Consider the following 144,179-nt stretch of genomic DNA (forward strand, 5'->3'; position numbering starts at 1 on the left):
ATTCATGTTGGTACTTTCTCACCTATCTGGTTTTAGTATAAGTATCAGACTTGGAGCTAAGGAATGTATTTTGTACCTGAGGAGGATTCCTTCAAACAAGGGCCAACATAGGAGAGCCTTTTCTTCTGTAGGAGTTGTCAGAGTAAGCAAAAAGAAAATCTGCTCCAACTCCTCAGGATGGTGTTCCAAAAGCAGTCTGGGCCATCCCAAAGCTATGGTCCCAATACCTGACTTCTTTATCCTATATGTGTGCCTGGGAACCGTATGAACCTAACTGCTGCTCATTCCTGCATTAGCCTTCCCTTCTCTGGAGCCAAGCTCCCTGTGAAAAAGGTAATACAACATTATTAACCAGCGCAGGGCCATTTGACAGGGTTTCCCAGAAGTCCAGAGTTACAAGAAGCTAGACTCCCTCTGCTTCAATTTGTGTTGTTTGACCTTCGACAGAGTAGTACTTATTTCATTTCAAACTCTCTTGCTTTACTATAGTTATTCATTAAAATGAAATCAAATAAGAAATAACATTAAGACGTTTCTGCTAACATCTCAATTTTAAAATGACAGTCATAAAACTCTGGTATTACAAGTCTGAATATGGTCACCAATAATATGAGTGGCCTTCCAGTAACTAGAAGGGAGGAGGAGGGGCTTTTTGAGGTTCTGGTCATGTTCTGGTTCTTGATCTAGATGCAAGTTATGTGGCTGTGTTCAGTTTGTGAACATTTTTCAAACTGTACTCATAGTATGCTCATATTTCTGAATATATATTATCCTTAAGTAATATTTTAAGTGTTTAAGCGATTTTGAGTCAATCTTTGTGTACGGTGTGAGGATGTTCTAACTTGATTGATTTACATGTAGCTGTTCAACTTTACTGTCTGAGCCACTAGAGAAGCCCAGACTTTCCCAGCACCACTTGCTGAAGAGACAGTCTCATCTTCATTGTATTAATATATTCTGGCCTCTTTTGCCAAAGATTAATTGACTGTAGGTGTGTGGGTTTATTTCTGGGCTCTCTATTCTGTTCCAGTGATCCATATGTCTGTTTTTATGCCAATATCATGCTGTTTTCATTACAGTAGCTTTGTATTCAGTAGCATTTTTGAAATGGAGATGTAATGTTGCTAACTTTTATTGCCATAAAATGAATTCTTCCTGTTTTCTAGCTTAGAAATTTACCTAAACTTGATTTAAGTTCATATTTCATTACAAACTTCTTTTATTAAGTGGATTACAATGTGCCTTAAATAGCTTCATTTTGAAACATATATTGAATTAATTACTTTTAATTCTTTTCAGTGAATTAGATGCTATTAGGTTCCAAAGATTTTAACACATACAGCAATACTGTCTCCAGTTCTTTGAGCTGATGTTTAATTTTTTAATTTTCCAAGGTATTTTATGCTAATAATGAAAAATATAAAACTATGAACAAAGCTAGTGGGGGTGATGGAATTCCAGTTGAATATTTCAAATCCTGGAAGATGATGCTGTGAAAGTGCTGCACTCAGTATGCCAGCAAATTTGGAAACTCAGCAGTGGCCACAGGACTGGAAAAGGTCAGTTTTCATTCCAATCCCAAAGAAAGGCAATGCCAAAGAATGCTCAAACTACCGCACAATTGCACTCATCTCACACGCTAGTAAAGTAAAGCTCAAAATTCTCCAAGCCAGGCTTCAGCAATACATGAACCGTGAACTTCCAGATGTTCAAGCTGGTTTTAGAAAAGGCAATGTGTATACCTGTGGTGGATTCATTTTGATATATGGCAAAACCAATACAATACTGTAAAGTTAAAAAATAAAATTAAGAAAAAAAAGGAAGAAAAGAAAAGGCAGAGGAACCAGAGATCAAATTGCCAACATCTACTGGATCATTGAAAAAGCAAGAGAGTTCCAGAAAAACATATATTTCTGCTTTATTGACTATGCCAAAGCCTTTGACTGTGTAGATCACAATAAACTGTTCTGAAAGAGATGGGAATACCAGACCACTTGACCTGCCTCTTGAGAAACCTATATGCAGGTCAGGAAGCAACAGTTAGAACTGGACATGGAACAACAGACTGGTTCCAAATAGGAAAAGGAGTACTTCAAGGCTGTATATTGTCACCCTGCTTATTTAACTTATATGCAGAATACATCATGAGAAACGCTGGGCTGGAAGAAGCACAAGCTGGAATCAAGATTGCTGGGAGAAATATCAATAACCTCAGATATGCAGATGACACCACCCTTAAGGCAGAAAGTGAAGAGGAACTAAAGAGCTTCTTGATGAAAGTGAAAGAGGAGAGTGAAAAAGTTGGCTTAAAGCTCAACATTCAGAAAACAAAGATCATGGTATCCAGTCCCATCACTTCATGGGAAATAGATGGGGAAACAGTGGAAACAGTGTCAGACTTTATTTTTGGGGGCTCCAAAATCACTGCAGATGGTGATTGCAGCCATGAAATTAAAAGACGCTTACTCCTTGGAAGAAAAGTTATGACCAACCTAGATTGCATATTCAAAAGCAGAGACATTACTTTGCCAACAAAGGTCCGTCTAGTCAAGGCTATGGTTTTTCCTGTGTTCATGTATGGATGTGAGAGTTGGACTGTGAAGAAAGCTGAGCGCTGAAGAATTGATGCTTCTGAACTGTGGTGTTGGAGAAGACTCTTGAGAGTCTCTTGGACTGCAAAGAGGTCCAACCAGTCTATCCTAAAGGAGATCAGTCCTGGGTGTTCACTGGAAGCACTGATGCTGAAGCTCCAATACTTGGGCCACCTCTTGCAAAGAGTTGATTCATTGGAAAAGACCCTGATGCTGGGAGGGATTGAGGGCAGGAGAAGAAAGGGACAACAGAGGATGAGATGGCTGGATGGCATCACCAACTCGATGGACGTGAGTCTAGGTGAACTCTGGGAGTTGGTGATAGACAGGGAGGCCTTGTGTGCTGCAATTCATGGGGTCGCAAAGAGTCAGACACGACTGAGTGACTGAACTGAACTGAGGGGACTGAACCTAGTAAAAGCAAGACCAAAAACTTAGAAGGGGGGAAACTTTTAAAAGAATAAGATTGTTCTTCTTGGGCATTCAGAAGACAGGCAAAAGATACTCAAAAATGATAGTCCTGGTTTTTCCAGGGAATAATGAAACAAGGCTCTGCAGTAGTGTTGGGATAGAGCTGCCAGTTCAGGGAACTAGGATATAACACTGAAAAGGTGCCATGGCTGAAGGTCAAGGGAATTAAAGATACTAGTGAGAGTGCAACTAAAATGGTTGATAAAAGGGTTCTCAGAGTTTAGGAGGATAAGAGAAGGTGGGAAGTAACTGATTAACTATGAGAAAAAAGATTGGAGGTCACACTAAGGACAAATGACAGACTCAGTGGGAGTAAGTAAGAGAGGCAGAAGGTGGGTGGCTGTGGGTAGAGAGGGAAACTCACAATCCAAAATTTTGCAGGTAGTGTACTTTCATCTGATGACTGGCCTCAAGGTGTGGCTACATGTGTGGGTTCCTGATATAGAGTGAAGTTGAAGATGACTGAAAAAAAAGAAAGATGAGAAATTGTGAGGTCAGGGTGCTAATGAGTCATTTTCGTGGATGCTGAAATCGTTGGGTCGATGAAGGACTTGGGGATAGTTCAAGGCTGACACAGAGTTTCAGAAACACAGTTGGGCACAGGCAGGGAAGTGGATGGCCAACCTGGGCAGGGCCAGATTTATGCAAATAGCAAGGCAGGCAGTTGGTCTTTGAAATTTATCACCTTTGTTTGTTCTGTAGCATTATCCATTAGTTTTGTTCATTTACTCTCAAGTAGCCTCCAAGTTCTCGTGTTGTCCTCTCACTGTACAGGTTCCCCTTCTGCTTCTGATATATCTAAAATCCTGAATAAGTCTCAAAGCACAAATGGAAAGTTCTCAATTGTTATATCACTTTTTCCCACTTTTCTTTGCATTTTACAGGGCATTCTAATGACAAATCCTTATCCTGAAAGTGGTTGTTTCAGGACCAGTACCTTACAGAGGTTTTGCAAAGTCATGTCATTCCAGCCCAGGGGAGATGAGCTCTTGCTGTGCTGAAAAATCTATCTCCAATATTGATTTATTGTTTTAGCCAAGGACTTTAACCATTCCCAGGGCTTCCACGATGGCTTGGCAGTAAAGAATTCTACTGCAATGCAGGAGATGCGGTTTGACCCCTGGGTCAGGAAGATCCCCCAGAGGAGGAAATGGCAACCCACTCCAGTATTCTTGCCTGGAAAACTCCATGGACAGAAGAGCCTGGCGGGCTATAGTCTGTGGGGTTGCAGAGTCAGACACCATGGAGTGAAGCGCACAAATTAACCATTCCCCCACAAAATGTGAGTTTTTTTATGGGTTAGTGTTAGCCAATATAAAGATATCCACAAAAGAACTAACTCAGCTCTTTGCTTTCCTGCCTAGTGTACAATACAGGCTAGTGTGCTGTGAGATATTGATTCCCTCTATCTACTTCTATGCCAAAGAAGTATTGTCATTTTCAGTATACACTGCAATACAAACAAAAAGGTTGAGGAAGCACTTCCATAGTAGACATTCAAGAAAGATAACAGCAGATGTTTATTGAGCATCTACTATGTGCCAAACATTTCATGTATTTTAGTTCATTTAACCTTGGTAGCAATTCTGTTAGGTTGGTACTGTCAACTACAAATTGGCATTTGCCATCTATCTCCACACAGATTAAATCATTTACGGCTGCAGCTGCTGATTTTCAACGCCTCCTGAAAGGAGTTCAGGAGGTCAGAGCAGAAATGAGGCATTCTGTGCTCTGGGAAAAACTGGCAGGACAGGTCTTCAGATGGTTAGGTATTTTCAGGAGCTGATTTCAAGAGCCCAATTCTTGTATCTCTTCATATCTAGAAAAGCACTAAAATCCTTCCTGGTGATGACTGCTCCTTGTGACTAGCAGAAACCTACAAAAAAAATAAATAAATAAATAAAGTGCTTTAGTGCACATACTCCCCTTTCACCAAAATCCCGGATGTATGGATCTTTCCCCTACCTCTTTGAAGCAGTTTCTCGGAGGTATCTGAGGTGTTGTCTCCTGCGCTATTGTCTTCTGCTGCTGCAGAGTCGTGTCCGACTCTGTGTGACCCTATAAACGGCAGCCCACCAGGTTCCTCCATCCATGGGATTTTCCAGGCAAGAGTACTGGAGTGGGTTGCCATTGCCTTCTCCGGCGCAATTGTCTTCATTTTGCCCCAAATTAAACTTAACTTGCAACTCTCACATTTTACACTTTTTTAAAGTTGACAGTACTGTTTTCTTCTCATTTGATTGAAGAATCTGAGAAGATCTGCCCAAGTTCATAGGCATGGAAGGTAGTAGCACCAGTATTCAAACCCATGCAATTTGAAAACAGAAAATACACTTAACTGGTATATATTGCCCCTAAATAAATGTCCATTAGATCTAAATGAAATTTTTAAGTTTAGTTGCAGCACATGAGCTCAGTAATTGTGGCTCCCCAGCTCTAGAGCACAGGCTCAATAGTTGTGGCACACGGACTCAGTTGCTCTGCAGTACGTGGGATGATCCCAGATTAGGGATCAAACCTGTATCTCCTGCATTGGCAGGCGAATTCTTTACCACTGACCCACCAGCTGGTGCTGCTGCTGCTGTCGCTTCAGTCGTGTCTGACTCTGTGCAACTCCATGGACAGCAGCCCACCAGGCTTCCCCATCCCTGGGATTCTCCAGGAAAGAACACTGAAGTGGGTTGCCATTTCCTTCTCCAATGCATGAAAGTGGAAAGTGAAAGTGAAGTCGCTCAGTTGTGTCCAACTCTTTGAGACCCCATGGACGGCAGCCTATCAGGCTCCTTGATCCATGGGATTTTCCAGGCAAGAGTACTGGAGTGGGTTGCCATTAAGCCCCAAATATTTTTTTTAATTTTAATTTTTTAATTGAATAATACTTTATTTACAATGTTGTGTTAGATTCAAGAGTATAGCAAAGTGATTCAGTTACATATACTATTTTTTTCAGATTATTTTCCCTTATTGTTGGTGTTCAGTCACTAACTTGTGTCCAACTCTTTGAAACCCCATGGTCAGAAGCACACCAGGCTTCCCTGTCCTCCACTATCTCCCTGAGTTTGCTCAAACTCATGTCTGTTGAGTCAGTAATGCCATCCAACCATCTCATCCTCTGTCGCCCGCTCTTCTCTTGCCCTCAATCTTTCCCAGCATGAAAGTCTTTTCCAATGAGTTGGCTCTTCGAATCATGTGGTCAAAGTATCGGAGCTTCAGCTTCAGCCCTTCCAATGAATATTCAGGACTGATTTCCTTTTGAATTGACTGGTTTGATCTCCTTGCAGTCCAAGGGACTCTGAAGAGTCTTCTCCAGCACCACAGTTTGACAGCATCAGTTTGGCGCTCAGCCTTCTTTATAGTCCACCTCTTACATCCATACATGAGTACTGGAAAAAACATAGCTTTGACTAGACGGACCTTTGTTGGCAAAGTAATGTCTCTGCTTTTTAATATGTTGTCTAGGTTGGTCATAGCTTTTCTTCCAAGGAGCAAGTGTCTTTTAATTTCATGGCTGCAGTCACCATCTACAGTGATTTTGGACCCCGAGAAAATAAAATCTGTCACTGTTTCCACTTTTTCCCCATTTATTTGCCATGGAGTGATGAAACAGGGTGCCATGATTTTAGTGTTTTTTTTTTTTTCATGATCTTAGTTTTTGAATGTTGAGTTTTAAGCCAGCTTTTTTCACTCTCCTCTTTCACTTTCATCAAGAGACTCTTTAGTTCCTCTTAACTTTCTGCCTTCAGGGTGGTATCATCTGCATATCTGAGGTTGTTGATATTGACTGTAGTTCCCTGTGCTATACAGTAGGTCCTTGGTTATCTGATTTATATATAGCAGTGTGCATATAAAACTCCTAATTTATCCCCCCTCATTTAACATTTTGTAAGTTTGTTTTAAAATAAATACACCCATAAAAGGCTGAACTAGAATACAATCCAGTCACTCTCTGGAGGTTAGATATAGGATGACAGGAAGCAGCAAGAACCAAACACACAATGGAGCTTTGTCTCTTCTGCAGCACAACCCCTGAGCTGGCCTGAGACTCACTCCCTTAGCTAGACACAAAACAGGCCCACTTTCCTGTGTTTTAAAAATTATCTGATCAACTAGGAGATCATAATTTGCTTTGTGTTTTACTGTATCTGAATCCTCAATATAATGAAGAACGTTACAATTGTTAATTTATGGGTATAATTTGTTCAAGTCTATTAAATCATTATTGCCCTCCAATAGCCTGCCATTCTTTCACAAAAGGCGCTGGCCTTGGGTGTGTTTCTTGATACACACACACACCATTTATATTTTAAGCTTCTCATCTTACTTTGAAAAAATATGTATCAGAGTGAGCCTAAAGGTTCATTTTCCAGACCACTAGTGTGAAAGAGAAAGGCTGTAATGAAATTTGTTTTTATTTGGTATTTTTGTCACAGATTGGGAGGTACAAATTGCAAGAAAAACTAGCTTTTTAGCGTGTCACCAACTCTGAGGTTCTCTGATCGATCACACCCAAACATATTTATTAACTTAAAAATATATATCATGGCAAGGTTCTTTTATGTAAGACTTGGACCGAAGCCGCCACAATCTGCGGTAACCTCACATGGAATTATTGTCACTGAGCCCTTCACGTTCCCTGAGGAACTCCCACGCTTCCCCAGTCCCCAAGGACAGCCGGCGGTCCCTCGCGGCTCCGAGGTCCCTGGGGAAGGCACTGAACGCAGGCCAAAAGAGCCGCGGCAAGAAGTGAGGACGGACGGCGCGGGTAGCACCCGAGCTTTAGTTCACGACCCCGTTATTCCACGGAAAAATGGAACATTCCGCTCCTTCCGCCCGCAGAGGGGAGGTGGGGGAACCCTTCGATCTAGTCTGGGAGAGGCGACGCGGGCGCAGCCACCGGAATCCGGGACGCCAGGAACCGCGTTACGGGAATAGCAGCCACTCGGAGTACCGCCTCCTCGCCTTCGGGCTACAGCTGAGCCAATGCCGTAGCGCGCCGGGTATCACAGAGGCCAATCAGCTTACAGAGTCCAGGACCAAGTCCGGGGGCGGGGCGTTACGGGGCGCCGCGGGGCGGGGTCAGGGGGCGCCTTGCCCCGCAGCGGGAGGAGGGACGCGTGCCGCGTCTGCTGGAAGGTCTGGGGAGCTAGCCGGAGCTGGGGCAAGGAGCCGACAGGCCCGCGGAGCCGCGCGGGGAAGGCCCGGGCGCATCTGAGCTTGGGGCCGCGGCTGCTGGCCGACGGACTCGGCCGGGCCAGGCGCCGAGTGGGACGTGTTCTGTGGAGACGCGGAGGAGCGAGTCACCGCGGCCTGAGGTGAGGAGGGGCCTTGGCTGGGTTGAAGGGCCGTGTAGCCGGAGGGTGAGGGCTGCGTGGGGGCGGCCGGGTCGGGGGACTTGAGGGGGCCATACTTCTCCGGGAGAGGGGCGCCCCGACAGCGCGCGCCCCAAACTTCTTGTTACCCCAGCCTGGAAATCCCCACATTCCTTTCTCTCCCTGTTCCCACATCTCCGAATTTGATCTCCACAAGTTTATCACCTAGATTTCCCAACGCTAAAAAAAGCCTCACTTACACACAAACACACACACACACACACACACACACACACCCCTTCTTAAGCCTCTAGTTTCCAACGCCTTTCTTGACTCTACCCCTTTTGGCTACCAAGTCCCCGGTTTCCCTCGGTTCCTCTTCTGTCTCCCTTAAATTCCATTAGCCCCGCACTTGACCCTTCATTTTCATCTCGGAGATTAATTTCCTTTTCATCATTGTAACGCCTCAACATTGCTGAAAGTTACACCGTGTACTAAAATTCCTCACTAATGCTTCTTTTCATCTTTTGATTGCTTACAGAGCCAGGCCCTAATGAACCCCACATATCACTGTATCCTAAAGGCGCCGGATTTAAAAAAAATTCTATCACCCCTCCCCCAAATTTAAAGATCATTCCAAGCAGCAGAGTTCTGTTTTTCAGTATTTTTTCGAACTGAAAAAGAACAAAATCTCAGCTTAAAGATAAGACCTGCCACTTTTGTTCTTTTCTTCTTCCCATTTCGGTTTAATTTGTGTAGTATTGGGCATTTCAGCGATTATACTGCTTTAAAATAATTGTTAGGATGCCAGGATGAAATTCTAAAAGATTGGAGTGTTTGGTTTAGTCAGTACTGTAAACAAACCCTTTAGACTGTGTGACTGCCAGCTTCAAGTTGGAGCAACTCTTAATTTGAAATTACTGACTCAGATCATCATATGAGCTATTCACCATTATCATAATTTCTTAAATTCATGTTAATTCCTATTTGAAGTATTTTTGAACTGTAAACTGGAATACTACAATTATAGAACCAACTTGCTATTAGGTTAAATTGTGCTTTCCAAATATTTCTCTTTGGGGACAATTTTGAATACTTGTTTTTAATCACAAGTGGAAGAAAAAATTACTGGATGGAGAAAGTGTCATAAAAGATGAATTTTGTGGTAGAATTTTTCCTTCATCCCAATTCTGTGTTATTGACTCTACATGTTTAGTTTTCTCATAGGTAATTTAGAATATACATGGCTAATTTAATACATTTTCTTATGTACTGAAAAATGTGTTCAGTTATTTATGAATTACCATGTTTTCAATTTATTTAAAATTTTTCCAAGGGAATTTACATTTCAGTTAAATGTTAGGGTGGATGTCGATTGTCTTATACCCGTGAAATTGATGTTACAGTACACACACTTTATAAAGAAGGAAACTAAAGCTCAGTGTCCCTTTGAAACCTAGATCTGTAATTCCAAATCCTGCACTCGCAATCAGTCATTTTGTCATACTAACACGTTTCTCATGGAGGGTCCACTGCTACAATTTGGTTTGGGAAGAACTCCCCAAAATTCCTCTGCAGGGAGGGTTTTTTTCCTCCCAGAAGCTATTTGAGAGCAGCTTATTTTAATGGGAGTCAGAATTCCCTGGCGCTAATACATTTGCAGTTTGGCTCTTAGAGAAGCATGGAATGTTCTCCCAGTCTTCTCCATTTCTTTGATTGCAAAGACATTTTGATCAGAGTTGAAGTTTCTACTGAGCTTTATTATTTTGCATAACAAGTACTAAGCACTTAGTTACTGTAGGAACTCAGAAAGGTGCATGAATTGTCCTTAGGACCTTCAAAGAGTTTACAGCAATTGGGTAGACATTTTGTGAAAAACAACAAGGATGCAAGGTAGTTTTAATTAAATGCACAGTGATACAGAAGATGCTATAAATATCCAGATTAGGAAGTAATCTTTTATGGGTTGAAATGATCAAAGGATTTACCAGAGGTCATCAACTTTGAAACCTGGGTAGGTGGTGGTTTAGTTGCTAAGTCCGACTCTTTCGACCCCGTGAACTGTAGTTTGCCAGGCTCTTGTCCAAGGGATTTTCCAGACAAGAATACTGGAGTGGGTGAAACCTAGGTAAGATTTAGATAAAGGGAAAAATGAAAGGAGCCCATTCCAAAGAGGGGTCAATGTGGAAAGGGTCAAAAATAATCAAGGTATAGTAATCATAGTAGTACAGTGTGTGTGTAATCCTTATTTTGTGTCAGTCACTGTTTTGAACACTTTGCTTATATTAATTCATTTAATCTTCATAACCTTATAAAGTAGATCTTATTATTTCCCTTTAATAAAGAAAGAAGCCAAGGCATAGAGAGTTTAATTAACTCACCCGGTGCCACAGGGCTATTAAGTGGTGGTGGTTATTGTTCATTCGCTAAGTCGGTTCCGACTCTTTGCAGACTCGTGAACTGCAGCAAGCCAGGCTTCCCTGTCCTTCACTATCTTCTAGAGTTTGCTCAAACTCATATCCATTGAGTCAATGATGCCATCCAACCATCTCATCCCCTGTCACCTCTTTCTCCTCTTGCCTTCAATCTTTCCTAGCAGCAGGGTCTTTTCCAGTGAGTCAGCTCTTCACATCAGGTGGCCTAAGTATTGGAGCTTCTGCTTCAGCATCAGTCCTTCCAGTGAATATTAAGGGTTAATTTCCTTTAGGATGGACTGGTTTAATCTCCTTACTGTCCAAGAGACTCTCAAGAGTCTTCTCCAACACCACAGTTTGAAAGGATCAATTCTTCAGTGCTCAGCCTTCTTTATGGTCCAACTCTCACATCCATATATGACTTCTGGAAAAACCATGGCTTTGACTAGATGGACCTTTGTTAACAAAGTGAAGTCTTTGCTTTTTAATACACTGCTGAGGTTTGTCATGGCTTTTCTTCCAAGGAGCCAGTGTCGTTTAATTTCATGTCTTCAGTCACTGTCTGTAGTGATTTTGGAGCCCAAGAAAATAAAATCTGTCACCGTTTCCACTTTTTCCCCATCTATTTGCCATGAAGTGATGGGACTGGATGCCATGGTCTTAGTTTTTGAATGTTGAGTTTTAAGCCAGCTTTTTCACTCTCACCTTCATCAGGAGGCTCTTTAGTTCCTCTTCGCTTTCTGCCATTGAAGTGGTATCTTCTGAGGTATATCCAGAATTTATACCTAGACATCCTGACTTCAGAATCTGAGCTCCTAAAACTGGTAAGTATACTGCCTCTTCATATAGTATACTTGAGTGACAGCTGGAATAATATGGCCATTCCAGGAGGTCTTTTAAAACCCACTCTTAATTGTCCACCGTGTGCTTCAGAGGGCTTCCCTCTTGGTTCAGTGGTGAAGAATCCACTTGCCAATGCAGGAGATGTGAGTTCAATCCCTGGGTCTTGAAGATCTGCTGGAGAAGGAAATGGCAACCCACTCCAGTCTGCTTATCTGGAATATCCCATGGACAGAGGAACCTGGCAGGCTGCAGTCCATGAGGTTGCAAAAGAATCATACATGACTTAGCAGCTAAACAGCAACAGTCTGTGCTTTAAAGTATGTTAGATTCTCAGGATGTAAAAAATATAAACAAAAATTACAATGCAAATGCTGTGGATCCTGTTAGGGAACTGTATACAAGTGCTTTGGGAGTAAAGATGTTTATGGGAGTGGGGAGGAATTCCACAGAAGAGATAATGTTTCTTCTGAGTTATAAACAATACAAAGCAGAGTTTGGGGAAAGACATTTCTGGAGTCAAGGAATAGCATTTGTGGAAGCACACTCTGAAAAACATAGAGCTTGAGGGCAAAATCTGAGTAGAGGGTTTTGGTTTTTCTTAAGATGGACGTGAGTTTGGGTGAATTCCGGGAGATGGTGATGGACAGGGAGGCCTGGAGTGCTGCGATTCATGGGGTCGCAAAGAGTCGGACACGACTGAGCAACTGAACTGAACTGAAGAATAGATTTAAATATTAAAAAAGAGAAATTGGACAAGCACACTGGAACCAAATTTTCAAGTTCTTAAATAGCTAAAATATTGGGCATTATTATTCACCCTTTAAAAATCTATGAGGAAAAGAGTGACAAGTTTGAAATATGTTTAGAGATATTTCACCCATCAGTAATAATATTCAGAATGAGTTGGAGGGAAGAAAGAGACCAGAAGGAAGAAGGCAGTTTGTAAGAACTGAGGTGATCAGTGCCTGAATTAGTTGGTCATGGTAGAGGGTAGAAAAGAAAAAACAAGTGGGAAAGATTATGAAAGAAGATTGAATAAGATTTGTAACTGAGAATAGCTAGAATGTAATGGATAGGCAAGAGACAATGAGGGACCCCACTGTAGAAAATTCAAGAAGGATGTGTTTTTAGATGAGGATTCCCTGATAGCTCAGTTGGTAAAGAATCCACTTGCAATATTGGAGACCCCGGTTTGATTCCTGAGTCGGGAAGATACCTTGGAGAAGGGATAGGCTACCCACTCCAGTATTCTTGGGCTTCCCTTGTGGCTCAGCTGGTAAAGAATCCGCCTGTGATGCGGGAGACCTGGGTTCGATCCCTGGGTTGGAAGGATCCCCTGGAGAAGGGAAAGGCTACCCACTCCAGTATTCTGGCCTGGAGAATTCCATGGACTGTATAGTCCATGGGGTTGCAAAGAGTCGGACAGGACTGAGTGACTTTCAGAAAGCATTATGATTTTTCTTTTTTAAGTGGGTGCATTTATATATTTATGTGTGTGTTGAGTATGTATTTTTAGACATATTAAGCTTATTTGAGTTAACAGGCAGAATATCCAAGATGATGATATATAACTGAACTTAGAAGGAAGATCTCAGAATATTTGAAATTATTTTGTGTGAAGATAGCAGGTGAAGTCATACATTTTCAAAGAAGTTGGTATTTTAAAAGAAGAATAGATGTCAAATACTTTTGGGTACATTCATAGCCAGAAAATAAGACCTAGCAGAGAATGCTGTGAATGAGACAGTAAAGTGAATAAAGGAAAGAATTCAACCACTGATATGGTTACATAGAAACTGAGAGATATGAAAATGCAGGAAGCGGAGATAATGTGAAATGCTTCAGAATGTTTGTGATATTGTTAAAATGGCTATAGTTTATTTTTTATTGAATTTATCATATCTTAGTGCAATTTCATAAGAAATATTAGCCAGTTGACATGAGTAAGAGAGCTCCATCCCTTGAAATGTGGTATATTATGGATTATTGTTTTAAAGCTGAATGTATATATATCCATAGAAGGAGCTTCATTCCTTTCAGCACAATGAATCTGTTGCCCTGTGAAAATTTGACAGTTCTGCTTGTAAATTCTCATTTGCTTTTGACCCAAATTAACTAGTTTCACCATTTGCTCTAAGATAGATTGGTTTTATCATTACTTCTGAATAATGCATTTCATATTGGTCTTCTTAGCAGTCTGTTTTTGTTTGGATGCTCTGTGGCATGTGTTCCCCTATAGTAATAACTTGTAAAAGGCTTTCTCCAACTCTAAGGTCAAAAATATACTCTGTATTTTCTTCAGTAGTCCTACAATTTTGGTTTTGCATTTAGATCCTTAATCAATCTGGGATATATGCTCTTTATTTTTTCACTTGTGGAACCAGTTGTCTCAATGCTATTTATTGAATATTCCTCTATTTCCCCAGTGATATCAGTAGTTTTTTTCCCATAAAATATTAAATTCTTATATACACAGAGACAGACACATACACACTTGTGTCTGTTCCTGGACTTTTTGTTTCTACGCCAATGCCATGTTTTACTTACTATAACTTTATAGTATGTCTTAATAGATGTAACATCAAGTTTCTGTTTCTTCTTTTTGAAAATTGGCTTCTGGCTGTTCTCTAATATTTTATGTAAAATTTTAAGTTGGTTTGTAAAGTAAACCACATTGGAAGTTAAAATTGTATTAATATGTTTGTGAAGAACTGATGTGTCTATATGTGTGTATATATAATTTTTCTTTCCATGGTGTTTAGGTCTTACTAATGAACAATTTTTAGTAAAGTTTTGTAGTTTTCTCCATAAACTTCTTGCATTGCTCTGATTTTACTGTTTTGTCTAGATATATTTTATTATTTTAAATGCTCTTGTTAATAGGATTTTTGTTTTCTATTACATTTTCTAACTGGATATTGCCGGTGTATGGGAGAGGTATTTTTTTCATCATCTTTTTGTTCAACTGTTCTGTTATGCTCTCAGTGGTCCTAGTAGTTTGTTAATTGATTCCCTTTGTTTTCATATCATCTACAAGTTTTTCTTTTTCCATTTTTATATCTTATCAGTTTATAATTTTTTAAGGCTGCTATAACAATGTTGAATAAATGATGACTCAAAGCATCTTGTTTGAAGCCTGACCTTAATAGGAATGCTTCTTTTTATCTTTAAATATGATGTTTACTATAGGTTTCTGATAAAGTACTGTGGCAGAAACAGCAAGAGCAACACTGCTAACAGCTGTTACTGTTTATTGAGTATGAGGCAAATGGATTCCAAACAGTCCGTGTGTGCTGACTTATTTACTCCTGACATTTCAGTAGGTGGTATTATCCTCATTTTTATAGGTAGGGAAAATGAAATTTAGAGCTAATAAATAACTTGCTTAAGATGTTTTACAAAAAATAGAGGATCTAGAATTTTAATACAGGCAGTCTGATTATAGAGTCCATCCTCTTACCTATTTCATCAAGATAAATATCCGTCTCTTTCAGTTTTAGGTTTCAATACTTTGTTGTTATTTAAAAATTTTAAGTGAATAGTTGTTGAATAGTATGAGTTGCTTTTCAGGCATCTAGTGCAATGATTGTGTTGTTTTCTTTTTAATCTTTTAATAAATCTAGGGGATAGCATTGGTGTATTTTCTTGTGCTGAAAGATACTTGTGTTGTTTAGGCAGAATACTTCTTCAGTTCAGTCACTCAGTCATGTCCAACTCTTTGTGACCCCATGGACTGCAGCATGCCAAGTTTCCCTGTCCATCACCAGCTCCCAGAGCTTGCACAAACTTATGTCCATGGAGTTGGTGATGCCATCCAACCATCTCATCATCTGTCGTCTCCTTCTCCTCCTCCCTTCAATCTTTCCCAGCATCAGGGTCTTTTCCAGTGAGTTCGTTCTTCATATCAGATGGCCAGAGTATTTGAGCTTTGGCTTTAGCATCAGTCCTTCCGATAAATATTCAGGATTGATTTCCTTTAGGATGGACTGGTTTGATCTCCTTGCTGTCCGAGGAACTCATAGAGTCTTCTCCAACACCACAGTTCAAAAGCATCAATCCTTTGCTGCTCAGTTTTCTTTATTGTCTGACTCTTACATCCATACATGACTATTGGAAAAACCATGACTAGAGAGACCTTTGTCAGTAAGCTAATGTTTCTGCTTTTTAGTATGCTGTTTAGATTTGTCATAGCTTTTCTTCCAAGGAGCAAGCATCCTTGAATTTCACAGCTGAGGTCACCATCAACAGTGATTTTGGAGCCCAACAAAATAAAATCTGTCACTGTTTCCATTGTTTCCACATCTGTTGGCCATTAAGTGAAGGGACCAGATATGATCTTTTTTTTGAATGTTGAGTTTTAAACCAGCTTTTCACTCTTCTCTTTCACTTTCCTCAAGAGGCTCTTAAGTTCCTCTTTGCTTTCTGCCATAAAGGTGGTGTCATCTGCTTATCTGAGGTTACTGATATTTCTTCCAGCAATCTTGATTCCAGCCGGTGCTTCATTTGTGTGGCATTTTGCATGATGTAATCCGCATATAAGTTAAATGACCAGGGTGAAAGTATACAGGCTTGACGTACTCCTTTCTCAATTTGGAACCAATTTGTTGTTCTATGTCCGGTTCTAACTATTGCCTCTTGGCTTGACCCACATACAGATTGTTCAGGAGGCAGATAAGGTGGTCTGGTATTCCCATCTCTTGAAGAATTTTTCACAATTTGTTGTGATCCACACAGACAAAGGCTTTAGTGTAGTCAATGAAGCAAAAATAGCTGTTTTCCTGGAATTCTCTTACTTTTTATATGATCCAGCGGATGTTAGCAATTTGATCTCTGGTTCCTCTGCCTTTTCTAAATCCAGCTTTAACATCTGGAAGTTCTCAGTTCACGTACTGGTGAAGCCTGGCTTGGAGAATTTTGAGCATTACTTTGCTAGCATGTGAGATGAGTGCAATTGAGTGGTAGTTTGAACATTCTTTGGCATTGCCTTTTTTGGGACTGGAATGAAAACTGAGCTTTTCCCGGCCTGTGGCCACTGCTGATTTTTCCAGATTTGCTGGCATATTGAGTACGGCACTTTCACAGCATCATTTTTTAGGACTTGAAATAGCTCAACTGGAATTGCATCACTTCCACTAGCTTTATTCATAGCGATGCGTTGTAAGGCCCACTTGACTTTGCATTCCAGGATGTCTGGCTCTAGGTGAGGTGAGTGATCACACCATCGTGGTTTCTAGGTCATTAAGATTTTTTTTGTATAGTTCTGTGTATTCTCGCCATCTCTTCTTAATATCTTCTGCTTCTGTTAGGTCCATACCATTTCTGTCCTTTATTATGCCCATCTTTGCATGAAATGTTCCCTTGGTATCTCTAATTCTTTTGAAGGGGATCTCTAGTCTTTCCCATTCTGTTGTTTTCCTCTATTTCTTTGCATTGATCACTAAGGAAGTCTTTCTTATCTCTCCTTGCTTTGGAACTCTGCATTCAAATGGGTATACCTTTCCTTTTCTCCTTTGCCTTTCACTTCTCTTCTTTACTCATCTTTTTGTAAGGCCTCCTCAGGCAACCATTTTGCCTTTTTGCATTTATTCTTCTTGGGGATGGTTTTGATCAACACTTCCTATACAAATGTCATGAACCTCCGTCCATAGTTCTTCAGGTGCTCTATCAGACCTAATCCCTTGAATCTATTTGTCACTTTCACTATATAATAGTAAGGGATATGATATAAGTCATATGTGAATGGTGTAGTGGTTTTCCCTACTTTCTTCAATTTAAGTCTGAATTTGGCAATAAGGGGTTCATGATCTGAGCTACAGTCAGCTCCTGGTCTTGTCTTTGCTGACTGTATAGAGCTTCTCCATCTTTGGCTGCAAAGAATATAATCAGTCTGATTTCGGTATTGACCACCTGGTGATGTCCATGTGTAGAGTTGTTTCTTGTGTTGTTGGAAGAGAGTGTTTGCTATGACCTGTGTCTTCTCTTGACAGAACTCTGTTAGTGTTTTCCCTGCTTCATTTTGTACTCCAAGGCCAAATTTGCCTGTTATTCCAGGTTTTTCTTGATTTTCTACTTTTGCATTCCAGTCCACTATGGTGAAAAAGACATCTTTTTTTGGTGTTAGTTCTAAGAAGGTCTTTTAGGTCTTCATGGAAGGCAATGGCACCCCACTCCAGTACTCTTGCCTGGAAAATCCCATGGACGGAGGAGCCTGGTAGGCTGCAGTCCATGGGGTCACAAAGAGTCGGACACGACTGAGCGACTTCACTTCCACTTTTCACTTTCCTGCATTGGAGAAGGAAATGGCAACCCACTCCAGTGTTCTTGCCTGGAGAATCCCAGGGATGGCAGAGCCTGGCAGGCTGCCATCTATGGGGTCTCACAGAGTCGGACACAACTGAAGTGACTTAGCAGCAGCAGCAGCAGCAGAACTGTTTAACTTGTTTCTTCGGCATTAGTGGTTGAGGCATAGACTTGGATTACTGTGATGTTGAATGGTTTGCCTTGGAAATGAACCGAGATCATTCTGTCATTTTTGAGATTGCATCCAACTGCTGCATTTCAGACTCTTTTGTTGACTCTGAGGGCTACTCCATTTCTTCTAAGGGATTCTTGCCCACAGTAGTAGATACAATGGCCATCTGAATTAAATTCACCCATTTCAGACCATTTTTGTTCACTGATTCCTAAAATGTCGATGTTCACTCTTGCCATCTCCTGTTTGACCACTATCAGTGTACTTTGATTCATGAACCGAAGATTCCAGGTTCCTATGTAATATTGTTCTTCACAGCATCGGACTTTCCTTCCATCACCAGTCGCATTCACAGTTGGGCATTGTTTTTGCTTTGGCTCCGTCTCTTCATTCTTTCTGGAGTTATTTTTCCTCTCTTCTGCAGTAGCATATTGGGCATCTATTGACCTGGGGCATTCATCTTTCAGTGTCCTATCTTTTTGCCTTTTCATACTGTTCATGGGGTTCTCAAGGCAAGAATGCTTAAGTGGTTTGCCATTCCCTTCTCCAGTGGACCACATTTTGTCAGAACTATCCATTGTGACCCATCTGTCTTGGGTGGCCCCACACGGCATGGCTCATAGTTTCATTGTTAGACAAGGCTGTGGTCCAAGTGATCAGTTTGGTTAGTTTTCTGTAATTGTTAGCATACAAAGAATAGTCATAATCGAGAGACTCAACACTTGGTGGTGAAAAGCAATGATCTTGCAAGATGGGAAACAAGTGAGCCTGTGATTGAACTAGCTTACCACCTTAAGAGGGCTTCTCTGGTGGTGCAGTGGTAAATAATCCGCTTGCCAATGCAGGAGATGCAAGACATGCAGGTTTGAGATCCCCTGGAGAAGTAAATGGCATCCCACTCCAGTATTCTTTCCTGAAAAATTCCATGGACTGGGGAGCTTGTACATTCCAAAATAGCACAAAGTCAAGAGAAGAGAAATGTATGTTTACTCTTAAGAGTTTACTTTACATGAGGTGATAACAGTATCATATGCTGGAAGATTGTGATACGTTTAAGATGTATGAAGATGAAAATGTTAATCGCTCAGTCTGTCTCTGTGATCCCGTGGAACAATGTATATTATAAACCATGAAGCAACCTCTAAAATAACAAAACAAAAATTATAGATTATAAGTCAACCAAAGGTGACAAGTGAAAAACACACAGAAAAGCTCAGTTAACAAAAATAAGGACGGGACTTCCTTGGCAGTCCAGTGGTTAAGACTCTGTGCTTCCACTGCAGGAAGTACAGCTTCCATCCCTGGTCAGGGAATTAAGATCCTGCATACTGCACCCTGCAGCAAAAAAAAAAAAAAAAAAAAGAGAGAGAGAGAACAAAACCCAGGAAACAAATACATGCTGCTTACAAAACCAAAGCAAAACAAGCACCAGCAACAAAGAAGATAGTACTCTAAATATGAAGAGATAAACAGTCTAAACATAAAGGATGGGGAAAGAGACATCTATCAATAGTGCCAAAAAAGCCAAAATATTTACTCTGTGGCGCTGTAGGTAAAAAGCTGAGATATGTCAAGAACTATCAGCTGCCACCGGAAGTTTTGAATAGGTGAAGAAGAAATCTATCTAGAGTCTCAGAAGGACTTTTGATCTCCAGAATTTTAAGAGAATAAGTTTTTTTTTAAGTTTGTGGTGCTTTGTTACAACTGCCCTAGGAAACTAATACTTTCTTTGTGTCCGCAAAATAGAGTGTAAGCAAATGAGGCAGGATCTTGTATGTTTTGCTCCATTCTATATTCCTAGTATCTGGAATCATACTCAGCATCAGTTCAGTTCAGTCGCTCAGTTGTGTCCAACTCTTTGCGACCCCATGAATCACAGCATGCCAAGCCTCCCTGTCCATCATTTATTTGTTGAATGAATAAACTTGAGTTCATTTTTGAAGCAGGTACATAACATATACTGCTGTAATAATATACATATGCTTTAATTCGGGGCTTCCCTGGTGGCTCAGTGGTACAAGAATCCTCCTGCTAATGCAGGAGACATGGTTTTGATCCCTGGGTCAGGAAGATCCCCTGGAGAAGGGAATGGCAACCCATTCCAGTATTCTTGCCTGGGAAATCCCATGGACAGAGGAGCCTGATGGGGTGGCAGAGTTGGACACGGCTTAATGACTAAACATCTTCTGCTTCATTGACTATGCTAAAGCCTTTGACCGTGTGGATCACAACAAACTGGAAAACTCTTCAAGAGATGGGAATACTGGACCACCTTACCTGCCTCTTAAGAAATCTGTTTGCAGGTTAAGAAGCAACAGTTAGAACCAGACATGGAACAACGAACAGGTTCCAAATTGTGATGGGAGTACATCCAGGCTGTATATTGTCACCCTGCTTATTTAACTTATATGCAGAGTACTTCATGCAAAATTCTGGACTGGATGAAGCACCAGCTGGAATCAAGATTGCCAGGAGAAATATCAATAACCTCAGATATGCAGATGACACCACCCCTTATGGCAGAAAGCAAAGAAGAACTAAAGAGCCTCTTTATGAAAGTGAAAGAAGAGAGTGAAAAAGTTGGCTTAAAGAAAGCTCAGCATCAAAAAATGAAGATCATGGCATCCAGTGGCATCACTTCATGGCAAATAGATGTGAAAACAATGGAAACAGTTATTTTCTTGAGCTCCAAAATCACTACATATGGTGGCCTCAGCCATGAAATTAAGACGCTTACTCCTAGGAAGAAAAGCTATGACAAACCTAGACAGCATATTAGAAAGTAGAGACATTACTTTACCGACAAAGGTCTAGTCATGGTTTTTCCAGTAGTCATGTATGGATGTGAGAGTTGGACCATAAAGAAAGCTGAGTGCCGAAGGATTGATGGCTTTTAAACTGTGGTGTTGGAGGACTCTTCAGTGTCCTTTGGACAGCAAGGAGATCCAACCAGTCAATCCTAAAGGAAATCAATCCTAAATATTCATTGAAAGGACTGATGCTGAAGCTGAAGCTCCAATAATTTGGCCGCCTGGTGTGAAGAACTGACTCACTGGAAAAGACCCTCATGCTGGGAAAGATTGAAGGAAGGAGGAGAAGGGGATGACAGATGATGAGATGGTTGGATGGCATCACCAACTCGATGGACATGAGTTTGAGTAAGCTCTGAGAGTTGGTGATGGACAGGGAAACCTGGCTTGCTGCAGTCCATGGGGTCAGAAAGAGTCAGATGTGACTGAGCGACAACTAAACTGAACCATTCTGTCAGTTTTAAAACAGGATAATCCCTCAAATCAAAAAAGCAAGAGAATTCGAGAAAAACATCTACTTGTGCTTTATTGATTAAGCTGAAGCCTTTAACTCTGTGGATCACAACAAACTGTGGAAAATTCTTCAAGAGATGGGAATACGAGACCACTTACCTTCCTCCTGAGAAATCTGTATGTAGGTCAAGAAGCAGTAGTTAGAACCGGACACAGAACAATGAACTGGGACTTCTTGTTTCAGAGTTTTGTTATGAGACTATAGTGCGTAAATAGAAAGATTGCCCTTTTTCAGAATAGAACCTCTGTACAGTGTGAACAAGGTACTTGCTAGGGTAGTGGGTCAGGATGACATGACCACATAGTACTTTGCATGCAAACTCAGTTGCTGTGGTGTCTGACTCTTTGTGACCCTGTGTATTATAGCCCAGAGGCTTCTCTGTCCATGGGATTATCCAGGCAAGAATACTGGAGTGGGTTGCCATTTCCTCCTCCAGAGCATCTTCCCAGCCCAGGGATTGAACCCACGTCTCCCGCATTGGCAGGCAGATTCTTTACCACTGAGCCACCTGGGAATCCCCTTGTAGTACTCTACCAACATGCTCATATATATGTATTTTTTGTTCTGTTGCTTTGATGAACAGTTCAATGACATGGTAGATTTTTCTATTCTAGGACTATTCAAAGTTGGGAAGTGAAGGAGTAAAACAGGTAGAAAAAAGGGATCCTGCAACTAGTTCTTTTTTATAGCTTTACCTGAGACAGTCTAAAGAATTCACTATGAAATTGCTTTGTTATAGATTGACTATTACCTGGTTAGGGATTATAAAAGTGCAGTTAGTATTAATATTTCATGAAATAATACTGTTTCATGTGTAGTACTGTGAAGTTCTCATCAAGAAGTTAGTAATTTTATCTGGGAGAGATAAAACTTCGCAGTTTTAAAAAACACATTAAGTGGTTTTTAATTTAAATTTTATTTACTTTCTAGTACTGAAGCCACAGGGTACTAAGTTGGAAAGGTACAAAGACTGTACTGTATAGAGGTTCTCTCCCAGTCTAGTGTCTCAAACAGCCCGTGGCAGCTAGTATTTGAATTTTTATCCTTCCTGAGATATGTTATGCACATATTTAAATTAATATGTGTTTTGTCTTTTTTGCTGTGTCTTTGCCCATGAATAATAAATACACTGTTTATACTTTAGCAGTGTCTTTTAGATACATTTCTATCTGTACACGTCTATATCTGTACATTTTTTATGACTACAGTATACTATATTTGTATATGTCATAGTGTACTAGTCCCTTATTCACAAACATTTAGGTTGCTCCTGCCTTTTCCTATTAAATTGAATGCTATAGTGAATAACTTTGTATATGTGTTGTTTTGCTTATATCCATAGGATACTGTAGTACAAGTAGAATAATTAGATTCAAACATGTGTACTTTAATTTTGATTGATAGAGCGACACTGGCCATACACCTTGTGTAGGTAGGGTTTTTGTTTTTAACTGAGGTCTAATGTACAAACAATGAAATTCATAATTTTAGGTGTAGAATGAGGGGAAGGCTATGCTAGTTTACACTGTAACTATCAGTGTAGAAGAATGCTTTTATGTCCTATTTCACAACACTTATTACTTTTTAGTTTTTAATTTTTTTGCCAGTGCTGAAGGTGAGAATATTGCAGTAATTTTGTTTGTTTACTATTTTTACGAAATACAACTTACATTCAGTGAAGTCCACAAATCATAGTATAGAGCTCACAGTCACTAACCCAGCACGTTCTCTCTGTCCTTGCACTGCCCTCCCCACAAAAGTAACCACTGTCAGAACCTAGCCCCATAGATTTAAGTTAGCCTGTTTTTGAACTTAATATAAAGGAAATCATATAGACCCTACTTTTATTGCATTTGGATTCTTCTGTATTATATGTGAAATTTAGTTATGTTGCTGTGAGTACCTTTAATTTATCCTTTTTCATTGCTGTGATTTAGTTAGTTGAATATACTGCAATTTATTCTACTGCTTGTGGATTTTTGGTTTGGTTGCTTCTACTTTTCAACTTTTATGAATACAACTTCTGTGAAAATTCTTGTACATTTCTTGAAGAAATTTAGCACTCATTTCTTTTGCCTGGACGTGTTATCTGGATAGGTTTTGTTTGTTTTTAATTGAGGTCAATTTATAAACAATAAAATTCACCAACTTTTAGTGTACAGTTATTTAGAAAGCAATTTCCCTTGGGTCTCTTGCATTTCTGCATGTCTTATGAGCAATAGCTCTAACTGCCTTTTCTTCCAGACTGTCTTTTCAAGGATATTGAAAGACAGAAATGGTATCTCTTCATAAAGCAAAGAGCAGGTTTCTGACAGCCGTGGAAAACAGATGCCATGTTTCCCTCCAAAGTAGAGGGCAAGTGTACTTGTGTGTGTGTGTGTGTGTGTGTGTGTGTGTTAGTTGCTCAGCCGTGTCTGACTCTTGGCAACCCCATGGACTATAGCCTGCCAGGCTTCTCCATCCATGGGATTTTCCATGCAAGAATACTGGAGTGGGTTGCTATTTCCTTCTCCAGCAGGTGTGCTTCCTGCCATTTTAAAAGATTCAGGTTTCCAATAAGCTTAGTCTTCCTCTCCTGGAACACAACCCTCTGTGTGTACAGGTGTTCCATGACACTTTTCACAGTGTTCTGTGAATTCGGGTTTGGGCAACTGGCACAGGAAAATGCTGTTAATTCTGACTGGTGTTCCTGGTATGAGTAATAAAATCATATGTAGCTGACTCAAGAGTCTCGTGTCTTCTGCCAGTATCCATGGAACTAGCAGGTTAACTTGTAAGCAGGATCAAATCTCAGAGCCTTCACAATTCTTGACACAATTTGGTAAATTTTGACAAATGTATAAAATCTTATCACCACCATAGTCAATTCATAGCACATTTCTGTCCCCACAAGCTCCTTTGTGCCCCTGTATATCTATTCCCCTTTCTCTAGTTTTGCCATTTGTTGAATTTCTCATACATAGAATTTTACATTGTATCAGTTCAGTTCACTTGCTTACTCATGTCCAACTCTTTGTGACCCCATGGACTGCAGCACGCCAGGCCTCCCTGTGCATCACCAACTTCCGGAGTTGACTCAAACTCATGTCAGTTGTGTCGGTGATGCCATCCAACCATCTGATCCTCTGTCATCCCCTTCTGTCCTCAATCTTTCTCAGCATCAGGGTCTTTTCAAATGAGTCAGTTCTTCGCGTCAGGTGGCCAAAGTATTGGAGTTTCAGCTTCAGCATCAGTCCTTTCAATGAATATTCAGTACTTATTTCCTGTAGGATGGGCTGGTTTGATTTCCTTGCAGTCCAAGGGACTCCGAAGACTCTTCTTCAACACCACAGTTCAAAAGCATTACTTCTTTGGCACTCAGCTTTCTTTGTAGTCCAACTCACACATCCATACATGACTACTGGAAAAACCATAGTCTTGACTAGATGGACCTTTGTTGGCAAAGTAATGTCTCTGCTTTTTACTATGCCATCTATGTTTGTCATAGCTTTTCTTCCAAGGAGCAAGCGTCTTTTAATTTCATGGCTGCAGTCACCATCTGCAGTGATTTTGGAGCCCCCCAAAATAAACATCTGTCACTGTTTCCGCATCTATTTGCCATGAAGTGATGGGACTGGATGCCATGATCTTAAGTTTTCTGAATGTTGAGCTTTAAGCCAACTTTTTCACTCTCCTTTTCCACTTTCATCAAGAGGCTCTTTAGTTCTTCTTTGCTTTCTATCATAAAGGTGGTGTCATCTGTATATCTGAAGTTGTTGATATTTTTCCTGGCAATCTTGATCCCAGCTTGTACTTTATCCAGCCCAGCGTTTCTCATGATGTACTCTGCATATAAGTTAAATAAGCAGGGTGACAATATATAGCCTTGATGTACTCCTTTCCCTATTTGGAATATAGCCTGTTTTGTATGGCTTGTTTCATTCAACATAGTGCTTTTGAGATTTGTTCATGTTCTTGCCTGTATCACTAGTTTGTCCCCTTTTATTGCTGAGTAGTATTCTATTGTATGGATATACTACTGTTTGAATATTTGTTTATCCTTTCACCAGTTGATTGACATTTAGATTGTTTCTAGTTTGGGGCTATTATAAGCAAAACTGCTGTAGGTTTGGATATAAGTCTTCATGTGGACATTTATTTTTATTTCTCTTGGATACATTATTAGGAGTGGAAATGCTAAGTCTTATGATGTGCTTTTAATTCGTAAAGAACTGCCAAATTGTTTTCCAAAGTGTTTGTATCATCTTACATTCCCGTCTGGCTTGTTTTTTGTTTTTTTTTTTAAACACAGGGTTATTGTTACCATCTTTCTAAATTCCATATATATGTGTTAGTATACTGTATTGGTGTTTTTCTTTCTGGCTTACTTCACTCTGTATAATAGGTTCCAGTTTCATCCATCTCATTAGAACTGATTCAAATGTATTCTTTTTAATGGCTGAGTAATACTCCATTGTGTATATGTACCACAGCTTTCTTATCCATTCATCTGCTGATGGGCATCTAGGTTGCTTCCATGTCCTGGCTATTATAAACAGTGCTGCGATGAACATTGGGGTACACGTGTCTCTTTCCCTTTTGGTTTCCTCAGTGTGTATGCCCAGCAGTGGGATTGCTGGATCATAAGGCAGTTCTATTTCCAGTTTTTTAAGGAATCTCCACACTGTTCTCCATAGTGGCTGTACTAGTTTGCATTCCCACCAACAGTGTAAGAGAGTTCCCTTTTCTTCACACCCTCTCCAGCATTTATTGCTTGTAGACTTTTGGATCACAGCCATTCTGACTGGTGTGAAATGGTACCTCATAGTGGTTTTGATTTGCATTTCTCTGATAATGAGTGATGTTGAGCATCTTTTCATGTGTTTGTTAGCCATCTGTATGTCTTCTTTGGAGAAATGTCGTTTAGTTCTTTGGCCCATTTTTTGATTGGGTCATTTATTTTTCTGGAGTTGAGCTGTAGGAGTTGCTTGTATATTTTTGAGATTAGTTGTTTGTCAGTTGCTTCATTTGCTATTATTTTCTCCCATTCTGAAGGCTGTCTTTTCACCTTGCTAATAGTTTCCTTTGTTGTGCAGAAGCTTTTAAGTTTAATTAGGTCCCATTTGTTTATTTTTGCTTTTATTTCCAATATTCTGGGAGGTGGGTCATAGAGGATCCTGCTGTGATGTATGTCGGAGAGTGTTTTGCCTATGTTCTCCTCTAGGAGTTTTATAGTTTCTGGTCTTACGTTGAGATCTTTAATCCATTTTGAGTTTATTTTTGTGTAAGGTGTTAGAAAGTGTTCTAGTTTCATTCTTCTACAAGTGGTTGACCAGAGTTCCCAGCACCACTTGTTAAAGAGATTGTCTTTAATCCATTGTATATTCTTGCCTCCTTTGTCAAAGATAAGGTGTCCATATGTGCGTGGATTTATCTCTGGGCTTTCTATTTTGTTCCATTGATCAATATTTCTGTCTTTGTTCCAGTACCATACTGTCTTGATAACTGTGGCTTTGTAATAGAGCCTGAAGTCAGGTAGGTTGATTCCTCCAGTTCCATTCTTCTTTCTCAAGATAGCTTTGGCTATTCGAGGTTTTTTGTATTTCCATACAAATTGTGAAATTATTTGTTCTAGCTCTGTGAAGAATACCATTGGTAGCTTGATAGGGATTGCATTGAATCCCTTGTTGTCTGGCTTGTTTTAATTTGTATCTCATTATGAGTGAGGTTGAAAGTATCATTTCATATGTTTCAGTTACTTGTGTTTCCTTCTCTATAAATTGCCTGTTTGGCTCATCTTGCATGTTTTCTTCTAAACAGGGAAGGTGAGTTGTTGGAATTTTTGTAATGATTTGTAGGCATTCTTCATATATTGGGATAATTTTGGTCAGGCTATGAATTACAAGCTTATTTTTTCCTGTTTGGCTATTATCTTTTGAACTTGCCAATGGAGAGGTTTTGCCATGTAGAAATTTGTCTCTCTGAACTCTTCAGTCTCACAGAATATTTACTAGCAATGTAAGACTTCATAATATAGAAACAGGATTGCTCTTTTAATTGACCTTAAAGTATAAATTGGGCTTCCCTGGTGGCTTAGTCAGTAAAGAATCTGCATGCAATGCAGACCTGGGTTTAATCCCTGGGGCCAGAAGATCCCCTGGAGAAGGAAATGGCAACCTACTCCAGTATTCTTGCCTGGGAAATCTCATGGACACAGGAGCCTAGTGGCTCCAGTCCATGGGGTCACAAGAGTTGGACATGACTTAGTAACTAAAAACACCAAAGTATAAAGTATGTTTCCCAGCTGTATTTTACGTAGCCATAACATTAGGGGGAATAAAGAAAAATATTCTGAAGAGTTCAGTTTGTTTTCTGCATTCTCACAAGAATTTTACCACCTTTTAGAAAACAACTATACAATGGAAACAAAAGAGCTTTAGAACTTGTGTCTTTATTATGCATAGTAAGAGTAAAAATATTTAAAATAATATTGCATGTGTCTTTTACAGAAATATCTATGCAAGATGTTCACATTGCAAACTTGGATAGTGCAAGCCTTGTTTATTTTCCTCACCACTGAATCTATAGGTAAGGTTCATGAGATATCCTACTTCCCGATCCCACAAATTAGGTTTGTGTATTGCTGAATAATTATATAATTATGCTTACATATTTATTCTTTAGGATCATTATTGAAACAACGATGTTGCCTTAAAAATGGACTCAAGTTAAAATGCTCTTGACAAAGTATAATTTGTATAATTTGAGTTGAAGCACTCAGTAATCCTAAATCTTGTTCAGCTGTACTAACAGTAAGTTTAATATTGAGAAGGAAAAAAGGGAATTTTGTTAATTTTTTTAAATAAAGAAACAGAATCAGGTTTGTTAACTTTTAGCACTTCACTCCTTAATAGCCAAAGATGTCACTGAGCAGCAGTGAGATTGTGATACCAGAAGAAAGATCACTTAGAGCAGTACTGCTCCAACTGGTCCACAGCCTGAGAACTGGTTATTATTGGTCCATAATGAGTTGAGTACAGAAATTAAGAATAAATGTTTAGAAACGCTTTTAACAATTTGACATAGCCATGATATCTATGGCTATGTGATCAATGGATTTGCCTCATCAAATGTAAAACAAAAGTATATGTCTGTAAAGGATTGGGTGAAGAAAACCTAAACTGATCCTTCACCCCAGATAATTTGAGAAGCATTGCTCTAAGTCAAACCCTCTTCAAATTCAAGAACACAGCCTCTTTTTAAACACTGGAAATGATACAAACCTTAAGCTGAAATTTTTTCTCATTTAAAAGTCTTTCCTTAGTCTTAAACCCAAATTTTCTTCCTTGTAACTTTTCTCATTAATCTTAAAAATGCTTCTGTTGTAGGTCCACTTTCCTTTTCCACTGTTCAAGTCTTCAAGTATTGAAGAAATGCTTTTTAACCCCTCTCTTGCCCAAATTAAATTTACCTAGTTATCCTAATTATTCTTTGTAGGACTTGACTTCCAATCTGTATGCACTGATTACTCTCCTGACTCTTCCCTTGATTTTCCATATCATATTTAACATATAATACCATCCCACTTAATTCTAGTTAACAACAATGAAACTTTAGCCATCACTTAATCTGTGTCTCGGTTTCATGATCTGTAAGATGGGGATAGTAATGTCTCTAACTTCTAGGGTTATTGTGAGATTTAAATGAGTTAATACACAGAAGGCATTTGAGCAGTACCTGGCCCATAGTATGCTTTATAAAAAGGAATGTAATAATGTATTTATTATTAAGGTTTGAATAAAATGCACTTAAGGAAAAAATATATCAGAACTTGACATATTCTAAGTATAGTGATTTTATTTACTTTTGAAGGATCATTTTTATTAAAGCAGCATAATTTTTTGCCAGTTAAGATACACTGTAGTTTTATGTTAAGCCATCTACCAGTCACTGAAAATTCTCAGATTGTTTTCACATCAATTACTTTTAAGCCATTTCCCCTTCACTCTATATTTGTTTATCAACCTAAATAGAAGATGTTTTTGCCAAATTTATTAGCCTATCAGTCTAGTCCTTAAGCATAATTTTGAATCCTGACATTATCCAAATTGTGGGCAATCCATTATAATCTTTTGCTGATTTGTTAAGTGTGTGTGTCTGTTTTCCCCCTAAGTTGTTGATAAAAAGGTTGAAAATAACAGGACTATATTATCTGTTGCTGCCAGACAGATTACTCTAAAGCTTCATGCCTTAAAATGGCATTACTTATTATTTCTCATGGTTTATGTGTGACAGGCTCAGTCAGACACACAGATTCTTCTTTTCTCTGTGATATCTGGGCCTCAGCTAGAATATTCAGAGATGAGTAGCTGGAATCATCTGAAGTCTCATTCACTTATTATGTCTGGTGTTGATGCTGGCTGTAGATTCAGGGCTTTGGGGCTCTTGGCTACACCACCACATGTGGTCTGTCCTTGCGGCCTTGGCTTCCTTACATGTGGCTGGGTTCCATGGCAAATGTCGCAAGAGAAAAAGAGAGCTAGTCAGAAGTTGTATTTTTTTATGATCTAGCTTTGGAAGTCACTTAGCACACTCTGTTGGCTGGGGCAGGCATAAGCACCCTTAAAGATCTGAGAGCAAAAGGGAAACATAGATCTCATTTCTTTGGAGGAGTATTAGTCACTTTGTAAGATGAGCATGTTGAATGGGATACATTTATAAGTATGACCTTCTTTGGAAAGTACAGTCTACCCCAAGGTTTGAGGGGAGGCACTTCAGCATACTCCTTTAGCCTCCCTCTCATTGACTCTTTTTAGTCAGTGAATTTTTTTATATGTAGGTAATCAATCAAGTGAAAATGTTTTAGTTTGAAGTTACAAAATATCTGTTTTTATAGATCAAGAGTAGTAAAAAATCAGCCTGCTGCTGCTGCTAAGTCGCTTCAGTCGAGTCCGACTCTGTGCGACCCCATAGACGGCAGCCCACCAGGCTCCCCCGTCCCTGGGATTCTCCAAACAAGAATACTGGAGTGGGTTGCCATTTAAATCAGTCTAGTAACCCTGTAAAAGTAGGTTTCATTTGGCACAGGATGGTTTCAGTGAGCCTGTGCTTCATTTCGAAAACTGGAACATTTGCCTGTTTCTAGCATTTCTTATTCTGTGTGATAAAAAATTGTTAGTCTCTGGCTATATCTCATGTTCTTTAGTACTCTGAAGTATATTTCCTAGGTAAGGTTCCTTTTCATTATTAAAGAGAAAGTCAAACAGGAATGATTTTACCAAGGAACAAAGTGCGATTGGAGGAGTTTTAAGGACTTACTCATTGTCACAGGGTAACTTACTAGTCTGTCACAGGATGGACATTGACAGGAGCTTGTGCGCTAGGACTTGCCACAGCCATGCATCAGTAATGGAAGGCCACTCAAACAGGCTGCTGCATAAGCTTTGAAACAAACATTTTGACTCTGGGCCTTATGAGCTTAATGACAGATATGGAATAAGAAGTTAATTGTTTAGTTTTTAAAAGTACTTTTATCCTTTGTGCAGTCTAGCCTGGGACCAAGTTGAGAATTGGAAGAATCTGTCTGATATTTGAGATTTACTCCATAAAAGTATCTCAGCGTTCTTTATAAAATAAACGATTGAAGTAAATTCTCTCCAAGGTTTTTGTCAGTTTTTTGATTCTCTGGTTCTATACATCTTTTACCTTAACTGCTAGAACCAGTCACCTCTGAGAGACCTTTCCAGAGTCAGTGTGACTAGATTACTTGTCTCTGGATAGCAGTAGTAATGATGATTTGTTGTTGTTTAGTCACTAAGTCATATCCGACTCTTTTGCAATGCCAGGGACGGTAGCCCACCAGGCTCTTCTGTCCATGGGATTTCCTGGGCAAGAATACTAAACTGGGTTGCCATTTCCTTCTCCAGGGGATCCTCTCGACCCAGGGAGCAAAGCTGCATCTCCTGCACTGGCAGGTAGATTCTTCACCACTGAGACACCAGGGAAGCCAAGCAGTGGTGACAGGCTACCATTTATTGGAGGCCTTTTGAAGACCAGGCATTGTAGTAGATTCTTTCCATTAATAATATCTGATCTCAATAAACTTTCAAGATAGCCATTATTATCTTCATTTTCCAAGTGAATAAATTAAAGCTGTTAGAATTTCAAATTCCATTGATAAATGGGATTCACTCAAGAAAGCTGCCTTAAGTTTCTAGATAGTGAGAATAGAGAAAGAGGATAGAATCATGTCAAGTATTGAGCATTTTATCTTGATGGTAATAGGTAGGCACTAAATAATTTAAAATAGGTAAATGGCATAATCATTTTTGAACAGTAACTTTGGGAGCTGTATGTTTAAGATAAACTAGAAGGAGGTCAGATTGTGGTATAATACGATAGCCTGAGTGCCAGCAGCCAAAATAGGGTTGATGAGAAGAGGTTGCTATACGTACTAAGAATATAGAAACAAAAAGACCGAGGGAGTGTGGAAGGAGGCTAATTAGAGAGTAAGGACTGCAAGGTTATCTGGCCTAGGCGACCGGATGGGAGTAGTGTCTCAGCAGCAATAGGGAAGTGAGAAGAAGAAAAAATAAGTTTGGAAGGGACTGTGATACATAGTCTATGCCCAACCAGTAATACTGAAGAAGCTGAACAGTTCTATGAAGACCTACAAGACCTTCTAGAACTAACACCAAAAAAAGATGCCCTTTTCATTATAGGGGACTAGAATGCAAAAGGAGGAAGTCAAGAAACACCTGGAGTAACAGGCAAATTTGGCCTTGCAGTGCAGAATGAAGCAGGGCAAAGGCTAACAGAGTTTTGCCAAGAGTACACCCTGGTCATAGCAAACACCGTCTTCCAACAACACAAGAGAAGACTCTACACATGGACATCACCAGATGGTCAGTAGTGAAATCAGATTGATTATATTCTTTGCAGCCAAACATGGAGAAGCTCTATACAGTCAGCAAAAACAAGACTGGAAGCTGACTGTGGCTAAGATCATGCACACTCCTTATTGTCAAATTCAGACTTAAATTGAAGAAAGTATGGAACACCACTAGACCCTTCAGGTATGACCTAAATCAAATCCCTTAAGATTATACAGTGGAAGTGACAAATAGATTCAAGAGATTAGATCTGATAGAGTGCCTGATGAACTATGGATGGAGGTTCATGACACAGTACAGGAGGCATTGATCAAGACTATCCCCAAGAAAAAGAAATGCAAAAAGGCAAAATGGTTGTCTGAAGAGGCCTTACAAACAGGTATGAAAAGAAGAGAAGTGAAAGGCAAAGGAGGAAAGGAAAGATACACCCATTTGAATGCAGAGTTTCAAAGAATATCAAGGAGAGATAAGAAAGCCTTCCTCAGTGATCAATGCAAAGAAATAGAGGAAAACAATAGAATGAAAAAGACTAGAGATTTCCTCAAGAAAATTAGAGATACTAAGGGAATTTTCAGGCAAAGATGGGCACAATAAAGGACAGAAATGGTATGGACCTAACAGAAGCAGAAGATATTAAGAAGAGGTGGCAAGAATACACAGAAGAACTGTACAAAAAAGATCTTCATGACCCAGATAATCATGATGATGTGATCACTCACCTAGAGCCAGACATCCTGAAATGCAAAGTCAAGTGGGCCTTAGGAAGCATCACTACAAACAAAGCTAGTGGAGGTGACAGAATTCCAGTTGAGCTATTTCAAATCCTGAAAGATGATGCTGTTAAAGTGCTGCACTCTATATGCCAGCAAATTTGGAAAACTCAGCAGTGGCCACAGGACTGGAAAAGGTCAGTTTTCATTCCAATCCCAAAGAAAGGCAATGCCAAAGAATGCTCAAACTACTGCACAATTGCACTCATCTCACATGTTAGCAAAGTAATGCTCAAAATTCTCCAAGCCAGGCTTCACCAGTACGTGAACTGAGAACTTCCAAATGTTCAAGCTGGTTTTAGAAAAGGCAGAGGAACCAGAGATCAAATTGCCAACACCGCTGGATCATCGAAAAAGCAAGAGAGTTCCAGAAAAACATTTATTTCTGCTTTATTGACTATGTCAAAGCCTTTGACTGTGTGGATCACAACAAATTGTGAAAAATTCTTCAAGAGAAGGGTATACCAAACCACCTGACCTGCCTCCTGACCAATCTGTATGCAGGTCAAGAAGCAACAGTTAGAACTGGACATGGACGACAGACTGGTTACAGATCGGGAAAGGAGTACGTCAAGGCTGTATACTGTCACCCTGCTTAGGCTGGATGAAGCACAAGCTGGAATCAAGATTGCCAGGAGAAATACCAATAATCTCAGATACTGCAGAAAGTGAAGAGGAAACAAAGAGCCTCTTGATGAAAGTGAAAGAGGAGAGTGAAGAAGTTGGCTTAAAGCTCAACATTCAGAAAACTAAGATCATGGCATCCAGTCCCATCACTTCAGGGCAAATAGATGGGGAAACAGTGGAAACAGTGACAGACTTTCTTTTCGGGGGCTCCAAAATCACTACAATGGTGACTGCAGCCATGAAATTAAAAGATGCTTGCTCCTTGGAAGAAAAGCTATAACCAACCTAGACAGCTTATTGAGAAGCAGAGACGTTACTTTGCCAACAAAGATCCATCTAGTCAAAGCTGTGGTTTTTCCAGTAGTCATGTATGGATGTGAGAGTTGGACTATAAAGAAAGCTGAGTGCCAAAGAATTGATGCTTTTGAACTGTGCGTGTTGGAGAAGACTCTTGAGAGTCCCATGAACTGCAAGGAGATCCAACCAGTCCATCCAAAAGGAAATCAGGCCTCAATATTCATTGGAAGGAATGATGCTGAAGCTGAAACTCCAGTATTTTGGCCACCTGATGCCAAGAACTGACTCATTTGAAAAGACCCTGATGCTGGGAAAGATTGAAGATGAGAGGAGAAGGGGACAATAGAGGATGTGATGGTTGGGTGGCATCACCAACTCAATGGACATGAGTTTGAGTAAACTCCAGGAATTGGTGATAGACAGGGAAGCCTGGCATGGTGCAGTCCATGGGGTCACAAAGAGTTGGACATGACTGAGTGACTGAATTGAACTATGATACATATAATTTTAGACATGTTCATTTTAAAGTACTTATGAAATATCTTGTAAGCCACTGAAAACAGGAAATTAGAGTCAGAAAGAGGGGTTTATATGTCATCAACATGGAGTAGGTCATAGGAATTTATTTTTTTATATAATTTGGTTCTTTGTTTTTTAATATGAGATTATATCCCATTACTTATTGTTAAAACCAGTGTATTTGGTTGTATTATTTTACTCTTCCTGTCTTTATTTTGCTACACCCTTGCTCTTTACTTTTTGTCTGATTTTGATGTATGAACAACATATACTGTCTTTGCATGTCCCCATCTGCACCCTCAAAGGCATTCAGGACTGGCGAGAAGCAGAGACCATCGCCTGTCTTCTGGTGGGTCTATTTAGACACGGAGTGTGAGTTGAGAAACAGAATTGGTGGCAGAGCAAATATGAATCACCCTGCAGGCAAACTATTTCCTAAGGCAAGGTAGAATGTTATAAAAAGGGCTGAAATTTGCATAGGTCTTTTTTATTTTGGTAAAATCCAGTTCCATTTGCCATGTAATTGATATAATTCTTTTCAAATTTAGACATTAAATTCTGGTGATACTAACTTTCACTGTGTTTCTTCTTTTTCTGTGTCTTTAGAGATATTTTAATGATGATTGAGGAACTGTACTGATATAGAATGTCATTTTGTACCAGAAAAATTCAGTCTGTTCTTACATTTTCTGTTATTATTCCTTTCCAGGTGAACTTATAGTTCCATGTGCTCATATCCACCCTGAATCTTCAGTTGTACAACTTGGTTCGAATTTCACGGCAGTTTGTGTGCTAAAGGAAAAATGTATGGATGATTATCATGTGACTGCTAATGACATTTTCTGGAAAACAGGCCGTGTACCTGTTCCTTATGAACAATATAGTGTCATAAACAGAACAGCATCTAGTGTCACATTTCCAAATATAACTTTAATAAATGCTCTGCTCACTTGCAACATTCGTATGTTTGGACAGATTAATCGGAGTGTTTATGGAATCAGAATCATTTCAGGCTGTAAGTTTTGTTTTACTTTATTTCAGACTTTGTCATGACTGTTGAATTATATCTTTAATGTCCATTGTCTTTTGGTCTTTTTGAAATGCAGTAACTGTCAGCTCAGTGAGTTTTGAACTGTTTTTTCTTTTTAATGTTTAAAAAAAAATAAGCTTAGAAGTAGAACTGCATTTGCATTACAAATATATAAAAGCCTAAGGAGTAACACAAGTTTAATATTTTTCCTGAAAGTCAAGCATCTGTCAGCTTTCCAGAAAAATACTTTGACAAGATATACCCACCAAAAATGTTGAGTTGAAATCTGTGACTGAGCTCATAGTAACTTTCAATATCCCTTAGTTGTGGAGAAAATACAGTGTAAAGCAATTATCTGAAGAAAGTGAATCAATACTGGAGAATGCTTTTATGTTGAAGTAGACAAATAAATTTACTATGATCCAAGAATGGATTGCCAAATTTGTGGATCGTCTAACACTATAATTTTAGCATTTGCTTTCTCTCCAGCAGAGTTTGGGAAGGGAGAGATATAAATGAGTCATTTTTGCTTCTATTTACTTGCCTCTTACTAACATTTAAGTATTAGTTTCTAAAATACACTTGAGAAGTCAGTTGATAATGCTTTCCAGCTATAAATGAAAGTTGACTTTGTGTAGAAAGTTAACTTGAAACATACCTATTAATGACAAGTATGATAGAAAATGTATGTTACTATCTAAAATGTTTGAATTTACTTAAAAAAGAAATTAGTTTTTTAGTCACCAGTTTTTCATTATGTCTTTTCTTGGTTTTGTTTTTTTCTGTCTGATTTTGGTTATCTTAAATGTCTAGAGGAGTATATAAATTGCATGCTTTTTGTGAATATGAAGCTTTTTGAAAATTGCTAATTTTTCCCTTTTAGTGCCTCCTGAAAAACCTAAAAATTTGAGTTGCATTGTGAATGAAGGAAAGAAAATGATGTGTCAGTGGGATCCTGGAAGGGAAACATACCTGGAAACAAACTACACTTTAAAATCTGAGTGGCAAGTTATTTTAAATTTGTTGTACATTGAATTTATTAAGTTTGCCTTTGTGGTAGAATTTTTATCTTGTGAGGTAGTATTATTAAATGCAAAGTTTTAAATGTTTTACTTAACTTTTTATTTTAGAACACCTGAAATATGAAAGTTGAAAGAATAGTGTAAGAAATCCTCACGCTCATCACCGAGCTTCAGTAGTTATCAGCCCATTACCAGTCTTACTTTATATATACCCCACACTTAGATGGTTTTAAAGAAATAAACATCATCTCATCCATAAATATTTTAGTACTTTTATGGAAAAGATAAGGACACTTAAAAAAAATCCAAATATAATTGAAAATACTCTCATATTGTTACATTTTTAATTAGTGTTCAAATTTTCCCAGTTGTCTCATGAATGTATGTATATATTTTTATACTTGTCAAATCAAGATTTAAGTAATCACCACATATTGCCAATTCATACATCTTGTCTGTCTTAACCATAGGTTCTACCTTCTTTCTTTGCAGTTCAGTTGTTAAAATAATGGTTTACATTATTTAACACATTCTTCTGTCCCTTTATTTACTAAAACTTTCCATTAGATCTAGACATTTAATCAGTTTTTTCCCCCCCAAAAATAATTCATAGTAGTTATATATATTTTCATTAGGAACTACCATATAATGTTTGTTTTTGTTTTTCTTATATCAAAATTTGAGCAATGGTTTCAGGTATTACAGAATTTCCCTTTAGTTTTTTTTCTTCAAATATAAAGAAAAGTTGAAAGAATTTTACAGTGAACATTTATACATACTCATTACCTAGATTCTACAGTTAACATTTTACTGTGCTTGTCTCCATCTACCAACCCATCTTGTTTTAATGAATTTCAGAGTGAGTTAGACATCCATATACTTCCACCCTTAATCACTTGAGCATTTACATCATTAATTAGATTAATTAATCCCTACACGACTGAGCGACTTCCCTTTCACTTTTCACTTTCACGCATTGGAGAAGGAAATGGCACCCCACTCCAGTGTTCTTGCCTGGAGAATCCCAGGGACCGGGGGAGCCTGGTGGGCTGCCGTCTATGGGGTCGCACAGAGTCGGACATGACTGAAGCGACTTAGCAGTAGCAGCAGCAGCATCTTCCAAATTCCAAAGGTAGATGTAAGGGATTTTTCTCCTCATTATGAATTCATATTTAAACATTTGATGTCTTGTTATTTATTGGCTGCGCCAGGTCTTAATTGCAGCATGCAGGATCTTTGATCTTCTTTGCATCATTCAGGTTCTTTAGTTGCAACATGTGAACTCTTAGTTGCGGCATGTGGGATTTAGTTCCCAGATCAGGGGTGGAACCCTGACCACCTGCATTGGGAGCGCAGAGTCTTAGCTACTGGACCATTGGGAATTCCTGATTTGATGTGTTTTAATCCATTACAGTCATTCTTCTTAATACTTAAATTGTCCCATCTTTGGTTAGTGGGAACTTTTCAGATTGGCTTATCCTTTTAACACAACTTCATGAGTTCTTTGATACCTTCCTGATTTCTGAAGTGACAAGGTGTTCCAGGTTCATCTTAATATGTTTTCTGTTCCAGACCTAGAATCAACCAATTCCCAAGTAGTCATGGTTCCACTTAGTGTGGAATACAATTAATTACTGGGTTGTTGTTTCTAGGCTTTTTTTAGTGGAAAGAACCAAAAATGTTTTTAAGATAAAATACATCATGAACTCGTACTGGTATTTCCAATTTAAAATCCAGACTATAGGTTTTTAGTTAATTCATCTATCTAACATCTATATCTCCTTTCTTCGAGCTGTTTCATTTTGCTTGTGGTTTTTAAGAATTTTCTTCATTGTATAAAGTAATAAATTAATCCACACAGATTTCTAAGACAAAGTATGTTTATAGAAGTCTCCGTACCCTGTTCCTTTTCCTTATTTCCCCACTCCTTCCAAAGGTTACCTGTTTTGGTTTGGTTTTGATTTAATATATATATGCATACATATGCATATATATTCTTAATTGATGCATGATTTAAACGTATGTGAGTAAATTTAGTCATATCACTTGAAACTTTCTATGGTAATAGAAAATTAGAAAGTGGTTGAGTGGTTGGAAAGGGGCTGAGGGAATTTTCTGGAAGGATAGAAATTCTATCCCTGCTCTATCACCTCCTAGCATATTGTGTTTTGAAAAAGCATACTGTGCTTAAAGAAAAACATTGCTGATACTGTAAAGATTCTGTTCAAGGAAAGGAAAAAAACTGGACTAATATCACTAATAAGTTTTGAAGAAGGGTCATTGGGTTAGAGCATAAGATTCTAAATATGATATTCTTGGAGTAAAATTTTGAAAATAATCTTGTGTTTTATGATATAGATCAAACTCAGTTTTAAAGAAAAACAGGTGAATTTTTAACAGATTTTGTTTCTAGTGTTCAATAGTTTGTTTTAAATGTATTGAAATTAACTTATTTATTCTAAGCTATGATAATCTGGGTCTCATCAAACTCTTTTCAAGTAACCTTTTTCACTCTAATTTATTCAAATCCATTTTTAATGACTGATTTTACCATTTTTGTATTTAGGGCAACAGAGAAGTTTGATGATTGTAAAGCAAAACGTGACACCCCCACCTCATGCACTGTTGATTATCCTCCTGTGTATTTTGTCAACATTGAAGTCTGGGTAGAAGCAGAGAACGCCCTTGGGAAGGTTACCTCAGATCATATCAATTTTGATCCTGTAGATAAAGGTATTTATAAACCTAAATTTGAGAATTTATTAGAATATACAGTGTCTTATAAATTAGTTTTGAGTTCAATATATAAATAATAAGCTTTTGTTTTCTTAGTGACTTCTACAAACTAACTTTATCAACATTAAAAATACTTTGGGAAAAGAAAAATATCCATAATCCAACCACACTGACAGCTGTTTTTATTTTTAATATTATCTCTGATATCTATTCAGATATCAAACATCTTACAGCATTATAGTCATAGTGTATATGCTTCATTTTTATACTTTTTATAAATTCCATATGTCATCACTATTTAACTTAATGTCTGAACCTGAAAATATTAACAAATGTAATAAATTGACAAGGAAAAGAACTAGAATTTCTTTAGGAACCTTTTCCTTCCATTATAGTAGTATGGTATAGCATTTTTTTAGACAAATTTGTTCATTTGGTGAGAATAAATGCATAGCATATTATGAAATAAAATATAAAGAGCATATTGGACTTTGTAAGAAGTTGTAAAAGTAAACCATGGTAAACATTAGGATCTTTTTTATTTTTCAGTGAAGCTCAATCCACCACATATTTTATCAGTCAACAGTTCAAAGGAACTGTCTAGTATTTTAAAATTGACATGGACTGATTCACGTTTTAAGAGTTTTATAACACTGAAATATGACATTCAATATAGGACCAAAGATGCCTCAACTTGGAACCAGGTAAATTGAAAGTTACTGTTTATTCAAGTAGTCTTTTCTTTAACCCACTAACCTAAAAGTCTCAGTCATTTTCTGAATGTCTTAAATTTCTGGTTATGTGAAGTAGTTTGCTTGACACTTCTAGAGCTGTATTTCAAGCAAGGACCAATAGGAAGACATCCAGACAGAGAATACAATTTTGCTCAGCACAGTAGATTTTAAGTGAAGTATGGAAGTGATGCAGAATGAGAGGGAATAGCATTTCTAGTGAGAGGTGAAAGGGCCACAGATAAGAGGAAGCAGATTAGGTAGAGGAGTAAGAATGAAGAGATTATATGGGTAAGGTAGAGCAGGCATTAACAAACTACATCTGCAGGCCAAATTCAGCCTGTCATCTGTTTTTGTAAATAAAGTTTTATTGGAACACAGCCACAAACATTTGTTTACATATTCTTTCTGATGATTTTTGTGCTACATAGAAAGAGTTGAATAACTGCAACAGAGACCATCTGGCCCACAGCCTAAAGTATTTACAGTCTAGCCCTTTATAAGTTTGCCAACCCATGAAATAGAGGGATTGTAAGATTGAAAAATAAAAGGACTGTATACCCAAAATTACAACAAACTGTGGAAAATTCTTAAAAGAAATGGGAATACCTTACCTGCCTCCTGAGAAGCCTATATGTAGGTCAAGAAGCAGCAGTTAGAACTGGACATGGAATAATGGACTGGTTCAAAATTGGGAAAGGACTACGTCAAGACTATATATTGTCACCCTGCTTATTTAACTTACATGCAGAGTACATCGTTTGAGCTTCCCTGGTGGCTCAGATGGTAAAGAATCTGCTTGCAGTATGGCAGACTCAGGTTCAGTCCCTGGGTTGGGAAGATCCCTTGGAGAAGGGAATGGCAACCCACTCCATTATTCTTGCCTGGAGAATTCCATAGACAGAAGAGCCTGATAGGCTACAGTCCGTGGGGTCGCAAAGCTGGACACGACTGGGCAACTACCACTTTACTTTTAACTTTCTTTCACATCATGTGAAATGCTGGACTGGATGTGTCACCAACTGAAATCAAGACTGCTGGGAGAAATAACAACCACCTCAGATATGCAGATAGAGGAACTTAAGAACCTGTTGATGAAGGTGAAAAAGAAGAGTGAACAAGCTGGCTTAAAACTCAGCATTCATAAACCTAAGATCATGGCATCTGGTCATGTCACTTCATGGCAAATAGACAGGGAAAAAATGGAAACAGTAGCAGATTTTATTTTCTTAGGCTCCAAAATCACTGTGGATGGTGACTGCAGCCATGAAATTAGAAGACACTTGCTCTTTGGAAGAAAAGCTATCACAAACCTAGACAGTATATTAAAAAGCAGACATCATTTTGCTAACAAAGGTCCATCTAGTCAAAGCTATAGTTTTTCCACTAGTCACATACAGATGTAAGAGTTGGACCATAAAAGAAGGCTGAGCACCAAAGTATTGATCCTTTCAAACTGTGGTGCTGGAGAAGACTCTTGAGAGTCCCTTGAACTGCAAGGAGATCAAACCAGTCAATCCTAAAGGAAATCAACCCTGAATATTCATTGGAAGGACTGATGCTGAAGCTGAAGCTCCAGTATTTTGGCCACCTTGATGTGAAGAGCCAACTCAACTGGAAAAGACCCTGATGCTAGGAAAGATTGAAAGCAGGAAGAGAAGGCGGTAACAGAGGATGAGATGATTGGATGGCATCATTGACTTAGTGGACATGAATTTGAGCAAACTTCAGGAGATAGTGAAGGACAGGGAAGCCTGGTATACTATAGCCCATGGGGTTGCAAAGAGTCGGATCCGACTTAGTGACTGAATACCACCACCACCACCCATCTTATAACAGATGATGTTATAAGCAGAAGAAATACTAGGAGCTTTTAATTTAAAAGGTTATCATCATAGCATTGAGATCTGCATACTACTCTCTGTTGTAACTCCATTTATCATTAACAGTATGCCTTTGCTTTGTTTCTCTGGTTGCAATAATGAGCTCCGAAGGGAATTGAGCTCCGAAGGGAATTGAGCCCGTGACCTTCCTGCTTCTGTCCTCCATTCCACATGGACTCAGAATACAATCAGAAAAAGCAACAAACTAAAGTGGATTAGCTTCATGTTGTACATGAGGATTGTACAGAGAAGATATATACCAGAAGTTCTTCAAAATTTTTTCAATATCATAGAATCTTAATTCACTTGTATAAAAAAGACTGACACATTTTGTATTCAATATTGAAATCTCAGAGTGGTAGAAGGAACCTGTTGTTTATGTTTGAAGTGAAGTGAAGTTGCTCAGTTGTGTCCTACTCTTTGCGATCCCATGGACTGGGGCCTGCCAGGATCCTCTGTCCATGAAATTCTCCAGGCAAGAATACTGAAGTAGGTTGCCATTTCCTTCTCCAGGGGATCCTCCTGACCTAGGGATCGAACCTCGGTCTCCTGTATTGTAGGCAGACGCTTTACTGCCTGAGCCACCAGGGAAATCACTAAATCTGTGTTTAGTCTACTCTTTTTTTCTGAAAATCAAGTTTATCTACAAAGATAGCTTTTGTTTTTCATAATTGGGCTGAATATCTTCCTTTTGCCCATCTAGATTTGTATTCTACCTTTCTTCACCTACTGTTTGTCTTGGGATGCAGACCTGTATGGATTTTATTTGTTGGTTGTGGAGGGGTCTTGGCAAGAGGGAGGAGAGAGAGAAGTGAGATCATATTTTTTGCGCTGCTTCCTCCCTAAAGCTTTCCTGTCTCAACCTAAAGTCACTATTTCTCTCAAGTTAACCCTTTGTGACCCTGTTCTTCCAGGTTCTGGTACCACCCCTCTTCCCTTTGATTCTAAAGGTGGTAACACCACTAAGCCCCAGAGTACTGCCTGTACTATCTAATAAGGTTTCCTACACTCTGCTCATATTTCCTTTATTAAACCCTCCTTGAATTAAATTTTAATTGGAATTTCTCTTTTTCCTGTTAAGACCATGAGTGTTATAGGAGCATAGAAGAAAGAAATAAAAAAAGGATGAGAAGATTAATAATACTTGTTTCCATATTTCCCAGACCTATTAAGTTTTACTAATTTTGACTGCTTTTTTCACTTGAATTTATTTCTCTGCAGAGCTTGAGTCAAATTAGTCTTTTTTCATTAGTTATTAGGCTTGTTTCATATATTAGCTTCTAAATATTAGGCAACTTAGAAGATCTGTAGTAAATACCTCTGGATTTTTTTGTTGGTCAATTTGCTTTGTTTTCAGGTTCCTCCTGAAGATACATCATCTACCCGATCTTCATTCACTGTTCAGGACCTTAAACCTTTTACAGAATATGTGTTTAGGATTCGTTGTATGAAGGAAGATGGTAAAGGATATTGGAGTGACTGGAGTGAAGAAGCAAGTGGTATCACATATGAAGATAGTAAGTAAATAAATATATAAAGAAAAAAATTTTTGAATTTTGACTATAAATTTTATCTACTTTTAATAATATAGACTTCATTACATCTTTTGTGATCATTTTATTCAAACTGATATTTTATACTTTTTAAAGGACCTCAAGATATAAAATTTAATATACATTATTGATAGTACAAATCTATTTAATATAATTAAAGGAAATTGTGGAATGGTATCTTAGCTACAATGAGAAAACCATTAATAGTTGGTAAATCCAGAACATTTTATTAAAGGAGAGTAGTCTCGAAATATCTCTAACTAGAGGATCATATCCTGAGTCTTTAAAATCATATTACCTACCAAAATGTGCGTTAGACCTTCACTATCAAAAAGATAGCTGTACTGTAGTTTTTATTCATTTTTTTATCAGTACTTAATAAGCCCCTGAAAAAGTATCATTGCATTTTAATCAGTTGGTTTATTTTCATTTTCCCTTTGTTTTTCATGATAATACAAGGCATATAGGTAGAATCCAAAAGGCATAAAAGGATATACAATATGAAGTAAGATTCCTTCCCCAAAGCATCTGATGTTACTAATTTCATCTATAACCATCAAGAAATAATCCTATGGAGGGGGGAAGACAAGATGGCAGAGGAGTAGTGGACACCTCCACAAATGTTTCAGGAATACATCTTCAGATTCAGAAGATCTTTTAGAACACCAGCTGAGAGCAGGCAGGAGTCCCTGATCCCTGGAAACGAATGTATAGATCCACACAAAACTTGGCAAGACCAAAGAAGGAAGTGAGAGAGAGGAGAGTAAGCAGGCTGGACCTGTACTTGGAGGGTGAGGGAACTGAAGCAGGGGTCAGATCACCACATTTGGGGCATTGTTTGGGATGCAGGGAAGCATTTGAGGCTGTTAGAGAGTGCAGCAGTTGATCTGTGACAGTCTGAATGGAGTGAGAACCACACAGACGATCCTTGCCACATCCATATGTATCCCAGACAGGAGTGCAAGTCCTCTGGAATGCGTGGTGGCTGGGAGCTGAAATGTAGGGATTGGGGAGCAATCCCAGGGTGAGGTCTGCTGTTGATTGCAGATGGCCCCTGGGGATGTGAGGGAGGAGATTGCAGAGGGGATTGCCTTTGGAGGAAAGTCAGGTAGTCATGGAGGTAAGGTGACACTGCTGAGTCACATGCAGGGGATGGAGCCATCACTGTAGTGTCTCTGTCTCCACATGTCAGCTGAACAACAGAGAAAGAACCCAGAGAGGGTGGCCCTTTGAGTGCCTGACACACTAAGCAACAGAGAAGCACCCCAGCCAGCTTCCCTGGTGGCTCAGACAGTAAAGTATCTGCCTGTTATGCTGGAGACCCGGGTTCAATTCCTGGGTTGGGAAGATTGCCTGAAGAAGGGAATGACAAGCCCCTCCAGTATGCTTGCCTGGAGAATTCCATGGATAGAGGAACACAGTGGGCTACTGTCCATGGATTGCAGAGTCAGACATGATTGAGCGACTAACACTTTCACACTTCATCACCACCCTGGGGGGACCTCTGAGTGCCTTCTTTGCCAAGAAACAAGGAAAGGACCAGCCAGGGAGGCCCTTTGAGGCTACAGGCCGTGAGAGGTTAGAAAAAAACTCGTAATAGTGCCACAGCTCCTGCACCTGAGGCACCTGGCATCTCTGCGCACTTTGTGCCTCCAGGGTGAGAGGGTAACACGCAGGAAGGCTGGGGGTCTCCAGACGGAGGAAATAGGCTGCATGAGTCAGACATTTTTCCTCTCAAGTGGCAGGAGGAAACAAACTACAAGTGACAGGATTTTTTTTTCCTTCTCTATACAAAATTATACATTTTGTGTATGTATATATATATATATATATATATATATGGCTTCCCTCACAGCTTAGTTGGTAGAGAATCTACCTGCAATGCAGGAGACTTGGGTTCGATTCCTGGGTTGGGAAGATCACCTGGAGAAGGAAATGGCAACGCACTCCAGTATTGCCCGGAGAAGCCCATGGACAAAGGAGCCTGGCAGGTAGTCAATGGGTTGCAAGAGTCGGAAATGACTGAGCGACTAAGCACGCATGCGCGCGCGTGCACGCGCGCACGCACACACACACGCGCGCCCCCCCCCCCCCGATAATGGCTCAACAAACCGGTATGTTTTACTCATACAATTGTTCTCCTAATCTATGTTAATGAGACTATGTATTTGTTTGGAAACCTGCGTTTCTTCAAGACTCGTGTCAATCATTTTAAGGCCCAGGATGACTTACCTTGTGCCAGTGTTATCTCAGAATGAATGTTGTGGGTGAGGGGTCTGGTGCCATTCTCTCAAGTTTTGAGACATTTCCTTTCTCTAATTAGTAGCCTGCTAGTAGGTATATATATAGAACTTCCTGCTAAAGACCAGCAAGGGAGCACTGTTTCTGCCCCCTTCTGATGTCTATGTCAGAAGTCTTCTGTCTCTTTTATACTTTAATAAAACTTTATTATACAAAAGCTCTGAGTGATCAAGCCTCATTACTGGCCCTGGATTGAATTCCTCTCCTCTGGAGGCCAAGAATCCTTGCGTCTTTCATGGCTCAGCAACAACCTTTCAAGGGTCCTCACAATCCAAGCAACTGTGCTACCTGCACACTTGATCCCTACTGGGGCAGAGCTGCCAGAGGCTTGAAAAAACCCTAACATACCTCCTGTGTCCATGGCCACAGGCTCCCCTGTGCTGCCAAGGTCCCCATAATCCAAGTAGCCTCACCACCTCCATGCTTTATCCTCTCTGGGGCAGAGTGGCCAGAGGCTAGAAAAACCCTAAGAGCACTATATCTCCTGTACCTGTGACTACCAGCTCCCCTACGTTCCTGGCACTGCCAGGGTCCCCATAATCGAAGCACCTCTACACCCGGTCCTCACTGAGGCAGACCCAAGTCCTCCAAGGCAGCCTCAGGAGCAGACTCCTGTGGACGACTCATATTCAGAGGAAGGGATAAAACCACAGTTGAACTGTGGGGGCAGTGTGGCTAAGGAAGAGGATTGAAAACCTTTCACCTTTCCACCAGCTGTACAAGCTGCAGATTAAACCTACACAGTCAAGTAGGCAGACTCTGTGTGTACGGAATATATAAAAGGAGAATGAGAACTCCCACAAAAGAAAATGCCTCACTCTGGCAGCTGTGGAGGACATTGGAGGCAAGAACATTCAGGAATAGGGCCAGATTATAGAGTCTGAGCTGTCCCCACAGCAGGTCCAGAGACCAGCCGGATATTGGAGGGCATCCTAGGGAGGCAGAGGTGATTCATAGTGAGGGAAAGGATGCTGACAGTTGAGATCAGAGAAAAACATTTATTATTATTCTGATTCATTCTGTAGTTGGTTCTGGATTTTTTTTTCCCCTATTGCTGTGGTGGTCCATTTTATTAACTCTAAGCTTTGGAGAACTTTTTTTTTAATCACACTTTATATTTCCTTTATATACTTCTACGTCTGTGTTGTCTTTTTGCAGTTTTATGGGTTTTTTTCTTTAAAAATTGTTTTGCTTGTTTATTTTTCTTGTTGTTCTTTTCCTGGTATATTCTTTAATATATATAAACCTTTTTAAAAACATACTTCTATTTAACTTTGCTTTTCTATCTTTTGCCTTCCTTTTCTTTCACCCTGTTCATTAGTCTGTTTTGGTTTTCTTTTTTTGCTTTATTCCCCAGTTGGCAGTCTGCTTCGTCTTGTTTTCTGATTTGTGTTTTGTTTTTAATTGGTCGATACCATTTTTGCTTTCCTTTGTTCACCACCAGGTCACTCTCTTATATTTTCTTTTCTTTGGACTGTTCTGCGTGTGCGTGTGTGCACGCACCTTTGTCTTTGACATTTGTCTGATTTTGTATTTACTGTTTGGGATTCATTTTTTGTTTCTTGTTTTGTTTTCTGTTTTGTGTGTGTGTTGTGAAAGTGAAAGTCACTCAGTCATGTCCGACTCTGTGTGACCCCATGAAACTGTAGCCTGCCAGAGTCTTGTGTCCATAGGATTCTCCAGGAAAGAATACTGGAGTGGGTTGCCATGCTCTTCTCCAGGGGATCTTCCTGACCCAGGGATAGAACCTGGGTCTCCTACATTGAAGGCAAATTCTTTACCATCTGAGCCACCTGGGAAGCCCTGTGTTTGTTTCAGTCCTCTTTAATGCCATAATAAATGGCTTATGGAGTCTTGATTCCCTGGCCAGATAATCAGGCCCTGAGCCTTTGGAGTGAGAGGGTTGCATCCAGGACCCTAGACTGCCAAAGAACTCCTGACCCCACGAAGTATTAATCCGTGAGAATTCCCATGAAGACTTCCACCTGTATCCAGGACCCAGCAGCACCCAGTACAGGATTCTTCACCCAAAGAACAAGCAAAACAAAAACAAACCCAGTCATCAGCAGACCAGCTTCCCACAGATACCCGAGAATACCACCTTACACAGCCCTGCCCATCAGAGGAAAAAAAATTCACCTCCTCTCCTCAGAAGGCAGGCACAAGTCCTTCCCAACATAAAGCATACCACTGGAACAACCTCACCCACAAAGGGCAGAAACCAAAAGGAAGAAGGAATACAACCCTAAAGGCTGGGAAAAGGAGACTCAAACACAGTTGTCATGACGGTATGGTACTGGCACAAAAACAGAAATACAGACTGATGAAAGAAGATAAAAAGCCTAGAGATAAACACACGCACCTATGGGCACCTTATCTTTGACAAAGGAGGCAAAGATGTACAATGGAGAAAAGATAGTCTCTTCAATAAGTGGTGCTGGGAAAACTAGACAACTACCTGAAAAAGAATGAAATTGGAACACTTCCTAACACCATACAGAAAAATAAACTCAGAATGAATTAAAGACCTAAATGTAAGACCAGAAACTATGAAACTCTTAGAGGAAAACATAGGCAAAACACTCTTTTAACATAAATCAAAGCAAGATCCTCTATGACCTACTTCCTTAAATAATGGAAATAAAAACAAGTGGGACCTAATTAAAAGTTTTTGTACAGCAAAAGAAACTAAAAACACGGCGAAAAGGCAGCCCTCAGAATGGGGGAAAATAATAGCAAATGAAACAACTGACAAAGGATTAATCTCAAAAATAACCAAGCAGCTCATGCAACTCAATACCAGGAAAACAACCCAATCAGAAAGTGGGCAGAAGACCTAAGCAGACATTTCACCAAAGACGTACAGATGGCTGATAAATACATGCAAAGATGCTTAACATCACTCATTATTAGAGGAATGCAAGTCAAAATTTAAAATTACAATGAGAAGTCACCTCATACCAGTCAGAATCGCCATCATCAAAAAAATCTACAAACAGTAAATGCTGGAGAGGGTGTGGAGAAAAGGGAACCCTCTTGCACTGTTGATGGGAATGCAAATTGATACAGCCCACTGTGGAGGACAATATGGGGATTCCTTTAAAAACTAGGAATAAAACTACCGTATGACCCAACAATCCCATTACTGGCATATACCCTGAGAAGACTATTATTGAAAAAGACACACGTACCCCAGTGTTCATTGCAGCATGATTTACAGTAGCAAGGACATGGAAGCAACCTAGATGTCCATCGATGAATGGATAAAGAAGCTGTGGTACATGTATGCAATGGAATATTACTCGGCCATAAAAAGGAACACATTTGAGTCCGTTCTAATGAGGTGAATGAACCTAGAGCCTATTATACAGAATGAAATAAGTCAGAAAGAGAAAAATGTTGTATATTAACACATACATATGGAATCTAGAAAGATGGTACTGATGAATCTATCTGCAGGGCAGCAATGGAGATGCAGACATAAGAGAACAGACTTGTGGCCACCAGGGAGAAGGAGAGGGCTGGACGAATGGAGAGAGTAGCATGGAAATATATATGCTACCATGTAGAAAACAGATCACCAGTGGGGATTGGCTGAATGACTTAGGGAGTTTAAACCAGTGCTCTGTGACAATCCAGAGGAGTGGGATGGGGTGGGAGGTGGGAGCAAGGTACCAGAGGGAAAGGACGTGTGTACTTATGGCTGATTTATACAGATTGATACATGGCAGAAACCAACACAATATTATAAAGCAGTTAGCCTTTAATTGAAATAATCCTATGGAATACAGATTTTTTTCTAAACATTTTCTTGTCACGGTCACCCTCTTGAGGTGTCAGTGGCAGCGGCTATGACTTTGAAACCTTCCCTATCTCCTAAATCCCTTCACTTCCACAGAGCTCTGCCAAAGGTTTCATGAAAGTTATGTGAATTGAGAATGTCAAAGGCAGAAAATTAAAGTACCATTCTCCACCACAAATTTTCTCTTATTCTGGAAAATGCCAAGAAAGAAAGTAATCTACTCTTGCTGGTTTGGGAGTCAGATACCTTTGTCTTGGCTAGGTATTTTGAAACTGGTATTCTTGAAGAGTTTAAAAGTACATTGATCAGTTTGGGGGAGTTCCTAAACTACTTTAAGATGTAGACAAAATATTGGGGTTCCTACTTGTGTGCATTTTCTGAAGAGATGGCACATAACCTTTGTCAAATCAAAAGAGATTTCCTGGTGTCCAAAAAGCTATGAACAATTGGATTATGCATTTCTTCAAATTAGTGAAAGAAGCAAGAGTTTTTTTTTAACATCTGATATTAAAAAACATCACAGTTTTTTGACCATTTCTAGCCTCTAAAATTTCCTGTATAGCTTTGTGTTCTTTATTCTTCCGGGATACTGCACTGTACTCATGTATGTATCTGTTCAAAGCCCCTGTACCAGCAGGTTTTCCCCCAGCCTTCCTGGTGTGCCTTTCCTCTTTGTTTTGTCCAACTGTAGTTAACTTCTTCATGGTCAGCACAACACTGCTTATATTTTACTCAGATTGTTTTTTATTCTATTTAATGCCATATTTTGCAATTATAAAATTTTTGAATTTTTAAAACCTAATTAGCAATCAGATTTGATGTTTTGTAAAGTGCTTTTTCACATGGTTGGTGATTATTACAACAATTCTGTGAATTTATTTATATTATATTCCATTACATTGACTCCCACTATAAGGTAATAAACTTAATACTATGCTTACTCCATTTATTTTGTCTTATATCCTTAAATATATTCATTTAGGGATCGTACACATGTATTTAAATATATTTCAGTTTGACTTTTAGCAATAAGAAAGTGATGCATCTTTGGTTATTGCTTAGGATATATTTGTACCTTCACAGTTTTAAGATTACTAAAGAATTGCAATATAATCTAAATTGTCAAGCTATCACCCTGATTAAAGGTGTGAAGTCCAAGACATATGCTGAGGTGGGAAAATGCTGGTGTAAAGAAAGAAATAAAGACACCATATCATTGAAGGGCAAGAATATTAAAAATAAAGTAAGAGAATAATTTCTAGGATTTTAGCTTATCTTGTTATAATAGAAACTTTTATTTTAAAAATTTTATATCATTTCTTTAGGACCATCCAAGGCACCAAATTTCTGGTATAAGATAGAGCCGTCTCATGCTCACGGCACTAGATCTATACAACTCAAATGGAAGGTAAGAAAAAAATATTGACTGTATCCTTTTATCTCATATAAATATATTTTATATGGTATCATGGATGGGGCTTAATTTTTGGTATCAAATAGTATTTGATAACTTTAATAAAAATGCAAAGCTTTATGTATACTAAAAAAAAAAGGTTCATAAACTGCCAGTGATACCTCATAGATATTTCAGCATCATTCTGTGAAAGTTCTATAAGGGGCCTGTGTTTTATCGAACTTTCCTCAGTGCCTCATAAAAAATAATTAACATTTGGGGTAGTCAGAATGTATGCTGGTAATAGGAAATAAAGTTGTTGTGCACTCCATAAATGGTCATGAGTGGATCATGCTAAAATAAGGTAGAAAGAAAAATATTCAGACTTAAAATAGTTTAGGCCAGCATACCATCAGTGAAGAATTGTATCAAGAACTAATAGCTAACAGAATGGTGCTACTTTCCCTCTTTGCTGAAGCCATGCTTTTACTCTTCATTCGATGTGAAGTAGTTTCCCTTTAGTAGTGAGTTCAAAGTAAGGTTGCCAGCCCCTTGCAATTAAATATTCAGAGATTTGACATAATAGAATTTGTGAACATGAAGAAAAACATTACCTTTATTCAAGATTTATGAAATATGTTTTAAAAGTAAATTGTTTTATTACAGACATTGCCTCCTTTTGAAGCTAATGGAAAAATTTTGGATTATGAAGTGACTCTCACAAAGTGGAAATCACATTCACAAAATTACACAGTTAAAGACACAAAACTGACAGTAAACCTCACAAATGATCGCTACGTAGCAACTCTGACAGCAAGAAATCTTGTTGGCAAATCAGACGCGTCTGTTTTAACTATCCCTGCCTGGGATTTTCAAGGTTTGTCCCTAAGATGGAGCCTCACTTACGAATGGTAAAGGGTAGTTAGGTATGGACAGGACTCCTGTAAAAACATCAGTATCCTGAGACTATGTTCTCAGTATCTATGGTGGTTAAATTTTTAGAAATCAATCAGCAGCCAAACTGTTCCATCATTTTGTGGTTCACTTAAACTTTGCACTAAGCTACTTAGTTCGTTTAAGCATTTTATGATTGTCTTTTTAAAAAAATATATTTTTTAGGTTTGAGGAACCTATTATATACATTTAACTTAAATATATTGTTTTTCTGTAACTTTATCTGGAGCTTTCAAAGAAGAAGAAAATGCAACTTATATACACAAAATACTTGCAGAATTTTGGGAAAGGAATTAACGTTTGAAAATAAATTGACTGTTTATAAATTAGTGCTTTTATTCATGTAAATACAGTTTAATCTTATGTGCTACGAAAACGTGATAGCAAGATAGATCACATGGTTATAAAAATGAATGTAAAATGTTGGAACTTCAGAGTTTTAAATGTTCATTTATCATATCAGTATTCATACTTTGTTTTTTTTTAAAGCTACTCACCCCATAACCGATCTTAAAGCATTTCCCAAAGATAACGTGCTTTGGGTAGAATGGACTGCTCCAAACGAATCTGTAAACAGATACATACTTGAGTGGTGTGTGTTATCTGATAAATCGCCCTGTATCCCAGACTGGCAACAAGAAGATGGTGCTGTACATCGCACCTATTTAAGAGGTATATCTTGCTAGAAACACTTAAGTCGATGTCTTCTCTAGTTCTTTAGACAGATTTTTCTTGTACTTATTCTTTTCTGCTTTGTAGGCTTTGTGGTCCACTGAAAAGACTTCCAGTTTATCATTGTTACTTACTAGTTAACTCTTGTTTACTAGATTTGAGACTCTCAGCAAGTCACACTTATTAACCTCACTGAACTGCAGGGTCTGTCTATGGACTGCTACTGCTGCTAAGTCTCTTCAGTCGTGTCCGACTCTGTGCGACCCCATAGACGTAAGCCCACCAGGCTCCCCATCCCTGGGATTCTCCAGGCAAGAATACTGGAGTGGGTTGCCATTTCCTTCTCCAATGCTAAGCGGGGTTAATACTATCTTCTTGCAATACTCTCCTGTTGTTTTGATCATCAAAGGAATTCTCACAAAACTGTAAAGTAAGAAAAACACAAGGTAATCCAATCTCTGCTCCTAACTAGTATGTTCTCTATACCTGATTTAACTTCATCCTTTAATGAGAAAAATTTCCCTGAGCATATGGATGGCTTGTTAACTTTTTATAGCTGTTGAACAAGGGAAGCAGAATCAGAACTTAGATTTTCTTGTCTTTTAAACTGGAAGTACTGATGAAGGACAGAAAGTAAGCGCTCCAGTATGGATTGCTCTCATTGCAAGTTACTACTTTTCAAGTAGCTTTAAAGTGATAGAACAACTTTAAAAAGAAAACAAAGCACTCAGTTTGTATGTGTGTAAAGAGGATAACCATTAGAATTTAGCTACCATTTGCATTTAGCCACAGGAAAGGTGTTAAAAATATACTGTTTATATATAGCCATAAACAGCTTTATTCATAACATAGGCTGTTTGGCCCTCATTAACCCATTATTTTGAAGAAGGCAATGGCACCCCACTCCAGTACTCTTGCCTGGAAAATCCCATGAAACGGCAGAGCCTGGTAGGCTGCAGTCCATGGGGTCGCTAAGAGCCGGACACAACTGAGCGACTTCCCTTTCACTTTTCACTTTCACGCATTGGAGAAGGAAATGGCAACCCACTCCAGTGTTCTTGCCTGGAGAATCCCAGGGACGGGGAGCCTGGTGGGCTTCCATCTGTGGGGTCGCACAGAGTCGGACACGACTGAAGCGACTTAGCAGCAGCAGCAGCAACCCATTATTTAACGTATAATTTTACTAATCCCACTTGTCTAGTTTATCAGTCTTGTCCAAGTAAAAGCAAAGTAGAGCTAGAGAGGAAATAGATTGCTAATAACTGGACCATGGATGGCATACATGCTCAGTCATGTCGGACTCTGCGACCTCCTGGACTGTAGCACACCAGGCTCCTCTATCCATGGAATTCTCCAGGGTGGGTTGCCATTTCCTCCTCCAGCTCTTCCCCACCCTGGGACTGAACCCCCATCTCTTGCATCTCCTGCACTGGCAGGCAGATTCTTTACCGCTGGTGCCACCTGGGAAGCCCTAGCTGGACAGTAGCTGGACAATAGAGCAAAGGCTCTGGAGACCTTCAGTTTGTGCATGTATTCCCACAGAGCTCAGTAGGCCTGGTAAAACATCACTGTATAAGCAGAATATAAAAATTATCTTCCTGATAATATTGAATCATTAAGAAAATGACTCTGTTTATGAAGACAAAGAAGCATATATAACTTCATGAATAAACAGTTAAGGAAATGTAAGTTCCTGTTGAAGGTGTAAACTGCAGTTTATAAACAAAAATACATTTTTTTGTTGTTGTGTGCTAAAGACAGATTACTTTGTAAATTTGGAAAGATTATAAAGAAAGGAAGTATTTAAGATAATTTTTTCTTTTAAAATTCTGTTGTTGTGGGAAATAATACTTAATTCTCTTTTTCCCCAGTCACCGGTCCAACCACAGCCATTTGTGCTTTCCCTAGCTCTGATTAGTGACATCTTGCTCATAGGCAGTTCTCAATTAGGTAAAATGTACAACAATTGTCAAACTATAAGAAAGACCCATTTGATAAATCCTGAATATAAATGCAGTCATTTGTTACTTTTATTGACAGTATAAATATTTATTGCCAGTAAGTGAATAAAAATAACCTTTTATTTTCATAAATATTTACTCTGTTAAACTTGAATCTAGTACACAAAAGGCAATGTTTACTTAAAAAGTTGTAGTTTTAAAAGAAAGTTCAGTGGTAATCATTTCATAATGTAAGCAGATGTCAAATTATTATTTAGTATACCTGAAATTAACATTGTATATCAACTGTACTTCAATTTTAAAAACATAAATGAATAAATAAAAGAAAATTCAGTGGTCATGAAACTATAATGTAAAACTAAGCAATAGAGTTATTTTTTTTTTCATTATAAGGAAGAAAATCTTAATCTACTTAATCTACTATTCTTACTTTAGGAAACCTAGTAGAGAGCAAATGTTACTTGATAACAGTTACTCCAGTATATGATGATGGACCAGGAAGCCCCGAGCATATAAAGGCATACCTTAAACAAGCTGGTAAGTCCGGCCCTACTTTCTTTGAAAAACCATTGCATTTTGTACTGACAAAGACATTTTTGCTTTTTAAATAAGGGTATGTCTCATTATGTTCAAATAATTCCATGATAATGAAATTTTACCAAGTTCTAATGGTTTACTAAATTCTTATGCTTTTCAGTTAGTAAATACCTTATTCTGTTTCAGCACCTTCCAGAGGACCTACTGTTCGGACAAAAAAAGTGGGGAAAAATGAAGCTGTCTTAGAGTGGGACCACCTTCCTATTGATGTTCAGAATGGATTTATCAGAAATTATACTATATTTTATAGAACCGTCATTGGAAATGAAATCGGTAATAAAGCTATATCAGTTATTAAGAATCAGGTGTTTTTTCTTAGGCTTTTAAATACTAATTTAAGTCGTCTTGTGTTTTTTACATCTTAATGTAGCATTTTATGCTCAGAAAAGAGATACGTGAAAATATTCTTTATGGTTGCCTTCATGATCCTACTAAAAATACATTGTTTTCTAGTGAAATATGGTTTGATTCCTTTTTCGTACTCTCCCAATGTCAAATATAGGCCAAACCATGCAAGAGTAGTTGGTTAAAGTGCACTTACTGCTTTCTTCCAGCTGTGAATGTGGATTCTTCCCACACAGAATACACACTGTCCTCTTTGACTAGTGACACTCTGTACATGGTACGAATGGCAGCCTACACAGATGAAGGTGGAAAGGATGGTCCAGAATTCACTTTTACTACACCAAAGTTTGGTAAGGAATAATCATGCTTGAGTTTTCCTTTTTTGTCTTTTCTTTTAAAAATTTAATAACACTAAAAATGGGCTTAACTTACATGCTAAAATTTTGTTTAAAGTGCATCTTTGCTGCTAAGTCACTTGAGTCGTGTCCGACTCTGTGCAACCCCATAGTCGGCAGCCCACCAGGCTCCCCTGTCCCTGGGATTCTCCAGGCAAGAACACTGGAGTGGGTTGCCATTTCCTTCTCCAGTGCATGAAAGTGAAAAGTGAAAGGGAAGTCGCTCAGTTGTGTCTGACCCTCAGCGACCCCATGGACTGCAGCCTACCAGGCTCCTCCGCCCATGGGATTTTCCAGGCAAGAGTACTGGAGTGGGGTGCCATCGCCTTCTCTTTGGATTCATATAAATGATGTGTTCATAAAATTTTTGTTTTGTTGTTTGGTTATTTCTTTAAACTACAGAAAATTTTTTCCATACTTTGCTGTTGTTCCTTCAACTGCTTCTAATTTCACCTGTACTCTATAAATCCCAAAATAATTTGTTTATCTTTCTAAATGGGTTCATTTTTTTCACTGGCAAAACTTGGGTATGGTCTCACTTAGTCAGACAGGCATGGAGACGCTTCTGGAAGTAGCATCGCGTTGGCTGCCCAAGGAGAACCCCAAGTTCAAACCTGTATTGGTTGGTGATGGTGGTACTGGAAAAACTACATTCGTGAAACGTCATCTGACTGGTGAATTTGAGACGTATATAGCTACCTTGGGTGTTGAGGTCCATCATCTTGTGTTCCATACCAACAGAGGACTGATTAAGTTCAGTGTATGGGATATAGCTGGTCAGGAGAAATTTGGTGGACTGAGAGATGGCTATTATATACAGGGTCAGTGTGCCATTATAATGTTTGATGTAACATCAAGAGTTACTTACAAGAATGTGCCTAGCTGGCATAGAGATCTGGTATGTGTGTGTGAGAACATCCCAGTTGTGTGTGTGGCAACAAACTGGATATTAAGGACAGAAGGTTAAGGCAAAGTCAGTTGTCTTCCACCGAAAGAAGAATCTTCAGTACTATGACATTTCTGCCAAAAGTAACTACAACTTTGAAAAGCCCTTCCTCTGGCTTGCTAGATAATTGATCGGAGACACCAACTTGGAGTTTGTCACCATGCCTGCTCTTGCCCCGCCAGCGGTGGTCATGGACCCAGCCTTGGCAGCACAGTACAAGCGCGATTTAGAGGTTGCTCACGCGACTGCTCTCCCAGATGAAAGTGCTGACCTGTGAGAAAGTGAAGCTGGGCCCAGCGTCGGAAGTCTAGTTATATAGGCAGCTGTCCTGTAACGTCACTGGTGCAGCGTGTTTGCCACTTTATTACGTAGCTAAGCAGAACATGTGCTTAATCTTTGTTGCTGAAGGAGATGGATGGGCTTTGGAATGAATGTGGCTGTTTAAAAAAAAAGCTTCATTTTTTGGACCTGTGTATTTAGGCGTTTTGGAACACAGTTGTTTCCTCCTTGAGTTTCAAATATAAGACTGCTGTAGTCACGTGACTATATTGAGAGGTGGAATCTTGTTTGTTACTGTCATTCCCACTCCTTTTTATTTAGAATCAGGATAAAGTTGTATTTCAACTATTTTAAAAAACTTGGGTATAGTCTCTTCTCTTGTTCTTCCTTTAATGGGCAGGTTGCCTGGAGAATTCCATGGACAGAGGAGCCTGGCGGGCTACAGTCCATGGCAAAGAGTTGGACACGACTGAGCACCTAACACACAGGCTGTAAAGACTAATCCATGCTTGCAGTCTCATTTCCGTACCTCCAGCTCAGTTTTTAACCTGCTGAAACCAGATTCCCACCCACCTACCACTCCACTGAAGCCTCTCTGCTGTCACACGTGGAAGACCTCTTATTCGTCCTGTCCAGTGCATGCTTTTTAGTCATCTTCTTTCCCTACACTTGCCAACATTTGATCCTTCCTATTGGCCTGTTCATCCTTGAAACAGTCTCTTCCCTTGGTTTATTTTTCTAATAGCACTCTCCTGAGTCTCCTCCTCGTGTGGTACTTTTTTCTTGGTCTCCTTTTCTGCTCTTTTAAATGTTCTGTATTCTCCAGAGCTCTGTTCTTGGCACTGTTTTCTTATCTTCCATTTCAGAGTCCCTGTTTAAGACTTCAGCCACCCTCTCTGCTCTTCCCAAACAGGTTTCTTTGTTCCATGTCACAGCTCTTTGCCAAACCCAGAAGTTTAGGGTTAGTTGTAGTAAATGTCTTCATCTCTTTTTTTCACTTACATAAACTAAAGTTCAGTTGCTCATGCTTTCAAATACTGCTTGTGCATGCCCTTTTATAATCTCTTTCTTTGACCCTAAACTTCATTTTCCCCGCCTTTATGTCTTTTCCCAGTACATTCCCCTATACCTTTTCTTGTTCTGGCTATTCCTGTGGCCTCCCTCGGAGAAAGCAATGGCACCCCACTCCAGTACTCTTGCCTGGAAAATCCCATGGACGGAAGAGCCTGGTGGACTGCAGTCCATGGGGTCACTTAGAATCAGACACGACTGAGCAACTTCCCTTTCACTTTTCACTTTCATGCATTGGAGAAGGAAATGGCAACCCACTCCAGTGTTCTTGCTTGGCGAATCCCAGGGATGGCAGAGCCTGGTGGGCTGCCGTCTATGGGGTTGCACAGAGTCGGACACGACTGAAGTGACTTAGCAGCAGCAGCAGTGGCCTCCTACAGCAGACTTAAAATGCATTCTTTCCTGTAACTACTACATTTTGAATCATTATTAAATTACCTTATTTTATTGTAATTGTTTTTGTCATATCCAAGCACCAACACAGTGAATGATAAATAGTAAGCTCCATATTCCTTGTTGGTTGAATGTTTGCTGCATGAGCAGGTAAGTGGATAAGTGACTACTACATAAGATAGATATTGAAAGATCCTGAGCTTTTCTGTGATGGCCAATAATGAATATAGTCTATGGGATAAGATTTGTGGTGACATGGTTGTAGAATATATATGTAACAAATATAGGTTTCCACCTCTAACCAGAAGTTGAGCATTCCTCTGAAACCTTTTATAAGCCAAAATGGTTTAGAGCAGAGTATCTCTCACCTTTTGCAAGTTTGCATTATGCCATTTCATTTTCATGAAAGACCTACATTAAATACAGTAACAAGCTTTTTTTATAAATTTATTTTTGTTAGCAAAAACAATGTAATTTATGAAAAACGCTTTTTAGTATATTAGTGTAAGTCTTTTGTGAAAGTGAAGTGGTAAAATGGGAACTTTCTTAAAGTGGGGGCATACCTGTAATATTTGAAATAAAACTTTGTGCCATGATCTTTAGAAAAATAAAAGTAATTAACTTTAAAAATGTATGCTGTTAACAAAAGTAGTGTTCATTATAAGGAATTTAGACAATAAAGTAAAATACAAAGACGAAGAAAAATCACTCCTAATCCCTCATCCAAAATAATCTTCTAACATATTTATATATCCTCCTAGTCTTTTCTATGCATACATTTTTTCCCAAAACTGAGATCATACTTAATATTGCTTCATCCACTTTTCCCTCTGACCTATTGTTTTATGGATCCATTATACCTACTTCACATGGCTTTGACTTTGCCCTCAAGGACCATATAGCTTAGTTGAAGAAATAAAGTATAAGTAAACAATACAGAGAGCCATTTGAGCCATGCTGCTAGTAAATAGAGCAAGAATTTAAAGATACTGGTAGTTGGAAGTTTCACCTTCAAAGATTTTTGTGGAGAAGACAGCACTTGAGCTTTGAAGTTAAGATGTGGACAGATAGGAAGAAGGAGGCATCCTGGAGCACCGTGAGCGAAAGGCCCAAGGCGTGGCAGCTGAGAAGGAAGTTCAGCACCAGTAAAGGACAGGTCTGCCTGGATTTGATGTGTCGTGTGCATGAGAATCTTCACATTCAGGAATTAATATTCTCCAACCTATAGTTTATTCCTCTGATTGCTCAGTTCCTGTTATGCTTCACAGAATGTAAAGTTACTTACAAAGGGATATGTGTGGTGGGAACGTAAGACTGAGTAATGTGTAGCTGTCGTACTACTTGGATACATTTCTCCTGTAAAAGACTAATTGAAGGAGGGTTGGAGGAGTTTACCAGAAACAACCAAATCATTAAAAAATCTCTAATATAAATTCTCCCAATTAGCGGTTCATTTGATTACTAAGCTCTCTTTCAGATTCAAAGAGGGTATTTAGGAATCTGAGGCTTGCTGCTTTTTAGATGATGATATTCTTACTTCTGCCACTCCTTGTGCCTGTTAAGGTTCTCCTAAAATTCTTACCCTATATCAGTAAATAACAATTAAAAATTTTACCTGAATTTTACATTTTTATTCCTTATAGAAAGTTACATTTGTAGTTCAGTTATTGAAATCATTTAGAGCTTTTCCAATTTTGCTCCTAGAACTCAAAAGTAAGTTTTGCTAAGATTCTGCTGAGTGCAGATGATAAATGTAATAAATAGTTAGGTTTGAAAACTCTTACCAGGTATATTATTTATCCAATAAACTGAACTAATCCATTTATTCCCCCAGCCAACTTCTATTTTATGTATACTTTGTGGTCAGGTTACCATGACCTAAGGCATAAGCAACTAGGGTATGATTTACCAAGGGAGAGGGGTGGGAAGAGAGAAACACCTGTAAGTTTGAAAAGGTTGTAAAAAGAAAAAAAAGGATGGTATTTCATCTTTTCAACAGTAATCTGGTTGGAAAGTTGCATTATTTGTCCGTAGCATATGTGTCAACAATTATTTTCCTTCTTTCCACTTTTTGTTTTTTAGCTCAAGGAGAAATTGAAGCTATTGTTGTACCTGTTTGCTTAGCATTCCTATTGACAACCCTTTTGGGAGTTTTATTCTGCTTTAATAAGCGAGACCTGTAAGTACCCTTGTTCATATTTTTGCATTTTCCCCCACTTCTGTTGACCTATAATTTACATTAAGTGAAATTCATCCATTTGAAGTGAACAGTTTGATGAATTTTTGTAGCTGTATGTAGATATTTAACTACCACCACACTTAGGATGGAGAACATTTCCATCACCCTGGAAACTTCCTCTTTCTGTTTTGTAGTCTGTCCTCTCCCTTAGCCCCTGGCCCCAGCAGTCAACCATGTGTGGTCGTATTTTTGCCTTTTCTAGGATTTCACATATATAGGAATCAAGTAGCATGTAATTTTTTGTGTATGATGTCTTTCACTTGACTTTTTTGAGATTTATCCATATTGTTGCATATACTAATATTTTTCTTCTTTTTATTCCTGAATAGTATTCTATAGTATGGAAAGATCAAAATTTGTTAACCCATACATCTGTTATGAAAATTTAAGTTGTTTCTTTGATTTTTGGCTATTATGAGCATTCACATACATATCTTTGTGTAGGCATAGATTATCATTTATCTTGAGTCAATATTTAGCTGTGGGATTGCTGGATCATATAATCCAGGATTACTGGATGCATATTTAACTTTATAAGAAACTGTCAAACTGTTTTTCAAAGTGGCCATATCATCTTGTATTCCCACCAGCAATGTGAAAAGTTCCATTTGCTCGATATCATCCCCAGTTCTTGGTACTGTCAAGGTTTTTAATTTTAACCATTCTTTCTCAGGGGTTTATAGTGCTATCTCAGTGTGACTGTAACTTCTGTTTCCCTGAGGACTAGTAATAGATATTTTCATGTGCTACCTTACATCTTCTTTTGTGATATGTCTTGAAATCTTCTGCCCATTTTTAAATTGGGTGATTTGTTCATATTGTGCTTTAAGAGTTCTTTATATATCTTGTTACAAACTTTTTGTCACAAATGTTTTGCAAATTCTGGACTGTGGCTTGCCTTTTTGGTTTCTTAACTGTGACTTCAGAAAAGCAAAAGTGTTTAATTTTGATCAAGTCCATTTTGTTAGGGTTTTTATTTTTTAATGGTTGTTGATTTTATGTCCTTTTTATGAAATCTTTGCTTAACCAAGTGTCACAAATATGTTCTCCTATGTTTTCCTCTAGAAATTTAATGATTTTAACCCTATGCTGTGATCTTTTTAGAATAAATTTCTGTGCACGGTGTGAAGTCAGAGTCAAAGAATTTTTTCCATGGATATCTAGTCATTCCAGCATTATTTATTAAAAAGACTGTCTTTTCCTGTTGAATTGTCTTCAGCCTGTACCAAAATCAATTATTCTTATAAGTCTAGATCTATTTGTGGACTCTTAACCCTGTTCCTTTGTTATATATGTCTATATGTCTGTTGGTGCTGATACCACATGGTCTTGATTTATTATAGCTCTGCAATAAGACTGGGTGGCAGAATTCCTCCAGTTTTTTTTTTTTTTTTCCAAAATTATTTTTTCTAGCTTCTTTGCCTTTTCATATAAAATTATCAGCTTATAAATTTCCTTTAAAAATCTGTTAGAATTTTTAGTGGAATTTTATTGAATCTCTACATCAGTTTAGGGGGAAATGCAGTGTGAACATGAGTTCAAATGTTCATGAGTCACATACATCTTTCAGTACATGAACATGGTACATTTCTTGTTTCCTTTTGCAATGTTTCTCAGTCTTCAGGCTGTGTTAAATTTATTCCTTCCTAACTTTTTTTTATGCTATTATAAATGGAATTTACATGTTTTTATTTTCTAGTTGTTCATTGCTGGTATATTGAAAATTGATCCTTTTAAGCATATTAATCTTATATACTGAGATCTTGATAAATTTATTGTAGTCACTTTTTAGATTCCATAGGACTTTCTGCATATACAGTCATGCTGCCTGCAAGTAAAGATGGTTATTCCAGTCTTTATACTTTTAGTTATTTTTCTTATTCTACTGGCTAAGACCTTCAGTAAGTACAATGTTGAATAGAAGTGTTAAGAGCCAGCATATTCCCATTCTTCCCAATCTTAGGGGAAAGAGCATTCACTCTTAACACTATTGCATGTTATATTAGCTCTAAGTTGAGGAAGTTCTTATATTTCTGTTTTGCTAAGAGTTTTTGTCATGAATGGGTATTTAATTCTGTCAAATGCTTTTTCTGCATCTGTCGAGATGAGCTTATGATTTTTTTTTTCCTTTTATAAATATGGTGAATTTTATCATTGATTTTCAGATGTTATATCTTGCATTCCTTGGAATTTGCAGGATTCGGTGTGTTAACAGTTTTTGTATTTTTATGTTAAAAAGTGGCATTGACTTGTCCTTTTTTTGTGGTGTCATTGTTTAATTTTGGATTCAGGGTAATACTGATTATCTCATCAAATGAATGCCCTCTTAATTAGTACATATTACCTCAATTTTCTGGGAGAGTTTGTGTAGGGTTTGTATTATTTCCTCTTTAAATGTCTAATGGAATTCACAAGTGAAGCTGTCTGGGGCTGCTCTTTTCTTTGTAGGGAGATTTTTAATTACAAATTGAATTTCTTATAAGTATAGGGCTATTGACGTTTTCTTTTCCAGTCTGTTTCAGTAATTGGTGACTTTCAAGGAATTCTTTTTTTTTGGTTAGTCAATTTATTTAGGTTGTTAACTCTATTGCTTTTTCTGTTATGTCCAGATTTCATAGTTGTTCCTGCTGGACAATCTGTTAGGATCTTACTACTCATCTTTATTTTTTATTTGAACTTATTCTCAAGATGACTCATTTCCTGTGTACTTATATACACTTGTGAACGTCTGATGTTGTGCTCGGGACTATATTAAACATATTTAAATAGGTTTTTGATGAAGGATATCTTGAATTAATTATTTTTCTGTTAGCCTTTTCTTCCTTGTGAAAAATCATATTATTTTATCTTATACCAGTGTGATAATTTATCATTGTCGGAATTATTTTGGTTGGAAATTGAACATTTTGGGGGTTTTGTTTTGCAGAGAAGGTGTGCCACAATGTTTTGTACCCCTGGCTAAAGTTTTTAAGTGGTTTTTATTGCAGAATTTGATTTCAGAGATTTTAAAAAATTGAATACTGATTACCAGCTTTAGTCATAAACAAACAGTTTTTCTTTAAGGATAAAGATTCAGATCCTTATGCATTTTTAAATAGTATTTTATTCTATTGGTTACAAGAAAAATGTTTTTGTTAGCTTTGGAGTACAGTAGGTATTTTTTGTTTAGTTGGTTTTATTCTTAAGATTTAAATGATCACGTTTATTACAAGCGGTTCTCCATAAGCAGTATTTCTTTCCTCTCCAGAATTAAAAAACACATCTGGCCTAATGTTCCAGATCCTTCAAAGAGTCATATTGCCCAGTGGTCACCTCACACACCTCCAAGGGTAAGATAAAATGTTTCTGACTACTTAGAATACACGCACATATTGGGATATATTTGTAGAGTTTAAGCAAAAAATAATCGGGCTGAATTGAAAAGTAAATGAAAATAAAATAGTACATAAATTAGAATTTTAGTCAAAATTAAAAATAGTACTTGCATATTCTAGGAGTTTATTATCACCATAGCATATTTGTCTTTATATTCCTAATTCTATTTAGTATACATTAAAAATATTTGACTGAACTTGTAAGTTGAAAGCCTAGTGTTTTAATACAGCTATGTTAAGCATTTTAGATTGTATATTAAAATCAAATTTAAAGGCTGTGATTTTAATATGATTAAATGACTTCTGGAAGCCTATAATAAATTTCTTAAATTTCCTTAAAGGGAAGATTGTTTGTATTTTTTACTTCTGACAGTCCTTCATAACCTATGAAACTTGAGTTTGATTTTTCTTAACGTTTTCTTCATTCTTCTATCCAGTTAATCCTAGGCTGCCTAGACTAGGAATGAAATATTACTTCTGGACTTTTGTTACTGTTGTTCAGTCCCTAAGTCGTATCCGACTCTCTGCGACCCCATGGACTGCAGCACACTAGGCTTCCCTGTCCTTCACTGTCTCCTGGGGTTTGCTCAAATTTATGTCCGTTGAGTTGGTTAGTTCATAAAAACGTAACACCCCAACAATATTGATTTGGAATTCTGAGGAAATACAGTCTAATTCTTACCTTCTAGACAAATTTCACAAAATCCATGATTCAAGTAGTTAGCAGTGACTTAGTGATATAGATTATCTTTGCACTATTAAGTTACTGAGAAGTTTCAGAGATGCATTTTGTGACTTTAACTAATATGTTAGATATAATTATTTCAGATTTTCTAAATGAATGTGTACCATAGGTAATAATTCATTTTCTGTCTTTCTTAGCATTTTAATTCAAAAGATCAAATGTATCCAGATGGCAATTTCACTGATGTAAGTGTTGTGGAAATAGAAGCAAATGACAAAAAGCCTTTCCCAGAGGATCTAAAGTCTTTGGACCTATTCAAGAAAGAAAAAGTTAATACTGAAGGACACAGTAGTGGTATTGGAGGGTCTTCATGCATGTCATCTTCTAGGCCAAGCATTTCCAGCAGTGATGAAAATGAATCTGCACAGAACACTTCAAGCACTGTCCAATATTCCACAGTGGTTCACAGTGGCTATAGACACCAGGTACCATCAGTCCAAGTCTTCTCAAGATCTGAGTCCACCCAGCCCTTGTTAGATTCTGAAGAACGGCCAGAAGATTTACAGCTGGTAGATAATGTAGATGGCAGTGATGGCATTCTGCCCAGGCAGCGGTATTTCAAGCAAAACTGCAGTCAACATGAAACCAGTCCAGATATTTCGCATTTTGAAAGGTCACAGCAAGTTTCCTCAGTCAATGAAGAAGATTTTGTTAGACTTAAACAGCAGCAGATTTCAGATCATATTTCACAACCCTATGGATCTGGGAAAATGAAAATGTTTCAGGAAGTTCCTGCAGTGGATGCTTTTGGTCCAGGCATTGAGGGACAAGTAGAGAGATTTGAAACAGTTGGGATGGAGGATGCAGTTGATGAAGGAATGCCTAAAAGTTACTTACCACAGACTGTGAGACGAGGTGGCTACATGCCTCAGTGAAAGACAGTTCCTGTTACATCTTCAGAAGTACCTGTAAAGTAAAGCTAAAAATACTTTATCTGTGATTTCAGATCTTCACTCGCTGAAGATGGTCATTTGCCCTTAAGGACAAGAATGTACTGTCCTGCCACATGGGCTTTTTCCATCCCAGTATATCTGGGATTCAATTTTAAGCACTACATAAACTGACTTCATCCTCTGAATAGCTGACTGACTTTGTGCTGTTTCAGGATGTTTGCACTGAAGAAAAACAAAGCTTATCTAAAATTTATAAAGTGAAACTTTTTGTTTTGCTGTCTAGAAAACAGAGGGTATTTAAATTAAAGCTAGTCATAAACAGCTATACTGATTTTAATGAGAATAGTCATTGAATATCAAATCTTAGGGAGAGAATTAACAAAAATTAGAGGAGCAAGGTCTTAGACTCTCTACTTTAGCTGACAACATAATTTAAAAAGAATCCAGATGATGCAGCTAATACGAGCCCAGCTTTTGTTGTCTGCCAGAAAAAATTCAGGTCATTTATAATCATACCAACAAGTAAAATATTAGTCCTCTTCCATTGGTAGTGACACTGCCAGTTGCTGGAGAAAAGGAATTCTGTTTTAACACAGCAAACTAAAAATATCAATTTTTGAATATTAGACAATCAATAATTAAGTAAGTTTTCAAACATTTGCTTTCTATTGTTATTGACAGCCTTTGAAGATACACTTCACAAACTCAGCAGAGTGTCTGGATAAGAGCTAGGAATGAATATGACAAACTATCTCAAACATTCTATACCTGTATATAAACTTTATTGACCCTTCTTTTTAAGACATCAGAGAATTTGGTTGATTAAGCACTTTATACAATATATCTTCACCTTAAAATGTGTTTTGACTTAATACACTGTTTTTCAGTAGGCCAAGATTGAGTTTGTTTTTTTCCCTAGTAGGTATCTAAAGCAGACTAATAAGTTATAGGACTTGGGCGATACTCACCAAAACAAAACACCACCCCCAAAATGTACATATTGATCTTAGTAAGTATCACAGTTAGCAAATACCCTTATTGTAGAGGCACTTAATGAAGAGATAGTATTTAATGTCTGCCAGTCCTGAGGTAGGTGGAACTTAGTTCCACACGATGATTTAGGAATATTTTAAACCTCTTCCCATATGTTCTGTTCTTCAGGGGGAAAGTGATTGAGCCTCCAGAGTTTAGTGCTAAACTCACTTTCACATTCATGTTATCCTCTACCCACCACCTTTGACAAGGAGGCAGGGCTAAAACCAGGGGCTGAGTAAGAAGAAATAGATCATGTATTGACTACTGCTATCAAGTAAGTTTGTTTCTCTGCCATATTTAAGATACAGAAGCCAGGGCAACTGAAAATATTTGCAGAGGTTATTGAAGAATAAAAGGTTGAGGAAATTTAGTGCACATTTACAGATGAGATGTGAGTCTACTCATTACTCTCTCATCAGTATTGTTCACAGTGGATTTCCTGTTATGCTTTATCCTTTGTATTCTTGCCTAACACTTCACAGAGTTCTTTCACATATATGCTCTTTGTGAGACAGAGCAGATGCTATATTCTGATATATCCAGTTCTTCTTTAGGCAAAACCAACAAGAGATTGGTAGACTGTCAGAATTATGAGGAAAAGTAGGGACAGACCCCAAACTCACACTCTACAAGGTAATAGCACCACCACCATTTAAGTTGGCCATCAAAGGCTGGTCCCTATCAGGAAAGGATTGGTCTTGCTAAATGTCAACAAATTTATATCTACTACATTTTTTTTATTTCCTCAAAATAAGTAGTCATGTTGTTATAACCATGTTTAGCTCTGACCTTCCTCCTAACAAATAGCAGTGTTGTGAAGAACATTTTAGTGTAATGATTATACATAGCGGGAGGGAAGTTATAAAATGTGAACTCACGATCTAAAGGAATGAGAACAGTTATTTAAGAAAGGACATCATTATAAGTAGATTTGATGTTGAAACTTAACATACAACATGGTGCAGTGAGTGAATGCCCTCTAACCACAAAAGCACTTTAGGCATATTAAATGGATGTTTGGATACTGTGCAAAAATTCATTCAGGAAATATTTATATACGTCTTTGCCCCAAAAGAGAAAAGCAGTCATGAAACTTGATCTAAGTACAAAATTACTTTCATAAGGCATGTTGTAGAAGAATCTGTTTTGATACATGTGAATTATACTTTAGGTCGGCAGAGAAATTAGGTTAATTTATGTGAAAATTAGACTGTGTTTAAGATAGTGGGTTTATTACTCATTAAATATCTAGTATCCAAAAGTTTGATGCAGTTACCCTCTTGTAAGATTAAAATAATAATCAAGAATATGTTACATTTGTTGTTACTGTAATTTGATTATTCATTACTGGTGTCTTTGATATCTTACCCTCATCCTTCATAAAGGCACGATGCTAAATAACTCTTGGAAAACTATCAGATTTCAAACCTACTAAAACCTTACAGTTTAATCCTTTTTTTAACATGGATCATTCATCGCTGGGGAATATACCCAACACATGAGCAGAAACAGGGAAAAGGCAGAGTCATTCACGTGTGTTGTGTTCACGTGTGCTCTTCACCTAGTTGTTCAAGTTCAGCCTTTTTCTTTGATGAGAGATTTTTTTTTTAACATGTGAAGTCATCCAGTGACCCTAGTTTATTGTGAAAACATTTATTTATGAAAATTCACATTGGAAGTAGAACATCTAAAATAGCTCTATAAATATCAATCAAACAAGTTTTAAAAAGATGTCTTTTTTCTGCTCACATAGTTAAGTAGTTAAATAATCATGACATAAATTTAGAAGTAGAATAATTATATAGTAGCATTCCCTAAAATATTTCTGTTAACTGGCATGTATTGACTAACTATAAATCAAGTAGGAAAGCTCTTCCTCTATTCCATTATATTCCACATCAATCTCTTCCTCTGGTGTCAAGAACAAATTTCTGTACCTTACACTTCTGTTTGTTGAGATGGGTAAAATGTCAACATAATAAGCTACATAAAACTTAAAAGTTCAGTTGTTTAAAAATATTGGGATAACTTTGTTGTAGGTTGTGTTTGATTCTGTTGCCCTCTAAGATTACTTTAAAAAGTTTTTTGCACTTTTTTTGTAAACTAAAAGAATATGAAGCCATACAATGGCAATATATTAGGTTTAAGAAATTTTAAACCAGCAAACTTAACAGCCTAGTTCTTTAGACTGGTCCTTGATAGCAGTTCCTTTCAGGCTATTTATAAGCAGAATTTAGATGCAAGTCAAAACTTTCCAAATCCAAATACTGATCTTTGGAGTTAATCTATTTTTTTTTCATTGTATATTCTACTTGTATGTGTATTCACATGATATTCTAATATACATTGCATTAAAAATGAAAAGGTGGCTCTGGATGAGCCCATTTGTTACATATTTGTTCCTAAATTTTTAAAGGCTTTTTGTAGTTAAAGCAGGTTAGTTTAACTTAATTACCCAGTTCTTTACACTTCATAGATCATGATGAAAGTGCATTTGAGGCCAATAGTGGTAGATGTTACAGACCTTTTATCCCTTAAACATAAGCTTTGACAATGATAACTACATATTTCAAATGCTATTACATGAATATCAAAATGTGACATGTCAGAAATAAAGGGATAATTTAAAGGTGGATATTTGACATTTCTTTAGTCTTAGTATATATATATATGTTGAATAGTATACTCTAAAAATAAGTGTGCAATTTGCTAGTACTGCAATACAGCTATGTCTCCTCTTTATACCTGGCTATGTCCCATTTAATTATAAGTGCAATCCTTTCAAGTTCACTTGCTCTTTTACCTTGACCTACTCTAATTTCATATAGAAGGCTTGTCTAGAAAGAGTAGTGTGTATTTTTACTTTTGCAGAATGAATTGCATGTGCAAATCGTAACCACAGCTGTTGTTTTTATGTTGACATAACTAAATGTTCTCTCGTATATCAGCTCTAATCCTTTAAGTAAATGTAATAAATTCTTACTCAAATTTTTTCTGGGTGTGGTCACTACCATTTGATGTCATTACACATAATATTTAAGGTAATTTTATCATTATTGGTGTTGAGGCTTTGTGTAAGCTTGGTGCTTTTGGAGAGTTCTGTGGCTTCTGAATTCCTCATTTAACATAATGGGTCAGGATTTAGAAGAAAATCAATACCCTACCTCAGCCTTAATAAATACAGAATAGACTTGGAGATGGCAAATTCATTTATGAGTTTTCTGGATTTACAAGATGATTTCTAGAATCCCAGCATCTCACCCCTCGTTGGATATTTTTCAGCGGGTTGCCCGTGGAAAGTACAGGTGCTGTGCTGCCTTGTGGCCTGCGTGTGCCCACACCCTCCTGGAGTCTTGTCACTGAGGCGTGAAGCCGATTGATCCAGCCCCACCACCGCTCCCCTGAGCTTGTTGGGTATAGTGTATAAAAGTACTACTTCCACCTAGAAGGAAATCTGAACTACTAGATTTCTGTAACTTCACATTGTGGTTTTATCTAAATATGCAGGGAGTGAAAAATCCACACACAAATTAACTTCATCCTTTCATACATATACTAGAGGTTGTAGAAATAGCATCTCAGCCTGGGGCTATGTGTTTGTGTAAATCTTTGGTTAGGTCTCTTACAGCATGACTTCTTTGTGATACTGCTTGTCTTATCCTAATTTATATTACGGGTGCAGTCCATCCTACTGCCAAAAAGGCATTCAGTTTTCCTGGCCCAGAGACAATTTTAACTTCTGGTTTAAATTTTATTCTTCTTAATATACAATCTTCCTTCAGTGCTTTCAAAATACAAACAAGAATAGTACAAACTGTGCTCTTAAATACATGTTTGCATTGCACGTGTGCTCAGTCATGTCCAACACTTTGTGACCCTATGGACTGTAGCCCTCGGGGCTCCTCTGTCCATGGGGATTCTCCAGACGAGAATACGAGAGTGGGTATCCATTCCCTTTTCCAGGGCATCTTCCTAACCCAGAGGTTGAACCCATGTCTCCTGCGTTGTTGGCAGATTCTTTAACCAAGAGAGCCTCCTGGGAAGCCCACATACATGTTCCATTGATGAGTCGCTAAGTCGTTTCCACCTCTGCAACCCCATGTACTGCAGCACACCAGGCTTCCCTGTCCTTTACATCTCCTAGAGTTTGCTTAAACTCAAGTTCATTGAGTCGGTGATGCCATCCAACCATCTCATCCTTTGTCACCCGCTTCTGCCATCAGTCTTTTCCAGCATTAGGGTCTTTTCCATGTTTCAGTTCAGTTCAGTTGCTCAGTCGTGTCCGACTCTGCGACCCCATGAATTGCGGTACGCCAGGCCTCCCTGTCCATCACCAACTCCCGGAGTCCACCCAAACCCATGTCCATTGTGTCGGCGATGCCATCCAACCACCTCATCCTCTGTCTTCCCCTTCTCCTCCTGCCCTCAATCTTTCCCAGCATTGGGGTCTTTTCAAATGAGTCAGCTCTTCACATCAGGTGGCCAAAGTATTGGAGTTTCAGCTTCAGCATGAGTCCCTCCAATGAACACCCAGGACTGATCTCCTTTAGGATGGATTGGTTGGATCTTGCAGTCCAAGGGACTCTCAAGAGTCTTCTAACACACCACAGTTCAAAAGCATCAATTCTTTGGCGCTCAGCTTTCTTCACAGTCCAATTGTCACATCCATATATGACCACTGGAAAAACCATACCCTTGACTAGACGGACCTTTGTTGGCAAAGTAATGTCTCTGCTTTTTAACATGCTGTCTAGGTTGGTCATAACTTTGCTTCCAAGGAGCAAGCGTCTTTTAATTTCATGGCTGCAGTCACCATCCACAGTGATTTTGGAGTTCAGAAAAATAGTCAGCCACTGTTTCCACTGTTCCCCATCTATTTGCCATGAAGTAATGGGATTGGATGCCATGATCTTAGTTTTCTGAATGTTGAGCTTCAAGCCAACTTCTTCACTCTCTTCTTTCACTTTCATAGAGGCTCTTTAGTTCTTCACTTTCTGCCATAAGGGTGGTGTCATCTGCATATCTGAGGTTATTGATATTTCTCCCGGCAGTCTTGATTCCAGCTTTTGCTTCTTCCAGCCCAGCATTTCTCATGATGTACTCTGCATATAAGTTAAATAAGCAGGGTGACAATATACAGCCTTGACATACTCCTTTTCCTATTTGGAACCAGTCTCTTGTTCCACGTCCAGTTCTAACTGTTGCTTCCTGACCTGTATACAGGTTTCTCAAGAGGCAGGTCAGGTGGTCTGGTATTCCCATCTCTTTCAGAATTTTCCACAGTTTATTGTGATCCACACAGTCAAAGGCTTTGGCATAGTCAATAAAGCAGAAATATGTGTTTTTCTGAAACTCTCTTGCTTTGTCCAAGATCCAGTGGATGTTGGCAATTTTAATCTCTGGTTCCTCTGCCTTTTCTAAAACCAGCTTGAACATCTGGATGTTCACGGTTCACATATTGCTGAAGCCTGGCTTGGAGAATTTTGAGCATTACTTAACTAGCGTGTGAGATGAGTGCAGTTGTGTGGTAGTTTGAGCATTCTTTGGTATTACCTTTCTTTGGGATTGGAATGAAAACGGACCTTTTCCAGTCCTGTGGCCACTGCTGAGTTTTCCAGATTTCCACGTTTAAGTCTAGATAAACATGGTCTTGCTACTCAATAGAGTATAGAAGAGAAGGAGGCAAGGAGACCTGAGATAGAGAAGGAAGTGGAGAAGCAAAGGGAAGCATGTAGTGATTCCAGGTCAATGGGCTTCCCTGGGGGCTCAGACAGTAAAGAATTCACCTGCAATGCAGAAGACCTGGGTTCAGTCCCTGGGTTGGGAAGATCCCCTGGAGGAGGGCATAGCAACCCACTCCAGTATTCTTGCCTGGAGAATGCCCATGGACAGAGGAGCCTTGAGGGCTGCAAGTCCATGGAGTTGGAGAGTCGGACAGGACTGAGAGACAGCACAGCACAGCCTCTTTTCTGTGCTCCTCCTCACCAGAGGGGACACCCACATGCTTTCCCTCTGGGTGTGCATCTCTGCGTTACCTGTCTTAATTTCTCTGTGTGCTCTCCCACTTGTTGTGCTATGTTTCTAAAAGTAAACTTTGTATAATATCTGCATTTACAGTTTGCCTCAGTGGTAAATGCATTTTTCACTGGGGCAAAGATCCAGGGAAAACTAGCTTCTGGCCTCTAGCTTTTGTTGGTCTGATGGCTAGGATTCCTGGCTTTGTTGTTATTCAGTCTCTTAAGTCGTGTCCAACTCTTTACAATGTCATGGACCACAGCACACCAGGCTTCTCTGTCCTTCACTGTCTCCCAGAGTTTGCTCAAACTTAGATCCATTGAGTCAGTGATGCCATCCAACTGTTGGAATAGTGTATAATTTCCTCGGTTCTGTCTTGCCTCAACGAAGATTTGAAATGGTGAACCAGTGTGACAGCTCAGTTACACCTCAGAGTTCATTCAATAAACAAAGGATAGTACACTCTTGAGGCATGAGGGCAGGCCGACCCCAAAGGAGAGGTCTCAAGCCATCTTGGCTCCCCATTTCTTTATACGTTTTTTTCTCCTCCCCAACCCCTTTGCCCCCGCACATGCTATGCAAATGAGGGCTAGCCAGGAAGTGGGCATGTTTGTTTCATCTGAGGTTCTCACTCCGGTCTGTGGATTTTTCCTTTGTTCCCTTTTCGAGGGCTTTTCTGCTTTTAGACACCACTATTTTGGACTCCTTTTTCCTATTCTAACTACCTAACACAACCATCTCACTGTCACCCCCTTCTTGTCTTGCCCTCAATCTTTCCCAGCATCAGGGTTATTTCCAATGAGTCGACCCTTCACATAAGTGGCCAAAGTATTGGAGCTTCAGCTTTAGCATTAGTCCTTCCAATGAATATTCAGCATTGATTTCCTTCAGGATTGACTGGTTTGATCAACAAATTGACTGGTTTGTCCCTTGCTGTCCAAGGAACACTCAAGAGTCTACTCCAGCACCACAGTTTGAAAGCATCAATTCTGACGCTCTTTAGCCTTCTTTAGAATCCAAATCTCACATCCCTACGTGACTACTGGAAAAACCATAGTTCCAATTATACGAACTTTTGTCGGCAAAGTGATGTCCGTGCTTTTAAATATGCTGTCTAGGTTTGTCATGACTTTTCTTTCAAGGCGCAAGTGTCTGAATTTCTTGACTGCAGTCACTGTCCACAGCGCTGTTCCCATCTCTAAGAATTTTCCTCAGTTTGTTGTGATCCACACAAAGACTTTAGTGTAGTCAATGAAGCAGAAGTAGATGTTTTTCTGGAATTCCCTTGCTTTTACTATGATCCATCAGATGTTGCCAATTTGATCTCTGGTTCCTCTGTTTTTCTAAGTCCAGAGCTTCCATCTGGAAGTTCTTGGTTCACATACTATTAAACTCTAGCTTGAAAGATTTTGAGCGTTACCTTGCTAGCATGTGAAACTAGTGCAATTGTGCGGTAGTTTGAACATACTTTGGCATTGCCTTTCTTTGGGATTGGAATGAAAACTGTCCTTTTCCAGTCCTGTGGCCACTGCTGAGTTTTCCAAATTTGCTGACATTTTGAGTGCAGCACTTTCACAGCATCATCTTTTAGGATTTGAAATAGCTCAGCTGGGATTCCATCATCTCCACTAGCTACTTTGTTGCTCAGTCATGTCTGACTCTTTGTGACCCCGTGGACTGTAGCCCACCAGGCTCCTCTGTCCATGGGGATTCTCTAGGCAAGCATACTGGAATGGGGATGTTCCCAGCCAAGGGATTGAACCCAGGTATTCTGCATTGCAGGCGGATTCATTACCAACTGAGCCACCAGGGAAGCCCTTGTTCATAGTAATGCTTCATAATGCCCACTTGACTTCACACTCCAGGTTGTCTGACTCTAGGCGATTGATCGCACCATCATAGTTATCCAGGTTATGAAGACCTTTTTTGTACAGTTCTGTGGATTCTTGCCACCGCTTCTTAATATTTTCTGCTTCTGCTAGGTCCTTGCTATTCTTGTCCTTTATTGTGTATGTCTTTGCATGAAATGTTCTGTGGTATCTCGAGTTTTCTTGAAGAGATCTCTAGTCCTTCCTATTCTACTATTTTCCTCTTTCTTTGCATTGTTCACTTAAGAAGGGTTTCTTATCTCTCTTGACTGTTCTCTGGAACTCTGCATTCAGTTGGGTATATATTTACCTTTCTCCTTTGCCTTTCACTTCTCTTCTTTTCTCAGCTATTTATCTTCTCAAAGGCCTCTTCAGACCCCTTTTGCCTTCTTGAATTTCTTTGATGGTTTTGGTACTGCCTCCTGTACTGTGTTGTGAGCCTTCTTCCATAATTCTTCAGGTGTTCTGTCTACCACATCTAATCCTTGAATCTGTTTATCACCTCCACTGAATAATGATAAAGGATTCGATTTAGGTCATACCTGATGGCCTATGGTTTACACTACTTAATTCAATTTAAGCCTGAATTTTGTAATAAGGAGTTCATGATCAGAGCCACAGTCGGCTCCAGGTCTTGTTTTTGCTGACTGCATAGAGCTTCTCCATCTTTGACTGCAAAGAATATAATCAATCTGATTTCAGTATTGACCATCTGTTGATGTCCATGTGTAGAGTCTTCTCTTGTGTTGTTGGAAGAGGGTGTTTGCTATGACTGTGTGTTCTCTTGGCAAAACTCTGTTAGTTGTTACCCTGCCTCACTTTGTACTCCAAGGCCAAACTTACCTATTACTCCAGGTATCTCTTGACTTCCTACATTTGCATTCCAATCCCCTATGATAAAAAGGACATTTTTTTTTTTTTTTTGGTGTTAGTTCTAGAAGGTCTTGGAGGTCTTCATAGAACTGTTCAACTTCAGCTTCTTTAGCATTAGTGGTTGGAGCATAGACTTGGATTACTGTGATGTTGAATGGTTTGCCTTGGAAATGAACCGAGATCATTCTGTCATTTTTGAGACTTCACCCAAGTACTGCATTTCAGACTCTTCTTGACTATGAGGACTATTCCATTTCTTCTAAGGGATTCTTGCCCACAGTAGTAGATATAATGGCCATCTGATTTAAATTTACCCATTTCCAGTCCGTTTTAGTTTGCTGATTCCTAAAATGTCAATGTTCACTCTTGCCATCTCCTGCTTGATAACCTCTGATTTACCTTGATTTATGGACCTGACATTCCAGGTTCCTATGCAGTATTGTTCTGTACAGCATTGGACTTCCACTATCAGACACATCCAGAGCTGGGTGTCTTTTCTGCTTTGGACCAGCCTCTTCTTTCTTTCTGGAGCTATCTCTCTGCTCTTGCCCAGTAGCATATTGGACAACTACCAAGCTGGGGGAGCTCATCTTCTGGCGTCAAATCTTTTTGCTTTTTCATACTGTTCATGGGGTTCTTGAGCCAAGGATGAGCTGTGCTGTGCTAAGTCACTTCAGTCGTGTCTGACTCTGTGCAATACTATGGAAGAGCCCACAGTGCTCTTCATTCCATGGGATTCTCCAGGCAAGATATTGGGGTGGGTTGCCATTTCCTTCTCCAGGGGATCTTCCCGACCCACGGATCCTCTTAATTCCCTGACCTGCGTTGTCTTAAGTCTCCTGAATTGGCAAGGTGGGTTCTTTACCACTAGAGCTGCCTGAGAAGCCTAGCACTATTCATGGGGTTCTCAAGGCAAGGATACTGAAGTCACTTGCCATTCCTTTCTCCGGAGGACCACGTTTTGTCAGAACTCCCCACCATGACCCATCCATCTTCAGTGGCCCTGCATGGCATGGCTCATAGCTTCACTGAGCTACACAAGGCTGTGATCCATGTGATCATGTTGGTTCACTTTCTCTGATTGTGGTTTTCATGTTCAGGCTGCTTCAGTTCAATTCCTGGTCAGGGAATTAAGATCTCACTTCACACCACTGCTTACGGCTGCCTTGTGGAGATCACCCTCAGCACGCGCATTTGCTCTAGCCACACGTAGAAAGACCTAAGAGAGAAGTAAAGGCGTCCCTCCTTCCCAAGCATGATGCCTGTTAACACAGCTTCTGCATTCTCACTGTGCATGCTTAGTCTCTCAGTCATGTCCGACTTTTTGTGACCGCATGGACTGTAGCCCACCAGGCTCGTCTGTCCATAAGGATTCTGCAGTCAAGAATACTGGAGTGGGTTGCCATGCCTTCCTTCAGGAGATCTTCCCAACCCAGGGATCAAAACCAGGTCTCCCACATTGCAGATAGATTCTTTACCATCTGAGCCACCAGCGAAGCCCATGCAGTCTCATTACTGTATTAAAAAAACAACGGTGGAACCTGACAACTGCAGCCAGTGGCCAAAAGATCTAGGGGAGGGCATTTTTCCTGAGTGCTCGGATCACACTCCTGTGCTGGTTGGTTCTGCCATGAACTTCACATGTCTGCTGCTAAGCACAGGTACCACCTCCCAGCCTAACCTCTTCAGAGGCCTTTTTTGCAAAGTGGTTTTCCAGCTGTACCTGCCCAACTGCAGCTAATCCACTAGAGGGCAGCATTGGCAGCAGGAAGGGCCCACTGAGGTCCTGCTGCTGCTGCTGCTGCTGCTAAGTCGCTTCAGTCGTGTCCGACTCTGTGCGACCCCATAGACGGCAGCCCACCAGGCTCCCCCATCCCTGGGATGCTCCAGGCAAGAACACTGGAGTGGGTTGCCATTTCCTTCTCCAATGCATGAAAGTGAAAAGTGAAAGTGAAATCGCTCAGTCGTGTCCAACTCCTAGCAACCCCATGGACTGCAGCCTACCAGACTCCTCCGCCCATGGGATTCGCCAGGCAAGAGTACTGCTGCTCCAACCAAAAGGTCGACATTTGCTTTCCAGGCTTCATCTTCTGATCCTGTTTTTCCAGCTTCAGACAGCCTACTCTCCAGGTATACACTCGCTAGTTACCAGACCTTATTGTGTTTCTTCCTATCTCCTGGCCCATGCATATAATTTCTTCTAAAATGGTCTCCTGGCCACAATCCATAGCTCAGCTGGAAAATTCTTACCTCATTTCAGTTCAGTCACTCAGTCGTGTCCGACTCTTTGTGACCCCAGGGACTAAAGCATGCCAGGCCTCCCTGTCCATCACCAATTTCCAGAGTTCACTCAAACTCATGTCCATGGAGTTGGTGATGCCATCCAACCACTTCATCCTCTGTCGTCATCCCCTTCTCCTCCCACCTTCAATCTTTCCCAGCATCAGGGTCTTTTCAAATGAGTCTGCTTTTCACATCAGGTGGTCAAAGTATTGGAGTTTCAGCTTCAGCTTCAGTCCTTCCAATGAATATTCAGGACTGATCTCCTTTAGGATGGACTGGTTGGATCTCCTTGCAGTCCAAGGGACTCTCGAGTCTTCCAACACCACAGTTCAAAAGCATCAATTCTTCGGCACTCAGCTTTCTTTATAGTCCAACTCTCACATCCATACATGACTACTGGAAAAACCATAGCCTTGACTAGACGGACCTTTGTTGGCAAAGTAATGTCTCTGCTTTTTAATATGCTGTCCAGGTTAGTCATAATTTTCTTTCCAAGCAGCAAATGTCTTTTAATTTCATGGCTGCAATCACCATCTGCAGTGATTTTGGAGCCCAAAAAATAAAGTCTGACACTGTTTCCCCATCTATTTGCCATAGGATCAGATGCCATGATCTTAGTTTTCTGAATGTTGAGTTTTAAGCCAACTTTTTCACTCTCCTCTTTACTTTCATCAAGAGGCTCTTTAGTTCTTCACTTTCTGTCATAAGGGTGGTGTCATCTGCACATCTGAGGTTATTGACATTTCTCCCGGCAATCTTGATTCCAGCTTGTACTTCATCCAGCCCAGCATTTCTCATGATATACTCTGTATATAAGTAGGGTGACAATATACAGCCTTGACATACTCCTTTTCCTATTTGGAACCAGTCTGTTGTTCCATGTCCAGTTCTGACTGTTGCTTCCTGACCTGCATACAGAGTTCTCAAAAGGCAGATCAGGTGGTCTGGTATTCCCATCTCTTTCAGAATTTTCCACAGTTTGTTGTGATCCACACAGTCAAAGGCTTTGGCATAGTCAATAAAGCAGAAATAGATGTTTTTCTGGAACTCTCTTGCTTTTTTGATGATCCAGCAGATGTTTGCAATTTGATCTCTGGTTCTTCTGTCTTTTCTAAAACCGGCTTGAAAACCTGTAAATTCATGGTTCACATACTGTTGAAGCCTGGCTTGGAGAATTTTGAGCATTACTTTGCTAGTGTGTGAGATGAGTGCAATTGTGCGGTAGTCTGAGCATTCTTTGGCATTGCCTTTCTTTGGGATTGGAAGGACCTTTTCCAGTCCTGTGGTCACTGCTGAGCTTTCCAAATGTGCTGGCATATTGAGTGCAGCACTTTCACAACATCATCTTTTAGGATTTGAAGTAGCTCAACTGGAAAATTCTTACCTACTCACCAATAAAAGCCTCACACATATCTTCCTGGGTGAGACCTTTTCCATTCTCTTCCTCTCTCCTTCCCCATGGAGTTAAGGGCCTCCTGTGTCCTGAGACCAGATCGATGCCAGTGTTTATCTCTCTCTCTGACTAGGGAGCTGAAACCCCTGGAGGCAGGGTCCCTGTCTTACTTGTCTCTAAGTCTCTGGCACCTAGCGTAGTGTTTGGTATTTATAGGTGCTTGAAAAATCTTGTTTATAAAAAGAGCTGGATGAATGTATAGACAGAACAGACTTTTTAATTCGTTAGTGAATTTCTTTTAATTTTTAGTGTGTGTCTCAGATTCTGTTTTACCCAGAGTTGCATAACCATGGGAAGTTAGAAACCTGCCCTCTTCTCCACCTCCAATGTGAAAGCTTCTGCCGATTTCCATCCCCAACTCCCTTCCACCCCTACCCAAGGGCAAAAGCTGTTTAAAAGCAGCACATACATTCAGCAAGTCAAAAAACAAAAATTCGAGAAAAAAAAGGAAAGCCAGCATGGATCCTTACAGACTATTTTATTCAGTCTTACCCTTGCAGACAAAGAAAATGAGAAAATGAACGAATGAAGTGAAACAGGAGTGAAAAACTCAATCAGGAGGGTTCTAATAGAAAAGAGGACAGGCTTGCTCTCAGAGGTCATTGTCTGGGATGGAAGATGAAATAGGCTTAGGATTAGACTTGGGAGAAGGCAATGGCACCCCACTCCAGTACTCTTGCCTGGAAAATCCCATGGACGGAGGAGCCTGGTGGGCTGCAGTCCATGGGGTCGCTAGGAGTCGGACACGACTGAACGACTTCACTTTCACTTTTTGCTTTCATGCATTGGAGAAGGAAATGGCAACCCACTCCAGTGTTCTTGCCTGGAGAATCCCAGGGACGACGGGGCCTGGTGGGCTGCCATCTATGGGGTCGCACAGAGTTGGACATGACTGAAGTGACTTAGCAGCAGCAGCAGGATTAGCCTTAAAAAGGAACACATCAGAAAAGGCAAATAAGTCCAAGCCACACACCAGCCTCTGAGTTATCTCCAGGCTAAACAATAAGACAGCTCCAAATAGAGAATGATCTCCCGATTTCTCAGTGAGATCTTGAAGAAAATAATGTGAACAGTTTGAATGTTTAAACTTCAGAGGTGTTGCTTAGGTAGTCAGATATCTACTTGCAGTCCATATTTTTTTTTAAAGAAAATCTGGTATCTTAAAGGGCTTCCCTGGTGGCTCAGACAGGAAAGAATCTACCTGCAAATGCGGGAGACATGGTTTAGATCCCTGGGTTGGGAAGAACCCCTAGAGAAGGGAATGGTAACCCACTCCAGTATTTTTCCCTGGGAATTCTATGGACAGAGAAGCCTGGTGGGCTACAGTCCATGAGGTCACAAAGAGTCAGACATGACTGAGAGACTAACACACAGGCAAGGTATCTTTTTAAAAAGTCATTTATTTTTATTTATTTATTTTTGGCTGCATCAGGTCTTTGTTGTCACAGAGGATCTTGGTTGGGTCCTGTAGGATCTTTCATTGCAGCACACAGACTCCCCAGTTGTGGCATGCAGGCTTAGTTGCTCTGAGGCATATGGGATCTTAGTTCTCTGACCAGGGATAGAACCCACATCCCCTATATTATGGTAATATAGATAGGTAATGGAGTGGGCACTGTAGGTACTTCACCAAAATATGGGAGAGGTCAAGTGGGGAGAGAACGCACTGGAGAGATTTTAAAAATAAATATGCATTTTGGCTTCAAAACTGCATATGCAGCATGGTAAAAAGAGAAGATTGAGGCTGAAGAGATTGGGCTAGAGGCCAGGCTTGAGAATGTAAGAATGTCACCTGTCATTTCAGTAAACAGAATGGCCATAAAGCCATCAGCCATTACGCCACTCCCTACCTGAGGGGAATTCAGAACAGAAAAACAGGATACTGGCCCTAGATAATCAAGATGCATACCGAAGGACTGATTATACAAAGCCCAGAATTTCGAATTGCGTAGATAGAAAAGCCTTAGACTCATTAACGAGATGTCTGGTTTTTGTGATTCACGATAATCTTTTGATGTTCAACTATGTAGGTGTTTTTTGGCTTTTGAGGCAAAAATTTCTGTATATCCTGGTTCCCTCTTTACCTCCTTGGAGCAGTTCCTCAGAGCTAACTGAGAGCCTGTCTCCTGGGCTACTGTCTTCAGTAAGACCAGTGAATAAAACATCATTTTCAACTCTTCGGTTGAGTTTTTGTTTTCTTTTTTCAGTCAACAGGTGATGCAGTTGTTATTTTTTTTTTTCCAATTTTTTAACCGAAAAAAGGGTATCAGTAATTGTTTCCCAACATCTGATGAATCCTGAGTGAGAGGAAGACAGGAGGAAGTATTGAGGCAGGGCCCGCAGGCCCGAAGCAGACAACCCAGCTGGCTCTCGCGTTTCCCAACCTCAAAATCTCTAGAGCAATTCCTCTCCTCTCCTTCCCTTCAGCCAAACAGCCTCCCCTCCCCTGCCTACTTGCTCCAACATTCCCACTGGAAAAGCTCCATTTCAACAACGCACACGCCCCACCCACTGTTTCTATCAGGGTTGCCGCCTTCCCCCACACCAGGATCACCAGGACCCTACCGGGGCCTCTCCCTCCCTAAACTCATCCAGAGGGCCACACCCAGGATACACCTACTTGCCTGCCTCTCCTCCTAGTGCAAAATATTTTGGGGCGGACCAGCATGAGGTCCACCCAACTGCAAATATAAAATTATTCTTTCACCACTGCAAGAACTATTTCTTACCTCTCCTTCACTCCTCAAACTTCTATCACTATTTACTTTCCTGTCTCACATTCAAAATACTGTTTTTAAAAAATCTTTTAAGGCAAGTAATAAGCATATCTTTTACTCACTGGGCACTTAGTACATGCCAAATAGTGAATTCAGCTCAGAACCATCCTCACTTCATTTAATCTCCACTTAATTAAATACAGTGATACTATTCTCCCCACCCATTTTTTTAATAAAGAAACTGAGGCCAAGGAACTCAGGCAAGGCCACAGGTGAGCAAGAAGCAAGGATCGGGCTCGAAGCAGGTCCTCTGCAATGATCCTGCTCCAAACACTCAGCTCTAGCCTCAGTACTGGGGGTGTCCCCTCACAGGCCCAGGCCGCCAGGGGAACATTAAAATGACATCATCTTTGACCAACACACATGGCATAGAACCTGGGTGCGTGCTAAGTCACTTCAGTCATGCCTGACTCTTTGCAACCCCATGGACTGTAGCCCGCAAGTCTCCTCTTCCCATAGGATTCTCCCAGCAAGAATACTAGAGTGGGTTGCCATAACCTCCTTTAGGGGATCTTCCTAACCCAGGGATCGAACCCATCTCTCTTAAATCTATCTGCATTGGCAAGCAGGTTGTTTACCACTATCGCCACCTGGGAAGCCCTATACCTGGTTCTTGTTAAATAAACACATGCTCTGTATTTTTAGTTGCTAAATGTGGCCGCCCTGCGGGGATGCCAGTGTATCTCCCCATCGGTCAAGGTCCCAAGCGTTGTTTCCTGCCCCTGTTTCTGTGCCTCCTCTTAGGTGGGCAGCTGGTGTCCTTGGCCTCCACACACAGTCAAATATGCCTGGAAAATTGCACATCCAGTGGGGAAGCCTGTAGCAATGACTAAGGGGTTTAAAAGCATAAAAGCCCAGGCCCCTTGTCTTGGCTGGGGACACACACTGGGGACCCAGCCACTTACCTCCAGCATCCTCTTTGGGGTCAGGTGAGGGCTGCTGTCCTCGGGACTGTGCCTGAAATCCCACCCTCCTCGGCTTCTTCCTCTTTCCCATCAAACTTCCCTCACACCTTTCCCAGTGCCTCCTGGGAATGCACTGATAATAGATCTGTTACACCTGAACTGGAGTCTCAGAATGTTCTTTGGGAAAATTAACCTAAGGCACCCTCTGCCCTAGGGCTTCCCAGGTGGCTCAGAGGTTAAAAAAAGAAAAAAAATCTGCCTGCTAAAGCAGGAAACTCTGGAGATGCAGATTCGATCCCTGGACCAGGAGGATCTCCTGGAGAAGGAGATGGCAACCCACTCCAGTAGGAGCCTGGTGGGCTACAGTCTATGGGATCACAAGAGTCGCTTTTGACTGAGCACGCAAGGCACTTGGGGGACAAACAAACAGATAATGTTTTCTCTCTTAAATTTTGAATCAGCAGTATTAAAGATACCTCTGCAAAACCCAAATATACAAAAAAAAATATTTTTTTAAAACATTGTAATTCACATGCACTTAGACATTTTTGGCTTGAAATAGCCGGCACAGCCATCTCTCAGATCCCACGCATTCCGCTGTGTACAGTACTTCTGTCACAGCTGAAAAGCATTGAGTAGTCCTGAAATATTAATTGTACTTTGTAATAAAGCTTTTATTCTCTTTAATAAAACACATTCTCTTTATCACAACACATACTCTTTATCACAGCCAACTGTTTCCAAGGATGTTTAAGGCATTCTCAGCAATACTGCAGACTCACCATGGACCACCTAACTTTTCTTTCTTCATTAATAAGTTAATAGTTCTGTAAAAGGGGGCCAATATCAGCTTGCCTGGGGCTTCCCAGGTGGCTTAATGGTAAAGAATCTGCCTGCCAATGCAGGAGACTAGAAATGTGGTTTTGACCCCTGGGCTCTGAAGAAACCCTGGAGGAGGGCATGGCAACCCACTCCAGTATTTTTGCCTGGAGAATCCCTTGGACAGAGGAGACTGGTGGGCTATAGTCCATAGTCACAAAGAGTCAGACATGACTGAAGTGACTTAGCACAAGGAATACACATAACAGTATCTCTGAGCCCTTTATAGAACTAACCCCACCCCCCACCTGCCAATGAAAGATGTCAGCATTTTTCATATCAGAGAAAATCACCTAAGACTGGATTAAAGGAGTACACACACCATAATCTTGTCAGCAGCCATACCCTTGAACTATTGCTACAAAACTCCTCACCAAATCTTCCCAGGTCGGGACACACAGTTTGTGTGTGTGTGTGTGTGTGTGTGTGTAATTAGATAGAATCCTTGGGAAAATGTAGTGAGATTTAGTGTTAAAAATGTGATTAAAAGAGTGATGACCTTATATGTGAGACAGCAAAAGAGACACAGATGTAAAGAACAGACATTTGGACTCTGTGGGAGAAGGCGAGGGTGGGACGACATGAGAGAATAGCATTAAAACATGTATATTGCCATATGTGAAATAGATCATCAGTCCAGGTTCGATGCATAAGACAAGGCACTCAGAGCTGGTGCACTGGGACAACCCTGAAGGATGGGATGGGGAGTGATGTGGGAGGTGGGGTTCAGGATGGGGGACACATGTACACCCATGGCTGATTCATGTAAATGTATGGCAAAAACCACTACAATATTGTAAAGTAATTAGCCTCCAATTAAAATAAATAAATTAGAACTGATTCAAATGTATTCTTTTTTTTTTTTTTTTGTCTTTCTATGTTTGCATCTTTGTTCAAAGCCATCTTAAGCACTTGTTATCTACAACTTCACACATCTCACTCCACAGATAAAAGTGAAGCATGTCTTCGAAATCCAGATTGCAGAAAGCAAGCAGCAGTCATATCACTGACAGTGACAGGAATTGTTTTTGTGGTCCACGAAGAAAAAATATGATTTTTTCCATTAACCATAATTGCCTGAGGCTTAAAGAAAAATTAATGTTGAGAAATCAAATATTAACTCATTAGGAGAAAACAATAGGTCACTCTCAAATTCACTATTCATGAATGTTGGCCTTCTTTAGCTAAAACAGAAAAAGCACAAATGCAGAAGCTACATAATTTACAGAAAGGTTACCTGAATGATGCCAAATATTCTCCAAATACAAATAAAAGCTTAATTAACGGTTTAACAGCCAAAGAAGCTCATTTAAATTCACTTAGGGGAAAATGTAATTTTTTTTTTTTTAGTTATTTATTTGCTTCTTTCCTTCTTCTTGGATTATTTTCTATTACTTTATCATCTCTCTCCATTAGCTTGGAAGTTATATGTGTTTTTTTTTTCCCCCCAAATCTTCCCACCCTCTCCCTCTCCCACAGAGTCCATAAGACTGTTCTATACATCAGTGTCTCTTCCGCCGTCCCGTATACAGGGTTATCGTTACCATCTTTCTAAATTCCATATATATGCGTTAGTATACTGTATTGGTGTTTTTCCTTCTGGCTTACTTCACTCTGTATAATAGGCTCCAGTTTCATCCACCTCATTAGAACTGATTCAAATGTATTCTTTTTAATGGCTGAGTAATACTTCATTGTGTATATGTACCACAGCTTTCTTATCCATTCATCTGCTGATGGACATCTAGGTTGCTTCCATGTCCTGGCTATTATAAACAGTGCTGCGATGAACATTGGGGTACACGTGTCTCTTTCCCTTCTGGTTTCCTCAGTGGGGACACACAGTTTTTGAGGCCAGGAGCCGACTGTCTCCCTCTTTGCCTGGCAAAGCAATAAAGCTGTTCTTTTCAACTTCACCCAAAACTCTGTCTCTGAGATTGGATTCGGCACCAGTGCACAGAGGCTGAGTTTTGGGCATCAATAAACAGGAATGTGAGCTGTAATTTTGGAGTTCTCACAGAAGATGAGAGCATATCCTACTCCACCATCTTGGACTGCTAAGAACAACCATAGACAGGAGAATGTTGGATCCAACCAAAAAAAGATACCCCACATCCAAGGGCAAAGGAGAAGCCCCAGCAAGATGGTAGGAGGGGTGAGATTGCATTTAGAATCAAACCCCATACACACCAGAGATGCGCAGAGGGCTCAAACAAAACCTTATGTGCACCAGGACCCAGAGACCCCACAGAGACTGAGCCAGAACTGTGTTTGAGTTTCTCCTACATTGGTACAGGTCAGCAGCGGACTGCTACAGGGGCAGGGGCTCTGGGTGCAGTAGACCTGGGTATGGCATAAGCCCTCTTGAGGAGATCACCATTAACCCCACTCATAGAGCTGCCAGAACTGACACCAGACTGGGAAACAGACTCTTGGAGGGCACAAACAAAAGCCTGTGTGTGCCAGGACCCAGGAGAAAGGAGAGCAGTGACCCCACAAGAGACTGACCCAGGCTTGCCCATGAGTATCCAGGAGTCTCTGGCAGAGGTATGGATCGGCAGTGGCCTGCTTCAGGGTTGGGGACACTATGTGCAGCAGTGCATTCATGGGACCTTTTGAAGGAGGTCACCATTATCTTCATTACCTCCACCATCGTTTGGTCTCAAGTCAAACAACAGGGAGGGAACACAGCCCCGCCCAACAACAGAAAATTGGATTAAAGATTTACCGAGCATTGCCCTGCCCATCAGAACAACACCCAGTTTCTCCCTCCATCAGTCTCTACCATCAGGAAGTTTCCATGAGCCTCTTATCCTTCTCCATTAGAGGGCAGACAGAATGAAAACCACAATCACAGAAAACTAACCAATCTGATCACATGGATCACAGCCTTATCTTACTCGATGAAACTATGAGCCATGCTGTGTAGGGTCACCCAAAATGGATGAACCATGGTGGAGAGAGAGAGACAAAACATGTTCCACTGGAGAAGGGAATGGCAAACCACTTCAGTATTCTTGCCTTGAGAACCCCATGAACAGTTATGAAAAAGCAAAAAGATAGGACACTGAAAGATGAACTCCCCAGTAGGTGCCCAGTATACTACTGGAGAACAGTGGAAAAATAACTCTAGAAAGAATGAAGAGATGGAGCCAAAGCAAAGACAACACCCAGTTGTGGATGTGACTGGTGATGGAAGTAAAGTCTGATGCTGTGAAGAACAATATTGCATAGGAACCTAGAATGTTAGGTCCATGAATCAAGGTAAATTGGAAGTGGTCAAACAGGAGATGGCAAGAGTGAACATCGACATTTTAGGAATCAACAAACTAAAATGGACTGGAATGGGTGAATTTAACTCAGATGACCATTATATCTATGACTGTGGGCAAGAATCCCTTAGAAGAAATGGAGTAGCCCTCATAGTCAACAAAAGAGTCTAAAATGCAGTACTTGGATGCAATCTCAAAAATGGCAGAATGATCTCTGTTCGTTTCCAAGGTAAACCATTCAATATCACAATAATCCAAGTCCATGTCCCAACCAGTAATGCTGAAGATGCTGAAGTTTAATGGTTCGATGCAGACCTATGAGATCTTCTAGAACTAACACCCAAAAGAGATGTCCTTTTCATTATAGGGGACTGGAATGCAAAATAGGAAATCAAGAGATACCTGGAGTAACAGGCAAATTTGGCCTTGGAATACAAAACGAAACAGGTCAAAGGCTAGTAGAGTTCTGTCAAGAGAACACACTGGTCATAGCAAACACCTTATTCCAACAACACAAGAAAAGACTCTACACATGGACATCGCCAGATGGTCAATACCTAAATCAGATTCTTTGCAGCCAAAGATGGAGAAGCTCTAATCAGTCAGCAAAAACAAGACCTGGAGTTGACTGTGGCTCAGATTATGAACTCCTTATTGCCAAATTCATACATTTCAAAGTATGGAAAACCACTAGACCATTCAGGTATTACCTAAAACAAATTCCTTATGATTACACAGTGGAAGTGACAAATAGATTCAAGGGATTAGATCTGATAGAGTGCCTGAAGAACTATAGACTGAGGTTCATGACATTGTACAGGAGACATTGATCAAGACCATCCCCAAGAAAAAGAAATGCAAAAAGGTAAAATGGTTGTCTGCAAAGGCCTTACAAATAGCTTAGAAAAGAAAAGATGCAAAAGGCAAAGGAGAAAAGGAAAGAAATACCCATTTGAATACAGAGTTCCAAAGAATAGCAAGGAGAGATAAGGAAGCCTTCCGCAGTGATCAGTGCAAAGAAATAGAGAAAACAATAAAATGGGGAAGACTAGAGCTCTTTTCAAGAAAATTAGGATACCAAGGGAACATTTCATGCAAAGATGGGCTCGATAAAGGACAGAAATGGTGTGGACCTAACAGAAGCAGAAGATATTAAGAATACACAGAAGAATTATGCAAAAAATATCTTCATGACCCAGATAACTGTGATGGTGTGATCACTCACCTAGAGCCAGACATCCTGGAATGTGAAGTCAGGTGGGCTTTAGGAAGCATCACTATGAACAAAGATAGTGGAGGTGATGGAATTCCAGTTTAACTATTTAAAATCCTAAAAGATGGTGCTGTGAAAGTGCTGCACTCAGTATGCCAGCAAATTTGGCCTCGGCAGTGGCCACAGGACTGGAAAAAGTCTGTTTTCATTCCAATCCCAAAGAAAGGCAATGCCAAAGAATGTTCAAACTACCGCACAATTGTACTCATCTCACACGATAGCAAAGTAATGCTCAAAATTCTCCAAGCCAGGCTTCAACGGTATGTGAACCATGAACTTCCAGATGTTCAAGCTGGTTTTAGAAAAGGCAGAGGAACCAGAGATCAAATTGCCAATATCCACTGGATCATCAAAAAAGCAAGAGAGTTCCAGAAAAGCATCTATTTCTGCTTTATTGACTATGCCAAAGCCTTTGACTGTGTGGATCACAATAAACTGTGGAAAATTCTGAAAGAGATGGGAATACCAGACCACCTGACCTGCCTCCTGAGAAATCTGTATGCAGGTCAAGAAGCAACAGTTAGAACTGGACATGGAACAACAGACTGGTCCCAAGTCGGGAAAGGAGTACATCAAGGCTGTATATTGTCACCCTGCTTATTTAACTTATATGCAGGGTACATCATGAGAAATGCTGGGCTGGATAAAGCACAAGCTGGAATCAAAATTGCCAGGAGAAATATCAATAATTTCAGATATGCAGATGACACCACCCTTACGGCAGAAAGTGAAGAAGAACTAAAGAGCCTCTTGATGAAAGTAAAGAGGAGAGTGAAAAAGTTGGCTTAAAACTCAACATTCAGAAAACTAAGATCATGGCATCCAATCCCATCACTTCATGGCAAATAGAGGGGGAAACAGTGGAAGACTTTATTTTTCTGGACTCCAAAATCACTGTGGATGGTGACTGCAGCCATGAAGTTAAAAGATGCTTGCTCCTTGGAAGGAAAGTTATGACCAACCTAGACAGCATATTAAAAAGCAGAGACATTACTTTGCCAATAAAGGTTCGTCTAGTCAAGGCTACGGTTTTTTCAGTGGTCATATATGGATGTGAGAGTTGGACTATAAAGAAAACTGACAGCCAAAGAATTGATGCTTTTGAACTGTGGTGTTGGAGAAGACTCTTAAGAGTCCCTTGGACTGCAAGGAGATCCAACCAGTCCATCCTAAAGGTCTTGAATATTCATTGGAAGGACTGATGCTGAAGCTGAAACTTCAATACTTTGGCCACCTGATGCAATGAACTGACTCATTTGAAAAGACCCCAATGCTGGGACAGATTGAAGGCAGGAGGAGAAGGGGACGACAGAGGATCAGATGGTTGGATGGCATCACCAACTCGATGGACATGAGTTTGAGTAAGCTCCGGGAGTTGGTGATGGACAGGGAAGCGTGGCATGGCAAGGAAGCATGGCAGTCCATGGGGTCACAAAGTGTCAGACATGACTGAGTGACTGAACTGAACTGAACTGAAACAGGGATGCAAACACCCAGAGACTACCATCAGTCACTTCCCCCCACTGCCCCTCACCAGTGAAAGCTACCAGGCACCCTGCCCAGAAAGGAATGGGAGGAAGCTGGCATGACCATTCACAAGACCTGAGGGTGGCAGCCCCCTGCCCCATCTCCCAAGTTTGGTCCCAACTCACATGTAGTGGTTCTGATGCCAGATGCCACCATCTGCTATCCCCAGGCTCTCACAGAGCCTCACTGCCTGCCTGACCCGTGAAGTCAGGAATGTGTCCATCTGTGGGCCTGCACATCCACTCTCCATGGGCAGCACAGCCATGGGTCCCCAGGACCACCCTGTCATCACCTGGGACTGCAGACCTTGGAGGGACCCTCCCAAGTTCATTTGCATGAGGGTCTCCCAGCCAAGAAGGGCAGAGGGTCCCAAAGGACAAGATGCAGATAATAGGAGCCCTGGGTTTCATTTTGTTGTTTTCTCTTAGGATTGTTCCCTTTTGAAGTTTTTCCTTTGGGTTTGTTTTGTTGTTGTTGTTGTTTGTTTGTTTCTTGTTTCTGGTTTTTGTGTGCCTGTTTTGGGGGTATTTTTTTATTTTGTTTTTGTCTTGTTTTGGCAGGGAGAGGTGGAAAATATTGCTTTGGGTCCAAGAGACACTGCCTTTGTACGGCACGTTCTCTGGTTTGAAGTATTATGTGTTCTCTGGCACCAGCCCTGAGATTTCATGGAATTGTCAGTTATCTTACCATCAGAAAATCTGCATTAACAATCCTAGAAGATTTTTCCTGGAACTCTTTTTTTTTTTTCCTAGAAGACAACAAAGGCTAGCTGATCAAATATGTCTTGGGAGGGGCTTGAGTTAGACACATGCTGACTCCTCTAGAGAAAATGTTCAACTTAGCTTCTAAGTAGATATTTGTGATTTATTTGCAAGGGCAAACGGGGAGTTCTTTCTATCCTTCAGGTTGATCTCTATGAAGGAAAATCTGGAATAAAGAAACTCTGAGATGTGTATATATCACACCATGGTTTCATCCCCCCAGCACCAGAGGTTTTCCACTAGTTGGGATGTGCTTCCTTGGAGTACAGAACCCTGCCGTGTCCTAAACATCAAGTTAGTACTTGGAATTCTGAACTGAGTGGAAGTTTATTTAGACCCAGCATGGGCTCCCCTTGCTCCTCTCCCAGGGCCTTGTCTTTGCAGTTCTGATGGGCCAAGACTCTCAAGGGCCCCGAGGGGCAGCCCACAGTCTGGTTTCTTGGTACATCTTTCTGGGAGCCAGCCCATCCAGAGGACTATGCACCCTGGTCAGCTCTCTGCCCCATAGAAAAGGGGCCTGTCCCTGCAGAGTGAGCCCTGTGGAGTCCAGATGGGCTCATAACCCAGTGTGTCTAATTCTGGGGTGACCATTAGTAAGTCCTCTGGTTCACAGATCTAGGCCAGGAACTCTAGGCAGCTTTGCTGGCAATAAGATTATTCAGGTCTCTGACCAGGCATGGTCCGTATCTAGCTTCCATGGGACTCTGGTCTCAGACAAGGCCGGTCCCTGGGTCAGGAACACTAAGAAGTAGACAAAGTTAATCAGACACAGAGTGAAGCTTTGGCTGGGCCTTTAGTGATGTGCTTCAGACCTCAGACTGAGCTCAGCCCCAGGGAGCAGAGGGAGACAGGACTCCAGAAGAACCATCGAAGCGATGCAATGGTGCTGGCTTTGTAGATGGAAGAGGGGGCCACAAGCCAAGGAGTAAAGGCTGCCTCTAGAAGCTGGAAAAAGCATTGAAACAGAAGGAGCACAACCCCGATGGCACCTTTATTTTAGCCCTGTGAGATGACATTGAACTTCTAACCTACAGAACTGTAAGATAAGTTCATGTCACTAAAGGCACTAAGTTTGTGGTGACCAACCTAGACAGCACATTAAAAAGCAGAGACGTTACTTTGCCGACAAACATCCATCTAATCAAGGTGATGGTTTTTCCAGTAGTCATGTATGGATGTGAGAGCTGGACAAAAAAAAAAAAAAGCTAAGTGCTGAAGAATTGATGCCTTCAAACCATGGTGCTGGAGAAGACTCTTGCGAGTCCCTTGGACTGCAAGAAGATCAAACCAGTCAATCCTAAAGGAAGTCAGTCCTGAATATTCATTGGGAGGACTGTTGCTGAAGCTGAAGCTCCAATACCTTGGCCACCTGATAAGAAGAGTCAACTCATTGGAAAAGACCTTGATGCTGGGAAAGATTGAAGGCAGAAGGAGAAGGGGATGACAGAGAATGAGATGGCTGGATGGCATCACTGACTTGATGGACATGAGTTTGAGCAAGCTCCAGGAGATGGTGAAGGACAGGGAAGCCTGGTGTCCATGGGGCCACAAAGAGTCGGACACGACTAAGCGACTGAACAACAAAGTTTGTGGTAATTTGTTACAGAAGCCATAAAAAACTGCTGCAGCTGCTGCTAAGTCGCTTCAGTCGTGTCCGACTCTGTGCGACCCCATAGATGGCAGCCCACCAGGATCCTCTGTCCATGGGATTCTCCAGACAAGAGTACTGGAGTGGGTTGCCATTTCCTCCTCCAATGCATGAAAGTGAAAAGTGAAAGGGAAGTCGTTCAGTCGTGTCTGACTCTTAGTGACCCCATGGACTACAGCCTACCAGGCTCCTCCGTCCATGGGATTTTCCAGGCAAGAGTACTGGAGTGGGGTGCCGTCAGATCAGATCAGATCAGATCAGTCGCTCAGTCATGTCCAACTCTTTGCGACCCCATGAATCGCAGCACGCCAGGCCTCCCTGTCCATCACCAACTCCCGGAGTTCACTCAGACTCATGTCCATTGAGTCAGTGATGACATCCAGCCATCTCATCCTCTATCGTCCCCTTCTCCTCCTGCCCCCAATCCCTCCCAGCATCAGAGTCTTTTCCAATGAGTCAACTCTTCGCATGAGGTGGCCAAAGTACTGGAGTTTCAGCTTTAGCATCATTCCTTCCAAAGAAATCCCAGGGCTGATCTCCTTCAGAATGCACTGGTTGGATCTCCTTGCAGTCCAAGGGACTCTCAAGAGTCTTCTCCAACACCACAGTTCAAAAGCATCAATTCTTCGGCACTCAGCCTTCTTCACAGTCCAACTCTCACATCCACATATGACCACAGGAAAAATCATAGTCTTGACTAGACAAACCTTTGTTGGCAAAGTAATGTCTCTGCTTTTGAATATGCTATCTAGGTTGGTCATAACTTTCCTTCCAAGGAGTAAGCGTCTTTTAATTTCATGGCTGCAGTCACCATCTGTAGTGATTTTGGAGCCCAGAAAAATAAAGTCTGACACTGTTTCCACTGTTTCCCCATCTATTTCCCATGAAGTGGTGGGACCAGATGCCATGATCTTCATTTTCTGAATGTTGAGCTTTAAGCCAACTTTTTCACTCTCCTCTTTCACTTTCATCAAGAGGCTTTTTAGTTCCTCTTCACTTTCTGCCATAAGGGTGGTGTCATCTGCATATCTGAGGTTATTGATATTTCTCCCGGCAATCTTGAACTCAGCTTGTGCTTCCTGCAGCCCAGCATTTCTCATGATGTACTCTGCATATAAGTTAAATAAACAGGGTGACAATATACAGCCTTGACGAACTCCTTTTCCTATTTGGAACCAGTCTGTTGTTCCATGTCCAGTTCTAACTGTTGCTTCCTGACCTGCATACAAATTTCTCAAGAGGCAGGTCAGGTGTTCTGGTATTCCCATCTCTTTCAGAATTTTCCACAGTTTATTGTGATCCACACAGTCAAAGGCTTTGGCATAGTCAATAAAGCAGAAATAGATGTTTTTCTGGAACTCTCTTGCTTTTTCCATGATCCAGCGGATGTTGGCAATTTGATCTCTGGTTCCTCTGCCTTTTCTAAAACCAGCTTGAACGTCTGGAAGTTCACGGTTCACATATTGCTGAAGCCTGGCTTGGAGAATTTTGAGCATTACTTTACTAGCATGTGGGATAAGTGCAATTGTGTGGTAGTTTGAGCATTCTTTGGCATTGCCTTTCTTTGGGATTGGAATGAAAACTGACCTTTTCCAGTCCTGTGGCCACTGCTGGGTTTTCCAAATTTGCTGGCATATTGAGTGCAGCACTTTCACAGCATGATCTTTCAGGATTTGCCATAATATTTGTTAACTCTTTAAAAGTGTAGTACATGAGCAAATAATTTAAATGGAACCTTACCCATTACTATGCTATGGGGTTTGGATGTTACCTGTGGACCATTCAACTGGGGATTAGGAAGTAGGCCAGAGATGGAACCAGACCTGTGCACAGAAATCATTCTAGAGGTAACGTGGAAGGTGGATTTGAGTGTAGAAAATAGGGCCACAGCAAGGGAAACCAGGGAGGAGGCTGCTCAAAGACCCAGACCAAAGATGACCAAGCTAGGGGTTGGCATGGGATTTGGGTGTATAGAGTAGAGAGGCTTATAGGGGAGAGGAGTTTTGTAGAGAAAAGGGTAAGGATTCGGTGACCTACTGGGTGCTGATGGCAAGGAAGGAAGGAGCTTCAATGACTTCAGGTTGTCCAAGTAGGAGAATGGAGAAACAAGGTTTGAAAGAGGAGGGGTGGGTTGGTGATAAACATTCTTTGCCTTGGACATGTTCTTTTCAAGTAGAGATGTTCAATGAGCAATTGGAAATGCAGATCCTGGGCTCAGTGCAGATGGAAATTTGGGGATGACACAGATGCAGCTGAAGGCTTGGTGTGAATGACAAAGAGCATGTGGAGCAAGCAGTCCACCAGGGACTCAATCCCCGGGATCTGTGAGGTTCAAATGGCAAGTCAACTAAGAGGAGTCTGAGAAACAAAGAGCAGAAGAATGATTAGGGAGGAGTGGAAAGAGCAAATTAGTCGGAAGGGAAAGTTACATGCAGGGCCCTGTTCCAACTCCCCTCTTCCACCAGACTTCCCTGTGTCCTGCTTGAGGGCCCAGGGTGTTCACAGAGTCTATCACTCTGTTGCGGCATCTTGTCTTGCTTCTGCAGCATCCCAAGCCCATCCGGAAGCTCAGGCTCCCTTGGGTCTTCTCTCTTCTCGTCATTTCCTGTTCTGAGAACGGAGACATAGTGCCTGCCTCCACCTCCACTCACTCCTGGATCAAAAACCAATCTCAGGGGTCCTGGCAGGCACTGAGAAAGAGAGAGGAAGAGTCTCCCGACCCAACCAGGAAAAGAGTCTCAAGGGCCCTTTGCACCTTGAAGAATCCAATCCTCTTGAACTCTCTCTGACCTCAGGAGCCAACTTGTTATTGGCCAGAGAGGCAGGGAAGCTCAGGGGAATTAGTGGCCCAGTTCCAACCCACCATTCCTCAGTTGCAGAATCTTGGCGAAGTCCCTGAAGCCTCTCTGAGCTCAATTTCCTTGTCTGTAAATTGGATAATGGTACTACTCTATTGGGCTTCCCTGGTGGCTCAGATAGTAAAGAATCTGCCTGCAATGTGGGGAGTTTGATCCCTGGGTTGGGAAAACCTCCTGGAGGAAGGCATGGCAACCCACTCTAGTATTCTTACCTGAAGAGTTCCATGGACAAAGGAATCTGGCGAGCTATAGTCCATGCGGTCACAAAAAGTCACGAGCAACTAACACTTTCACTTTTTTCACTACCCTTTCACCCCTTCACGAATCACAGCCTGTGTGTCCCTTGGACTACAAGGAGATCAAACCAGTCAATCCTAAAGGAAATCAACCCTGGATATTCATTGGAAAGACCAATGCTGAAGGTGAAGCACCAGCATTGGACACCTGATGCGAAGAGAGGACTCACTGGAGAAGACTCTGCTGTTGGGAAAGATTGAAGGTAAAAGGAGAAGGTGGCGGCACAGGATGAGACGGTTAGATAGTATCACCAACTCAATGGACATGAGTCTGAGCAAACTCCAAGAGATGGTGAAGGACAGGGAAGCCTGGCGTGCTGCAGTCCCTGGGGCTGCAAAGAGTCAGACACGACTTAGCGACTGAACAATAACACTACCCTATTGATTGTACCCACCTTTCTGCAAGTTGGATAACAGTACCACACAGAATTGTGAGAATTGCTGGATAGTGCACAGAAAGCTCTTAGTAAGTGCCATTAAGCATCAGATAGGAGTGACCTTAGTGACGAACAGAACAAAACCTGAGGTAACCCCCCCACCCCAGGGCTTCTCCAACAACAGTGGGCAGACGTGTGCCTTATATTTAAACACTTAAGAAGCCAGTCTGAAGCCTTTGTTTCCAAATTGTCTGCTCCTAGAGCACTTTCTTTCTATTCCTCTAGAACATTTTATCAGTTCCATCTTCTCATTATTGAAAATAAAAATAAAGAAGAAGTTGAGCCACTTGGAGAAGCTGCTGCTGGGTGAGGCTCTTTCTACCTTGATGTTCAGTGGATCCGTGGGGTCACAGACAGCAGAGGGGGAGATGGAGGCACGTTTGCTGTCCTCTTCTCTTGGAAGCCTGTTCAGAGGCCTAGGGGGAGGAATTGCTGGAGAGGGAGAAGGTGACAGTACAGGAGAGGCCAAGGAAGGGATGGATGCGAGGGGTCCCCTCTGCCTCTGACTGTCACAGGAGAGACGGGCCTCCACGCGTGGGGGCCACATCACCTGCTGATGTGAGGGGAGCAGTGAGGGGAGATCCCAGGGAGCTTGAGGAGCTGGAAGGAGTTTGAAACGCTGCCACGAGGAAGAATCAGGTGGGAGGACAGCCAGGGCTCGCGCCTGAGGCCCGGCTGGCTCCACAGTGGGAGGTGTGCATGCAGGGGTAACTGCCCACCTCTGCTTCCTGGTCACCTGAGCTCTAGAGTTTCCCACAGTCACCCTCATGTCTAACAAAGGCAGTCTTTTACATTTTGAAGTCTTATTTTAAACATCTGAGTGGGTAAAACTTTAAAATGAACGTATACACATAACCTAAAAATGGTGTTACTGTTTTATTATTTGAAAAATCAAAATATAAACGCACTTACAATAAAGCATCTGAAGGCTATTCTCATTACAATAACCGTGTTTTCACACACATGAACTTTCATGCACATGCATTACGTGTTACATCGACATACGAATAATCCATGGAAAAGACGACAGGCAGAGCCCACAAAGAGCGCTTCTCTGGTTCAGGGGGTCAGCGTTCCTCCCTGACATCAGCATTCCGGTATGCATGTCTTGATTTCTTTCTCTAAGTCCAGGCCTCGGGATATCTTGCTGGCATTTCACCCCTCAAGCTTGGCAGGACCTGGACCTGCCCCCCGCCCCCACCACCACGTGGCTCCCTATGGGCTGGCTGTCTGCTCTCCTGCAGGAGTCACTCCCCTTTCTCAGCAGCAAGGGGGCATCCCCAACAAGAGCACACGGCATGGTAATGCCACATACTTTGATTACAATTAGGCCTTGTTGCTAATTAGCATCTACATAAAACAATTAGCAAAATACATTAGCGTGAAATTTCTCTTTTAAAATGCCCCACACAACCCATATTTTTAAATAGTCAACTGAAGGATAAAGTCCATCAATTGTTCTAAACTCCTGCTGAGCGCCTCTAGTTTGTAGCAGCTCAGCTGGTCTCTCAATGCCCTCGGGAGCTTAGAAAATTTTTTTAATGTCAACAGATGGACATTGTAAGGAAAGTGTGGAGAAAAAGAGAGCAAGCTGGGCAGTCAGGCAAGAAAAAGAAATTTATTAGAGGGAAAACAAGAGGATGACTGGCCCTTAAGGAGAATCAGTGTCCTCCCTTTCTGATGGGGTCTTTCTTATACCCTGCCAATGAAAAATTCTCTGAAGGAATTTTTAGCCTGTAGCTGAGTCCTGCTGACATGTAGCTGGAGGTCTGAAATCCAGTGGTCTCGTAGCCTTGAGAAAGTAGGGGCCAGCGGGAAAATAGAATGTCATTTGGGCAATTTGGTCAGTCTCAAGGATCACTGTGATTTTATTCTTTGTTTGTGAGGTCAACATAATGAGCCATTTCAACCATAAGCCCCCATGTGGGTGCTATCAGACATGTGGATAGGGTCCCACATGTCTGTGGGCTGTAAAATATAAACGGGAAAAGTTTAGCTTCACAATGATTTAAGCAAGACAAATAACTATGAAGTTTCATTGACCATGCCCAGTAAATCGACAAAATCCAGTGTATAGCAGTGTCTGGCACTATTACAAATCAGTGTAGCTTTTTTGGGGGGGACAGTCATGCAATAACCATAATACTTTGACCCAGCAATTCTACCCAAGGAGTAAAGACAAAGGTGCGAAAATTTTGTGCAACAATGTTCACTGAAGTTTCTCCCTATAAGAGGAGGACATTTAAAACAATCCTTAGCAAACCACGATATGCAGGTACACTGAGAGGTTCAGCGTGGCCACTATGAACTGCATTCATACATGAGATTTTATACATGAAATAATAAGTGACAGTAAAGGAAGACTCCAACTGAATCAATATATCACTTGTAATTAAATGAAAACGTATTTCATTTAAGGGACACAGATCATACCAGAAATGAATTAAGAATGAAATAAATAATTGGCATTGAGGTTTTTGTTCTTGTTGCTGTTGTAAAGTTGAGTCCAAAACAAAATTTAATTTATAAAAAAATAAAAAAGGGAGACCCCTAGAGCTCTGTGTGGGCACTGAGCGGCCCTGTGGCCAGTGCTATGGATGCAGGGCAGAGGCTAGCTCAGTCAGGATTTCTCGCCTCGGCACCACTGATGCCTTGAGACACACGATTCTGTGTTGCGGGGGCTGTTCTGTGCATTGTAGGGTGACCACTGTCTTTGCTGGCTCTTACCCACTTGATGCCAGCAGCACCCTCAGGCATTGCCAAATGTCTGACAGTCAAGGATGGGAGACAAAATGACCTGGGTTGAGAACCACTGGAGTGCCCGCTAAAAAGCCACAACTCTCCAGCTTAGCCACAGGCAGAGGCAGGCAGAGATCATGAGGGCCGCGGGGAGCCAGGGAGTATGTGCCCTTTTAAGAGGTCTGTCCTGATCCAATTAGGATGACACAGAATGTGCCTCCAGAATGACACAGCCTGATTTTGTTTTTCCTTAGCGGATACTTCAAAGTTAAAACGCTTTGTGCAGTCTGAGCCCTGTGTCTGTCAGCTTCACAGGGGTGGGTCAGCAAACTTTTTCTATAAAGGACCAGATGGTGACTATTTAAGGCTCTATGGAAGAAACTCTGTCACAACTACTCAGTTCTGTCTCTGTGTGCAGAAAGCAGCTGGAGATGATACATAAAAGATGAGTGTGACCGCGTCCCAACTAAGTTTCATCAGTAGACACTGAATTCTGTAGAATTTTCACATATCATTCAATGTTATTCTTCATTTAATTTTGTTTTCTAGTCTTTGAAAATGTAAGAATAATTTTTGGCTCATGGGCCCTTCAAAAACAGAGCCCAGACTGGGCTCAAGGGCCAGTTGGCAGGCACCTGGGCTGAAGCATGCCTGCTGCAGCAGCAATAGCTAAGAGCCACTGGAGACCTGGGGAAGGGACTGGGGGTGTGGGGGGTAACTGGCAGGTGTTGGGCAGACCAGCACAGGCTTTCCCCACACGAGGCAGGAGCAGCCCTGAGGGTGGCGGGACCTGCCCATCTTCTGCCTCTTTCAAAGTCCCACCCCCACCAGGATCCCCACCAGGACCCCACCTCACATGGTGTTACTCTGTGTTTTATTGCAGAGAAAGAATGAAGGTACCATCTCTCTTTTTTGAACCACTAACCACTTCTCTGCCAGTCTTTAAAATTTTTTTCTGATATTACTGTAAAAGAAAGGCTAGTAACGGCACAAATGTAGCTGTTTGCATGGTTCCCAGAGCCCTAGAAAACTCTAAGGAGAATTTTATCAGTTTTTAATGAGCTTGATAAAACAAGTTGTCCTGTTTGTGTCTTCTCAGTATCTCTCTGACAGCAACAGGAAAAAACGCAGATGGCCCTCTCCATCTGCAGCCACAGAGGCAGGGCAGGACCCTAGAGCAGGGACAGTTCGGGACCAGATTCCAGGAGAGGATGGCCCGCGCCGGCTTCTCCCAGGCCAGGCCCGTGACCTGCTCTGCAGAGCTGTGCTGCTCAGCATGCTTGCTGGCCTTCCTGGGAAACTTGCCCCCTTTCCTCGCAGGAAACACTGACTCCTGCGAAACCGCCCTGGGCCATCTAGAACAAAACAGAGGGCCCTAAATTTCCTAGCCCTCAAAGCTAGCAGAAGTAAATCTGGAGATGTTATAAGCGGGCTAATGGAAAGGGGAGAAAGGTATAAAAAGAAAAGAAATAAGAAATGGGAGAGGGGGGAAAAAGGAAGCATTTAAAAAGATGCAAAGCTGCTGGGAATGGTGGGGGAAAAAGGAGCAGAAGACAGGCGGCAAGAAGGAAAGTGAGAAAGGGAATGAAACAGAGGAAGGGCCAAGGGTGTGGTGCATGCGTGCTAAAGTCACTTCAGTCGTGCCCAGCTCTTTGCGACCCACTGCACTGAAGCCGGACAGGCTCTTCTGTCCATGGAATTTTCTAGGCAAGAATACTGGAGTGGATTGCTGTGCCCTCCTCCAGGGGATCTTCCTGACCCAGGGATTGAACCCGCATCTCTTATGTCTCCTGCATTGGCACGCAGGTTCTTTACCCGTATTGCCACCTGGGAAGCTCCAGGGCGTGGTATTTGCCAGCTATTCATCAGAAGCTTCAGGTGTTAACGAATGGTTAAAGGAGGGAGAGCAAGGGTAATGGCTTCATCCCTGAAACCCACTTCGATTTGTGACCTTTTCTCTCTCCTCACCATCAAACTCTTGGACTTTAGGTTCAAAAGGGTGTGAGAAAAAGACTAGAGGGACTCACTGGCACTCCCTGCCCCTCAGCTGGAGGCAGCAGAGGGTTTTTCAGAAGAGAGAGGAATGCGGGGTACCAGGCTAGGGCCTCCTGTGAGCCCAGAGATCAGAGGTGGGTGGAAAGGGCCAGTCTGGGGTTCTGGGAGACAGGGAGTTCACAGGAGTGCCCACATAACAACAGGGTTGGGGAGGGAGGCGTCAGGGCAGAGAGCGCCCACCACAGCCGAGAATCCCTTTCATTTGGTCCCTTTCTGCTCCCGGACCATAGGCTCCCAGCGCCTGCCCCAGGCATCCTTTATTCCTAGATTTGTCAGTGGTCACTGTTCTCTGAACCAGGACTGAGGAATTTGGGGGTGCTGTAGACACGGGAGACTTAATGAGGAGGCAGCTTTGGGAAAGCATGCTTGTTTGTGCCCATGATAAGGACGCAGTGATTAGAGGAAAGTGGCAAGGGATAGGGAAGAGGGCACGTCCCTGCCTGGGGTCAGGCAGCAGACCTCACATTCCCCTGAATATCTGCTGGCACTCAGAGCCAGTCCCAGGATGGACGGGGCATTGAAATCCCAGGTGAGCCCGAGCTCCAAACCCGAGGCAACTCAAAATCTCTAACTTGGGGTGGTTCCTTCTAAAGGTCAGGGGCTGGCACTGGAAATTAATCTTGGTTATAGGAAAGTAAAGCAATGTTTTTGCACACCTGAGTCAGTGGCTTGTGAAGTCTGTGACACTGCTTGTGGAGCACAAGCACAGACTTCTCACTCTTGGAGAAAATACCGTCAACCTCTCTATCTGGCAAATGCTGGGCTCACCAGGCCCCACTGCCCCCACCTCACCAGGCTCTCAGCAACCTCCCGCAATGGCCAGACGAGCCATCGCCAACACCAGCAAGCCACTGTGTGCAGGGTGTGAGCCCAGGGCCAGCCGCAAGTTCCCAGGGGTCTGCCATCAGCCCTTGGGCTAGAGGTTCCAGTCAAGGTTGTGGGCTCCCGGCTTTGCCGGGTGAAGGCAGAGGAGCCTGGTGTGGGAGCAGCATGGTTGCTAAGCATTCCACGTGCCCAGGCCCTGCCTGGCCCTGGGGAGAGGCCTTTGCAGGATGTGTTCCGTAAGCATTCCTGGGCTCCGGGCCAGCATGAGGGACCAGAGTCCCTGTCAAAAAGCCACTTCCATCTACAGTGCCTTTCAACTCCCAGGCTTGGGTACAGACAGAGGGGCAGCAGGGGCCCCTGGAAACTGTTGGCGGGCTGGGCTATGATCTGGACAGCGGGGCGGACCTGCTGGCCCAGGCGAGCGTCCCTTCCCCAGTGCCCTGCTGAGGCCCTCCCTTGTTCCTCCATCCCCCACTGCAGGCGTGGAGTGGACCAAGGGCAAGAGTCCTGGGTTGGTTGTTGCTGCAGACACTTAAGATTTAATGAGGGTAATGAAGCGTTTCAGGCACTTCATCTGGAAGGCCACCCCACTTGCTGCCTCTGTGTTGAAAGAGAGATTTAAAGCAACCTAAAGCGACGCCATGGCTGCCTCAGAGTGGAACCTAGAGCCAGGGAAGTCAAGGTGATGGGAGAGCCCCTCGCCTCCCAGCAGGTCACCCAAGTGCCAACTAAACAACAGTCTTCTGGCAACGGGGAAAGTCTCTCCTGGAGCTGTGAGGAGCAGCCCCAGCACAGGCCGTGCCCAAGGTCCAATTCCTCGGGAAGGCCACATATGTCTGCCTCCAGTGTCTACTGTCCCTCTAAGTCCATCTGCCAGGGGCCTCAGTGACAGCTTGTTAGCTGAACAACAACAACAACAAAATTGTTCTTCGTCTGCAGTGCTCAGGCTGGTCAGCATCCTTTCTTCTCAAGCAAATTCCACATCTGTACCAACCAAGTTTGGGGGTGTGCAAGGCTTTCTCTAACACAAGCAGGATGGGACGATGCCAAGAAAGCTCTTGTAGCCGTACCTTCCCGCTCTGTGTGTCACCCACACTGAGACACAGCGGGATTCAAGCCACGGCAGCTCTCAGACTTCTCTGTGGATTTGCTCTGGAAGTTTTTCAGACACGAGAAATTCTCTGGTTGTCACTGAATTTTTCAAGTATGGGTTTGGTGCTCCTTCCTCACAGAGATGGTCTGGCCCACAGCCCTGGGTGGGAGGGAGAAGCCGCTCTCTGGTTTCTGGGCAGATCCCCTCTAGCATCCCAGAGCTCAGGCACTGGGGCCCTCTGGGTGGAATCTCGGTTGAAACAGTGGGACAGTAAGGCCTGTTTGGGGAGGCCACGTACTCATTCTTTTCTCCTCCCAAGATATTTTCGCAACCCTTTCCAGGATTCTCAGCGGAAACCACTTCCAGAAAATTCTCAAAGTTCACCACCAGCTTGTCAATAAAGTCATTGGGTGAATAACATGGTTTTAGAATCCCGTCTTCTCTGTTCACAGAGTCGTCAAACTCCTTCAGATTTAGCTTACCCTGGGAAAATGAGAGAGACACGCCCCCAGTATTCATTTGGGGGCCACACATAATGTAGACAAAAGCTACTGGGCTTGGGACACCCAAAGCCCACCTCTGCACTGCTGCTGCTAAGTGGTCCCCTCCACGGGAGCTTGGCAAGAGTGGCCCATTTCCTGAGAAGAACACACTATATTCAAATAATTTCTTCTTCTAGGGAACCCAAAGCTATTTTTCATATAATCATGGGTTCACAAAATCCCAGTGGAGATGGAGGCGTCAAAATTAAAACTCTTACAGATGGAAAAACCACAGTCATAAAGACAAATGACTTCCCCAATGTCACCAGAAAAATCAAAGATGGCTTCCTGGCAGGGGCAGGGTCGGACCTCTTTGCATTCCCAGAGCCTAGTTCAATACCTGGCATATATTGAGTGATTAAGTGGGTGCTACAGATAATTCAAAAAACATTTTAGACATCAGACAATACTTCCTATGAATTAATTTACTCTCTTAATAACTTTTGATCAGTGGAAAATGAAATAGGATAATAATGAATGATGAGAGAAGAAAATAGAAATAACAAAAATTTAATTAAATAATAATATAATTTTAATGTCCATGTTAAGAAAAAAAGTCTTCTGAGTGGAAATAAGGGCTAATACTAAAAATTCCTGCATCAAGGGATACTGAAAATAGTCCTTCAATAATAAGGATTTAAAGGTTATGCTTGATTGGGCTTATTTCTACTTAACCAAGAAATTAAACCTTAAAAATTTCAGAACAGTTTTCACTTTCAAAATGTATGTGAAAGGAAACTTTCTATTATGAATAACTCACGAGAATACCCATTGCCAACTTCTCCAATCTGAGAAGAACAATTTGACGCACCCTGCCCCAGCCTTTGGATGGAAACTCACATAAGCAGTCCCCAGGTGGTTTCTGGATTAATTTGCTCTTGGCTGCTCTTTCAACAGCCTCCAACCTTATAGCTCAGCTCTCCTGCTTTCTAACTGGACAGTCAGGTCCTTAAAGGTAAGGCCAGTGTCTTTCTTCTATGGCATCCTTTATAGGACCAGTTCTATGCCCAGCAAACACCAGGTTCTATGAGCCTGGTGAAGCCCTTTCCTCTTGTCCAAAGATTGAGGTCAAAGTTGTTCCAGGAAGGCTGATTCCACTTGTCCTGCCAGCCATTCCCTGGGATGTTTAAACCTCGAGTTCCCCTTGTGTGAACCCTGTGCAAATCTCAGCCCAGGACTGCTCCCCACCCGCATCATCCTGTCCACCTCCCATAACCAGCCTGCTCACAATCTCCTTAATAGAAACAGGAGCATTTACCTTGAAATCATCTCCACACCACGTGGCTATACTGCTTTCAGCAGGGTTGGGAACATCAGGCCAACACAGGTGCTTCAGTTTGCTAATAAGAGAGAAGATTTTAAAACAGGAAGTGAGTCCAAGAAGCATTTTACTTGTACTGCATGGCCAAGCCAAAAGAGTGTTAACCCGCCTTCCAGTGGAGGAGACGCAAGACCCAGGTTCAAGTTGGGAAGATCCCCTGGAGAAGGAAATGGCATCCCACATCAATATTCTTGCCTGGAAAATTCCATGGACAAAGCAGCCTAGTGGGCTACAGTCCATGGGGGTCACAAAGAATCAGACACGACTGAGCCCGCATACACACGTGGGGAACTGTGCGGCTCCCTATTGAATAATGGCAAGCTCACAGCCTCCTGAGGGAAACTGAGAAAACAAAATACTTTGTTGGGGGAGGGGGGTGAAACTGCAAGTCATTTGTGGGACGTGATGGAGGGAGACTTTCCCCAGACTATTCCCCAAAGCTATTCTTTCCCACTCTCCTGCCACTGTGTCTCCACACCCTGGTCCTGGTGCAGGGAATCACACTATCACAGAGCCATTTGTTTGAGATTTATTCCCCAAGAAAGGTAACACTCTAAGTCTTATAAAAGATACCCATATTTTAGAGCAGTGATTCTCAAAGTGTGGTTCCCAACCAGCAGCATCGTCACCACCTGGGAGCTTTTAGGTATGCAAAATGTCCAAGAATTTGTGCTGAAGATTCAGTTACAATCCACAGGAACTGAGGTTGACTTAGTTTGACCATATCTAAGCACAGCTTGGGCTTCCCAGGTGAGGTCAGTGGTAAAGAACCCACCTGCCAATGCAGGAGTCATTAGAGATGTGGGTTCAATCCCTGGGCTGGGAAGATCCCCTGGAGGTGGGCATGGCAACCCACTCCAGTATTCTTACCTGGAGAATCCCATAGACAGTGGAGTCTGGCAGGCTATGGTCCCTAGTTAGGTCTCTAGGGTCACAAAGAGTCAGACACAGCGGAAGTGACTTAGCACACATGCACACGTGAGCGCAGCTTGGCAGAGAAGGCTCACAATTGTGCAGTTCTGGAGAGAGAGGTCTACCAGACAGGGAGCCCGTGACCCTCAGGGCAGAATGAGACCCCCCGGCAGAGAAAGCACAAGACCCTGAAGACAGGCTTCCTTCCCTACAGTGGCCAGAGCAGGCAGGACAAAGGGCCTTCAGCCAGCCCTCCAACACTGTGTAACTAGCAAGGACCAGTCTATGCTGGCCATGTGCTAGCCAGTGCCCCAACTCCCCACTCTACCTAGAAGAGAAGCTGGCCACCTGGAGACCCTTTGCTGCTGCCAGTGGTCCCCACTAGACACTGAGAGAGAGGATCTTCTCCCCAGCTCTAGTCTTAATTGCAGAACATAGCAGATAAAGCCTGTGAGGCAGCTGGCACTTCCCTGGCTTCAAAAAGTCCTAGGCCTGGTGCATGGGACTGTGGGGGGTAGAGGTCCTCTGCTCCAGTTAGAATTCCAATGTGCCACAGTGTAAGGCACAGGATAAATTCAGTAGCTATGTGAAAAACCAAAAAATGAATGAACATGCCTAAATGGCAGAGTGCCCTCTTCCACCCATTGTGCCTTCTACCCCATTTCCATCCCTGATTTTGAGGGCCCACATTGTTGTCTCCAAACTCACTTGGGTTTTTTGATGCCATATACCACCGTCAGGATGATGAGAATAAGAAGGCCGCCTCCAACCAGAGAAATTACAAGAAAAATCTCAAAGACACCTTTGGGAAAAGGAGAACAAAAGTCAATAGTAGGCTGAGCTCCTTACTTTCTTGACAAAAATCAAAGATTAATATTTCCTTCTAGTAGTTTTATGCAGAGTACATCATGAGAAATGCTGGGCTGGAGGAAGCACAAGCTGGAATCAAGATTGCTGGGAGAAATATCAATAACCTCAGATATACAGATGACACCACCCTTATGGCAGAAAGTGAAGAAGAACTAAAGAGCCTCTTGATGAATGTGAAAGAGAAGAGTGAAAAAGTTGGCTTAAAGCTCAACATTCAGAAAACTAAGATCATGGCATCCAGTCCCATTACTTCATGACAAATAGATGGGGGAACAGGGGAAACAGTGGCTGACTTTATTTTTCTGGGCTTCAAAATCACTGCAGATAGTGATTGCAGCCATGAAATTAAAAGATGCTTACTCCTTGGAAGGAAAGTTATGACTAGACAGAATATTAAAAAGCAGAGACATTACTTTGCCAACAAAGGTTCGTCTAGTCAAGGCTATGGCTTTTCCAGTGGTCATGTATGGATGTGAGAGTTGGACTATAAAGAAAGCTGAGCACCAAAGAATTAATGCTTTTGAACTGTGGTGTTGGAGAAAACTCTTGAGAGTCCCTTGGACTGCAAGGAGATCCAACCAGTCCATCCTAAAGGAGATCAGTCCTGAGTGTTCATTGGTAGGACTGATTTTGAAGCTGAAACTCCAATACTTTGGCCTCCTGATGCGAAGAGCTGACTCATTGGAAAGACCCTGCTGCTGGGAAAGATTGAGGGCAGGAGGAGAAGGGGACGACAGAGGATGAGATGGTTGGATGGCATCACCAACTCAATGGACACGGGTTTGGGTTGACTCTGGGAGTTGGTGATGGACAGGGAGGCCTGGCGTGCTGTGATTCATGGGGTCGCAAAGAGTCAGACACGACTGAGCGATTGAATGGAACTGAAATGAACCAATAGTTTTAGCAACATATTCCTTGTCAATTTTCTTTCAATTTAATTCAAATTCATTTCATTTCTCCTCTCCATGAATAATACTGACAAATTATGTTCCCCAGGTTCATCCTCCAATTTCATTCATTTAATAAACATTTTATGAGCACTTATAATTTGGCAAACACTATTCTGAGTAATAAAATAAACAGTAAGAAACACAGGAATCCCTACTCTCATGGAGTTTACATTCTGGTACAAGAATTCAGACAATAAATAATGTAAGATTATTTCAGATAAAATGGGTGTTTTTAAAATTATTTTTGTTATTAGAGAAAAACTAGGGTAAAGTAGGATAGGAGTTAGCACCTTTAGATAGGGTAGCAAAAGAAGGCTTTTGGGAGAAGTGAAATTTGAGGTAATGTGAATAATGAGAAGGAATGAGCCATGTTCATTTTGGGGAAAGCATTCCAGGCAGAAAAAAGAGCAGATTCAGGAGCATAAATGGGAACATAAATGGTAAGTGGTGGGAGGTGAGATCAGGAAGGGACAGATTAGGAAGGGTCCTAAAAGCTATAGGAAGGAGTTTGGATTAAGCAGGGCGTCTAGGATTTTAAACTCTGGCTGCTGTGTGGAAAACAGATGGTAGAGGATCAAAGATAGAAGCAGGGAGATCTATAAGAACCAAAGGTAAGAAACTTCTAGGCTCCAAGGTAGACTTTTGCCTTCAAGTTGACCCCTAGAGAAATTCCACCAGATAATGCAATTTGTGCCTAGTGTTGTAAAAATATAACATGATTTTTAAAAATTTTAAAGAGCAATATCAAAAAAGAAGTCCCTAAAGACAATGTTTCAGTCAATAAAAAACGAACGTGTTTTCTGTGTAGAAACACATACTGTACCCACATTTTCTAGAACCATAAACTGCTTTTCTTCTCTTGGAAACATGATAAATAAGGGACTTCCAAGAATACTTAGACTATTTCTAGCTTTTATTGAAATTTTGCAATATTCCTTCACTTTTAAGTTTCATTTGTAAGAACAGTGTTAGTATATCCTTACAATCAAACCTGTCATTCAAAGACTTGGAAAAATTAACCTGTTTCTCTCATCTTCCTTCCTTCTTTCTCCTTCATCTCCCTTCTCAGCCCATCTTCTTTCCCTCTTGAATAGCCCCACAAGCATCATATGAATCATATTATATTTTACATTATTGTTGTATTTATTACAATTTTCTTGCTCCCATTTTTAATATAAAATCTGATTACTAGAACATATTATGCACTTTCTTACTCAAAAGACTCCACAAATGTGACATTAAGTGGGTCAATGGTGCAAGGTTTTTCCTTGTTTGACACACAGGGATTGACTGTGAACTGGGGACAGTCTTCAGGTGGGGCTGGTTTGAAGTGTCAGTAAAGTTGGCATTAACTTGATCCCTCCTGTCTATGACGATCTGGGGCACCCCTGAGGAAGAAGCAAAACGAACCATCTTTCCAAATTCAGCTCTCCCTCCCATCACTCATATGCTTTCCTGGAAGGCCAGTGAGTCAGAGAACAAATGGTTCTTCTTACATCGCCCTTTCACTTGGCTTCCTCCTGCCCCTGGCAAACACCATCTGTGACTGGCCTAAAGGAAATACCAAGGAGATATTCCCAGGGACTAAAGGAGTACTCACTAATTGACAATGTCTTGAAGTTTATCCCGGTGCCATTAATTCCCCCAGCACTGGTGCTGGCCATGACCTGAACAGTGTAAGAGGTCTTTCGTGTCAGGGACTCCAGGTTATACTGCAGGATGCTGGAGTTGACTGTCTTGGCTAAAGGAAAAATACAGAAGTCAAACACCACAGCCAAACCCAAGTGAAAACTGTTCTTTATTGGAGCTCAAATAAGAGCACTGGAACCTGTGCTTCCAAGCTTGGCGATCTCACACTCCTATCTCTCTATCCATTAAAATTAGCTTATTAAGATGGATCAAAGACCTAAATATAAGAGTTAAAACCATAAAATGCTTAGAAAACCACATAGGGTAGATCTATATGGACTTGAATATGACAAAGACTTCTTAAATATGATACCAGCACAGAAGCAGCAGAAAGATTAAACTGGACTTCATCAAAATTAAAAGTTTTTGTGCATCAAAAGACACTATCAAGAGAGTGAAAAACTCACAGAATGGGAAAAAATATTTGCAAATCATACATTTGATAAGGAATTTGTATCCAGAATGTTTAAAAAAAACAAAACAAAACAAAACCCTAACAACTCAACAACTGAAAGACAAACAGCCCAATTTAAAAATGAGCAAAGAGATTCAAAGACTTTTTCTAAAGAAGATATACAAATGGCCAAAAACACATATAAAAGATGCTCTACATCGTTAGTTATTACGGAAGTGCAAATCAAAGCCACAGTGATATGGCTGGTTCATGTTGACATTTGACAGAAACCAACACAATGTTGTAAAGCGATTATCCTTCAGTTAAACATAAATACATTTTTTAAAAACCACATTGAGATAGCATTTCATACCCACTAGGACAGCGACACTTTTTAAAAATGGAAAATAACAAGTGTTGATAAGGATGTAGAGAAATTAGAACTCTAATTTATTGCTGGTGGAAATGTAAATTGGTGTAGCTGCTATGGAAAACAGCTTGATGGCTCCTCGGTAAGTTAACTTAGAATTCCCAAATGACCCAGCAATTCTAATCCTAGTATATACCCCCAAAGAATTAAAAGCAGAGATTCAAACAGATATTTATACACCAATGTTCACAGCAGCATTAATCATAGTGGCTAAAATGTTTTATCAACTGATGAATGGATTACAAAAAAATGTTTCTTGATATAATAAAATATTATTCAGCCATAAAAAGGAATGAGGTGCTAATACATGCTACAACACTGATGAACTTTAAACACATTATGCCAAGTGAGAGAAGCCAGGCAAAAAAAAAAAAAAAAAAAAGTCACATATTGTATGATTCTGTTTATATGAAGTATCCAGAATAGGTAAACCCATAGAAACAGAAAGGAGTTTTCTGGTTGCCACGGACTGTGGGAAAAGGGTAAGGAAGTGACTAATTGATGGGTACGCGGTTTCTGTTTGGAGTGGAAATAAGTAGTGTTATGGTTACAACATTATGGATGCTTAATATTTAGTGCCACTAAATTGTATACTTTCACATGTTTGAAGTGGTAAAATTTACATTATATGTATTTTACCATAACAGCAAAAAAAATTAGCCTAAACAAAAACCCAGGCCTAGCCCACAATTGAGGATGTCAGGCAATATTGTAGATGCAAGAAAAGGCAGTGGACGGTAGGAGCCATTGTAAAGGGTCCTTCACTGAAGCAAATGCCACCAAACAGGGTCTGTCCCCTCTAGCCTTTATCTAGGCATGTCCCATTCTGGAGGAAAGGTCAAGAAGCTCCCTGGAGGCCCACTGTTCACAGCCTGATGGGCACAAATGGTATCAGTTTCTCTGGTGCCTACAGGACTCTCAGGTACAGTCATTTCAATCTCATTTGACTCTTACAAACTCAAGAGATGGACACCCTTGACTCTGTTTTCAGAGAATCTCAAGAAGTTAAGTGATTCCTGCAAAATGGAAGGGCACCCACCACAGGATCTACCCCGATAGCAGGTCTACCGCAGCATCTATCTGGGGCTCAGGGTTCTTTCAGCTTGACTATAAGCTCACTTACAGAATTCCTTTCCATCTTCAGCTTGGTAAAATATGGTGTAATTGTTGATGAAACCATTTCTGTGACGCTTGGGAATCTCCTTCCATGTAATTGTGACTGTCCTCACACCAATGTTCTCCACCTTCGTCTCGGGACCTTCTGATGGAACTTTATAGGACGGGGAGACAAATGAATACCGAATCACACCCCAGCAGGTCCTTCCCCTACGAAGTCTCTGCCCAGTCCTCAAACTGTAATCAGTGCTGGGGGTGGGAGGCGGGGCAGAGTAGGGAAATGATGAATCAACTTGTCTTGAGAAAACTGTTGTCTGGAATCATACCTCTCAAACAGGAAGAGAAGCAGAGTCAAAGACCAGAGAAAGAGTACTCGCTCATAGACCTCTCACTAATTTGGCACCCAGCTCTCTCATCCATACGTGTAATAGCTATTATCAAACAGTTGAAGATTATGCCTCCATGAGCTATCTTTGAGTGACAGGATCTATTTCCTAAGGTTGAATCTGGAAGATGTTAACTTCCAAAAAGGTAGAAGTAAAGTCTGAGTGGTTCACCAATAAAACCTTTGCTTATTGCTATACAATCAACTATAATTTTTTAGCATCTCCAAGTTACAGTTAACTCTTAGGATCCCTAGCTTGGTCTTTTCTGGTTATAGAGCTGTTAGTGCTGTTTATTTGTGACTTTGGGCAAGTTGGTTCACCTCTCTGAACCTTGCTTTTGTGAGATGAGGGACTTGGACTTGATGATCTCTAATGTCCACCACAGCTTCAAAATTCAGTGACTCCATACTTTGACCACAACTGTGTCAACTACTACAAACGGTAATAAGTATACATAGCTTACTACAAGCTAAATGTGCAGCACGGATGAGCACGAAAGCAACTGTGAACAAGCTGCAGGCCTTCACAGCCTTGGGTAAAGGATGGACAGGCCCCAGAGTTGCCTTTGCCCAGTGGAACCCTGTCCATACATACCACCTTCTTTGACATAAGCCTGGATGGAATATGGCTCGCCCACTCGGTTTTGCAACATTGGATACACAGAGATATTATAGCACAAGAAAGGTTCCAGTTCATCTGTAGAAAAAGGGGAGGTAGACAGGGAATGGGGCAGCGGGAGGGAAAGAGAGAGAAGGAGGGAGGGAGAAAGAAGCGTTAGGTGCAGAGCACAGCATAGAAGAAGGAATGCTAGACTGACTTATGACCTATGACTTATGGAAGATATTTTATTTCCCTATCGTCTCCACATCTGGAAAATAAGGGACTTAGGTTGGATGGTCTCTAATATCTATGTTGGTTCTAACATTTTGAAACCAATTCTTAGAACCAAACCTGCACCACTCTGACAAAATGGTTGAGCCACCCAGGAAAGGAGAAGTAAGAGATCCAGGCTCTCCTTCATCACTGATTTTGTTACATCATTCGGGGTGCACCACAGAATAAACTTAATTCTTCTTTCAATAGCATATCACCCTAGAGAACTCAGCTACCATAAATTCTAGCTCTTCTGTCTGTCTGCCTCCCTACATAAGTATAATTCTTCATATAGATGCTTCTAAGTATTAAAAAATGGTCAGAGTGATAGGACTGGGAGAGTGAAGCCTCACTTATGTGTCTTATATGGAGCAGGGACTTTCTTGAAAAGAAGGCTATTCTCTGTATCAGTCACTTGTGGAAGGGCCCTAGAACCTAAACATATAGCCAGAACTGAAGGAGGCACCCTGAGTAGGACAGATGGGATACAAAGTCTGGTGTTTCCACACAATCACATGATTTCCACATTGCATCCACATGATCATGGTATCTGGGAAGAGCTCTCTGATGGTGGGTGTCCACCACCAAAGATGGTGCTTTCCGCCTGGAAACACGTCAGCTGCCTAGTCTGATGCTCACGGCTTCTTATTTCAGCACTGCTGGGAAATGCCAAGAAGCACACGTCACTAAGCTTGCCCTAGCCTGTCAAATTCTATTACTCACAATTTACAGGTATGAAGCCAAAATTAAGGATTTTAAAACTGGTGAAAACAAAAGTGAATCCTACACAGCAAGAACCTGTGGGGTCCGCACTGGCTACCTTGCTGGATTGTCCAGTTCCTGGCGTGAGACACAGACTCCCAGGAAATGGCCAAGGGCTTTGAGTCCAAGTCTGGCACCCACTCCACCATCCATGTATCGACCTCCAGAGCAGAGCTTTGCCACTCCACCACCAGCTGGTCCTGAGTGAGGCAGGTGTGCATGGCCTCGATGCAGTGGAACACTGAAAGGAGAGGAAAGACTGCTTCACAACACCGAACTCATCCTCCAGAGGCACCAACCACATTTACATCTGTTCACTGCCCAAAGTGTAAAGAAGGTCAAAGTTCAGGATCTCCACTGCCACCTTCCACTAGGATGCTGTTTTTAATGTTTTTATTGTATCCCTTTTCCTTACTCTTAATATTTGATGAAGTGCCTTTTGTTATCTTCCCCATATTTGCTTGTTGCCAGCAGAGAATCTTACTAGACAGTTGATGACTAAGAATTACTGGGCAGCTCTGGGGTCTGTGCAAGTCAAAAGGAAAGTAAGCCTGAGACAAAGAATGGATCTCTAAAGGTAGAATTTCAGGCATCTATAATTTTGTGACTGGGAAGCTGGAAGCTGGTGACCCTAAAATCATACCAGGGTGATGGCTTCAAATTTTGACCATCTAAACTGGTGCTATATATGACCTGTCTATGCAGTCCCATCTTCAGGTAGGAAGAATTGTATCTGCTGCAGAAGGAGATAGACACACTCAGCTGAAGCACCTAGATGTGGACCAACAGGTAAATGACTCTATTCCCCGCAGACCTAGCAAAAGGACAGGTGAGGAAACAGCCTACAGTGTTCTTTAGTAGAAAAGCTGAACATGTGGCTTCAAACCTAGTACCTGGGATCTAATCAGAATCAGAGAGTTCCCTTATTGAAAATGTTCTGGACATGCAGAAGAGAGGACTACTGGAGATGTGGGAAGGGAAGGAGGAGAAGGAGGGCATGAAGGAGTGCGGCTCAGAAGACCACAGCATGTGGCTTTCCCCTCCTCTACTCCTCACCACCTGCAACAACCCTGAGCCTCTAGAATTGGAATCCACAGGAAGCATGTTTAAATAAACATCAAAGATGGTCCTGGATGAGAGCAGAAGGGGAGATGGAGTCCCTCAAAAAAGCCAAAATGCCTCTTGAAGTTGGAAACTTAGGCAAGTATAGAGATTTGGCATAAGAGTCCAGTGGGTACTAAATTCTGCTATGCCTATGCAACAAATACATTACTATGAAATAAAATAGATAACTAATGAGAACCTACTCTATGGCAAAAGGAACTTTATTCAGTGCTCTGTGGTGACCTAAATGGGAACTCTTTGGGACCCAATGGACTGTAGCCATGGAATTCTCCAGACCAGAATACTGGAGTGGGTTGCCGCTCCCTTCTCCAGGGGATCTTCCCAACCCAGGGATTGAACCCAGGTCTCCTACATTGCAGGTGGATTCTTTACCAGCTGAGCCACAAGGGAAGCCCAAGAATACTAGAGTGGGTAGCCTATCCCTCCTCCAGGGAATCTTCCCGACCCAGGAATCAAACCAGGGTCTCCTGCATTGCAGGTGGATTCTTTACCAACTGAGCTATCAGGGAAGCCAAAGAAATGGGAAGGAAATCTAAAAATGAGGGGATATGTGAATATGTATAATGGATTCATTTTGCTGTACAGCAGAAACTAACACAACACTGTAAAGCAGCTGTGTGTAGATTAGTCATTAAGTCGTGTCCAACTCTTTGCGACTCCATGGACTGTAGCCCCCCAGGCTCCTCTGTTCATGGGCTTTCCTAGACAACAACACTGGAATGGGTAGACACTTCCTTCTCCAGGGGAATCTTCCTGACCCAGGGATTGAACACAGGTCTCCTGCATTGCAGTCAGATTCTTTACCATCTGAGCCACCAAGGAAGCTCCCCCTCCAAAATCAACTATACTCCAATAAAAATTAATTTAAAATAAAAGGAAAACAACAACAACAAGCCCCAGAGGGTTGTGTATGTATTTAGGAGCCTCTGTTCTTGAAGCTCACAGTTGATGGGAAGGAGTCCTTTCCCCATACTGGGCCTTTATGAGAGACTCCAGCATCTGGTCTAGAAGCTAGGCTGGAGAATCTGTCAACTTGAAAGGGCAGCTCTGAGGAAGGGCAACTGAGACGTGGGGAAATTGTGAAGCTAGAGTGGGGCAAGCAGCACAGAGCCAGGAAATCAACCCCACCGAAGCCCTAGCGTTCCAGCTCTCTCCTCCCTGCCCTTCTCTGCTCATAGCCTCTAAGCATCCTTAGTCACTGTTTCAGTCAAGCTGAAAGTCATTATTGGAGCATTTGGAAACTTACTCAGCCTCTTGAAGCAGGTAACATTAGTGTTCCCGGATCGCCTCAGTTGGTAAAGAATCTGCCTGCAATACAGGAGACCCGGGTTCAATTCCTGGGTTGGGAAGAGCCCCTGGAGAAGGAAATGGCAACCCACTCCAGTACTCTTGCCTGGAGAATCCCATGGGCAGAGGGGCCTGCAGGCTATAGTCCATGGGGTCACAAGAGTTGGACACGACTTAGAGAATAAACTGCCAACCGATCCCCTCTGATGCCTTTTTGCTGTCTTTATATGTTGCCTGCTTAGGATAACTTTGAGCTGTAACAAACTTCAGAGTTCCTGTGCAGGGTCAGGCTGGAACCACCCTCCCCAGGACTGTCAACTCAGATCGAACCATTATGGGTTGAATTGTGTGCCTGCAGAAGATATTCTTGGTATTGCAGAATGTAACCTCATTTGGAAAGCAGGTGTAAGTAGCTAAAATAAGATGAGAGTCCTTAGCCCAGTATGACTGGTCTCCTTAAAAGTGGAATTTGAATGCAGAGACAGACACACACAGGAAGCTGGTCATGTGAGGAATGAGTTGGATTAGAATTATACTGCTACGAGCCAAGAAAAGCCTGGGGCTTCCAGAAGCTGGAATAAAAAGGAAGGATCCTCCCTTGGAAGTTTTTGAGGGAGCGCAGTCTTGCCAATGCCTCATTTTTAGACTTCTAGCCTGCAGAACAATGAGGCAGTTGAGTTTCTGTTGTTTGAAGTCACCTAGTCTATGGTGCTTTCTTGGGAATATCTGGGAAAATCAATCAGCATCTTTGGCTCAGCCTCCTCTTCCTCCTCTTTCCTGGCCTTCCTTCCTTTTCTGATTAATAAACCACTTGCACGAACATCCCAATTTGAAGATGGACGTGCGTGTTGGTTGCTAACCACACATTCTTTCTCTTTAGCAGCATTGGAACTCTGAGGAGCAGAAGTCAGGTCTAAAGAGTTAAGAAATAAGCACAGATTCTGGACCACAGAGGATGTGGAATAAGCCATAAGTCAGCCTAGCAAGAGGAAAGGGCCTGGCAGCATTAAGGGTTGTTGAAAGAAGTTTCCAAGTCATTGTTCTACTGAATGTCGACTAATTGCCTCCATCACTCAATAGTCACTTTTTGGGCAATTTCTCCAAACACAATACACCCCCAGATGTGGTAGGAAATAGATTCCTTTTGAGAAAAGAGGAAAGGGACTTAGACTGCAAAAGCTGTTAATTTCTTATGATTTGCATGAAGTCAGTCACTCTGGGCCCATCAAATACCATTCTCAGATGCTAGAAGTGCTTCATCTTTGCCCACCATCCCAGCCCAACTTGAACCCTACCTCAACTCAGTACCAACCTTCTCCTCAGACAGTTGGTCATGTTTTGCCATGTCCTGCCTCAGACCACTCCACAGCTGTCTACTGGCTAAGGTCTCCTACAAGCAGAGCTTCTTGTCTTGGGGCCAAAAGGAACCTGAAGGTGTTTCTATTCCAATTCTTTATTTGAAAGATAGGAAAATAGGGGTCCACAGAGGAAAATAATCGTTCAGTGTCACACAGCAGCTGTGATCAGATTTCTAAGTCACTTTACTAAGTCCACGGTTCTGGATAAAATATATTGGACAAGTTTGGAATCATGTAGACCTGCGCTTAGAGTCCACCTGAGAGATCTTTGGGCAAATTACTAAGCTTTCCTGAATCACAGCTTCATCAACTAAAAAGAAAACCTGATGGCACCTATCCCATGGGTCATTTGAGGCTAAAATTAGATTGAACCATATCATTTTAGCACAATGTCTGACATATCCTAATGGACAATGCTGGATGATTACACCTAATGATTGTTAAGTTTACAATTATTATTATAACTATTCTCCAGGTGACTCTGTTAAACAAAATTCTGTAAAACATCACATTCTTAGATGTCTTAGACTGGGAACTGCAAAGAGGTCTGTAAAGGGTCAAATAGTAAACATTTTAGGTTTTGCAGGCCTCTGTTGCAACCAACACTGCCATTCCTGCACATTGTTGCAGAGACACAGGAGATGAGGGTTCGATCCCTGGATCAGGAAGATCCCCTGGAGAAGGAAATGGCAACCCACCCCAGTATTCTTGAGTGGGAAATCCCATGGATATAGGAACTTGGTGGGCTACAGCCCATGGAGTCGCGAAAGAGTCAGACATGACTTATCAACTGAACAACAGCAATAAGATCTATAGAGAAAATAAAGCCAGGAAGAGGAAATAGATTGCCTGCAATTCCTTGAATAAGACTCAAAGAAGCTCTTTTATTCCAAAACAGGATATAAAATATAAGTTTGCATGGAAGTAACGTTTTTAAAATTACTTAATTAAAGGTGTAATGAGCAATTATTGGCAAGAATAAACATTACAGCCAACTCATTAGAAAAGACCTTGGTGCTGGGAAAGATTGAAGGCAAAAGAAGAGGGTGGCAGAGGATGAGACGGTTGGATAGCATCACCAACTCAATGAACACAAATCCAAACAAAGTCCAGGGAGAAAGTGAAGGACAGGGAAGCCTATGGCATGGGGCAGTCCATGGGGTCGCAAAGAGTCAGACACTACTTAGAAACTGAACAACAACAACAATTAACATCAGAAATATCCCTAACTAGGTAGTCAAATGGGAGGGAGAAAAGGAAGAAAACAGGAGAGGGAACAGATCAAGACTGGGATATGGTCAGCAACGTGAAGGGAAGATCTCGAAAGACATCTTTTAGCCACTGAGGATAAACATGGCAGATCTGACAGTTTTATAATGCTCAATCCAGCTTATATTCACTCAGAATAAAACAAATACACGCTGCACATAGAACTTCTAGGCTCATGACTGTGTCTCGTATGATTTACGAAATCTCTGATTTTCAACACAGGCTTTATTCCAAAAGAAAAGTATTTCAAGAGGCTCATTAATTCATTGAAGATTATGATCACCCCACCTTAACCTAAAATGTCCTTACTTCATTTTCATTTTGATGCTAAAAAAACAGCAACCATTGAGAGGACAGGGACAACTCCTTGGCATATCAGATGGGGTTAGGCATCTAAATAAGAAGTTTATGTCATACTCACACTTTTCATCAATAGCTGGGATCCTCAAGGTGGCCTCTGGAGATTCCCCAAGAGAATTATAAGAACTCACATGGACCCAGTAGGTCTGGTTTCCCAGGTACAGTTCAGGCTGCTGGTTAGTAGTGTTCATTGTCTCTGTGAGGTTACTATTGTTTTCTGGAAAATACTGTATTTTGTAACCAAGAACTTTCTCCAGGACTGGGGCTCCTTTTGCCTTCTGAACACAAAGGAAACAAAATTTACTGCTAACAGCAAAGAAAGAAAGTCACTGAGACAGTAATGAATGGTGGGAATCAGAGAAGGGAGGCAATATTAGGTGCTACACTATAACCCTGTGATGATCCCTCTGGGATGAGTAACATACCTGTGCCATGTCAACCCTCCAAATGCCATAAGAGGTGATTTATAAATGGTCTCTTGGTATCAACCCTTGATAGAAGTCTAATTCCACAAAGCTAAACTAGCATGATGCCCAAACCAATGCAAGCAAATAACTCCTTATTCCTTTAGGCAGCATCTTTCTCTCTGTCTTAAATGGGAGAGGTTGTTGTTCAGTCGCTCAGTCATGTCCAACTCTTTGCGACCCCACGGACTGCAGCACGCCAGGCTTCCCTGTCCTCCACTCCTTCCCAGAGTTTGCTCAGACTCAGATCCACTGAGTCGGTGATGCCATTCAACCACCTTATCCTCTGTCATCCCCTTCTCCTCCTGCCCTCAATCTTTCCCAGCATCAGGGTCTTTTCCAGTGAGTCAGCTCTTCACATCAGGTGGCCAAAGGATTGGAGCTTCAGCTTCAGCATCAGTCCTTCCAATGAATATTCAGGGTTGATTTTCTTTAGGATGGACTGGTTTGATCTCTTTGCTGTCCAAGGGACTCTCAAGGGTCTTCTCCAGCACCACAGTTCGAAGGCATAAATTTTTCGGTGCTCAGCTTTTTTTATTGTCTAGCTCTCACATACATACACAACTAATGGAAAAAATATAGCTTTGACTACCTGGACATTTGTAGGCAAGGTAATGTCTCTGCTTTTTAATACACTGTCTAGGTTTGTCATAGCTTTTCTTCCAAGGAGCAAGCATCTTTTAATTTCATAGCTGCAGTCACCATCCACAGTGGGCTCTTTGGAGCCCAAGAAAATAAAGTCTCTCACTGTTTCCATTGTTTCCTCATCTATTTGCCATGAAGTGATGGGACCAGATGCCATGATCTTAGTTTTCTGAATGTTGAGTTTTAAACCAACTTTTTCACTCTCCTCTTTCACTTCCATCGAGAGGCTCTTTAGTTCCTCTTCACTTTCTGCCATAAGGGTGGTGTCATCTGCGTATCTGAGTTCACTGATGTTTCTTCTGGCAATCTTGATTCCAGCTTGTGCTTCATCCAGCCTGTCATTTCACATGATGTGCTCTGCCTATCAGTTAAATAAGCAGGGTGACAATATACAGCCTTGACACACTCTTTTCCCAATTTGGAACCAGTCTGTTGTTCCATGTCCAGTTCTAACTGTTGCTTCTTGACCTTCATACAGGTTTCTCAGGAGGCAGGTAAGGTGGTCTAATATTCCCATCTCTTGAAGAATTTTCCATCGTTTGTTGTTATCCAAATACTCAAAGGCTTTAGTGTAGTCTAGAAACAGATACAGACATTTTTCTGGAATTCTTTTGCTTTTTCTATGATTCAGTGGATATTGGTAATGGACAGAGAAGCAAAAACTTAAAAGTTGAGGCATTTCCTCTGAGCCAATCCCAAGTCTGTTCTGGCCCTGGGTCATTTCTTTCCTGGAAATGTCCAGGGATTGGAGAGTACCCTGTCCTTTTATCTCCATACCACCCCCTCCAAGGAGAGAGCTAGCTTCCCCAACCAGACATTCCAGCTAAGAGGACTAGAACATTCAAGGTTACCCTACCAGACCAAATCCTTGGTGAGAAATGAAGGTGACCCCAGGGGCTCCAGGCCAACCTCTTTTTTTCAGCCTTGAACCTGAGTCCATGTTTTGCTAGAGATCAGTATGTTGAATATTTCTCAGGAATTAGAGGGCTTTCCTGTTTTTCTCTTTCTGTTACTGATAACACAGAGAGATGAGCAGAATGACTGATTATAAGGTCAGAAGGACTTCAGAAGTCACTTTTTCCCACTGTCTATCTGGTTTGAGAATTTCCTTTACACCTCCCATGACGTAAGAAGTCAGTTAAAAATCTTCCTAATGACTGGGAGGCATTTATAATTCATGATAACTCATTCTCTTTTTATAATAAAATCATAGTTTATTGAGATATAATTCACATACCAGAAAATTCACTTAGTGTGCAACTCACTGGCTTTTAGTATAGTCAAGAGTTGTGCAGTCATCACCACGATCTGATTTTAGCTCATTCTTTTTTAAGCAGCTCTAGTTCTTGGAAAACTCTACAGAAGCAAAAGGAAGACCAGTCCCCAGGCGAGGGGGAGAAGAAGAAGGACGTCCAAGTCCATCTCACCTACTTCCCAGGTTGGCCAACTTGACCTGTGTGGGTCTGGCCACACACAGGATGTGCCCTGGTTCACTTTCCTTCTCAGAACTATGTTGACAGAGTAATTCGTTTCCTCACTTGACTGAGAAAGAACTCGACAACATCTGGGATCAATTCTTGGAGATTTCCCAACACCACAGGCTGTGTTCTCCCCTGTCTGCTGCCACTGAGGGTGTCCTTCTCGTCCCCGGGGTGGGGAGAGGAGAAAGGTAGAAGGATGCTCCAACCCTGAGGTAACTGGGAATGGAATGTCATTTGGAAAAAGCAGGGTGATTTCCCCATTTTCAAGAGCGTTTGAAACTTGCCCAGACTTGAGCAAGTATGAGCTAACCCAATGAGTATTTCCTGAGAAATCTGGAGACACACCAAAGAATCAGGGCATCTCACTGCTCTCCTCCCTCTCTTCTTTCCCCCACCTCCTCTCTCCTATTTTCTGGCTGTTTTTTTCCCCTCTGTTTGCCCTTTTCCTTTCCTACTGATTCCTTCTTCCCCTCCTTTTTTATCCTTTTTTCTACCATCACCTCTTATCCCCTCTTTCGTGTCCTCTGTACTAACCTGGCTCCTCCTTTGTTCCTCATTCCGAGGCCTCCATCCTACAAAGGCCCACTTGGCCCCTGTTCTATCCTTGCACCCCACTATCCCAGTGCCCTGGGGGGCACCTGTGCAATGACCTCAGGAACACTAGTAAGCTCACCCCCAAGCCAGTGCTCTTCTCCAGTGTGGGGGTGGGGGCTATATAATTTTACATTGCCTTGGAGTGAAGGCCAGCCAGCGACGGTTTTCTCCAGAAGGTCAAGGTGCCTCCTGCACTGACACTTACACTTTGTACCTGTCTCAGGTGTTAACATTTCCAAGTGTTAACATTTCAGATCAAAGAAGAAGGCTCAGGGTCTGCATTGCACATTCAGGACATCTACAAAATGACATACAGGGCTTTTCTGAGATAGGAAATCATTGTGAGATTTGGGGCATCAAAGCCTCTAGGGAAGGAAATTAAGGAGGTAAAATGTCCATGATCACATTTCTTAGAGGTATAAGAGACCAAGGCTTTTACACAGAATTATAAATAAATAACCCAGAGAGAGGTCACCTTCAACAACAGCTGCACTGGCCTTTTTCCATCCACTTTGTCTGATCTCAGGACTCTCCATAGATCCAGGCCATGTGGAGCTGTAAAGAATAAGAGTGAGGTGTTCAGCAGAGACAGAAGGGAGCTGTAGCAGAATACGGTGAGATTAGTGAGGCTGTCTGTTTAGAAAATGCCGTTGGGGAGGATTTGCTTGAGGGGGCCAGCAGGAGTAATGTGGAGAGTGGAAGACTTCGTTGCAATGATGTCTTCATGCTGTGGTTGAAGGACTAGAATCAACCAAAAGTCAAAAATAACAAAAGATCATTATAACATTAATATCAAAATAAATTAAGATCAAAATAACATTAATATCCTATATATAAATCACTCCTCCCCTGCAATGAAAATGTTGGGATTTTCTTGTATTAGAACACTACTATAATGTGGTGAAAAGCTTTGTATTTTGTGAAAAAAATAAAACCATAATCATGTACGGCAAAAATTAAAAAAATAAAATAAAACTGCTCTTGGATCTGATGACTTAAGGTAAGCTAAAATAAAACGACAATAGATCCAACTGTAATATAATTTATCACTCAAATCTGGATTGATATATGACATCTCCTGCCCTCTACCATTCACATACATGAAAGCTAGGAATAACATAGATAACTGCTAAAGAGATTTTATATATAATTTATGCCATATCTACTCCCCAAAGAGATGAAACCACACACTTACAATGTTATAAAGCACAACAAAAAAATCAAAGAAGAAAGAAGCAGAGAAATAATCTTTCCTAAGCCCCTCTGTTAGCTCTAAATTTAATGCTAATCTTCCAGGCAAGAGTAAAAAAGATAAAATTTAGTTGTGTATTCCTTATGGACTGAAATAAAGAACACATAGAAATCATTGTGAAGAGGCAAGTTTTTTCAGGCTATGGGCATTAAATTCATAAATGGAATTATCTTGTAGATCCAGTCAAAAAAGACAAAAGATAACCTAAAACCTGATGTCTGCAATCACAGTTGAACAAAAGTACAAAAATATGGCAGGTGTACAGTTCTCATGGTTGTCTTCTATGAAATGCAAGATCATAATGTGAAAGCTAGGTCCATGCATTTCTCCAGGGAAAAACAAGACCTGAAGACAGCACAGTTCAAGTGTGTCAGCTTCTGATGATCTACCTATTCAGGGACAAAGCTTAAAATAAGAAAAAAAGGAGAGAGAGCAACTTCTATTACACTTGACCTCTGCACTGTATCTCCCAAATATCTTTCTCAAGGAGTTTTGGCACAAAGTGGGCCACTGGTAATTTATAGTTGAACCTTCTGACATGCGCCTGAAATTTCAAAATGCTGAGCTACTGACTAAAGAATGACACATACACTTTAGTCAAGAGAGGAAAGCAGAGTTCTAAAGAACTGTTCAGAAGGCTATTGGCCTGTAATTTATGAAATTGAGGAAATGTCTCTGAAGCTGCAGTTGATGAACACTAAATCTTTTTTTGAGGAAATCACATGGATGAAAAGAATGTGATTCAGTCTCCAAAAAATGGGGTCTGCCACTCAGGCCAAGATCTAAACTATTTTAGTATTGAGAGACTATTTTTAGGGACTTTTTTGTTCTTAATTCAGGTAATTGAGTGTTTAAAGTGAAATTACATACTGAACCCTAATTAAAGACAACTTCATAATGTAGAAATGTGCACTAAAGGGCAATTAAGTCAATGACCTGTCTTGTCATCAATGAAGGGTGACATTTCTACAACTACGCCTGCAGAAGCCAAAGTGTGGGTAACAGTCTAACTGCCAGGTTCCAAGTCTCCCAATGAGACCTACTATAATTCCATGTAAGTTCCATACAAGGAAATTGAAACTATTTAAACTTTCTATATGACTCAATCTGCATTCCATTGAAATGTTGTTATACAAGCTCTGCCAGGAGTTTTCCCAAAGGTCATTACCGAATCAAGAGACTGGACAGTCAGGACTCAACTTTCTCAGACACAGAGTAACAGGTTTCAGCCTGTCAACAGGTTACAGCCTGAGCTGTAAGTAAAGACAGCATTCTTCCCAGAAGACATTCTTCTCAGCATAAAGCTACGAAGTCATGAGACCTTCATAGGTGACCCACAGAACTGGAAAGACTCTCAATCCATCTCTTACTTGCAGAGTCTCTCTGTTCCAGTTACATGGAAGTCAGACTCTGGGATAATAATATTGAAAATAAGAAAGAAGAAACCTAAAGGCAAAGTTTTCATTACAAGCCAGTTCCAAATACTCATCTGAAGCATAGACAGAAACAAAAATAAACTGATTATTAAATAATTAATCATTCCAGTCATTGATTAGAAAGAGTAAAATTCTACTTAGATTTACCCCATAGGCAGCCACTTAGTTCTAGTAGGTGGTAGACAGTGCTGATGAATGAATTTAATCAGGTATTTTCTCCTTTCATTGTGGTCACTATTTCCTGCAGATGTGTTCCAAAGAGAAACAGTCTTCCTGATGTAGACTTCCTACAGACGCAACTTTTAGTAGAACAAATGGCTAGCTTTTACATTTTCTACCATTATGTGTGCATGCTCAATTGTGTCCAACTCTTTGCAACCCCATGGATTGTAGCCCATCAGGTTCCTCTGTCTATGGAATTTTTCATGCAAGAATACTGGAGTGGGTTGCCATTTCCTCCTCCAGGAGATCTTCCCAACCTAGGGATTGAACCTGCATCTCCTGCATTCATAGGTGGATTCTTTACCATTTGAGCCATCTGAAAAACCCTCTTCTACAAGTATTACAGTCAATTTTCCATGATCATAAATTGATAATGAATAAATTAATAATGCAGCTTAACCAAATGGGGAAAAGTAATAATTCTGTATTTGTGAAAGAATAATACTAAGCTTTTACAAATTTGCCAAAATATTCACATATTTGTGGTGGTGGTCTAGTCACTAAGTCATGTCTGAGTCTTGCGACCCCATGGACTGTAGCTCTCCAGGTTCCTCTGTCCATGGGATTCTCCAGGCAAGGAATACTGGACTGGGTTGCCATTTCCTTCTCTAATTACGTATTGGAGTTTACATATTCCAAGGCATCAACTGTTTGGACAGATGTAGTAAGAATTTGCTGCTCTGTTGTTCCAGTTACAATCTGGAAATACCCACAGTCACCATCAATCAGTACTTTAGACACATTCTACTGCCTTTGCTGAAGATAACACTAAGAATCGCTCACTTTTAGCAAGTGTCACATACTAAGCATTTTACCTGAATCATCTCATCTAACCTCCACAGGCTTATAATTAGGTACATCAATATTACTATTTCCTCTTCTGAGGTGTTAAGAAGTGAGACAATTGCCCAATATAACTTTTAAGTAACAGAGCCAGGAATTGAATATTATTATATCTGTTTCCTGTTGCTGTTCAGTCACTAAGTCATGTCCAGCTCTTTGTGATCCCAAGGATTGCAGCACTCCAAGCCTCCCTGTCCTTCACTGTCTCCCGAGGTGTGCCCAAGTTCATGTCCACTGAGTTGGTGATGTGATCCAGCCATCTCATCCCCTGCTGCCCTCTTCTCCTTTTGCCTTAAATCTTCCCTAGTAACAGGGTCTTTTTTAATGAATTGGCTGTTTCATGTAGTATGCATGTTTCATGTAGTATATATTTATATGCTTAAATGTGAGTAAATAATCCTAATAATCAATATATTGAAATGTAAAAGAGAAGAGTACCTCATATTCTACTTAAAACAGAAATTTTCAAATTAGAAAAGGTTTGAGGTGGTGTGTGTAAAACAGCTGGCATTTCATTGTGAAACAGGGAAATATTTTATGAATTAGAAGAGGATAAATTAGGATTTGCTTGGGGTGGGTACATTTTCATTAGTTTCTTCTGGGATTCTGAAAAAATTAAGAAAAGCAAAAATTGTCCAGTGGTAATGTTAACAGATGTTCATTTTATTTAATTAGCACAGGGCACAGAGAACACTAGGATCTAGTGTTTGGTGGTCAATCTTAGCCAAGCAAGCTGAAATAATAAATCAGTTGAAATGGTAAATCTAATTTCTAGCAATGAAAGAAGTGTATTAAATTGACATTAGCAAGTGGTTGGACTGTGATGAACTTAAGACACTGAACCATAATGATGCTAGGTCTCTAAGCAGAATGACAGCTACAGGGAGGAGAACTGTACAAAACAAGGTCAATCCCAGGGTAGAACTCACTCTCCAAGATTGCCTGCTAAAAGGTGTAGCAGAGGGAGAGGGCAACTTGCACAAGGATATTGCTTGCATTTCGTCCTAATATTTTAAAAGACAGGGATCAGCCAAGCCACAGACAGCAATAACTGAGCACTCCAACAGATTATAACCATTGGACCATTTTATATTGTACAATTTATGTGCTGTTTGGTATTTGTAAACTAGTATATTTGTTTTAAGATTGGATTATTTGAGATGATGTCTATAGAGTGCTCCCAAATATGGCATAAATTTTAATCAAAAATTCACATTAGGTCCACAACTTGACTAGTTTTGTTTTAATCATGCACGTGTTTTTATTTATTTAAAATTTATATAGCACTTACCATTTGTAAGGCACTGTTCTAAGCATATAAACACATAATGATTATAAATTTTTTATTACTTTTCTCTGTATTCTTACAGTTGAGCATGGAAGCTTGGATGCCTGAATACCGTAGATTAATAGAATCTCAGAGCAAGAAGGGACTTCAGAGGCCATCCAGCCCAATCCTTTATGTGTGTCACATGAATCTTTGTTGTGACTACATCCACCAGTGAGTAGTCCAGACTAAGCATGAACATCTCCAGTGGGAGATACGAAATTCAGAAGGCACCAGATTATTCCCAGACATATGATCATATGGGCAAACATGCCAAATATCTGTTAACACTAATTTGGTTGTCATGGGAAACTCAACCAGGATCCAGGGGAATACATTTTTGCCATATAGACCAGGGAACACAGGAGCTGACCCCACATGTTGCCTAAGACCAGTGAGGGACTTGTTGTAAGATTGATTAAGAAGGGCCTGAAATCATGCCCAGAGGTGGGGTGGGGGCAAATTCATGGTCTAGAACCAACATGTCTCAAACACAGTTAAAGCCTCAGAAGGTTAGAATGATCAGCATTTTTCTGTTTCTTTGACATATTTCAGAAGATGTGTGGCCCTTGATAGGTATTCATTTAATTAGTCATTCATTCATTGTAGTGGGTTGAAAAACAAACACCAAAGATCTAAGTACAAATCTCTATCACCTATAAACATTACCTTATATGGCCAAAGGGACTTTGTACATGTGATTGGGTTAGGATTTTGAGATGGGGAGATTATCTTGGATTATCCCAGTGGGCCCTAAATGTTATCACGATGGTCATTACAAGAAGGAAGCAGACAGATTTGACACAGAAGAGGAGAAAAAGGTAATGTGATAACAGAAGCAGAGTCTGGAGTAATATGCTTTGTTCATAGGAAGGGGCCACAAACCAAGGAATACAGGGAGCTACTAGAAGGTAGAAAAGGCAAGAAAATATATTCTCCCTTCAAAATCTCCAACTGTGACAACATTTGACCTTAGTCCAATGAAACTGGTTTTGGACCTTTGAATTCTAGAACTAGAAGAGAAAAAAAAAAAAAAAATGTGGGCTTCCCAGGTGGCGCAGTGGCAAAGAATCCACCTGCCAATGCAGGAGACACAAGAGAGGAGAGTTCAGTCTCTGAGTTGGGAGGATCCCGTGGAGTAGGAAATGGTAACCTGCTCCAGTATTCTCGCCTGGAAAATTACATGGACAGAGGAGGCTGGCATGCTATAGTCCCTGGGGTCACAAAGAGTCGGACATGACTGAACAACTGAGCACACACACATACCCACAATTTGTTACAGTGGCCACAGGAAACTAACACATTCATCAAACACTTATTGAACATCTACTGGGGTCAGGCTCTGGGCAAGGCTCCTGATTTATAGAGCATGGTAACATGCTGAGTGACCCTGAACAAATTAACATCTCATCTATCTCACTTGCAAATGGAGGTGATTCTACATATTTCATAGGGCTTTTCGGAGAATTAATAACACTAATAGGAAATCTATCAATTACTGAATGTTGATTATGGGCTAAACACATTATCTCATTTAATCTTTAAAATAATACTAAAAAATAGGTACCACTATTAACTCAAGTTTATAAATTATAGTTCATTATGGAAAAGGGGAAAAATTAGTAAGGAGACTGAGTCTTAGAGTTTGTGTATCTTGCCCAAAGTTACTCCGCAGCCAGGCTGGATTTTATATGAAGCCCACAGATTTGAAGTATTGGGTTGGCCAAAAAGTTCATTCCAGTTTTTCCCTAAGAGGTTATAGAAAAACTCAAATGAACATTTTGGCTAACCCAATAGTATTCTTAATTACCATTCCTGACTCATGGTAACCATTCAATCAAGGTACAATCCTCTTCTCCTTCCTTCCTTCACTATAATTAAAGATGTGACCTTTTTTCTCATTAGTTAAACCTTTTAGCAGTAGCTCAGGGTTTGCAACATCAATCTTTATCATAGGACATCTTTAAATAATATTATACTACTTCAAGCATAGTATAAGAACTTTATACAAGTATTCAAGATATGGTCCTTTGCCTTCAAGGCAAAAGCTGCTAATGTCACTAACATCATCGGGGGAGGGCCAGCTTATCCTGTAGGCTCAAGCATGTGCCATGCATGCCCTGTGGAGGGGCACTGTACAGACTCTCTGGCTCTGGGATTGTGGGATTCCATGATTCCCAAGTATGGCAAAGTACTTGACAAAATCCACAAAGGCTCAGTTCAGTTTGCCCTAAACCAGAGCAGGCAAAAAAGAAACCACAAGGGACCAACTTGCCTTCTTCCACAGTTACTCCCATCTTTTCTTGACTCCAGCCACTCCAGAACCTTGACTTGTGAACCACACACTGCAGAGCTACAACGTACTCTGTAAAAGCCTGCAGCCCTGTGAGGTTGTATGCTTCTTCTTCATTCTTACCGCTTCTGGTGAAGTTGACTTCCATCTAAAAGACAAAGACAGCCTTGAGCTGGATGGGAGACCACATGTTATCTTTCCATTTTTCTTCTTTACTTCCCAACCTTCTCTTACCTTTCTGAACTAGCAGCATTATATTTCAACTTTTTAAATTTTCATAAATAAACTTCTACACACATGCCTGGAGACTGTTAGCATCAAATAGAGGTGAGTTACCCCAAGAACCACCACCCCTCCCCTTTCTTGTTTCTAAGCTTGTGAGGTAGAGATTCCTGCCTCTGGACTGGATGTGAGTGAATCTTGCTGTTCTGGAAGATGCAGAGTGGAGTCCTGGCACCCAATACGGGCCTCAGTTTAATTTCTGGAGGTGACAATAATATGTAGAGATAAGATCTCAAGGAACAGCATGTAAAAGACACCTTGAGAGTATTAAATTCAAACTCATGTCATGAATGAAACCCAGACAAGTTAAGTGATTATGGACTACCTCAGCATTTATAATCAGCAGAACTAGGATCGGAGCACAGATTCCTCTCACTCTCAGACTCTTTCCTTTTATTCAAACTTCCCATTTCAAATGATTGGTCTTTGGGTGATCACTCAAGTTGCTAAAGATCTCAGTATCCTAGATAAATAAATTCATTTTGACACTCTCTCAATGTGAAGAACAGGGAGAGGCAAATAAACCACCTCCCCTTTCTAGACCTCAGTTTCCTTGTTAGTAAATGAGCGTGTTGCTTTCTATAAAAGTCCCTCTGGACTTAACTCTCCACAAGAAACTAGAAATTCAGCTATGTCTTACTGAGCATGATCATTGTTGCTACAGCATGAACTTTAAGCTGTAGGTTTATATACATTTATATTGAGCTTATTAATGAAAATAAACTGTAATTACAGACATGACTACTTTGTGAGGATGCACACCAGCCCATAGAATCTGGCAAGAATAGGAAGTCCGGATATCGCTTACGTGTACAACAACAGCTGTGAAAATAGGTACACAATTGTAGGTGCTGGGCCTAAAGGAAACTGGGGCAAAATGAGGATGTACCTATGTGGCCAACAGCTGAGCATCCCAGCTGCAGAAGGATGGTTCTGAACTCCCAGTCTAGTGAGATGGCATCAGAGCAAGGAAGCAGCATGCAGGCCTGAGGGCAATTTTGCTGCTGAACCCCAGGTTCCCTGAGCACCTTCCTGCAAAAGCCCCTGGAGACGTTGCAGTGGTAAAACAGGGCTGTTGGGAACATATCTTGGGACAATTCATCATCTCTGGGGAAGTACCCTCCCCAACTGACCTCAGTTATGGGACTCAGTTAAAACCAGATTAAGACCTTTGAGAGAAGGTCAACCACATGGTATTCTCCATGCGTAAATCAAAATAAAAACAGTGTTAAGCCATAAAACACATGCAAGGGAGTCTAATGACATTCTATTTTACTTTTCATGCTTTTTAAAATACATAATATTCTTCTTCTATTTTTAATTTCTCAAAATTTTCCTTCTGCTTTGCTAGTACTCTCAGCACATGCTTGGTCTCTTGCTAGTTCTCCTCACAATCAGAAAGCTCTCTTCACAGTACCTATGCAAACCTGTTCTTTCAAGCCCTAGCCTCAGGGCAGTAAAAAATGCAATTAAATTTCCAAAGAGTGCTCCTCTAAGGCTTCTTTACTGTGACTTTTTTCCAGGCTATATGGCTTTGGTCCTCACTGGGTCCAAGATCAATTGATCCTCTATATACAGGCTTAAATCTAAAATTTCCTGAACTCAGTACAAGCAATGGACTCCTACCAAAACACTAATTAACTTCACCAGTTTTGTTTCTAACAACCTGTATTTTGTGCCAAGTCCTAGCTTATTCCAAGCGTTTATGTGTTAAGAGATGAGTCAGAAGTTTTGGAGCAAAGCCTAAATCAAATTCTTAAAACTGTCTTGAAATCCTTTGGTAGAGTGTTTACATGGTTCCCTTTTATAAAAGTAGAAACCCTTTACACTACGGCCATGGGAAGGTGGTTTGGAGGTTAAAGTATGGGCAAATGAATGACTGAACTTGGCCTCACAAAACCTGAGCTCAACTCTGTAACTTACAAATCTTGGACAGATGACCAAAGCACTCTACATTGCAATTTACTAATCTGTAATAATAATGGGGCTTCCCTGGTGGCTCAGTGGTTAAGAATTCACCTGCAAATGCAGGAGATGTGGGTTTGATCCCTGTGTCAGGAAGATCCCTAGAAGAAGGAAATAGCAACTCATTCCAGTATTCTTGCCTGGGAAATCCCATGGAGGAGGAGCCTGGTGGGCTACAGTCCACGGGGTCACAAAGAGTCAGACACAACTTACTGACTAAACAACAACCACAATAAGAAGAATAGTGATATCTTATTTATAGGAGGGGTTTCCCAGGTGGCTCAGTGGTAAAGAATCAACCTTCCAATGGAGGAGACACAGTTTCAATCCCTGAGTTGGGAACATCTCCTGAAGAAGGAATTGGTAACCCACACTAGTGTTCTTGCTTATGTTTTCCCAGTAGTCACATATGGATGTGAGAGTTGGACCATAAAGAAGGCTGAGCACCGAAGAATTGATGCTTTTGAACTCTGGAGTTGGAGAAGACTCTTGAGAGTCCCTTGGACAGCAAGGAGATCAAACCAGTCAATCTGAAAGAAAATCAACCCTGAATATTCATTAGAAGGAATGATGCTGAAGCTGAAGCTCCAGTACTTTGGCCACCTGATGTGAAAAGCCTACTCATTGGAAAAAATCCTGATGCTGGGAAAGACTGAGGACAGGAGGAGAAGAGGGTGACAGAGGATGAGATGGTTGGATGGCATCATCAACTCCATGGACATGTGTTTGAACAAACTCTGGGAGATAGTGGAGGACCAGGAACCCTGGTGTGCTGCATTCACAGGGAGTTGCAGAGAGTCGGACACGACCGAGCAACTGAACAACAACATTCTTGCCTGGGAAATCACATGGAAAGAGAAGCCAAGCAGACTATGGTCCATGGGATTTCAAAGAATCAGACACAACTTATTAGCTAAACAACAACAATTTATAGGATATTTGCAAGGATTGAGTAGCTTAGAGTATAAAAAAGCACTCTGTAACCCATATATTGTGTGCATGGGTGCTCAGTCTCAGACTCTTTGTGATCCCATGGACTGTAGCCCACCAAACTCCTCTGTCCATGGGATTATCACAGCAAGAATATTGGAGTGGGTTGCCATTACTCCTCCAGGGCATCTTTCCAACACAGGAATTGAAAACAAGTGTCCTGCAGTTCCTACATTGGCAAGTAGGATTCTTTATCATTGAGCCACCTGGGAAGCAAACCCATATATTAGCATCACACAAATATGAGTCTTGTTATATGAACGTATTGGGATTTTGAAATTAGTTTTTATGTGGTTTAGTTTAATTAAACATTTATTGAGCATATGTGGCAGGCAATGAGAAAACTAAGATGAAAATCAAGGTCTCTGTGTTTGAGGAACTTATCATCAAATATGGGGAGAGATGAGTTTAAGTGACTATGTTAAGTGCAATGACAGAGGAGGAGCACCTCTCTCAGACTCCCAGAAGAAAATACGTCAGACCAGAGTTCTGAGAGACGAGTGGATCTAGCAAGCTTTAGGCCAAGAGGAGATGTACAAAGCAGAGAGCTGTTCTAGGCAGAAGCACAGAATAATGAAATGACATGACGCAAGGGAAACTAGCAATTCAGAATCACTAGAGAAGCGAGAGCAAGATGGAAGGTGAGTTTGGAGGGGTTGAGAGGGGCCAGGCCTTGGAGGGTTAAGAATTTAGACCTTTTCCATTGACAATGGGATGAGAACCATCCAGACAAGACTGGATTGGTTTAGTTGGATTTAGAACTGATTAGACTTGGTTGTGGTTGAGAACTGAAAGGAGAGAGATTCTGGTTGCACATTCCACTCTCCTTCCCACTTTCTCCAGGTTAGCAGGAGGAAGGACCTCTTCCTTCCAGGGGATTGGAAGGAGGGAGGCAAAGATAAGTACAGATGCAGGTAAGTTTATCAAAGAGGTGGGCTACAGGATGCTAGGGATTGAAGTAGCTTGCATGTGTTGCCCTCACTTCGTATTGTAAATGGTTTAGTAATTTTCCAGGGGAATATAGATCCTGGCTTATTTTTCTTGTTGGATTTTATGAAGTAGTCACAGGACTCTGGGATCAGACAAAAGAAACCAAGGGTTGCTAGACAGTAGATCACACAGAAGTTCCTCAGATTCACTGAGCCCATGATATGTGGTATGAAGATGAGCTTATGTTGTGCTGGGGAGTGCCCTACTTAGGGGTTCCTTTCTGGGTTCCAGAAACTACCAATCAGTGAGTCTTATGTTCTTATAGTCAGTTCTAGGAGAATGGATCCAGAGTTGGCACAGAAAAGAAGCTGAGAGGAAGAGTGAACTCATTATTTCTCTTGACTTGAATATAAGACAAGTGAAACTTAACCAATTTTCTTTTCTGAAAGAGTCCTAGTCTAGTGGAGGATGCAATAGATATAGTACGGTGGGCTTCACTAAAGGAAACAGTCTAGTGATGGCCTCATGGCCAAGATGAAAAGAGGAGGCTGAATGACTGTGGTGGCCTTCTATATTCAAAGAAGCCTGAGTAAATGAGCTTCTTTTAGCTCAAAGTAGAGGCTGATATCTTTGGATGGGCTCTGATATAGTCATTCTTTTTGATCAATGATTAGATGAAGGTATAAAAGTGTTATCATATCTGAAGATATTAAAAAAATTAAAAAGTAAAAAGTTAACTCTAAGGTTTATTGAAAAGTTATAAAGTAGAAAGTTAACTACAGGCTTTGGGTAATAGAATAAAGATTCTCAATAGGCCAAAATGATGGATAAGTCCAACCTGAATAAATTCAATAGGAAGAAATAAAACATCAGCATTTTAGGTTAAAAAGGGATAAGTTATAAGACAGTGGAAATGTTCTTACTAGAAAATCTTTTGTGTGTTGAGAGGAAAGTCAAAGATTTAAGTGATTTAATTGGCTGGAAGCTAAGAGTGAATAATGTAAGTTGGTTAGAAATAGAAAGTTGATATAAGATCAAACTGCATTATGGAAATATGATAATTATTTCTGAATTTTGTGGTAAGAAAATATTTCTCAAGATGCAAAAGACAATAAATATAAAGGAAAAGGTTGATAAAATTTGACACTATTCATATTAAGAAGTTCTGTTCCTCTAAAGTTACCATTAAGAAAGTGAAAAGGCATGATGCATAGTGAGAGATGTTTACAAGACACATAAAAAATGAAAGACTCATAAACAGAATATGTAAGTAACTCCTGTAAGTCAATTAAAAAATCAGATCATCCAACAGAAAAAAGTGTGCAAAAGGCTTAAATCAATATTTCACAAAGAAGAATTCCAAGTGGCCAATAAATACATGAAAAGACATATAATCTCATTAAAAGTCAGGTAAGTGAAAATTAAAGCCATGATTCCATTGTGTACATGCAACAGAAGACTACACTGGGATAAAAATGTATAAACTCCAGCACTGTAAAACATGAATGGATCTTAGAAGCACAATATTGAGAGAGAGGAGTCAAACATAAAGAAAATACAAAATATATGGATTCCATTTATATACTGTCTCCAACTACATTGCTTAGGGATGCAGGCTTACATGGTAATACCATAATAAAAAGCAAAGAAGTAATTACTATGAAAACTAGGATAATCATGAGTTCTAAAGGCAGGAGGAGTGTGTCATCAGAAAAAGGTAGGCAGGGGGCTACAGCATGCTATTTTTTATATCAGTGGTTTTTACATGCACACTGACTTAATCTGTTAAATGCAATATTTATGTTTTGTTCACTTTCTAAATATGTGCTATAGATCACAAAGCTTAGAACAATTTAAAAGGAAATTCCCAAGCTATAGACTTTCAAGAACCAATGTAGCTAGACACAAAACAGAATGAAATGCAAAAATAAAGATGCATATAGTAAAACACTTTTCCAATCTAAAAGGCCCAAATAGGAAACTGGGGAGAAAAGTATTCACTATTGTCTCTCTTAAATGTAGAAAATGGAAAAAATGATTCCAGGCAACAAATGTCAACAATTCTCTTAGAAACATTATAATGGCATAACTTACCCAGTGGGTACTATTTACTGCTCTGAATCGAAGTGTATAATTTAAAGTAGATGACTTAGGTGCCAACACGGGCTGTGTCCATTTTATTTGAACCATTTGTTTGAGGCCCAAAATTGGTTTCACACTGGAAATCTTAGGTGGCTCGATTTTAGCTGAAAATAAAAATTATACAGTTTTTGTATTTGTACAAAGACCAGAAAGTGCTAATAACATCCACCCAGAATTGCAAAGGAAATCATAGTGCATATTCTATGATTTAGTGTACGCAAAAGGCAGTAGGAAAGCAGGGCATAAAGAATGCTGCTACCTCCCACCCCTTCAAAAAAGAATGTACAGTGAGGAGAGGCTATATTTCTGTGGGTTTCTTTCTTTCTTTCTTTTTTTTTTTTTTTTAACAAATCAGCCTTTTACCGACTGGGTCAGATCTTTTGTCAAACAGAAGGGAGGTAAAAAGAAACTTCATGACCAGAGAATGGGTGGTTCCTCTTGTCTATTCTCCCCATCTCTCTGTCTTTGACCCCCAGGATGAAGAAGTGCTCAGTAGAAAGCACCTTCATTTCCCCTGAACACTACAAACATTCTCACCCTAAATCTCTCCTTGAAAAAGGTGGGGGGGGTGTTATAAAAGTAACATAGGCTCATTTCAAAAATTATTTATTTAAATTTATTTATTTGGTTGTGCCAGGTCTAAGTTGCAGCATAAGAATTCATAGTTGTAGCTTGTAGGATCTAGTTCCCTGGCCAGGGATTGAACCCACACCCGCTGCATTGGAAGGCAGAGTCTTGACCACTGGACCATTAGGGAAGTCCCCCCCACCCCAATTTTTTAAATATAGAAAAACTACAAAGAAAAACTTTAAGTCAATCATAATTCTATCAACCAGCATGCATGCTAAGTCACTTCAGTCATATTGGATTCTTTGTGATCCCATGGACTATAGCCCACAAGGCTCCTCTGTCCATGGGATTCCCCAGGCAAGAATACTGCAGTGGGTTACCATGCCCTCCTTGCCATCAACCAGAGATCATCATTATTAGCATTTTGGTGTATTTCCAGGCTTTTACCTATACAAAAATTTGTACTTTTTAAAAGAAAATTGATGTTATGCTAAATAAATCTTTTGTCATTATGAAAAACATTATGGAATCAGCGAACATCCCTTTGCATTGAAATTTTTCAAAACATGTTTTCAAAGCTTCATAATATTCTCTTATAGAGAAACAGAATTTGACACTTTCTCTATTAGTGTACTGTACATAGTGTTTCCAATTTCTCGTTTTAAAGCCCCCCTGAAAACAGAAGCTGAGTCTCAATCACAAGGCCTTTGATTAACACTTGGTACTTAGCAAATTTCAGATATTTGTTAAGTGAACAAGTAAGTGGATAATAGTTGTATCTTTGTGTGTATCTCTCATGGCTTCCTTAGATCCCCTAGGACAGAAGGATTAAATTAAAAAGTATAACCATTTTGGGGCTTCCCAGGTGGTTCAGTGGTAAAGAATCCACCTGCCAGTGCAGGAGATGTGGGTTTGATCCCTGGGTTGGAAAGATCCCTTGCAGAAGGAAAGGGCAACCCACTCCAGTATTCTTGCCTGGAGAATCCGAAGGACAGAGGAGCATGGCAGGCTAGAGTCCATTGGGTTCCAAAAGAGTTGGACATGACTTAGTGACTAAACAACAAACAACATAAACATTTTTAGGGCTACTTTCCACAAAATGTCATTTTGCTTTCCAAAATAGCTACAGTAATTGCAGTGTATGTGTATAGCACAATTTATTTATTCATGCCTCTGTTGGTGGGTATTTGGGTTGTTTCTATATCTTGGCTATTGTGAATAATATTGTAATGAACATGGAAATGCAAGTATCTCCTTAAGATCCTGCTGCTGCTGCTGCTAAGTTGCTTCAGTCGTGTCCGACTCTGTGCGACCCCATAGACAGCAGCCCACCAGGCTCCACTGTCCTGGGATTCTCCAGGCAAGAACACTGGAGTGGGTTGCCATCTCCTTCTCCAATGCATCAAAGTGAAAAGTGAAAGTGAAGTCACTCAGTCGTGTCCGACTCTTAGCGACCCCATGGACTGCAGCCTACCAGGCTCTTCCGTTCATGGGATTTTCCAGGCAAGAGTACTGGAGTGGGGTGCCATTGCCTTCTCCAAAAGATAAAAATAAAATAAAAGTTTGTGTTTACAAAGTGAAAAACCTTGCCCCTTTTAGGCCCATCGACAAGAGGCAGAGCCAATGTTAGCATTGTAATGTAAGCCTTTCAAAGGGAGTTCCTAAAAATGTTTTAAAAAGAAACCCAAGTCAAAACACTTCATAAAAAGAAAATCTGAGGCCCAGATACCTACACTGGTGAGATGTACCAAAGGTTTAAAGACCAATTACCACTGATCTTTCAGTTCAGTTCAGTTGCTCAGTCGTGTCTGACTCTTTGCAACCCCATGAACCGCAGCATGCCAGGCCTCCATATCCATCACCAACTCCTGGAGTTTACCCAAATTCATGTCCATTGAATCGGTGATGCCATCCAACCATCTCATTCTCTGTAGTCCCCTTCTCCTCCTGCCCTCAAACTTTCCCATCATCAGGGTCTTTTCCAATGAGTCAGCTCTTCGCATCAGGTGGCCAAAGTATTGGAGTTTCAGCTTCAACATCAGTCCTTCCAATGAACACCCAGGACTGATCTCCTTTAGGATGGATTGGTTGGATCTCCTTGCAGTCCAAGGGACTCTCAAGAGTCTTCTCCAACACCACAGTTCAAAAGCATCAATTCTTCAGTGCTCAGCTTTCTTTATAGTCCAACTCTCACATCCATATATGACCACTGGAAAAACCATAGCCTTGACTAGATGGACCTTTGTTGACAAAGTAATGTCTCTGCTTTTTACTATCTGTCTAGGTTGGTCATAACTTTCCTTCCAAGGAGTAAGCATCTTTTAATTTCCTGGCAGCAATCACCATCTGCAGTGATTTTGGAGCCCAAAAAATAAAGTCAGCCACTGTTTCCACTGTTCCCCCATCTATTTGGCATGAAGTGATGGGACGGGATGCCATGATCTTCGTTTTCTGAGTGTTGAGCTTTAAGCCACCTTTTTCACGCTCCTCTTTCACTTTCATCAAGAGGCTCTTTAGTTCTTCTTCACTTTCTGCCATAAGGGTGGTGTCATCTGCATACCTGAGGTTATTGATATATCTCCCGGCAATCTTGATTCCAGCTTGTGCTTCATCCAGCCCAGTGTTTCTCATGATGTACTCTGCATGTAAGTTAAATAAGCAGAGTGACAATATACAGCCTTGACGAACTCCTTTTCCTATTTGGAACCAGTCTGTTGTTCCATGTCCAGTTCGAACTGTTGCTTCCTGACCTGCATATGGTTTCTCAAGAGGCAGGTCAGGTGGTCTGGTATTACCATCTCTTTCAGAATTTTCCACAGTTTATTGTGATCCACACAGTCAAAGGCTTTGGCATAGTCAATAAAGCAGAAATAGATGTTTTTCTGGAACTCTCTTGCTTCTTTGATGACCCAGCGGATGTTAGCAATTTGATCTCTGGTTCCTCTGCCTTTTCTAAAACCAGCTTGAACATCTGGAAGTTCGCAGTTCACGTATTGCTGAAGCCTGGCTTGGAGAATTTTGAGCATTACTTTACTAGCATGTGATTGCAATTGTGAATGCATGCATGCATGCATGCATGCATGAATGCAATTGTGCAGTAGTTTGAGCATTCTTTGGTATTACCTTTCTTTGGGATTGGAATGAAAACTGACCTTTTCCAGTCCTGTGGCCACTGCTGAGTCTTCAAAATTTGCTGGCATGTTGAGTGCAGCACTTTCACAGTATCATCTTTTAGGATTTGAAATAGTTAAACTGGAATTCCATCACCTCCACTAGTTTTGTTCATAGTGATGTTTTCTAAGGCTCACTTGACTTCACATTCCAGGATGTATGGCTCTAGGTGAGTGATCACACCATCATGATTATCTGGGTCATGAAGATCTTTTTTGTACAATTCTTCTGTGTATTCTTGCCACCTCTTCTTAATATCTTCTGCTTCTATTAGGTCCATACCATTTCTGTCCTTTATTGAGCCCATCTTTGCATGAAATGTTCCCTTGATAGCCCTAATTTTCTTGAAGAGATCTCTAGACTTTCCCATTCTGTTGTTTTCCTCTATTTCTTTGAATTGATCACTGAGGAAGGCTTTCTTATCTCTCCTTGCTATTCTTTAGACCTCTGTATTCAAATGAGTATATCTTTCCTTTTCTTCTTTGCTTTTCGCTTCTCTTCTTTTCACAGCTATTTGTAAGACCTCCTCAGACAGCCATTTTGCTTTTTTGCATTTCTTTTTCTTGGGGATGGTCTTGATCCCTGTAACCCTTTCAAAAAACAGGACCAGGAAACACTTTCCAACTCATTCTGTGAGGCCAATATTTCCATGATGCCAAAAATATACAAAGATATCACAAGAAAAGAAAGCAAGAGACCAATATCCCCTAGGAAGATAGAAGAAAAACTCCTCAACAAAAAAACTATCAATCCAAATTCAGCAACATATAGAAAGGATTATACACTTACAACCATGTGAGATTTATTTCAGGAATACAAAGTTTGTTATTTTGTTTAAAAATTAACTCAGAAAGGATCATAGAACTAAATGTAAGAGCTAAAGCTATAAAGGTCTTTAAAAGAAAACAGAGTAGAAATCTTTGTGACCTCAGGTTTGGCACTAGATTATTAGTTCTGACTCCTGAGCACAAGCAATAAAGGAAAAAATAGATAAATTATAATAAAATCATCAAAATTAAATTATGTTTTAGTTTCAAAGGATATCATTAAGAAATTGAAAACATCACCCACAGGAAGAAAGAAAACATGTGCAAAACATATCTTATAAGGAGGATACCCAGAATATATAAAGAACTCGAACTTCCCTGGCAATCAAGTGATTAAGACTCACTCTTCCACTGCAAGGGGCTTAGGTTTGATCCCTACAGCCCCTCACAAAAAGAACTCTTAAAATTGAATAATAAAAAGACAACATATTTGTAAAATCGGCAAAGGTTATGGATTAACATTTTTCCAGAGAAGATGTACAAATGGCCAGTTAGCACATGAAAAGATGCTCAATACCATTAATCATTTGGTAAGTGCAAATCAGAACAGTGAAGTATGATGTAATACCCACCAGGGAAGTCCCCTAATACCCATTAGGATGGTTATAATAAAAAAAAAAAAAAAGTGCAATAACTAGTGTTGAAGAGGATATGGAGAAGCTGGTAACTTTATAAGTTGCTGGTGGGATGTAAAATGGTACAGCCATTTTGGTAAAATTCAGCATTTCCTCAAAAAGTTAAAGACTAAGTTATATGACCCAGCAATTTCATTAGGTATACATCTAAGAGAATTGAAGCCTATATCCACACAAAAATTTGTACACAAATATTCATAATTGCAGCATTCATAACCAAAAAGTGGAAACAACTAAAATGTCTATCAACCAATGTGTGGTTAAACAGAATGTGATATGTCCCTATGATGGATTATTATTCAGCTATAAAAAGGAATAAATGCTACAAGATGGATTGAACCTTGAAAACATTATGCTGTGAAAGAAATAAGATACAAGGACTATACTGTATCATTACATTTATATGAATTTTCAGAAATAAGTAAATCCATAAAGACAGAAAAATAGATTAGTGACTGCCAGAGACCAAGGGGAAGGTAGAATTAAGGATTTCTGCTAATGGGCATGAAGTTTCTTTGAGGGGTGATGAAAAGTTTCTGGAACTAGATCCTGGTGATATTTGTATAACTTTGTGAATATAATTTTTAAAAACTGGTGAATTGTCATTTTTAAAAGGTGAATCTATGGGGTGGGAGATGGGATGGAGGTTCAAGAGACAAACAGAAACAAAAACTATATTGTAAAGCAATTATCCTCCAGTTAAAAATAAATAAATTAACAAAAAAGGTGAATCTTATAACATGTGAATTATTCTCACAAACGATGTTATTTTAAAATTAAATAGTAAAAATGACTCTTTGAAAAAGAATTTGAAAGCAACAATCAGTGAGATATTTTTAAAAATAAGAGTTTTACTTTCTCCTACAGGAGCAATAATATACTGTTTCTTCTAATATAATTGATAGTACAAACTGCAAGAGAAAATCAAGGACCAGCAAAATGTTTCTCATTAATTTTTTTTTTTTTTTGGTCAGGTCCCTCCTTCCTTCCTTTCTTCTTCCCTCTGGCCCTACCTCTCTTTTCCTTCTTCAAAAGAAGACAAATTTTCCATATATCTATAACATACACCTATGTGCTTGAGATGTGAATCTACTTTTGAGTTTACAGATATCTCTTTTAAAAAACAGAAGAAGAGGGTATATTTTAATTAAAAAGTTCATAAGAATATAAAGTGACACTTACTTATGGTAGTTAAGTCCCAATATGTTATATCAGATTTAATTATGCCATATGCATTTTTAGCCTCCACTTGAATAATGTAAATATCTGGTGGTGTTAAACTTGAATAAAAAGAGCATGAAGAACCAGCTTTACTTGTAGAATTACAAGTATCATTTTCACGTACATAACACCTTTGAAGGAAAAAATGATTCAGCATGAGTTTAGTACAGCAGTTTAGAAACATAAGCATATTTAATATGTTAAGCATGTATTTGGTAGCTTCCTTCTGGGTCTCTCTTGAGAACTGTATAGTCCAGAAATTGATGTTTATCTCTCCAGATTCCTTCCTCACCTTCAAGAAGAGAGAAAAGTTACCATGGAGACCTCCCTGGGAACCCTGTAAGTCCATCAGAAGTTACACTCATATAATGCATTTCCTATTGGTAAGAAATAATGAATAGGCTCTTGAAAATCTCAGATTCTAACCTTGAGAACTTATTCTTAAAAGAAAAAAATAAAAAGAATTTGTTAAATAAATTACAGTAGTTACATAAATAGAATTTAAAATGATAGTTTTTAATACAACTATATTTATTGATATGGAAAGATGCCTGGTACTCTATTAATGGTGAAAAAAAGCAAGATGCATATTATGTAAATAATGATTACATTAATATGAAATTACATATTTATATAACTCTTCTTAAAGGTGTCTAGAAAGGTCTTCATCAAAATATTAAAAATTGTTACCTTTGGTGGTGGGATTTGGGGTGATTTTTTATATTCTTCATATTTTTCAGATTTAATTTTTTGCCATTGGTGTACAATGTTTTCAGAAAACTCATTACAATTATTTTCTTAGATAGATAACTTAAACCCTATCAAGCTGTAACTTAATGAAAACAGCTACACATATTGGTAGGAATCAAGTAGGTGGGTATTGCTAGAGTCCTCTGGGGACTATGTGGGAGATGAAACAGGCTGAGACCAGAAGAGGGGGCCCACTGTGTAAGGATTTGCAAAGGCAGGGGTGAGGGAGCAGAGACTGAACATACAGAAATATAGAATCATGGAATTTTGAAAGCAGAAAGGATCTCAGCATTTTCCATGGTTATCATAGAGTGCAAAAATGGCCTACAGGGTAATGTTGTGTCATGGTTATACAAGCATCCTCCCACCCTCTTAGCTGTAGATCCTATCAATATGGTTGCAAATAACCAAGTATCACCCCAGCCACTGGATACAAATAATGGTTATCTAGAAGCTATAATTGAGAAAACATTTTACTGTCTAAGTGACTTGAGTCATGAGTTAAAGTGGGAGCCTCTGCCTCCTCCCCTTACTCTCCCTGACGGCACACAAGCTCCCGTACTCACAAAGTTCTCCTGACTGTGTATGATATAGAATTAGCTTCTTTCTCTGGACTCCAGGTGCAAGTAAAATTTTTCGTATAGTAGAAGACGCAAGAAATGTTCTCAGGCTTAGCTGGCAGGTCTAGAAAAATATACAAACACAATAATTTTAGTGCATGATAAACACTGCCAGCATTAACGAGTTTGATGAAAACAGAGTAATCGAAAGCTGAATTTCTTGGTAAGTTACTAGGTATAATAGGTTCTCCTTATCAGGGCCATGGAAAGAATCTAACTCCATCTCTGCAGTTACTCCCTTTAAACAGCTAGATTTTGACTTAAAAAACACTTCTTATATTTTTATTCAAGGAAGTTCCTACCAGATAAGAAGTAAGAAGTCCATGACTTGTAGCAAGTAAAATATTGGAGCAGGGTAGTGAAAATAAGACGGAGCAAAGAACTCGGATGTCAGTTCTTGGTGCAACAGTACAAACACGCATGAGTCTGAAGAACCAAGGTCGTTTGGGCTGGTGGCCTATTTCACCAGGCATAGCAAGTCTAGTCGGAGCCTCATGTACCACTCAGCACCAACTCCAGCATGATATGGAAGTCCTAGCACTGCAGAGAGAGGGCTGGGGAAGATCTTCACATAAGCTCTGAACAGGTGAGAGTAGCAGGCAGGGATTCAGAAGTCCCCAGTATCTCAGGGTGAGGAACTGTGGGCGGGTGTAGATGTGTGGGGTTGGTCCAGGCCTGGGATTCAGAAGAGATCAGGCACGTTCAGGGTGATATGGCTGTAAATCAGGGCTGGGATTCAGATGAAGAGGCTTCTGTGCACAGGGGGATGTCAACCACAGGCAAACAGCTGGGGCATGAACTTCAGGAGTGGGTTTGGCAATGATACCCCAAAGCCCATGCAAAGCTGGCTGCCCGGCAGCAGATAGCAGAGAAGGGATAAGACCCCAGCAGAACGTCCAGAGGGAAACAAAGACTTGCTCACACAGATTTAGGAGAACAGGACTCTGAAGTTACGTAAACCCACTCATATACCCAGACACCACCCTAGGCAGGAGTAGGGGGACAGGCAGAAACTATGGAACTGTGCACCGTTACCCCAGAGAGGCTGAATCAGCTGGAAAACACTATAAATCAGAAGAAACAGAGACAATGCTAACAAATGTAAGTGCTGCCTGTGCTGTCCCCTTCCTCAGCCCTGCCTGGCTTTCCAGGGGAGCAGGGACTTTTTGAAAACTGATTA

The 144,179-nt window shown here is 40.7% G+C and overlaps 2 protein-coding genes and 1 pseudogene across 4 annotated transcripts in view; 2 read left to right on the plus strand and 1 right to left on the minus strand.

The window, feature by feature from the left end:
- Positions 1–8,134: 8,134 nt before the first annotated feature.
- On the plus strand, positions 8,135–69,491 carry IL6ST (interleukin 6 cytokine family signal transducer). Of its 3 annotated transcripts, none has more exons than XM_061393497.1 (16): positions 8,135–8,374; positions 27,913–27,991; positions 35,218–35,523; positions 36,422–36,542; positions 39,127–39,293; positions 39,846–40,000; positions 43,268–43,427; positions 50,892–50,974; positions 51,626–51,836; positions 52,403–52,585; positions 54,982–55,083; positions 55,270–55,416; positions 55,698–55,838; positions 60,655–60,751; positions 64,059–64,140; positions 65,068–69,491. In XM_061393497.1, the coding sequence occupies exons 2-16, from the start codon at positions 27,928–27,930 to the stop codon at positions 65,803–65,805; spliced, it is 2,757 nt and encodes a 918-aa protein (XP_061249481.1). In that variant the 5' UTR covers positions 8,135–8,374; positions 27,913–27,927; the 3' UTR covers positions 65,806–69,491. The 3 variants fall into 3 exon arrangements, with proteins under 3 accessions (XP_061249481.1, XP_061249482.1, XP_061249479.1); XM_061393495.1 differs by lacking the exon at positions 8,135–8,374 and adding an exon at positions 8,469–11,609; XM_061393498.1 differs by lacking the exon at positions 27,913–27,991.
- On the plus strand, positions 55,847–60,648 carry LOC133233568 (GTP-binding nuclear protein Ran-like; annotated as a pseudogene).
- A 27,349-nt stretch (positions 69,492–96,840) lies between the features above and the next one.
- Positions 96,841–144,179, minus strand: part of IL31RA (interleukin 31 receptor A) — a 52,827-nt gene continuing 5,488 nt past the window's right edge. The window contains exons 2-14 of the mRNA XM_061393499.1: positions 142,946–143,063; positions 141,591–141,760; positions 135,158–135,309; positions 128,879–129,044; positions 121,999–122,078; positions 118,401–118,617; positions 112,999–113,181; positions 111,900–112,001; positions 110,927–111,073; positions 108,891–109,031; positions 106,179–106,272; positions 104,496–104,577; positions 96,841–103,178 (exon numbers count right to left, since the gene is read on the minus strand). Of these exons, the coding sequence (XP_061249483.1) occupies positions 102,732–103,178; positions 104,496–104,577; positions 106,179–106,272; positions 108,891–109,031; positions 110,927–111,073; positions 111,900–112,001; positions 112,999–113,181; positions 118,401–118,617; positions 121,999–122,078; positions 128,879–129,044; positions 135,158–135,309; positions 141,591–141,760; positions 142,946–143,063 (2,099 nt within the window). The 3' untranslated portion in view covers positions 96,841–102,731. The remainder of the gene's footprint in view (positions 103,179–104,495; positions 104,578–106,178; positions 106,273–108,890; positions 109,032–110,926; positions 111,074–111,899; positions 112,002–112,998; positions 113,182–118,400; positions 118,618–121,998; positions 122,079–128,878; positions 129,045–135,157; positions 135,310–141,590; positions 141,761–142,945; positions 143,064–144,179) is intronic.

The sequence above is a fragment of the Bos javanicus genome, chromosome 20 (genome assembly GCF_032452875.1).
Source record: "Bos javanicus breed banteng chromosome 20, ARS-OSU_banteng_1.0, whole genome shotgun sequence".
NCBI classification, from domain to species: Eukaryota; Metazoa; Chordata; class Mammalia; order Artiodactyla; family Bovidae; genus Bos; species Bos javanicus.

What these genes read in the sequence shown, in the direction of transcription:
- IL6ST (XM_061393495.1), top strand. Translation starts at nt 11,457, where the DNA reads ATGTTGAGTTTTAAGCCAGCTTTTTCACTCTCACCTTCATCAGGAGGC. An exon ending in TTTTGATCCTGTAGATAAAG is followed by an intron (nt 39,294 to 39,845) that starts GTATTTATAAAC and finishes TTTATTTTTCAG; the next exon opens with TGAAGCTCAATCCACCACAT. An exon ending in CACCTCACACACCTCCAAGG is followed by an intron (nt 64,141 to 65,067) that starts GTAAGATAAAAT and finishes TGTCTTTCTTAG; the next exon opens with CATTTTAATTCAAAAGATCA.